A 113,565-nucleotide genomic window follows, 5' to 3' on the forward strand; every position below is an offset into this window, starting at 1 on the left:
GTTGTATTTACAGCTAAATATAAACCAGAGAATCCCCAAGAGAAGGCAAGCCACAGCTACAGATCAACTGGAATCTCCTTTACTGTCTTTGAGCTATCCTCCAATCAGATCACTGTATCATGTCCTGGCATGGCCCATCACTCTGTGCTGACAGCTCCGTGACTCTGGAAGACCCTGTGAAATTTATCAGTGCAGTCAGTCTCAGCCAGAGAGCAGGTCCTCCCCCTCCCAGTCCTTTCAGCAAGCCTGAGATGGTTTCTGTCCCTGATGGCCATGAGGGAAACAGAATTCTGTTCCTTTCTGCAGGTTTCTGATACCTCGGATAAATCTCTCAGCACATCCAACAACTCACTTCCAGGACCAAATCCCAAGATGTGGGTTTGCGATAATGATGTCTGCTTTGCTAGTCGTCTGCTGGGGAAAGTCAAACCAGTTTTATTCTGATTCTTGGTAAAACTGAAGAATTAAGCAGTGAATATTTAAACTCACTTTGAGCTGCTGAATGGCTCTGTAGCAGCAAAACCTTAGACAGGAACAGACACTAACGTCAAAAAGTTTTTCCTTGCAATTTCAGTTTTTTGATTAGTTTTAAAAAAAATTGAATAAGCCCCTACACTGAAGACGAAGACTGACAACCACAGAGAGCCAAAAAAATCTAATCAAAAACAGAATAGACATTCTTTACAATTATAAAATATAGCTTTCTATCCAACACATTTGTCTGCCAAATAGTTATGAAAAGTTATTTATGACATTGGAAACCCTTTTGAAGCACTTTTAGTTATAAAACAGAACATTGCAACACTGCTGGATTCTTTGTTCTATTCACAGAAACAGAACAAATTTTTTGACAGAAATCTGAGGTCAAGATCCATTCATTGTCCAGCCTTTTTCAGAGCTTTTTTTTGCTTGTGTAAACAAGCTCTGAATTCAAAATGTTGTTCTAATTTCTTAAGTAACCTTGAGCAAAATAATCACATTATTTTTCAATTCTGTTAATCTCTTCAATTATGGTCTAGGAAAACAAGACAAACTTCTATTCTGTAGTGTTGCCATTGGTTTTTATAATGAAAAGTGACACAGAGAGTAAAAGGTGCAACCATCCAACAAGCAGTTGAGCCAAAAAGAATGTCCATGCTAGCGTCTTCATGAAGCTGTACCTATAAAGTTTATTCTCATATTGTTGACCATTTTTTGGCTCTGTAATTTTGCAGGTATTTTTTTCTCTATAGAAATAAATGAAAGACTCATGGATCGACTATTTCAATAAATCTGGGGAAATAGTGATTGAGATATTTCACAAAAAAACAATTGTGGCAATCTCATGGCTGCACTGAAGAGTTAGTGACACAACGGATTCATCATCTGGGTACAAGGATTGTCTAATCATGACATCATGATGGACAGTAGTACATTGAGTTGTTTGGACCAATTTTTTGTACCAAACCATGTTTCATTCTTACATCCACACAGAGCTTGATTAAAAAAACGACGAAGTGAATGATTCAGTTGGACAGATCATTGCAATAACTAACACATGAAAAATCAAGATCGAGCTAGAGCTATAAAGTTTTATTTGTCATTTGTCAAATTTGAATGGCAAAGTATGAAAGCATTTGTGAGAATGTCAAATTCCCCAAATTAAAATAGTACAGAAATGAATGCAGTGTGATTCTGAATGTTGGTTTTACTGGTTATTTCAACAATCTGGAGAACAAATCCATAGGCACAGTGGGACTGTAGAGCATGTGTGCCTTTGTGCATGTTTGTTTTCATAATTACATATATGGCAATTCAAAGGGACTTCTCTTCTTGTTAAGGCTGTTTGTGCATTCAGTCTTTTCTGGACATTTCTGAAAGAGTTTAAAGTGTATCTACGGCAACTTCACAATTGTCTATTAGGGTACCTATACTTACAGCATGGAGGGTAATTGGAAAATAAAGACTTATACTTATGATCACTTTTGAACAACTCCATGCTCCTGTTCACGCTGACAGAAAATAATCTTTCTCCACAGAGATATCTTTGACCGCACAGTGAATCCTGCAGACCAATTAGAGTAATTTGAAGAGCGGATGATCCCTGAAAATGTAATGAAAAAACTGTCATGCAGCACAAAAATATTGCAAGCTAATGCCTTTTTATCAATTTAAACTCTCGGCTAAAGTAAAACTGACTTCTACTTGTTGCTCTGCTTCACCAGCCACAATTACAATGATATGTGTGGTCATTAACAGTGAATATAGGACAGGCAGTGAAGTGGACTCCCTGTGGGTCCTGGCATCTGTTGCAGAGGGTCCAGCACTGCCATGGAAAATTGAACATTTAGGAGCCAGCTGGAGGACCAGTCTGCCCTGCTGTGCCACCACTACTCAGGTGCTCACTGGCTCTACGCCACCACCAGCCAGAAGCCACTGGACCAAAGAAGGCCAGATGGTGCCCTTGCCAACCTACGAGAAGCCCACTGTCCACTGGCCATGTCCCCCCCACTGCCCTCGCATTCAACTCAGGGATGAGTTTTGGAGTCATGATAACCTGAGGTAAAAAGTTTTTCAGGGAATGGAGGGACAGAAAAAGCTCAAGTGAGCGAAGAGAGTGTGTTGGAATACAAAACGGGCCCCATTACATTGTGTGTTTGTTAATGTAAGCAGCTGCAAGATAGAGTCAGAGAATCAGAGACCGCTCCACAGGGAAATAAAGCCATCTCCAGGCTGAACTCATTTGTCCGTGCCTGTGAACTGATAGATAATTATATTAGGAGCTTTAAGTGCTCTTCTGCGATACAAGTATTACTAGCATCTCCAGAGGCACAGAACAAAGTAGGGAGGAGAGGAATCTGTGTGCTACAACCGGGGTAGTCATCGCTCTGCATCCAAATATGTGGATGTTCAAGTGTAGTCAACACAAGGGGCCTCATTTAAAACCCGAATCATCGCACAACGTTATTAGTATTGGATCTATGGAAGCCACAAATCTGATTTTATGTATTCAATTTACAGAATCAATCATGCCTGCTGTATCATATTACACAAGGCAGAGTCTGATAGTGGGAGGCCAGAAGTATGGTCTCAGAAGTTGGCAATACATATTGAAAAACACTTTAACCTTAAACCAATGTTGAATATAAAGCACTAGAAGAACTGTGACCTTCAAACGTGTTCTTCCATCCAATCTAGACTTTATCACCCACCATCAGGGGTGTGTCCAGAGCGGTGGCAAGGGCCCACCTAGTAATGTAATTGGCCACCCCATGTGCCACCCCAAAAATCCTAAACTGTGATTGGCTATTTGCCCTGTCAGAGGCAGGACTTATGTTTGAACTAACTTTTTTATCCAAAGGCTGCTAGTTTTCTTTACATATCAATGGATCATGTCTTCCTTCTTATGTACTTAAAATTTTAAATATGTAAAAGTGTGAACATCTACTTCACAAGACAGGTGCATAGAAAATGAATGCACATCGACTTACTTGCAATGACTCCAATGAACTGCAATGTGTCGGGAACAAAACATTACAAGTTACATTGTGCAGAAGATTGCACACACTTTTTTAAACATCGTTCTTCTATTTGCGTCTTTAAAAGGCAAGCTAATGTTGCTCTTATCTCGTGTTGTATATGATTGGTGAAGTTAGAAAGGGTAAATAATTGATATCTATTTGTGTGAGTTTATTCACGCATCACACTTCAGGCAAAAGTCTGTAAGCGCCCCTGCCCACCATGACTATTCTTTTGTTTTACATAAAGTAGGCCCACAAGGCATATACTCCTTACTTTATACTCAGCACTGTAGACAGTATGGTAATGATGCATCGACTGCTACGTTTTTTTCTCTACAAACTTTCAAACCTTTGTTTTTGTGTGAACTACATCTAAAGATTGTGTGTGATTGACTTAGAAGGAAACAAGTAAAGAAAATTGAATGCATATTGGCCTTGAAGAGCAAAATGAGTAAGATGCTGTTGACAAAGCATCATCAACTCTACAGCCACTTAAACATGAATAGTAACATAGCTACAGAGTGACAGATGAGTGACGATTTCAAGGTCAGAACTACTTTGGAAAACCTTCAGTTGGAAATTAATTGTTGTCTTTTAATTGAGACTTTGTTTTGAATCGGCAGGTTCAAGGATGAAGGTTGACTTTTTGTGTACATGTTTTATGTGCAAGTTTTGAAAATGACAGATGCAGGGAGAAGGACTGTTTTCTACTAGTACAGCTGTGCTAGTGCTTGTATGGGCACTGCATTTATTAAGTTACATTGTAGGTGTGACCCGTGAAAACTATGCATGCAGATTAATGACACCCAATGACAACACTTAAATGTAAATGGAAATACTTTATTTCACTATTACACAATAACAAGCTTGGAAAGGAAAATTACAAAAAAGAGAAATGGAACAAAATTCTACAAAGCACCACATAATATAGACGACTCATAAATGTGGCAACTGAACCTTATGCTAACTGCCTTTACTCTATCTAAAGAATCATCGTCATCATAACCGAGAATTTAGAAATCAGCAAAAATATTTGGACATCAAGCACAGTCATGCCAGTAATAGTAATATCTTACAGATTCATGTAGCGATGTTTCGGAGTGGGGGAGCTGTGATCCTTAAAGGGTCACTTTTAAGAGGTGAGACAGAACAAAGAGAGAGTGGGTTTGAGGGAACTGTAGTCCCGTCATCTGTTTGGTATGACATACGTTTGCATTTGGTATAAAGAGGAGTTGAGGAGGCAGACGCGGGTCACAGATTATTTGCAGAACCACTCGTAATGCTAAAAGAGGTATCAGATGGGTGGGGTTTACTTTTACAAGAGCTAAAAATCAGCAGAAAGTACCTGAAAGTGAAATTTATACAGTTTTCTGTATGCTATCATATATGAATTTTCCTGATTTGTAACCCCCATCCATCCGCATCAGCAGGCTAAAACCCAACAATGCAAACACTCTCTGACCAGCGCCTGTAAGGAGGAGAGTGAGAAGACATAGGGGTGTTGTTACTTTTTTTTACATGGAGAACACTGTACAGGTGCCTTCAGATCTGCCGGGACTAAAGGCACATGGGGTCCACTGAGCAACAGATGTGTCCATTCTGGAAAGGAGAAAAAAAAAAGAGAAAGCAAAGAATGGATTATCATCACATTAAGACCTCCCCGAAACTCTTTTTGAAGCTCAGCTGATAGTGTTTTCCAAATGGCGGCAACGCTTCAGCAGACAGACTCAGTTTGGCATTTGGAATTCCACTGGGTGTCATTTCGCCACAAACTGATCCAAGATGGTGACAGTCTTCTGAGAATACAAATGTAAATGCTCCCTGAGTCATTTCACTTTAAGCTTAGGGGACTGATAAACTTTAAAGGTTTGAAGGCCCAGCACTGTCGGAGCTAAATCACCTCTATCACACCAGAATGCCAGGAAACATACTGTTCTGCAGCACACTGGTTAAAAAAGTTGAATTCCAAAATGTGTTTGAATTCTTTTTGAAATCTTCGATAGAAAGCAAGGAGAATATTTATCAGTCCGTCCACCGAGTACAGCCGCTAACACTTCCTGTCAGACAGGCTGAAAGAAAATACCTCATTCTAAAAGACTGAGGCGAGGGAGTGAGTCTTGGTGGATTAGCGCTAAAGCTGAAGCAACAATTTATACGCACATTTGGTAATGAAGTGGATATTTGCCTGCATAGTTTAATTTCTCAGTTGTTGTTCTTTGGCATGAGTCTTAAAACAAAAAGTGTTGAGAGCAGCTTTTTTTCCCATCTGATTAACTTCAACCAATTACACAAGTCTTTGGGATAAACCAGTGGTTCTCAACTGGTGGGTTGGGACCCAAAAGTGGGTCGTGGAGCTGTTTTCAGTGGGTCTATAAAGCACTTTTTAAAACATGTTGGTTTTGTTCTGTCATAGGTTTTGTACTGTCTGATACCTAAACTGCACCATCGTTTATTAAACAAATCTCATTGGCTGAGAAATATCTTAAATGTGGGTTTGCGATTTCTTATGGAGGTGTTGGTGGTGGGTCCTGAGGTTCGACCAGTTGATAACCGCTGGGATAGACTATCTGAGGTAAGTATGTTGTTTGCACAGACATGGCCACAGACCAGGAGATCAGGGTCTGACTGATGTTTCATCACTGCAGCTCTCTTATTTCACATTTTGTTTTCAGAAAATGAATAGTTCTACAATGTTGGGAATGCACTTGCCAACAGTTTGATGAGAAGATTTATAAAACTCTCATACATGTAAATAAAACATGAAGCAACACCCATTAGCTATCTAGCTAGGCAACTTTATTTATCCCAAAGGGCAACTCGGTTTTACAGTCCCCCCAGTTGTTTGCTAAACATAACTACTGGAATCAGGGCTCTTTTCACTGTGAGGTAGTCAGCAGAGAAACAAGGAAGACAATGATTCCAATCGAGTAATTCAGTTAACATATAGTTGTCATGAAGGCAACGAGATAACGTGTTATTTAGTTGTTGGCATGCTAATGTACATTTGGACAGAGCCAGGCTAGCGGTTTCCCTGTGTTTGATGCTAATCTAACCAAACTAGCTGCTGGTTGTAGTTTCATATATTGCAGACAGATTTGTAAGAAATGTCAATCTTCTTACGCAACTCTCTGCAAGAAAGTGTTGTAGAGAATGTTAAACTTGAGAGAATTCAAAGCAATCTGCTGTACTGGTTAATATAAATGTAAAAAAAAACATCTACAGTATGACACCCTTTAATATTAAATACAGACATACGTAAATAAAGCTCTCAAATGTGACGTATTGTATTTGTAACACCATTCTCAACGTGTGTTATAACAAAAACTACTTCAAAGTATAAAAATCGATTTGTTTTTTTTCCTGGGAGGAGTACATATCATGTAGTGCTGTTTTCATTTTGGGTTACTTAAAGTGTTGGAATTAATTCCATATTAGTCAGCTTCTCTAATTTTGTCTCTTCAATTTCTGCTTTCAAACGAAGGGGAAACTCGTCTTTTTCCATGTGCTTACGGTTTGTTTACAGATGAACATCCTCATTCATAACGGCTTACATTAACACTTGCAGACATATATACCACCATATGTAACAAATACAACCATAAGGTGTTGAAGATGCACAAGTGTGTTCACAATACTAAGTCTGTACTGTACCACAGTGTGCAGCTTTTTTTTCCCTGACAAAGGGTTTGCAATTTCCAAACCATTTTTCTCTGGTGTCTCGTCGTCCTCTGAACCCTGCAAAAAGAGTAATTTACTATTTGGAGGCTGCTGGCGGGTTTTGGCACCTTACCTTGCACTGGCACAGGGTGCACTCGGTGCCATGTTTAATCCAGGATGACCCGCTGAAGCGTGAGATGTTGTGCTCGTCCGTGCACGTCTTGGTGATGTCGTTGCGGATAGTGTCAGCCTGGCAGGGATCGGTGACACAGCGGGGACAGCACTCGCCCTCGGGCACCACGGTAAACTCGCAGTCCACGGGTGGGCAAGGCAGAGGCCAGCAGTCAACCTGCCCCTGCTGAGGAGGAGGAGGAGAAATATGATTTTAGAGAAGATAGAAGAAATTCAGAATAATCCCTGCAAAGGCACTTTTATATTTTCCAGGCTCTAAACAAGTTATTCATGCAAATATTTCTCCTGACGCTGTGTATTTGCATGCTACAGGGAGTGTCTCCCCTTGATGACAAAAAAAGCTGTTAAGGTACTTAGAAAATACAGATGAGCAGAGCAATCTTCCAACACAGTCAGCAGTTTTTATTTAAGACTGTGGAGGTAAATGCTCCAGCTTTTTAATTGACTTGTTCTAGCCCCCCTTTTTTATTGTTGTTCTCCTATTAATCTCTAACTTTCAGGACACAAAGCCTTATTGGATTTGTCTTGCTTTCATTTTCTTTTGGCCTCAGCTAACAGCTGAAATATATATTTTCTACGCCCTCTACACATCAGTTTGCTGTATCAATCTGGCACTGACCCACTTATGTTTATGTGGTCCTCCTGTCTGCTTCACATCTACTTGGGAAATTAAATTTGAGCTCAGACTGCGTATGTTAAACCACGCCAAAGGTATACACACACATAAAGTTACCAGAGGCTTGAGGCAAGAGTCCCACCGGGGATATTTAATATCACTGAGAATCGTCTGGCTCAGCATTTCATGGGTATGTTGTAGTAAATTAGTCCGGCTATAAAGCACAGGCTCATGCCGGCTAATGCCCACCCCCATCCTCCGTGCAGAGTGTAAACATAGTGGGAATCTTTGCCTTCAGCGGTGTGGGAGGGATTGAACGTCACCTCAGGTATGCCATCCCAAGCTGCGATAAGGGACACTGTCATTTTTGTCTTTTTATGCAGATCTGGCCTATGATCACAAGGGAGGAAGAGACCTTGTATTTGCCTTTTTTCACATAGAGCAGTGTGGTGCGGAGACAAGATCAACCTTAAGCGGAAGCCGGCCTTTCATTTCTCTTAGTGATATTTCAGTGAGTTATTATTTTAATCTGGCTTTGCATTCAGATTTCATGCTATCTCACAGCAATTTAATCTTTCTGCTTTTTACACAGACAGATGTAAGGGTTCACCACGTACGAGACTGCATGTCACATAATGCCTCCAGGAGATTAAAACCAGTGACATTTATCTTTGCCCGGGAATTAGCCTGCAGCAATCATGCCTTTTCTTTTATGCATCTCGACCTGCAGCACAACCTATGGCTGAGGAAAATCCATGCCTTTTTTTTGATCTTCTGCAGTGCAAGAAGATAGCGAATCACAAGTGGCCGATGTGTGCACATTCAGCAAGGGACACACTCTTGATTTCAGATGATTGCACGGGTTACAGGGAGGAGAGGAGGAGGATTCACATCTCGGCCTTGGGAGAATGTTTCGCCCATCTGGCTGCTGTCACTGTGTATTTTAAGGCCCCTGCTGAGCCTGGACAGCCATGGCTCTGCTAAGTGTTGCAGCATTCAAGGTTCATTTCACGTCCCTGTCACGCTACTGGAGCCTCTGTACTGTGTCTCTCAGCAGCTGCACCCCCTCCTCACCCTTTCAAGTGCTGCTCTTTGTACTGTGAGGCTGGTGGTCCATTGCCTTTCTTGAATGTCTCTGCATCTCTGCATTGACATTGTTTTATGTCTGTCTTTGTATGTATGGACGTATGAGAGCACGAGGCTGTCTTGCTGTGGTGACTGGTCTGCCTTCATTCTCCAACATGAGTACACGTGTTTACATGTGTATCTATGTTCATACCAGTGTTTGTTTGCTGTATATATATGTGCTTGGTGTGCTCTGGGATCTCCAATGTGTTTGTGTCTGTTTGTGTCAACATCTATAAGTGCCGACAATCTGAAAGAGAGTGAAGCCAAGAAAACCCATTTTCAGCCGACTGTGCCTCCCTGCTGCCTCTCAGCTGAGCGCTGATTTTCAAGCTCTCCCATAATGGCTCACTGCAAGAAATCCAAAAAGCAGCCAGCCCTCTGGTCCGCGCATCAGGACGGCATTACAATGGAAGAAGGAGAGGAGGGGAGGGGGAAATGGCATTGCTGTTTCTACTTAGACCATAAATCTGACAAACTGGAACCAACTTATATTAGCTACAAGTAGGGCTGATCTTTAAAAGCAAAAAAAAAAACAAAAAAAAAAAAAAACGGGCAGCGAAGAAGAAAAATGAGTTGTAAAGTGCTCGTCTGGGACCCACATCGAGGATGATTTGTGAGTCACTGAACAGACGGAGTGACACTGGTGTGGGTGTGTAGCACAGCTGAGTGTGGGTGAGACGAGACGGTAGGGGAGAATGTAAAGCATGACATTTACATTTAATATGCACGGTGCTATGTGGGGAGAGGGGACCCACAAATAGGATTTATTGTTTTCGCACGTTTATAGAGAAAACACTCATGAGATGCCTGCCTGTTGTTTGAACAGCAGAAGAGTGTAAAGCTGGGGAAAAGGTCGACAACGCAGGAGATAAATAAAATGTGCCTCACTGTGAAAGATTTATGCAGGGGGCGCGATGTTATTTTGTTTTGTATGAGGAATAGGATTGCATGTAGAGGACACTCAACACACGTGCTACAAAAACTAATCAATCAACACAAGAACGCACTCTGCGCAAACTTTCCAAAGCACACAAAGACGATGCACAAGTATTAAACCCTCCCACGCACAGTTTCTCCTGATCCAACCTTGGAAGTATCCTTCAGTAAAAATGTATAATTCTATCACAGCAGACAACTGTGCTGAGGGTCCTTGAATCCTTTAAAATCTCACTAATCGCTCCCTCCCTTCTTTCTTTCAGGGCATGAAAAGCAATCTTCATTTGCTCCTCTCCTATTCACCTCTTAATCACTCCTCCTCTCCTGTCACAAAACTTGTCTCCTTGACTTTCTCTACAGAGCACATCTCATTCATGCGCATTTCCATGGAGACCGGAGTTTTTGTTACATGCCTTGTGTGGGCACAGCATTGAATGCACATGCTGTTTTAACTCTCACTGCGAGCAGCTCTGGGTAAAAAGAAGCATTTGCCGAATTGTACGCAATGTACTACGATGTTCTTGCGTCTATACTCACCAGGCACTGGCACTGCTGGCAGTTCTCCACCCACGTGTCCCCGCTGCCGTAGGTGAGCAGGCCGTTCTGGTGCAGGCACTGGCTGCTCAGACGGGGGTCGCACTCGGGGCAGCAGAAGAGGTCAGCGTTGGGGTTGTCGCAGTCGCAAACCATCCTGCGGCACATCACCTGGCCAGCCTGAGCCGGGAACACAGACACACACATCACGAGGACAATAAAAAAAAACATTAAACACAGGCATGAATACATAGAGAGGCATGCACAGACAAAGGCCATTAGTCTGACAGGATCATTAACCATTAAGATAATAAATAATGAAATAATGGCTGCATATAAAGGCCCTGGAAACTGTTTAGAAGCTGCAGTTTGTGGTTGTTCAGTCTCAGCTTCAAATGCAGATATATTTCATTCATTTTAATGCAAAAGTTCTTCTCTTCAGGAGTTTCTATTGATCTGTGTTCGAAGACATGCTAGTCGAGTGTCACATTGTCTTGTTGATTTAAGTTACAGGAAGAGCTGTAAACTCAACTCATTTTGTTTTGTTGTCACATCTCTTTGTCACAAACTTCTCTCCCCTCCAGCAAAGCCACTTTAATTTGAAACTGCCGAAGTCATGAAGGAAATGAATAAAGTATTTTTTTATTGGAGATACAATGTTTGCGTGTAAAATGAAATATAAAAAATACATTTATCAATGATCAACACAAGCTTGAACTATATTTTCACAAGTGATCGGTATATTTTATTTATTCTCTTTTGAGCGAAAGTAGAAGTTGTTTTTCCTCCATTTTCTGTTTTATGCCACTTTATATCTTTGAGTGAGACAAATCATTACTTTGGTATGAAACAGCATAGACCTTGATAAATACCCTTTTTTTTAACTTTCTTTTCTGACACCCAGAAAATTCAAGAAATGACCTGTGTTTGAGTGCATTTTATGCTTTCATGAGGTATTTTGAAGGAGAGAGATGACAATTAATCAGAGGAAAAGAGACAGAAATGAAATGTAATGGCTGGAATTCCTCTAAATCTTTTATGCATTTTTAATTACAATGATTATCTCTTCAATGTTAAATTCTGCGACAAACTTTTAATGATCTGGTTTTTATGCACCCCTGTCACTACTTTAGCCAAGACATTTAACCATCCATCCTCCTGGGAGCTCCTGAGCCCCCTCGTCTTGAAGGTTCCTCTGGATGGTTTGGGGGGACGGCCTGCTGCTATGGACCCCCCCTCTGAACCCAACTGTTAAAACTATTAATAACAGCCTTACATCTATTATCATTATTATAAATATTAAAGTGACTCTAAGAGCTGCTCAACTTCAACCTCTATTATTAACATAATCAGTCCTCCCTGTTTCATCATCATTACAGTAGCTAGTGTTAATATTAGACTGATTAGTCTTTTATTATATTTAGTTGTTACTGCTTATTCTACACTTACTTTTGCGGTTTCTACTGCATTCAAGCTATACATCTATCTACATTGTTGTTATTGTTGTAGCTCTATTAGTCTTTATCCATCTCCATCTTTCTGCATCTCCCTCTATCCGACTTTCCAAACCTAACACACTTTTGTCAGACGGCTGTTCAACATGAGTCTGGTTCTGCCTCTTAAAGGCAGTTAACTTTGCTAATTGTTGCTCATGATGGATTAATGTTGGGTCTAAATATATGTTATCCATGACCATATGTTTTATTAGATTTGAAGCTAGCTACTGGCGGCTCCCTTAATGTATTTACTATATGTATATATACAGTAGGGCAGCAGTAGTTCAGTCTGTAGGGACTTGAGTTGGGAACCGGAGGGTCACTGGTTCACGTCCCAGTGTGTGGTGTGAGGCTGGAGAGGTACCAGGAGTGATGCAGAGGTGCCCTTGAGCAAGGCACCAAACCCCTAACGGCTCAGGCGCGCTCCTTGTGTAGCAGCCCACTCTGACATCTCTCCATTAATGCATGTCCATGTGTGTGCATGTGTGCATTTCAGACCTATGTGTGTGAGAAGCATGTTTCTCAATAAACCTGAATTTCTCTCAGTGATTAATACATATGAACAAAAAAATATATAAAAAAAAATAAATTGAGTATTTTTAAAACTGAAAAATTACAACATGATTATAACAGATAATAAAATATTTTCTTTAAAGCGGCCTCATTTAGGATTCTGGACCACTCCTATTTCTAGAGAGTGCATCTATACTTAGAGTATCTGCAAATTGATTTATTCTTTTCTGCCAATCAAATCAAAGCACTTTAATTTCTTAAATGTTTCAGGAATTAGAGACCCCGCCAGCAGATGCACTGATGCAGTAAACCCCACCCATCTGCTGCTCCCAGCAGAGTGAAACAATGAACTATTTGCATATTGCATGACCTCAGTCTGGCCACATCCCAGTCAGTGTCTCTCCTGTGCTGTTTGACCTTGGTTCTCCTTCCATCAGTTAGCCTGCAGCTCTCCATCTAATATCCAGCTGTGTCCACCCACCTCCAAAACAATAACATGTTTACTCCTTCGCTCCCTCCGACGCTCGACGCGACTAATTTTGACAGGCAGCCCCTCAATCTCTCAAATCAATTAATACGAGTCATTTAATTAGGGAGCCATTTCTGCCCTGGTCCTTTGTAATCAAATGAATAATTTGCTGTTTGATCATTCACTACCGACACTAATCCACCATAATCACCTTCCACTACCGCCAGACACTTGGCATTAGGTTGAGTGAAACGCTGAATTGCTAAGTATGACTGGTCCGTGACCTCATAATCGTCAAGAAAAATGTGTTTGGGATGATGGACTGAGTTTTCTGGATCAAGTATTCCCAGATGCCTCGTCACTGTTGTCAAAAATCAATCAAAACAACGACATCAAAAGCTTGAGTCACTTGGGTAGACCTTTAAATATCACTGCATACAGCTCACACACTTTAATTAAATTGCTCATCACAAAGGCATCACTGTCATTTTCGTCCACACTGTCGCATCAGGTCCCCCCCCCCCCCCCCCCCCCCCACCAGTGTTTCCATCTTCTCTCACGTTTTCTCTCTTACTTAGTCCAGACATTTTCCTACACTGTTCACTTTTTTGGGTGCTGTAGGAGGAGGGTGACAGATCAGGGTGGTGTTTCAACTGGAGCTGAATTTGATTAGTCTTGTGGAAATGAAGCATACCACTGTGCTCTAATATTTCTGAAAATGACTTGGCCCTGAGGGGTCACTAAGGCCTGTCACATCAGAAAGCGGCAGAGTGAAATTCTCCATTGTTTCGCTGTAATTACAAACCCTACCAGAAGCCAGTTTAGAAGAAATCGTGCTTGCTCATTAACAAAAAGAACATTTCAAGATTTAAATGATGCATAAATGACACACAGCACCATTTTCAAATAGAATAGGTTTTGTTTTCCAGAATAAATGAATGCGTTTATGAGTAAATTAACAGCCAAAGGGGGATAGTTTTCAGTTTTCAAAGTGCAACAAGCCCCTTCTAATCCCTTCTTGATACCTTTTCTTAAAGCTCCTGTGAGATAATTTCAGTATGTGTCGACTCTGGCACCCCATGTTGGAAAATGCAGTATCTCTTGTCTCCCTTGTATCCATCTACCGCTCCTTTTTTCCTCTCTCTTTCCTGTATATTTCTCCTCTTTTTGTCTCTTTGCTCTCTGCGTCCATCTGCCTCAGTTTCTCACCTGACAGGAGCACACTGAGCACCGATCGCTGTCCAGCACCCAGATCTGCCCGCTGTGCTTGACCTTGTTGTCATGGATACAGTCTCCCGTGCAGTTGTGCCCGTGGGGGCATCGGCAGTCATAGCCTCCGTCCAAGTTGAAGCACACTGTGTCGTTGGCACAGGTGTTCCTCCCCGTCTTGCATTCATTAATATCTGCAGGGAGCACAGAAGAGATGGCATCATGCATATGCTCAGGGAAAGGTTACACAGTTTCTGCATGGCTTTTTCGAAATCTGATTTTTTTTCTCATTACAAGCCCAAAACCTTTACATATGTGACATAGTGACAAGGTAAAAGGAGCATGTCCTGTCACAGAACGGTTCAAAGATCAACAATGTAACAATAAGAAACCACATTGACCTGCTCTCTGCAGCCGCAAAAATGGAAACACAATCGTCTCAGAGCTTGCAACGAGGCTCTGAGATGCAGCGAGACAGATTGTGGGAAACATAAAGTACACAACCGTAATATATCCCAGAAACCTACTTCTGGTCAAATTATAACTTTTCTTTGTGAAACCCAGACAGGTTCGGCTTTCTGAAAGTGCCTTTAATGTGTTTTTTTTCCCAGCTCTAACTGACAGCTAAGATGGGGTCAACGAGTGGAGCAGCGCTGGCACTATTGTTACAGGCAATGCTTCCATGTTTCTGTAGATTGAGGGTTTCTATTTTGACAGCTGACACTTTACCTGGCAGGCTGTATCAGAGAGAATGTTCCAGAAGACGAACAAGCCGCAGATCAGCAAAGTGACATTTTGAAGAAGAAAACAGACTGATGATGACGCACCAAGCCAATCAAACTGTTACACACACAAGTGGAAACATCTTATAAAACTAAAATGTTCAGAGAGTTTCTGATTAGGGGTGACCGCTTGTTTAAAAGGCTGTACTCCTTGGCAGTCTTTGCTTATTTCTTTCCACATTGAACCTCTAAATCCTGAAGCTGGAGACCCAAGGGAAGGACCCTAACATGTGTGAAGGGACTGAGATTGAAAATAACAAATTAACAAATTGCTTATTTCACTAATGGGACACTACGGAGAAATAAGAGTCGAATAAAATAACACTATTTTTTCAATGCTGAATGGTATCAACCACAGTTGAGACTTCCTTTAAATCTCAAAGATCTTATAGGGAAAACTATACACTGTATAGGACATGCACGTAGTCTGTGTGATGTCGTCTGTTGATTTTTGAAGAAGTGTTATGAAGCCCAGCATTGGACGTCACTATTTTGGAAATGCTGACTCCAACTAACCACAAGCTAATCCAGAAGCAGGCAAAGAGGTCGAGTAAAAGTGGGCATGATGAATATCTTGGTCACTGAAACACGACCATGATTCTTATCGGCAGTAGCTCAGTCTGTAGGGATTTGGGCTGGGAACCAGAGAGTCGGCGGTATAAGTCCCGGAGTGGACCAAATCTGGAAGTTAGGTCTGGTAGCTGGAGAGGTGCCAGATCACATCCTGCAGAGCACTGCCGAGGTTCCCCTGAGCAAGGCACTGAAGCCCCCCTCCACCATCAGCTCAGGAGCACTCTGGCATCTCTCCATTAGTGCATCCTGTTTGTGCATGTGTATATTTCAGCCTATGGGTGTGTTGCATGACTTACACACTGTAAAAACAGAAATTTCCCCTTGCAGGGATCAATAAAGTAAATCTTAATCTTGAGGAACTGCAGTCTTTTTGCCCTTCGTTTTTAAACACTGTAGCGGCAGCTTGTGTTCAACACGTATTGAGAGTAATATATATTTCATACTTTAAAGACAAAATTTCCAATTTTTACAATCAAGTATTCTGTAGTTATCATGATTTAAGGTTTAAAATAATACCTCAGAATGTGAAACATTAACTGAAGTGTTGCATATGTCAAAAGCCTCCACATCGCCAAATGTGAATTCTGCACACACACGATGTTGTTTTATTAATGTGATCGCCACCAAAAACTCTGATGGGAAATTGCCTTTTTTATGCACTGTATGTCATTAGTGTGCTTTTAGTGAGAGAAAACAAAAGTGACCAACTTACCTATACACGATTCCCCGTTGGCAGAAAACAAGCCGTTGTCATGGTAGCCGTCGCGACACTCACAGTGGTACCAGCCGGGCAAGTTGACACAAGTGGATTTACTATCACACTCAACAAAGCCGTCCGCACACTCGTCAATATCTGCAGAGAAGACGAGGACGAGAAGAGAAGAGCAATTAGACATTAATCCACGGTCGCTATCATGTTGGTTTAAGATATTCTTTAATGTGAATGCTCTATTGAGCTCCATTCTTGCCCAGTAGGCATTTTCAGCATTGACTGATTCATAATTGATAGGACAATGTGTTGAGGATTTGAGTAAATCTCGTCTGTAGGCTTTATTGATCAGGAATAGTTGCATATCCAGAGAAGGACATTTGTATCAATAAAAGAAAGCAGGGGATGAATGGATGCAACATTACAAGCCTTTTCTTTAAAGCTAGAGGTTTAACAACTATTTCTTTTGAAATGTCAGTATCTATCTCGCAGTCTGATCTTCCCAACACATAATTAAATAGATAAATAATTGAACTTTGCCTGACACGTGAGTTTCTTTCCACAAGGTGACGTGAAAAGCTCTGAGACGGGCTTTGACGCACCTTCAATGGCAGCCTGTGGGCGGCTGTCAATAAATGGAGCTGAAGTTTGTTCTCACAGAGCTCCACTTAGAAATATCCTTGACTCTGCCCCCTCCTCCTGCTCTTGTCTTTAACAAAAGACTCCGATTACTCGCTGTGACTTTCTCCTCCCTGTATTATCTGTTTCTCTCCCTGTCACTCTCTATAAGGCTTATTTTTAATCAACGTTTCCCTGTTTCTCCAGCTTCTCTTTCTGTTTACAACGGGCAAACATTCGACCTTATTACTTTCAAACAACAAACTTTTCTACAAACATGAGCCTTGAACAAATCCAATATCATTTTCTATAACAATTCACACTCAAAGTGGCAGATTTTTCTGATATTTCAGCTAACATCTAATTAAACTAAGGGCCAGGAAATACAGACTGTTATTACACAGTAGGGCTTAATATGTTAGGCCCAGACACGCACCGTGATTAAAAGTGTCTGCATTGCCACTGATGGCTTTTTCACGATTGTGCATGATGCATGATGCTCCGTACTCATTATGAAAATGGCAGTGTGCTGTGTGTGACCTTCTCCGCCACTGCCTTGCAACAGTATCCCCCATAGAGCGACAGACAGCCGGGCTCATGGTCCCCCACCGCCCAGCCGGTAATGGGATTAAGATCTATTGGCTAATGAGCCCTCAGCTTTTAATAGAATTTCTGCAGCAGATTAACCGTTGATCAAATGTCCCGCAGATTAGGGCTTTATCTATTTAAAAATTCCCCACATCTGTCTAAGACGCGGGGTTGCTAAAAATAAAATCAAAATACAGCATATTCTCCCCCACCTTTTTTTTTGGTTCCCCATATTTGCTCTTTTCCAGCATGGCAGACTCAAAAGCACAAGCTCACATTTCACTAATTGCGCAAGTTTGCTGTGAGCAAAGCACCTCATTTTCACCTCTAAGGACAGCAATACTGGGTTAAAAGACGCTGCTTAAAAATCAGGAGTCTAATACAAAGAGCATAACTGGCCTATCTTTGAAAATTCATATGAATTCTCCCCACTCCTGAGAGAGAGAAATATCCAATGCTCTTTGTTGCCTGTGATTCTCAGCGTGATAAAAGAACAGGGAGCATTTAAAAGGGAAAAGCTGGATGAGGTGTTTCGCCAGGTTTTTTTTTTTTTTTTTTTAAATCAGATGAATTTGTTCCAATCCTCCTCCTCTCCTCAATAAGGCTGCATGAAATAGTTCAAAGTACAGCAGAGCAGTCAGACACTATTTATAACAGACACTGATGCTGAAGTATGTCTAAAAATATGCAAATGGGTTATTTTCATCCGGTTTCATTCAGGCGTTTAAAAAAATAAATAAAAAAATGACTGTCTGGCTATAACAACAGAGGGTTACACCTTCAACAAAAGATTTTCGCTTTCATGTGAGCCAAACCTGTCAGCTACAATTACAGCACGACGCTTCTCGGCTTGCTGTCAGATCAACTTTTTTTTTTTTTTTTTTTTTTTAGGACAATGAAGCTCACTGTTGTCTCACCTTGGGCTTGACAGAATTGAATGTGTTGAGGTGCGGTGAGGATACGACATGCTAACAACGAGTCTGGCCTTCTCTTTTATCATCTTGCGTTAATGATAATGGAGGATCATTGCAATTAAATCATCAACAGTGTCGCTCAGACATGGGCGCTGCCTGGAAGCCTCCGTCTCTACTGAATCACAGATTTGGATGGTGCAGTGCTTTCACTTGATACTCTCTGTTGATACTGTCTCTGTTCTAGAAAAAAAAGGAAACATATCAACAAAACATAGAACATAAAGAGGTGAAAGGCCCGGGGAAAGAGGGCTGTTTTGGAGGTAGACTGCTGACTAGAAAACTGACTGAGAAACACGGACACAAAGAGAGGAGGATAAGGAGGAGCTGGATGAGCAGGGAAACAGAAGAGGAAGACGGAGACAAAGAGGAGTAAGAGGGAGAAATGGAATAAATGAAGGAGGAGGAATAAGTGAAGGAGGCGATAAAGAGACTGCAGTTATCCTACTCGTTATCTTGAGTGGCAGCCTGGAAACAAGGGCTCTATTAAGGCGGCTCTCGCTGGGCAAAGTAGGGAAGGAGTGGACAGACTTTCCTCTGCACCCTCCTGGGCTTGTTATGCCACTCTGCCATTATACCTCCTCTTCTTTTTATTCATCCTCTCCCTTCACCTTTCCAAAAGCCTTTGTCACTTTTTGGGGGAACCTTTCCTCATCCCGGCTGTTTGCTTTTCTCTTAGAGCGGAAAAAAGTTTAGCCCGGCATGCCCTTGTCTCTTCATCCCTCTCTCTCTCCTGCCAACCTCTTCACATTTTCCTTGTATCCAGCTCTGATCCGAGACAGGTGCAGCTCTTTGCCTTCTCCTACTCCTGTCGCTCCCCTTCTAAAGTCTTTTCCCGTCGCCTGTGACTGACAGAAAGTCCCGGGGGTTGGGGATTCAGCTCTGCTCTGTTGCATCACTGCCACATGTACATCTCCCGCACAGTAACCTAATTCAAAACTGATTTCCATTCCCATAGAGGTCTACTTGATAATCCTGATAGGCTCCAGGAAGAATCATTCAGAAATATCTGTGGATTACGGCTGCACATTTCCTTCAGATGCCATTTGAAAGATAAGTGGATTTCACATTTGTCATGTCAGATCACGTTTACCATGACGGCTGGGAAAAGGCTGCACAACCTTTAAGTCATTAATAATGTGTACAGAGCTTTTATTGGCATGTGCGCGACACAGCGATAAGGTTTCCGTATCGCTGCTCTTTTATGTACAGTAAAGTGTAATGGAGTGGTTGTCACTAGTCTTCAGTCTTCATTAAGCCAAAGAGCCAACTCAAATAATCAATCAATCATCATAGAACCCGAGGCAAATTGAGTTACACGCTGGGTTCCTGAAGACGAAACAGACACTGTAACCCAAATCCATATCTGCAAGCACTTGAGAGAGAAAGTGGATGAGCAATCATGGTAAATTGGAAACAAGCCTTGTGAACAATCAGTAGCTGCGAGCGCAAACACAATGCAATCACTCTGTAGCAGTTACCTTTAGCAGCAACATTCCTGCGTCCTTTAAGTACAACTGAAATCACAATTTGTACACTGATAGTTTTCGTTTACCTTTTTTTGGAGGGTTGATGTCAAAGCAGGTTTTTAAAATATCTTTAAATGTACATTCTATTTCTGTTACATCTCTGTGACTGGAAAAAAAAAAAGCATTTTGTCTTTTTTATGAACGATCGCCTACATCGGGAAAATGACTAATGAACCAATCTTGAATCTATGTTTAGTCAGAAAACACGAGAAAGTTAATTACAGAACGATTGTTTTGTTTAGGTGATGTCAGAAACTCAGTCTGTTTTCCTCTGAGTGGGAGGACAGATGAATGTGTGTGAGGGACAGTTTAACAAAATATAACTGCTGCATGTCACTTAAAATAAAGCGGTATTTGCTTGTGTTAAAAATGGCATTAAGAGATGACCTCATCAGTGTATTTGCATAAAAAATAGTTTTGACGACCCTATGGACTGTTAGGTGGTCCCTTCTCTTCTCTTGTGTTGCAGGTATACGTTCTGCATGCTCCTTTGAATTTGAATTTATTTAATAGAGACAATTCAATTTAACATAGTTACAATACAGAGCATGAAACTGATGAGCTGCATAAAGAGTTCATTCAGCTGTTGTTCATTTCCAACTCTTGTCCCTAGTTGGGCCTTTGGGTAAACAAACAGCCTTGTTTTGTTACGTCAGCTTCCTTTTCCATCCAACACACGCACAACACTTTTCACACAAGCCACTCACTAACATCCAAACCTCATCCCTTTTGCAACTTAATTTATGTTTTTGTAAATAATCAGCTTAGTTTATTGTTATTTTGGTGTCTCTCCCTTTATTTGCCACGACCTGTCATCATGACATAGCAAAAGTAAATATGTATCATAAGGAGTGATAATGGCAGAGTAACTCACGATACAAAGTAATACGTGATACATGACCCATTATATCGATAACAAAACTATACAGTGATTCTGCAATAACTGAGCAAGACAATCATGTAACGATACATCGTGATATCTGATTAGCTGATAAATGCCTCTAAAGAGGTAAAGTTCAGGATGAATCTTTTATTCACTGCAATTTAGTTTTAGTTCTCCTCCTATCATGCTTCATCTTTTAATTTATTTGCAGCCCTGTCTGATATGATCATGCTGCCATTTTCTTCTTTGATCCAACTTTCAACTTCTTCTTTGCTCAATTAACTTCTGTCCCGTTAACCTCATTCATGTCATAAGAGTAGAGATGCGGAGTCAAATTGGCAGGGAACCCTGTTAGATTTAGAGCACCATTTTTTTAAAGTTAAAAAAATCGATATTTGGCTCCAGCATTTGAATAACTGCATCACATAAGTCAGGGTGACAACATTTTGCTGTGTCGATATGTTACCCCATACCCTAATTGTATTTGGTGTATTTTTGTTTTTTGAAAGTGTTGCAGACCCACTGTTACTCATCTGCATCTTTAACGTGTTGTGGCACATTTGAGCTCTTTGTGTTTTATTGCTGCAACTTTGTATTTTAGGTTGTGTCTGATAGTTCATCAGTGAAGTGTCGAGCTTCAGCAGCCAGAGAGAAGGATGGTCGTTCAAAAAAGCTCTTTGTCATTTATATCCAGGACAAAACAGCAGACAGTCGGAGCCCCAGTTTCGCTCCGTGGTTAAATTGCAGGTCAGATGGACATATGCTGAAGCCCACAATGCAGCAGCTGCCTCGGCTTGACTCTCACCCTCGACCAATTATCGCACGTCATCCCCCACTCTGTTATCCCTGTTTCTGTGGTCAATCCATGTCCTGTCCTCACAATAAAGTCATGCGAAAAATCTAGGAACATTTTTTACTGTAGACGGACGAAGATAGCAACTTGTGAAGCATTTCCTGGCGTACAGCTTGATATTCCTCGAGGAGGTGGTGGAGGCAAAAACAGAGCTAGTGGTGTAGGCTAAGGTTGAACTGAATCCTCTGATGAACAGCTGTGTCACAGTGTCACACCTTCAAAATTATAGTATTCCAGTGTTGTGTTAACCACTTATCGAGCTCTCTGAAAGAAGCCAAAAATAAGTTCATTGCAAGTATAAGGACTATAGCATTTAGCATGACAACTGAGTAAATGTGTTGCATGACTTTCTAATTATTCCTTCCTAATATTTAAGCAGATAGCTTTTTAATCTGCCTAGAGTTGTTTTGGGTCTTATTCAGCAAGTAAAGGTATAACATAAAATATTTGTCCATGAGTGTACGGAGACATTAGCTTGAAAGCTAGATTAGCTAGAAAGCTAATGAGGATTACAATTCAAAGTCTCTGTTGTCCTCTTAGTGCTACATGTCAGGTTGCTGAGTGGTTGTGTCACTGTCAGTCATTAACACGCTGGACATGTACTAGTTTATACAAATAGTGTTCTGTAGACTTTATGTCCAAAGTATTAACCCCAAAAACAGGGAAACAGTGGCTCTCTGACTGGTTCAAGCACAAACCTCTTGGAACCAAAAATAATATAAAACATGAATTTTCCACTTTTGATTATTCATTTTATTTCCTGAAAAGCAGCAGGGGAACAAAATATTGCCATTTCATTTCCATTGGCCTTTCTAGCATTGGAGCCCCAACAGTGGGCTATCCCTAGGAGATGTGTCATTTAGGTAGAAGCAGCAGGTTGTGCTTAGCTAAACGTCGACTCTGGCCATTAGCAGGGCCTAATTAAGACACACTAATTACGAGTGATGGAGTGAGTGCTTTGTAAGGCCGTCTCTAAATAAATAATGAATACATAATCACTGTGCTTAAACAAGCCGCTTGAGCTTAAACAGTCACAGGCCCCCGGGCCTTGTGGCTAGATTGTGCAGCAAAGGAGGGAAGGAAGAGAGAGAGGGAGAGAGAGAGAGAGAGAGAGAGAGAGCTGCAGCGATGCATCATGGGAGCTGTCAAAGGGGCTGGGAAAAAATTAATATGGTTTTAAATATTCACTACCTCTGCCTCAGTGTCGGGTGGGAGGCACCCTGGGGAGGCTTCAGCTGTGGTGGGGTTGAGATGTTTTCTTCTTGCTTCTAGCATTGTTATGGATGTAACGCACACTGCGGTCCTCGCTGTTTTTAAAATGACATGACAACACAGCAGCAACAACCACGAGCAACTGCACCTGCGGACAGTCCGGTTTTTCACTCACATTTACCACATCTTCTACTTGTCTATCTTTGCATGGCCATGTTTGCTGTGTGTTTTCCCCCCTGAATGTTATTTATCAGTCTCTTTAGTTTTTTTCTGCCTTAGTGTCTAAATCTCCAACAAGCCTCAAATCAATGTAAATTAGGTCTGAGGGAACAAATTGTTTGTCTGGCCCCGTTCGACTCTGTCCTAGTCAATAACACGGTGTGACCTCAGGGCTTCACACTCCTCAACTCACCCACTTTTAAGTTTCATCATGGACTCACTGACCATCCTCCCTATCCTCTTGCTCCTTTTCTTCCATTTTTTTACATCAATATAAATCACCTCCCTTTAGCTCGCTATCCTGAACCCCTTTTCCTCTCATCTTTTCTTACGCCTCATCTGCTTTAACGCAATAGTAAAATATCCTCCTCCTTTTTTTAAATACGCCTCGTTCAATTTTCATTTTCCTCTTCCTTCCCTTTCTGATCATCCTCCGTTTTTATAGGTTGTAAAAAAAAAAAAAGGGCGTTGAATATTTTATACGCAAAACACAGGATATGGAAACTCTGATGAAAAGGCGCCGTCTCACTCACATGAACACAACGCTCCTGTCTTAGCTCACTTCTTTTTACGAGAGTATCAATGTGGAAGAAGAAGTGCGCTGGTTAAATGATCCCGATTTGCGAAAATGAGTTTTTCCTTCTAATAAAACATCAATTTACAGCGTAGGTGTAATTCACCAGGGCTCCCTGATAGTGCTCTTGAACATAACCCTTCAGGAGTGTGTAGGAGTCACAAATCTAAATAGCATCATTAACACCTTACATAAAAATCTTTTATCTTCTTGTCCTCAAAGAACACTGAAGATGCTAAAATAGCCACAGTGTGATTTAGAGCCATTGATTAAAAAGTGCTTGGAAGGACACGGGACGGCAGATGAAATGAAAGATGAGAGTGAGAGGTGTCCATCCTCAGCATCTGATCAAACGCTCTTCCCCCCCTGGAGAAGCCCCCGGTGTCCTTTGAGGAGCTCGCAAGAGGACGGACAAGGACGGCAAAGACGGCCATTAGTTGCAGAAGTGTCAGCTTAGTGACAACAATTTTTAACTGGTGGGCTGGCAACCCTAACAAGCGTGAAGATGAGCTTGAAAGGGGGAGATAATGAGCTGCAAATAAAGGAAATACAAAGACTACCTCCCCATTCATCTCAGAGCAGCAGTTCAGCTATTCAGTCAATAAACATACGTCAGAGGCTAAACAGAAGGGAAGCTCACAGATGGTGGAACCAATTATATCATGCTAATAGCCTGCTAAAAGTCAGTACAGTCCCAGTTTCTTACAGCACTTTTAAGTTATGATAATCATAAAGTTATGAACATTCTTCTATTTCAGGATCTATTTTCCTAAAAGCATTTGAAGTAATGACACTCACTTACTGCATCATGACTTGGAGTCTTTTAAGCGTAGTGCATGAAATCTAATTTTTAACCCAGACATTTCCAAACGGTAAAATGCTAAAGCCCACTTAACTTTACTCTATCAAAATGTCTTGGTCTCATAAATGTGAGAAGGATCGACTCGTTACATGACAGGGCAAAGTGGCGTGTGCTTAACAGTAAACTAAAAGAAATACACTTCAATGAAAACTATATATTAAATACTCTTCTCTTAACAGTCTGTTTGTCATACTTCTACAGTATAAGGGTAGTTTCTGTTGTTAAACCTGTAAAAACAGTGCTTATTTATTACAAGGCGCAGAAACAACAGAGTGATGCAGAGAGCGAGAGGGAGATCGCACGAGAATTAATATCACCAGTAAACTGACATTTTTGAAATATTAGCATGGCGTACCCACAGATTACCTGATTTATGACTCACAAGCTCAAAGGAGAACTACAAGATCACATGGGAATAAAGGGAACAACGTGCAAAAACAACATGTTATGTTGTCCTTCCGTGGTCGATTTGCTATTCATTTGGTTCCCGTTTTGACATAATGTTGATAAAGTGATCGGATCTACAATTGGGAGTCTGTATATTTTATTTTGAAATCGACTGGATGAACTCGGCTTAAAGCTGTTTTACTTCCTGTCCGGGATTATCTGCTCTTTTCAGCTTGACTTGAAATGTTCCGTTTTATGTGAGATCAAATGTATTCAAATGAAGTAATTGTTTAGCTTAAGAAAAATATCATTTTTAAACCACGAAATGACTTCCAAGTCGATATTTTGGTCAAATTTCAATGTATTATGTAGTAATCATTGTTGAGTAGGGGTCCTGCCCACCCTGTCAGAGTTCCATTCCTCTATAATAACCCACTAACTTTATGTAATCCCTTACGTGAATAACCTCTCTAGTCCACCTGCTGTACTTTCACAGTCCAAGTCGGGGCCACAGCCCAAACTTTGGAAATCCTTGGTTTAGTGCAAACTTGAAGCCAGACTCTAGTGACACTGATAGTGAAGAAAGTGGTATTTCATGTAATATGAACAAAGATCTTTGAATGCAATCACTTCATTATTAAATAAACAGCCCTATAGGCTCTGAGAGCGGATATGGAAATGACCACGGACATGAAGATTTTCTCTGATCCTCCTTTCAGGGAAATGTTTTAAAATAGATGATTTGTGTCAAAAAGCCATGAATTGTGCATGATCTGTCGACGTTCAATGCCACTCTTATCATCATTGGCTTTGCAAAAACTCCCAGAGAAATGACATCCCGATCAACCTTCACAATGACAACCACACTTTGATGGACAGAGGTGCAGGCCTCAGGATTTTTTGTATTTTGTTCTGATTTTTCCGAAACGCCCTTGAAGTAATGGGGGATTTTGCTCACATGTGACTAAGCCTTCAAAAATTAAATTAATCTCATCTCGCCAGAGTTCCACTTTTCCTAATCTTCTGTTTTGTCTTTCAATATCTCCTCTCTTAGTATTCAAGTGCTTTTAGTCACCTCTGTGTGTTTTTATTCATAACCACAATTTGGAGCCCAATTCAGGCTTAAGTGCAACTTCCAGCAGCTAATTTGTTTGCACACCATGGTTTACTGTTTTATTCCTCCAAACAGCAATATTTATCATATGAAAGACTGCAGACTGAAAGCTCTGATCACTGACTTCAAGTAAGGCAACATTTTCAAAATGCACTCAATAAGTTCTCCATTGCTTTTATGTTTCATTTATGCGTTGCTTTCATAACAATAATGGTTTGTATAAAGTTATATTAAAATGACTAATACACGGTGGACAGCCAGAGTTTGTGCTTTTGTATCTGCTCTTAAGTGCTGCTCTCAGAAATGCACGTAAAATTTTAACAGATGCCCACTGAAATGCTCTTAGAAAACAGCCGCCAAAAAAAATCTATATTGGGAAACAAGGCCTGGAGCATTACAGCGGGGCAACCTTACTTCTCTGCCTGCAGCTCAAACAAAAAGCACTCAGGATCAAATTGGACAGCGGCTGCAATTTCAACAGGACACAATGTGTGTTGATTTTTCCACATCAGAGAAATTCAGAGATCAATCACACAAAGCAATGACCTCACTCTGTCTGTGAGGCATTCAGGCACTTGTTGGTAAAAAAAAAAAAAAAAAAAAAATAGACAAGACTTTAACAGCTTTATCAAGTGAACAACTTAATGGCTTTAGCAGCACATTTTATTATTCCACATTTTCCAAGCCAGAGAAGAAAATGGACCTCAAAATAAACCAAATATTCCAGCATTTTGCCATCGTTCACCGAACCCACACAAGGACTAGTGCTACCCTGGGGCTCCCATGTTGACTATGCGGCGTGTTCGGGGCACACATTACATGGCCGGCGCTGCGTACATTTATATCCATGACTGAAGAGAATGTGCCCTGGCGCGGCCGCATCCTGCATAATTCATGATGTGTCAGAGTTCTCCACTGGCTGGTGTCTGTCAGTGCTGTGCGGCCCGTGTCCCTCCCCATCCATTCCCCCTGAATAGTAATGACATGCCACCAAGCGCACACACACACACACGAACGCACACACTAACTTAGCCACATGAGCTCATAATAGAAGCAGAAAACACATGAACTCACATCCACATATGTGTGCAAATAGAAGTACACACAAAGAAACATAAAATGATGTCAATTATACGGTGCTGAAAACCGCCGTACAACAATCAAAATGCGGATGCAGGTTGACAAACTATTAGTGCTTTCTTATACATTAGTGTGTGTGTATGCTCATAGGTGTGCATTTGTGTATCCGTGCTGCCTTAAAGAGCTCCTGCTCTGTGTCTCATGACAGGCCGTCAGTCTGCCGCTGCAGCAGCAGAAGTGCTGGAGTCCCCAGGGAGGCCTCTAAAAGCTCACAGGGTTCTCTCTTTCTCTCTCTGTGTGTGTGTGTGTGTGTGTGTGTGTGTGTGTGTGTGTGTGTGTGTGTGTGTGTGAGGGGGGCTCCAGACTTAGTGAAAGCTTTTCCATGTTCATCCACCCAGCCCTGTCTCTCCTCCGCCACAAGCCTGATTCTGCATCCAAATGCAGAGAAAACTCACTAACCCCGACCCTCTATCCACCCATCCCTCTCCTCGCGTCTCCCAACCCGTCGCTGCATCTGTCATTTACTCCCAACATCTCTGTATCTTCCTTTCCACTTCACCTCCTCTCAGCCCCCCCAAGTCGTTACCTCTTTTTCCTCTCCCTCTGAGAGTTTGCATCTGTCACTCTCCCCCGTACATCTCCATCTCTTTTTCCCCAAACTATTGCTCCCACAATCCTCCTCCTCCTCCTCCTGCCCACCAGCAGAGGCTGCATATCCAACAGTACATTAACCTCCATACATCTCTGTGAGCTCCTCCTGTAGACACTTCCCTCACTGGGAGCTCCTGTCATGCTGTGAGGAGACAGAGAGAAGGACCCCCTCCTTTTCACACTGAATGACTGCTGAAGTCTCTAAACAGTGCCAGAGGCTTTAGCCTTGTAGCAGGGGGCCCTGACGGTGGTCTTTGGACTATAAAACCACAAGTACACGAGGACTGGAGCTGTCATGTTGCAGACTTTGACAAGATTGGGAAAGGATTCAGATTGTGGGAGGGAGGCGAGAGATCGACATGTACGCTCAAGCGGCAGCTGTGGTGACAAAGTCTTGTCGCCTGAAGCACAGATAAGGTGCGCGAAATTCCGCTTGCATGTGAGCACTTTGTTTGTTTTTGGGTTCCCTACCATTGAATTCTAATCAGTCTGAATGATGAGCAGAACAAATCTGAAACTCCCTGAGCCACCTCCAATCATTCATCCCCTGACTCCTGTCGGGGTTTGATTAAGATTTAGACAACTGTATTTATGGAGAAAAAATGGTTGCAAGGAGCTGTCTTACAGTCACAGTAAATGGATAAAATAACATCTTAAAGGGTGGTTTAATGATAGATTGTCTCACTTCTGATGGCATCAGCCAATGCATTAAGATATCTGCTCACAACACTACAAAGGAAAGTGAAGGGAATTTTGTCTTGTTGGTGATGCTTTAAGTAGGCCTATACCTTTTTTGATAATATTTAGCCAATACTTAGGCAATAATATTTCATAATAATAATTTAAAGGTCACATAGTATTCTCCTTTTCAACAAGTTTAAACAAGTCTCAGAGCTCCCCAAAACATATCTCTGAAGTTTATTGTTATAAACTAACACTGATCTTGTACATTAGCATGCTATTTCAGCCCTGCTGAGAACAGGCTGTTTCTGTATCTGTAGCTTTAAATTCAAGATAGCTGTGTCTGACCACGCCCCTCTCTTGAAGCGGACATGGTTTTGGGCTCTCTTGCACCATGCCCAATTTACAGTAAGGAGGCAGATTGAAGGGGCAGAACAAACACCTAGCTGTGGGAGTGTCCTCCACCTGGGGGAGGTGTTACTGCGCTTTGTGATGTCATGAAGGGAAAATCTCCAAACAGCCTGTTTAAGCACACATTTTCTGAAAAGTGGAGCAGGCAAAAGAGGGAGAGGATGGACTTTTCTTATAATTGGGGGGTTAGTCTACAGGCTAGGGGCACACATTAGTGTTCGAAAATCATGGTAAAGTGTATTTTACATAATATGTGACCTTTAAACAAGCTTGAGAGGTGCTGATTTTTACTTTTTTAAACAGCCACGCTGGCTGTTTCCCTCTGTTTTTAGTCTTTATTCTAGGATGAGCTAACTCCTGGCTGTAAAGTAGATCTGATGGACAGAAGTGGAAGTGGTATTGATGTTCTATGTTATAATATAACTTTTGACATTAATGTAAGTCATTGTATTTCCTAAAAGTCAAACTACTCAAATATTGCAGATATTCAAAAAACATTCTTGATCATTATTAGACACTTGAGCAGACAGATTGCTGTTGAATTTGTAACCCTTCATTTCCCTGTTTTGGGGCCAGCAAGAATCCAATCAAATTGACTTTATTTTCATCTTACTACTCAAAATCTTTGAATGATTTTGTTGTTTGTTTTTGTGTTTGTCACACTGCAATTGGATACACAATCACCATACTTTAAACACATTTATTGCATGATGTCATCATGTTTATTGTGACTGATCAAATAACAGACAGAAAGAGTTTGATGTTCGGATACAGATGGATGGTGAAAGGGTTAACTGGAGGTTTTTTCCAATGCAATTCCATTTTGATTTCATTCAATGTGCTTCATTGGGGTACCGGTAGAGATAATCAAAACACATTTGCATGCTTAGATACAACTACTCCTTTATGCTTTTAGAGGTTTGTGAACTTTTTAAAATGGATATCAAGCAGATGAAACGAAGCTGAAAGCACCTCTTACTCAGACAGGATGTGTCACACAAAGCAGGAGCTCCATGTGTCTGGGTCAATCAATGTTCAAAAAATCAGATCATAAAATCCCCCCTTTTACCATAAGGTCAACAAAAGCAAAGAAAATATCTACATATGCGTGTCTTAATTTCTATTATTGATCCATGAAGGTGTTTTTCATTCAGTATTGAGTACGGCTTTATGACAATTCCTGAATATTTTCTACAACAGAAGCCTGAGGACCGGTATGTGGTCAATACATGCAGGACTTGTATTAATCATGTTGCCATTATTATAAAGGACTTTTGGGTGCCTTGCTCAGGGGCACCTCTGCAGTGCTCAGGAGGTGGACTGGCGCCTCTCCAGCTACCAGACCAATTTCCGGACTTGGTCCGTGCCGGGACTTGAGCCGGCGACCCTCCGATTCCCAACCCAAGTCCCTACAGACTGAGCTACTGCCGCCCCCAGATATGTAGTGATGAATGGAATCACCTTGGTCTAGCAGCTGCACATTGTGGAAGATTTCTCCTTTGATCGACTACTCTGCAGATGTTTTTTTTTGAGGCGCAGGACACACAAAAGAGAGTAATGCCAGAGAGGGGGGGGGGGGGGGAGAGAGAAAGGCAGGATCTAAAACACTATAGAAGGTAATGAAATGTGTGATTGCCTGGACCGTGCCATTAGTGAAGGACGAGGTCCTCAGAACCTCCTCTGCTGCAAAATGGGAAGGAGGATAAGTCATTACGGGTTGGTGTGTTAACACATTCCCAGTAGCTCTCATGCACACACACACACACACACAGATACACACCCCTTTCTCAGCATCTTAGAGCCACACCATGGGGAAATTCATTTACCTTAAGACGGGCAGTAAAAAGGACACCTCATAAAAAAAAAGGCCCTTTATGTGCAATCAATACCTGAACCAATGAGCAAGCAGAGAGGCTCCGTTTGCTTCAGTCAAACACGAACGCTCACACCGAGAGAATGACTTGACTTTCTATCAGCTCGGCCTGCTCGTCTTGTGAAGGACACTCGAGGAAAAAGGTTGACGCGGGTTATGAGAGAGGTGTTGCTGCTATAGATTCAACATACAGTGAATCCCTGCACAACTGCAAGGATTACGGTCTTTCTTGGTTACCTTAAATCACCAGCACTGCAGGGGAAAACACACTGAATAGGATCCAAAGCCTGCCGTCTTATCTGCACAATGTGTCTGACATATTTCCAATGCAAGAGAGCAAGCAGCGATATGGTGTGTGCTGTAAACATAGGGCCGCCTTAATACTCGCTTAAGCTATCACGCCCTATCTGATACCGTGCACGGGGAGTTTTTTGCAGGTGTAATTTGGATGTGGCACAGAGCCGATGTGGGAGGAACGCCACGCTGATTAATATGGCCTGTGATATGAGGTAATTCCCATACTGCTGCAACTGCAGTTCAAATCCTCCGTCGGGCCATTGGAAGAGGTACAAGCTCATTATTCACCACGCAGCGCGGACCCACACAGTTAGACGCAGTGGTGGACACACACACAGAGCCATAAACACACATGCACGGATGATATGAGAGTATAAGCGCTGGATACATCTCTGTATTTACAGATTAGTGGTTCTGTTCTCTGTGGTCAGAGAGAAGGCAGCTCCACAAAGGGAGAATAATCAGTGTTTTTAAACAAGAGTTATGACAGGTTAACTAAAGCAAACAGCGTGACGTTTGGTACCTTTTCTACGCTCTCTATATCCTGTAATATCTACACAAAGCTAAACATCCCCTCACTTTACCTCTTCTTGCAGTCACAAGTCCTCCTTGAGCTATTTAGAGCACGAAAAACAAAAGCGTGGAATCTGAATGAACTCTTACCTGTCTCGCATCTCTTCCCGGTAAAGCCTTGCTGGCAAACACAGTTGTTAGGTGACACGCAGGTTCCTCCGTTCTGGCACAATCCATCACACATAGCTAGAGGTAGACGACAAGAGAAGAGCTATTATTCACTAAGATTAACGAGCATTAACTATGTAATTAGACCGGCAGCAGCATATGTATTTGCATACAGAATAAGAGCTAATTTGGTGGTGTGATTCATTACGTGCTCTCGTGATATTATTTCGAGTGATTAATGCATCTCACCAAGGTTAATTCAGAAATGTTCATTATCCAGGCGTAGGCTCTTAGTTAATGTGTCCCCAAAACCCAGACAACTCATTGAAGGTGACAGAACACAATGGAAATAAATGAAAATATTTACATAAAGCTGCCTCCCCTGAACAAAGAACAAGAAGTATTAACTAAAGAAACCAAACCCAGTAACAGGGGGAACATAGAGTGGAGTTTTTATTGGTGGGGCACTCCAACAATTTATTTTTGATCTTGAATCTGATGTCAAATCAAATAAGGAATTAAAGCACAAAAGGACGGACTTTCCCAGTTTGGGCCAAGCTTTAAATTATGTATTCATGGGAGCGCCAATAGCCTAGTGGTGAAGTCTCGCGCCCCATGTACGGAGGCTGTAGTCCTCTTCGCAGTGGCTGTGGGCTTTTCTGCATCACATCCCCGACTCTCTCCTCCCAACAATTTCTGTTCTCTTTCAGTTGCCCAATAGCAAAAAGGCCAAAAAAAACAAAAGCAAAAAAAAAATGTATTCCTCATTTGCTAAAATGCAAACCCATGTCAGATCCAACACAAAGACATCATTAGGGGCTTTTTGTTTCCAGAACACCAATGATAAGTTGGTATATTAGGCTGATCAGTTTGGATTTATAATAAACACATTTTAAAAATGTTATAAATGGACACATCTTTCACATTTAAAAGAATTACACCAATTCTAAGCTTCACATTGTTGACTATTTCCTTTTTGTCATGTCACACAGAACTGTTTCAGGTTTTGTCCAGATTACTGAGGTTAAGAAGCAGCTTGATGGAAATCGTTAGTATGAAATTGTGACAAGCAATTTTCACCATATTGTTAGGCTGGTTCGTTTAATTGAGCAGTACATTAGAATAATCCATGTGGTCATTAAAGAAATAATTAATTAGTTTCATTTGTTGTTTCAGCTATGGCAAAATTCTACAGAAATATAAAAGACTTCATTAAACTTTCTGAACAGCATGTGTGCTATTCTCTCACTAGTTTACCGACCTGGATGTGTGAAATCAGTGCATCTCTCCCTTCCCATAGATATTTCAATCAACAGATTGATGAACCAGCTTAGGTCAAGTCAATTTTCTAGAAGGAGCACGGACTAAACACAGAAGAGCAAACACAGCGAGGGGGGGCTTTTTAAACCTGTTTCTCAAAGGTCTGCTTATGAGGGTGTAAAATGAATAGAATTTACCTGGTGGTAACATGATTCTAAAAAGATGTGGAAATGGAAAACTTTGCATGAACATCTCCTGATTCGTGCGGCAAAGTCATTCATTTTACTAAGATTGATTAATCTGTTGCCTCAACCACAAAAACAGTTCCTGATTAAAAAAAAAAATCTGCAGTTTTCCACTTTCAGTGAAGGAATATTAAATCAAAGTGAAGGCATCTGTGCGTAAAGTAATGTTACATCAGTGTTAGATAAAGAAATGTGATTCAAGTGGAATTAAGGGTGAATTAAATTTCATATTTTGTTGCTAATGTTATGATAAAGAAAGGACTAGCAAAGTCTCCTTTATTTTTGTTTTTCCCCATTTTTGTTCATAAGAAGATAAAGAATGTCTTATAAATGTTTTTACCAGTTCAGTGGCAATGTTGCTAACTTGCAGGTCCACTTGGGTCGATCATTTGTTTGTGCAGGACACCATAAACAACACGAGGAGCTCACCTTTGCAGACAGTCCCGTTGCCGGTGTATCCAGGCTTACAGGAGCAGCTGTGGCCTCCGACCATGTTGAAGCACAGGGCGTTCTCATCGCAGTTGTGCAGCCCGCTGAGGCACTCGTCATGCTCTAAAGACAAGTAAACAGAAGAGAACAACTCTTTAGTCATTCATACATGTATATGATTTTAAACTAGCAGGAAAACAGCATCGACAACTCTAAAATCACCCTTATTTAAAGGAATGTGAATGTTCTTTTTCCTTGTAAATCGGAGGAATGATAGCATCCAGCTGGTGATTTGTTTCCCTTTCCATGATGAAAAAAAGATTTGACGCCCAAAGTTGGATTAAATGATTTGATAGTTAGACAGCTGTGAGTCTGGTAATAAGACATCAGTGACAAACTGCCGGCTGGAGGTTGACTCATTTCTCGATACCACATCATCATCTGTCAGGAGAAATTGTTTCAGATCCGTCTTTTTTTTTTGCTTTTATTGGATTTTTTTTTTTTCCACTCTCGAAGAAGTCTTGATAATGAAAGAGGCTTTCAGAACTGCTTAGAATACATTCATCCTGCACGTTGCATTTAAAAAAAAAATCTGGCCTTTAATTCAAGCGTTGTTAAACTGCACAATCGTCTGTTAAGCACCGAGAGAAATGTTTTCTTTAAGTTTGAAAAGAGTATTAACAAAATGTCCCCTCGGAGCCAGGACTCCCGAGCTGTAATCACTGCTGCTGCTGCTGCTGTTGAGTTTGTGATACGCTTTTGTTTCACAAGCTTGACGAATAGCTACAGCCCGTGACGACATGCAGGATCCAACTGGCAAACAAATCTCCTCGGCTCTATTTGGAGAGGAGACTGAGGTGGCAGAATCAAATGTAATGAAGGCGTGGATGATAATCAAGCAAGCACAATACAAACTAACCGAGTGGAAGCGCTGTAAAGATGCCATGAGAAAGAGGTGCAGCAGATCCAGTGTTTAGCAAAGCAGAAAGCAAGTTTAAAGAGTTGTATCAAGAGGGAAAGTAAAGGGGATTGTGATCACATATTAAGTAAAAACACCATTAAGTACCAGAGAATCATGGAAGAAATACAATTATCATTTGTGTGGCTTTTTGCTTGTTTAGAAATAATTAGAAATGTGTTAATGGAACCATCAAGTCAGATATGTTCTACTGTAGGATTTAAACACAGTGTGGAATATTAAAGTCTTTAAAAGTATTTTTAACCAGACAATAAATGATAATGATTCTGCACTGAGTCATTTGTGTCCTTAACACACAGACAGAAAAAAAAGGTGTTAATGTCTTTATGATGTTCCTATTATAAGCTCTATGTGGGCGGATAATGCTACACAAATAATGAAGAGTAGAGCATTAAGGCTTCAGGTTACTAATGATGGATGGATCATTTGTTAAGTGTTCTTATTGTCATAATTTCTTTGTAGAAAGGAGACGATTATCAAACTTAATAGTTCTCTCTTTACAACAGGGAAATTTAGTTATAGTCGTCAGGACAAAAAAAAAAGGCATAAAGGATCCAATTTGAATCTGGAGGGGAGGGAGATTTTTTTTTTTATTATTTGTTTTTTAATCAGATAATACCCATGACCATTACATTTGTTTTAGTTTGGTGATGATTCTTAAGAATTTATTCATTCTGATCACATTACAAACATGTAAACTGGGAGATCTACATCACCTCTGCTCTGTATCCTCAATAATAAGAACATTTTTTATTACACTATGCATGGTCACAAAAAGTAATTGGGAATAACTGGATTGAGTTCACCGACTCACAGAGAATGGATCACTGATGCAATAGTGTTAATCAGGTTAGGAAAGGCAGCTTTCAGGCTGTAAAATAATGAGGAGTAATCCACAGAAACACAGACTCTAGTGGAAAATTACTTGATATTACTTTTTTTTTTAAAGGAGGGAAAAGGCGAGAAGGAGTTAATGTTTAATGTTGTGTGATGTCTGTGTGCATCAATAATGATTATTTGTCTGACTGATAATGTTCATTGAGGACATCGGGGTTGGGATGATTTGGATTTGTGGATTGGTATGAGGGCAGAAGGGGGGTGGGGGGTGTGGGGGGGGGGGGGGGGGGGGGTGTGGAAGTGGTGGCATCACATCGTCGAACCTCCTACAAGAGGACCAAAATGCTGCCACTAAGCTGGTAACAAAATCTCCTAAAGGTTTCCCGTTACTCCAATCCTTGTGTCTTTGCACTGGCTTACCTATCAATTTCAGAATCCAATTCAAAATTCTTGTAACTGTGTACAGAGCAGTGCATGTTCAAGCACCTGCCGTACAACAGCAGCATGACTCTGAGGTCTTCTGATCAGGTCTGCTGGTTGTTCCCCGCGGCAGACTTAAAACTAAACATCCTCAAACGATTAATGTTTACCTCCTTTGACTGGAGTCACTCCCTCTTTGCTGACTTACTGAGCATTTCTGGCCTTTTTCTCTTGAGCCTCCATGTTTGTTTACACGGTGAGTAAACCAACGTTTTTTTGTTTTTTTTTATGCCTGCATGCTGCAACCTAGATTCTCCAACTGCAAAATCAAATCATGCAGGAATAAGACTTAAACAGTTAGAGGTGTACATCATTTAAGCGCTCTCCACTGCTACATGGACAAACGCTTTGATGCACGTCTTTCATCTGCCCCTGAACACAAAGGCAAATATTTTCCCCTCCGAGACGCACAAACGAATGCTCATGTTCTGCGCTGCGGAGATTCACATTAATATTGCGCTATGATAAGTACTCGCTTACCAAGTGCAACGTCAGCTGCAGGGCAGGAAACTTTCTTGACTTGTTTGTAACCTTTCGAAAAAAAACTCCATTCATGAGCGAAAAAAACACTGATAATGAAATGTTTGTCTACTGGAAAAAGAGCTCTCTCTTTCTCTCTTTTTCAAGTGTTTGCAACACTTTTCAAGCCAGATATAATTTTTTTCTATATAACTTTTAATGAACAACTCATAATTCTTAAACATCTACCTACATTTGTTAAAGCCTTTATAACAGCAGAACAAAACTTTCAAACTTATGAACCTTTTCCTTATATTGTGAGAAAACGTGATAGCACAAACAAGACTTCAGTGCTAATCTAGCAGCGATAAGTCTGGACTCTTTCACGTTATTCAAGTGAATTTCTGGGAAATATATCCGTCTCTTTGAGCATCTTTCTCTTTTTCAAACATTAAGCAGATCTCAGGATCCGTCCTCAACCGCAGAAATGCAACATTTTAGTGAAGCACCTCCTCTGAAGTATTTTGCCCCAAACTTGGAGCATATTAAATGCATGCAATCCTGGACTACAGTGGAGCTGGAGGCCTAAAAGGTGGTACCTGAAGAGTGAGAGTATCAGCAATGTGAATGCTTGTTGCAGGAGAACTGAGGCGCATCATCCATTCCTCTGCCATGATCCAATCCATTATATCTCCTGAACAGACCGTGGGCTCATCCAAATTGAAAGTGACATTGTGATGAGCTCCTCCATCGAAGGTTTGAAGTACGTGTGCAATGTGCATGTGTGCGTGTGTGTGTGTGTGTGTGTGTGTGTGTGTGATAGATTGAAGGGCACTTAGGAAGACCTGCTGCTCTGCCGCATCACACACAAGCAGGCATGCACACAAACCTGCTGTTGGGCGGAATAAAAGTTGGCTCATAGGCATATAGAAAGAGTAATAGGAGCACAGAGAGATTAAAGAGAATATGTTTTTTTTTCCCCAAGGTCACATCTGTCAGAGCAGCCAGCCGTCAGTCTGAACAGAGAGGACAGCAGAGCCATCAGGGGCTCTTTGTGTGTGTTTGTGCACCGTGTGCATAATCAAGTTTAGTGTTGGTTACTTTTAATTTGTGTTACTAAGGGATTTAGGTTTGTCGGACGTCTGCACTCAGAGCAAGAAACTCTAAATGTAATCACCAAATACATCCCTAAAATGTGTGTTTGTGTGTGTGTTTGTGTGTGTGTGTGTGTGTGTGTTAGCAGGAGAGTGGTATTTCCTCGCTGCCTGCTTCTGCTCAGACTGCAGACAGATAAACAATCAATTATGTAGAGCCTGTCATCGGGCATCTCTCTCCCTCTCAAGCTGCCCGTTTCTCTTCCTGCTCGAGTCGCTCCCACTTCTGCCAAAACAACACCGGCCTCGGCAAGGTCTGACCTCGGGCTGTTTCCTCTAAAACATTTTAGCTCTGGTAAGCAGTGGGAAAAGAATCCCCTTGCTTCCACCACTGACTAGACATTTGTCTGTGAGAGTGACAAAGTTGGTGCAAAACATAAACCAAAGAACCAAAAGTTACTGACGGCATAACCTGAAATTCAGATTATTTGGAGAATAGCTGTATTTCCTGCTCATTAAAAGCCAGTATAAAGAGATTAGATGGTTACCTTAATAAACTCAATGCTTAGTTTAAAGTTAAGACAAGAGATTTACTTTATTGGACATGCACTAATGGAGAGATGTCAGAGTGAGGGAGTGAGAGACTCCTGAGCTGGTGGTGGTGGTGGTGTGGGGGTGGTGGTGGTGTGGGGGGGGGGGGGGGGGGGGGGGGGGGGGTGCCTTGCTCAAGGGCACCTCAGCAGTGCTCAGGAAGTGATCTGGCACCTCTCCAGCTACCAGACCAACTTCCAGATTTGGTCCGCACCGGGACTTGAACCGGCGACCCTCCAGTTCCCAGCCCAAGTCCCTACAGACTGAGCTACTGCCGCGAGCTGAGATACAAATTCAGGTTCTAATTCTCAGAAGGTTTCTCACTACAAGGGACCCATTTGACATTTACGGCACACGTCGTGCTATAGCAATCTGTGATTTATGACAAGAGGAGAAGAACAGTGACAGAATACAACGTAGAATCAACTTAAAGAGCCCATATTATGCCATTTCGTATATATTTAATCTATGTACCTACTTTTGTACGTTCAAAATAGCTAAAGTTAAAAAAAAGTGTCTGTTTTCATGTACTGCTCCTCCTTGCTCCCTCTACGCTCTGAGTCTGTCAGCTACGCTCTGCTGAGCCCCCACTGTTAGACCCCACGTGGGCCAAGTCTGCTCTGATTGGTCTGCTGATCCGCTCTGTCGTTATTGGTCAGTTGCTCAGGACGCTTCTCGGAAATTTCACCACGAGCTGCAGGGCTTGCCACAACGAGCCAATGGGCTTAGATCAGTGATCTCACACTGACAATGACGTCGGACTGACACATTTTTATCGAGGGGGGCTAGAACCGAGCGTTACATGCGGCTAATGCTACAGCTAACAGGAGGAGGTAGGAGAAGCCGCGTTTCCGCAGACTTTGAATTTTTGCACATAGATGTGCCTAAACATGCACAGGACACTAAAGGGCATATAAAACCAGAAAAAGCATAATATGGGACTTTTAACAAATGTTTAATTGAAAATTATTGAGTTTGTTGGTCCACAAAATCAAGATACAACTTTTTATTTTGTGACCCAAAAAAAATCCACAGAGCATCAGATGACAAATGCATACTACTAAAGGCTTCCCAATTAACAGCAAATCAATGCTTGTAAGTCTAAAACTGGCCATGCAACTCAGTAATTCCAACAGAATACTTGGAAGTCACGGAAAAGATCCTGAAACTTTGTAATCCCCCTCCCCTCCCCAGCTGTCAGACCCTTTGAGCCTTCAGACTAAAAAGCATCTTTTCTGATCTCTGTTGTTGTCAAACCCCCTGCTCCACCTCTTGCCCCTGTCCATCCTTTTATACCCTTCTCTGCCCAGCCCTCCTTCCGTTCCCCTGCCTCAGGGGCCCGGGTCTGGTTATCTCAAGATTAGAACAAGGACACACACCCTGAATACACACACCTCTGGCACAAGCGCACAACTACACAGGCACACGCACACACGCGCACACACGCGCACACGCGCACACGCGCACACGCACACACGCACACACACACACACACACACGCACACCTCAGGACAGCCTTCTTTAATAACATTCAAAGGGAGAGCATAACCAATCCGCTACCTTTCATGGATTAGCTGTTAATCTCACAGAGCGAGGAGCACCTCGGGCACTGTGGGGAAAAGACGAAGAGCAGAGGGGAAGAAAGAGGGGGGATCTTGACCTTCAAGATCAAGGATAAAGTTCTAGTCAAATAAAGGGGGCTTAAAAAGTTGGGGATGTTTCTTTAGCTAAAGCCTCGACTGAATTCAGGGCCACGGACATTTGGTTGGACATATTTCACTTAAAGAAGTACACAAACGGCAGCATGTTTCAGCCGACCACCAGCTGGGATCTGGTCCTGCGACCTCCCTCACTGCAGATGGTCTTGATGTAAAATACCGACTTATGTCTGTACTCGCCGACCCCCTGACAAGCGGAGAAGAAACATAACCAGGGTTCCATGCTGCTTTCGTCAGGGCTTAAATCTGCGGATCATTCCTTTAATCCACTATTCTGCACATAAACACTGAGCCATGAAATGAACTACAGTCAACTTAATCCTCTTAACCAGGCGGACAGGTTCTCATACAACACTGTAAAGCATGTGGAATTATGGCTATCAATAGTGGGCCATTGTTTCTGCTGAGTTTGCAATTGGTTAATTGGTGAAAGCCATTGCGGATGATAAAGACGCTCGTATATCACATGAATGTACAATGTCAATAGGTAGTGAAGGGAGGGGAGGGGCTTAATGTTTCCTTCTACAGCTGTAATATTTCTTCTGTGGGCAACTTAGAGGGATCAGCGCTCCCTAAAGACTCTTCTCAAACAGAAGCAGATGCTCAATCACTATTAATAAGCTGTAGATTCCTGCAGCTACTAGCTTAGCATCCTGCTACTTTCAGTGCCAATTACTGCCACCGGGACGAGGGAGGTGACACTGAACTCAGCATATCAACACTTAGAAGTAAAAGTACCCTGGTGACTTTTCCTGCATGCTTTAGTTTTTCATATTTAAAGCCCTGAATGAAACTGTAGACACCTAATTTGGCTGCAAATCATATATCTCTCCAATAAAAAAAAGAGGGAGTTTTGCATAAAGAAGTGATTCTGTTTTGTATAATTGTGGTGGTGGATGTGTGGGAGCTGATAGTCCATAACTCATAGGGGAGATTACGATATTTGACGCAGGGAAAAAAAAGTCATTACATCAGGCCCCTGCAAAAGCCTTGGTTTAATCACACAAATTGACTTTTATAAGGCAATGCATTGCTGTGTATTCCACTCCTGTGACTTGAAGGCATTTTAATAGGAAACTACATAAATTATAGTGACACAGTTTAATCCACTGGGTTTGGGGGGTATTAATCTTCATTGTGAATCTGGGGAAGGAGTGCACAGTGGAGGAAAGACAAATGAGCAAAACAATAAAACTCGCCTGCAGCTCAGACGATCGCAGAAAAAGGGAGGAAACAGAGTGGAGTCACGTAAGGTACGCCGGCTGTCTAAGGATACTATGGAAACAGAGCGAGGGAGCACGCAGGTTTTCTTTCTTTAGATAAATCACAAGCGTAAAAACAACAAAGATGGATGCACAAACTCAATCTCACTTCTAACTTGTTTATGCTGAGGTGATGCTGTCTGTTCATAAAAAAAAAAGATAAAAAATGTGACAAATCCTTAACTGTGTTCTATTATTTGCTGATTTTTATTGACAGGGGAGGAGAGAGACTCGACAGGAGGCCCTAATGGAGCAGGAAATGGAAGTTTTTCACCGGGTCTTACAGATTTAATTCAAACTCCAATAGCACAGCAGGAAGGCTGCAGGGCTAAATCCTCTGTTGTGAAGCTCAGGCGGCAGTCAGACCCTTCACTCTACTGTCGCCAAATTCAGTCTGCATTGGCGCAAATTGCTTTTTTTCTTCTTCTTTTTTTAATCACAGACTCTGAGGAAATGCAGCATATTACCTCCTCTAAAGAGACGATGCACACAGGGAGCTACTTAGCATCGTGTTTAACAAGCTGCAACAACTGGTGAGGAATGAGGCGGATCTGCCACTCATCACTGAGGATGACATTGTGCTGTTCTAGAAGAAGGACCGAAACATTACATTATGGAAGGATTACCGACTCAGATTTACTCAGCGTGCAGTCCTACATTTGTCATTGTAACAAGACAATAACATTGGGAAGATGCTGTACTACAGATGACTTTACAGGACACTTTACAAAGCCTTCCTGTGTTTCTGAAGCATCCTTTATCTCTCACAATCTTTTTTACTCCTGTATCAAGATTAGATGGCTGACAGGGCAAAAACTTTTTTTTTTAATGACTGCATGACTATGAGTCTATCACATCCAAAGGTATCAACAAGTTTGGTTATAGACGAGAACTTTTGCTGCACGTCATACAGCTCTCTCTACCTGTCTCCTATTCTTCCACAATTTCAAAAAAAATATAAAACAGGTAAAGACGCCCACAATTATCTTAAGAGAAAAAGGTAATGGGCCTTAAAGTCTGATGTTCATAGCTAAAAAATGCTTAAGACATTCTGGTTGTCCTTTGTTTCATGGTTAAAGTGAGAACAAGTGACAGTGTGTCGGCGCGAGGGAGCAGGATTTCTTCTTTCTCTTGAACAGTCAGATTTAATTTAACACACCTGGCTTTAAGTCTGCACTATATGCAAGTATAATTTCATTCCGTTGTGCCTAAAACTTCTTATTATAACATGTGAACGTGAACAAGAATATATCAATTTTTGCTGAACAAGCAACAAAGGTTAAGCAATAATGTACTAAAGGCTTTTTGGGGTTTTAAGGATGAAGCAAGATATTCAGTATTTAGGACAAGGACGTTGCAGTTAATGTCTCTCTTTCTTATCATCTTACCATGAAAGAAAAGAAATGAAGTGCCCAGAAGAATGCTTCAGAGAACACTTACTTTATCATCCGTTTCTAATCATCGCTCCATCATTGAGGCAACCACAGACAATGTTTTCTCGTCTTTCACCACCATCTTTCTAACTGTTCATCTCCTTTTTCTATACTGAAACAATGATAAGTAGTGTTTTGCTAACTTAACCCAACATTTAGTGCCTTACACTTCAATGATTGTTGGGAAATATCTCTGATTCACCTTCCAAGATTCAAAATTCAATTCATTGTCACTTCCATAATATACTCTCTCAGCCTTTCATTCATTCATTCATTCAACATTTATCTATTCTCACCGCATTAACAATGATGTCGAGGGGGCAATTAAATCTAATACATGTCAAAATACATAAATTATAAGACCAAATAAGACAGCAGAGCAGGTAACTACAGTTAGCACAGAGATTTGTAATCATGTTCTTAAAATGACCCAGAGCAACCGTTTGAGTTTTAAAGTGTTTTGTAATGTGTTCCAGGTGTGAGCACGGCAGCACAAAAGGCAAAGGATGTTTTCCCAAAGTGAGTGGCAACTCGTGGAGTCCGCGGCATTACCCAGTCCTTTGATCGAGTCTGATAATGACTATCAGCCCAGCATGCATGAAGTGAAATTCTGTCCTCAAAGTGACTTATGTATCAACATATTCTGCAGATAAATGTTGCTTTTGCACCTCCATGTGTCCACGTAAAAATACATCCAGCCTTTAAAATGCATTAATAAACAATGTGTTTTTTTTTTTTTTTTTTTACATGGTTTGGATGCAACTTCAGTCCTCCCTCTTAAAAGCAATCCAACTGGTCTTATCAACTGTAACCTACAGTACAGGAACAAGCGAGGCCGCGACCACAATCCCCCACAACACAGACGGAGAACAGAGACCGAGAATCATCCTCACAATCTTTCACAGATTGATTTGGTTTGCTTTTGAAATTGACTCTGGTTTCAACTTTGATCAGGAACAAATGGGTCTGCCGCCTCCGCTTACAGTCTCACAGTCTCTCTGTTTCTCAGGTTCTCAGACACACACGCTCTCTCTCTCTCTCTCGCCCTATCACACATACACATACACTGAGTACATTCACACACCAGATGATGGCTTGAGACACGCACTCACAAAAAAAAACTAAAGACACATTTCTGAGCTTAGTTATCCAAAGTGAAGTTTACAACAGATAAAAGTCTTTCCACCAACTCCTGTAGGGTTATCACTTTTCAAAGTTGCATTTATTGGGAAAATAACAACAAGCTCAGCTTCCAGTACAAAAGAGTTCAAAGACTTTTGCAGAGATATAGATGCACTTTATAATCTTCCCAAAACAAAAATTGATTCAACATTTTCCCTGAGTCTTCAATCTTTTTTTTTTTCTACCGCTAGCTTTTGCTGAATCATAAAGTAGTAAAATGCTGGTATTGATTTCTGTGTGTGTGTTTTATTTTAATGTGGTGCTACCAATCACAGCAAACCCAATAGGAGCAAATCGAAGTGAGACATTAATCCCTATAAGCATATTAAATGAAAAGACCTTGCATAATTGCACCGTGATGGATTCTAACACAAATGTTTCTAGCCAGGCGCTGTCTGGCGTCAGACGATCAGACAAATGGAGAGGAGGTGTTGTATGTGGCTGAGGTTTGAAGTTTGTTTTACAGGCGTTGGATAATAACTTTGTCTTTAATACAGGTGGGAGTTTTTCTTTGTTCTGAACTCTGACACTGATAATTGTCTTTGGTGAAACTGCTGGCTACCTGGTTGACTTTTTTTCTGTTTCTGGAATTCTGAGCATCTTAAGCAGGAAGTGCTAAATCCTGCAGTTCGTCGCGGGTCTGCTTGAGGCTGGTTCCAAGAGCCGAAGTCACATACACACCACATTCAGAAATGCCTGTTTTTACAGTAAGTTTTACAGAAAGTTAAGCTGAGACAGGATTTCCAGCATGGCGGCTGCTGCCCACATCACTCAGGCTTTGTTTTTTTAATATTTACAGTCTATGGTGCATCTCTTCTTTGGGTTTCTTTGTGTTACCGAAACATACAAAGCATTTAATGAAAACTTTAAAGGTGCATTGAAGAACACCAGCTCTGTAGGCAGGTACATGGTACTAAAATAAGAAAAATCATCCTGATCATTTCAGTGCTCAAGAAAAACTCAGCAAATGCAACAGTGCATTATAGTAATAAAGTGTAGAAGGGACGGCACTGGGCTGCTGAATTCATCATAATAAAATGAAATGAGCATCCTGCCAGTGTATGACTAAAGATGTAAATTAATGCTTTCTAACCTGCAATAATGCACTAAGGGGAATATAAGGAGCGTCTCCTTTAAAAGCCTTCTTGTAGAAATCTGCTGCAAAGGTCCTCCAATGTAATCTCTCCATACGGATGTCTCTGCATCCATACAACCACAAGATATCATCCTCTCTTCTACTTCTTCATGAAGATGAGGACATCCAGGGGAGATTCAATGTTACACTCTGTTTCTGAGACATGCTACTCACACACACACATAGGGTCTGAAATGTACACACTTTCACAATCAGGATCATGCACTGACGGAGAGATGTCAAAGTAAGGGGCTGCACAGGAAGTGCTCAGGAAGTGAACGGGCACCTCTACAGCTATTCCAGATCAATTTCCAGACTTGGTCCGTACCAGGACTTGAATTGGCGACCCTTAGGTTCCCAACACAGGACCCTACAGACTGAGCTACTGGTGCCCTAATATATAGCAACCTCTACATCAAATGTTTTCCCTGGAAGCTGAAGCCTATTAAAGCCAGAATTTAAAAAAAAAAAAAAAAAATAAAGATTCCAGCCTGTCAAAAAGGCCAGCAGAGGAACTCACCTGTGCAGGAGTAGTCATCGATCCTGATGTAGCCCGTATGGCAGATGCACATGAAGGAGCCGGGGGTGTTTACGCACATGGTGTTCTCCCTGCAGTAGTGCTTCCCTTCAGCACACTCATCAATATCTGAAGAGAAAGGGGGGCAAGAAGGAGAATGAAGGTGAATACAAAGCTGGGTTAGATTTGGACGACTTTTAACATTTATATTAAGCCAACTGTAAATGCAAAATTCAGGTCATCATTTATTGATGATTCCTTTGCATGAAAAGGTCAGCATGAGGTGAAATGTCAGTGATGTTAATAGACCTTGACATAAAAATCTGTAATATATTTGTTAGTACATTAGAGACGCTCATGTGGTGCAGATCAGAGAATAGATTTAATTAGTATTCTACATTCATATCTCGAGCCTCAGACCTCCGGTTTGAGCTCCATGATCGTGCTCTTTATTTTCCTAACGTCTCCAGCTAAGGGATACTCAGCATGCTACATCAGCTTCATGAACAAATTATAAACCGATTTACAAACTTTGCAGGTTTTAAACTGTTTCTGAGTTGTTGTTTTTATTATTATTATTTTTTTATCCATTTATAGCCAAGGTGAAGGAATGTTCTATAAATGATCCAGCTAAATCTGCGAGAAGTTCTTCCCGTCACGATATATTGCGTAATTCTTCCTTTTCTGTGCAGAGAGAGGAGTGGGAGTCCAGAAGTGAAGTGGGAGAAAAGTTTGTGCTGACTTATTGTGTAGGCCTGAATGCATGTGGGAGAGACAACAACTGTTGGTGTTCAATGACTCGTCCTTCCGCTGACAGATCAGACATTTTGAAAAGGTTCTGCTGTAAGAGAGGATGAGAAGAAAAGCTGCCATTTCTTTAAAATATCAGGACCCTACATACTCTGAATCATTCATTAGCAGGCAGAGCTGTCTAGTTTTGACTCCTCTTGTTGTACAAAGTTAGAGTTGCTGTGTGGAAGCTTTTTATATTCATTAAAGATATCAGAGCCTTCATTGACTTTGCCTATAGTTCTTTTCGTATTCACATTCAGCAGCTGGTAAAAAGATTAGGATGCTACTTTAGAATCAAATCCTGACTCTCTTCTATCTAAGAAGAGGCTGGTTGCTGCCACTTTCATTTATGTGCTGGACTACAGTGATGTTTTATAAAAGCATGCCTCCTCACAAAGCTGTCACACTCTGGACTGTGTGTCCCTCAGAACTTTTAATCCCTCAGTCATCACTGCTTCTTGTATGCACGTGTTGGATGGACTTCATTGACCATACTGACTTAATCACTGGCGTATTCTTATCTACAAGTCCATCTTAGGTCTACTTCCTTCATACCTTCTGACCTGCATCAGTCAGAAGAGTACAGGGACTTACTATCATCGACTCCAGGACATTTTCAAAACCCTGAACTGTTTGCTGCTCCCCTAAATTGCAACGAGTTATAAAGCGAGCCGAAACTTAACGAGCTGGTCTCATTGGATGATTTTAAGATGACGTAAAATGACTTTGAGGCGAACACATCTGGCCGTAGATGTTCTCCCTGATGTTTTTCATGGATGAACATTTGCCGTTTTAGATTTGTTATTTGTGTCTTTAAATGTCTAATGGTGTATTTTTTTTGTATTTGTATGTCTGGCTACTCATTGTTTATGTTGAACTCTGTTAATTGTGTTAAATAAAGGTTAAATAAATCATTTAAAAAATAACGGGAAATAATGATGGCAGCATGTGGTTACTGTGGATTTCTTCCATTTTCGTTTTGTCTATTTCACAGCAAATCCTCCAAATTAAACAAAAAAATGACATTTTTCCAAACCCTTCAAAATGACATGGATTTTTTTTTTCTTGATTTGATACCTTTACTAATAAGACCATGTTGTTTCTCTTACAAAACTGTAACAAATGTCTCTTGATATGTACGTTTGTTTCATGATCAGACAACACTTTGGACGGGTGGGATATGGATTTAGTAAAAAAAAAAAGTAACATAGTCAGGTTAAAGAAAAGATGGTTTGTCCTCTTGGTTAAAGGTTAGGAAATGTTTGATGCTTTTATTCTTGGTGGGAGGATTGTGTTTATGTTTGAAGGAAGTATCTTTACAGCACTGCTGAGGTGACTACACCAATATTACACTTTGGCCTGTTTTGAGTGTCTACCCAATCCAAAGAACCACCTTGTGCTATTTGTCCTCGTTGGTTCACTCGACGGAAAGTTCCTAAAGGTTTCTCTGCAGCCAGAGGTAAAGGGCTATTTGTCTTCATCAGAGGGAGACAGAGGTCGAAATGCAGAGGGTCTTTAAGAGGTGAGCACTGAAGCACTTGCGGTTGCACCACTCGATTCCCAATCTATTCAAAGTAAAGCACTCCCAGGTAGTGGGTTGGCTGCTTCTCTCACGACAGGTCAGTGTGTTCAGCTGTGTGCTGCGGCATACTTAAGAAATAAATGCTATAAATAGATACTACGGACTAAGAATTAGGCTGCAAGAGAAGCTATTCCAACAGGCTTTGCCCAAAAAAACAAGTGTTTTCAATTAGTCTATTTGCTGAGACCTCCGCTTGGTGAATAAGTGAGGTCACCAAGAGTAATGTAGAAATAATACTGATATGGGTACTGCCTCAAATTAAGTGGTACAACAGGAAAATGAAGGTGTTTTGATATAATCGAAGTCGGTACATAGTCGTGAAAAAGACTTCTCACACGTTTGTTAAAACAAGTGTGTATACAATGGGTATAGTGTAAGCCCTTAAAGTGCACTTGTTAGTATTAACTAAAGTGTCAATATACAGAATGTTTCATATTAAATACCTTATACAACTTAGTTCCCCTTTTTTTGTCAGCTTAAGCTTTTCTCAGCTGTGTGAACAGTTTGACAATATGCAGCTTTATACAAGCGGTCAATAGGCAGCTCTGCATTCACTTAATAACTGGTACCATTCATGTTCTGACCAGTTCTCATTAATCAGAATGACTGAATAGGACCCTGATTTTTTTTTTTTTTTACATGAACGCATCATTACTAACGCGAGTAAGAATCCATATCCATATCATCCAACTCTGCAGCTACTTTAATCTTGACTTTTATCTTAGCTTTGTGGTTATTCAGCCAATGTTGTCCTTAGTTTACTGCTTAGTTATACTACATATTATAATACTTGTATTCAATTAATCAAACTTTATTTATATAGCACCTTCCAGACAAGTTCAATTGCAGTTAGAAGTGCTTAGTAGAAAGATTACACCACATGCTTAATCTTTCAGCTTCTATCTCTCTAGACTTTAAAAAACAACTGTTATATTATGTACGATTAGTGCAATGAATAAATCTGAGCTGAGGTATGTATTACAGTGGTCTACAGCTGGCTAAGGGTAATGATTCTTTTGCTTGCTAACATGCGAGCATTCAAACTTGATAAACTCATACTGTATGATGTCTGTGCTGATGTGGGATTGTTTGGAGGCTTTTTTGTAATGAAAACATAGTAAGTGTAGCCTTAAGACTCCGATCATTAGATTGTAGTTTGTATTTCATTCTCACTCTCATGATTCCATATTTAGATCCATATTAGCTGTTGCCCTAGCAACAGCTATTCCTGGGTTCCAAACTGCATGCCAAACCGTCAGACAGGAGATGCACAACACTGCCCGGGTAAACAAAATAATCTTGATAAGTTGATGCAACAGAGTGCAATTGGATGCAAATACATGCTGAACCGCACAAACTTTGTGATGTGCTGCGGGGCCTTGCTCCTGTTGATGGTATAGGCTCTTTTGGAGAGATGAGCTTTACAGTACTTGACATAACCAATTTATTATTATTCCATTGTATTCATTGTCTTAAAGAGAGCAGGAGGAGGTTCACCCTTGGATATGCTCTATGCCAGGTGCTTTTGCAAAGAGCACTTGAAATTGAATTTCAATAGACTTGCATTGGCATTCAATCTGCTTGCGTGTCCTTGGGTTGAGCAATGCCCACCAGCCCAGCAAACTTCGAGCTCAGCACCAGCCTACAACTGTGGCATTCACATTTCCTTGGTATTCTTTCGCTCACAGTTTCATCAATACTCGCTGCCTACAGCTATTCAAAAGCTTCACGGATAAATGAAGCAGACAGACAATTGCTGCTCAGCTCTAAAGGAACATGTGTCCTTCACTAAATGAATGGAGCATTATTAAACCCACTGGCTTTGAGAGAAATAGAGATGTAGAGAGTGTGGAGAGAAAATGGCTCGTAGAGGGAACAGTAGACAGGAGGGCAGGTAAGGAGAAGAACTGGATAATAGTCAAAGACAAAATTACGAGAAGCTGTAGAGGTAGAGAGAAAAGGGGGGATGAGACAGTCAGGGAGAGGGCAAATGAGATAGTGAATTGAGGGCGGACAGAAGAAGGTTGGAGAGAAGACGGGCAGGCAAAGCTGTGGATTAAACAGAGAAAGATGTGGCATAAGAAAGACCCAGTGTGGAGTAAAAGTGCTGAAAAGTGTCGGTGAACAATCGAGATAGGAGGCGAAAGAGATTAAGATGGCCGAGGAGCAGAAGTGGAGAGAAAGCAGCAGGTATTCACTGTCACTGAAGAGACAGAAAGTAAGAAAACACACTCAGTCCGTATACGTAATCACAATGGTAACCTTGAGAATAGGTCTTAGGTGACAGCTTTCCCGCTTTGTGATTGGCCGTCCGTGGAGCAGCTTTGATTCATAGACTATTAACTGGGAGACACCATCCATCTTGCCTTCTTGACAGCAGTTACGTTCGCTAAAACAATATGTTAGAAGGTGAGATGATGAGGGGCATCGCACCAATGCATGCTGGAGAGTGACCACCTCCATTAACACACTCCATTTTCTTGATTAGCCTGTCACACACACACACACACACACACACACACACACACACACACACACACACACACACACACACACACACACACACACACACACACACACACACACACACACACACACACACACACACACACACACACACACACACGTGATGCACCAAGAAATAAAGGCTGGCCAAGATTCACTAGCGGCTTTAATCGTTGAAAGGGGTGCTCGGGGTCAATCTTTTCCAAAATCGCTACGGCTGACTAGAAAAAGGCAGCTTTATTTCCTCCACCTTTGTGCATTCCAGCATTACTACTGAATCAATCATAGTCATAACTGAATAGGGAGGGTAACTCTGCATGATTAGGAAAAAAAAAATGTCCTTGATTTGCATAAAGAGGGACAGCTTTTATTTCTGGCTGTCAGACATAACATACAACAAGCTCCAGTAGCTATAATATTAAGAGCTGTATAAAATCAGAACTCTGCCGTTTGGAACCAGAAGCGATAAAACCCAAACTCAAAATTACAATATTTTAATTTGCATCAACTTAAATGCAGGGAAGCAATGTGTTATAGCAACACAACAATAGAAAAAAGTGAGGGGAAAAACACCAAAAGGTGACATTACAGAAGAATAAAATCTCTAAAATGAAATAGAAAGTGGCCTCACAATAACTGGTGGGACACTATAGGTACTTCAATAATATATGAAAGTGCTAGACCAAAAAATTGTAAACAAGCATAAGGCTTTAAAATCAATTGTAATACAATTAGTCGTAGTTGGTAGAAGAGGTCTGATGTTATCTTTCATTTCATTTATGCTTAAAATCTTGTTTGCATCCCATTGCATCCCCCAGCTCTATCTTGTACAATAACTTTAACACACACTCTGTTGTCTACCTTTCAATTTTTGACCTACAAGTCAAATTTCTGTTTGTGATTTAAATAGCACTCCTATTTTATTCGTTATTATAAATATTTAAATTATCAATTCATCAAAATTTAAATCACATATCTAATGGTTAATTGCAGTGAAAAGGGTATAGTATTTGAAAAGCTGGGGTTATTTGGCAATACAGAAACATGTAGTGTATTTTCAGCCTTTTTGTATTATACATTATGATGATGAAAAAAAGGTGGCCTAGAACGCTTCCTTGAGTAACACCTAATTTAATGACAAACATTTTTAAAAACAAAAGGTCGCCAAAAGTAACAAACAAATCTTTCCTTCACACATCAAATCAAAACAACAAAGCTCTGACCAGAGAGACCTGCCCTTTTTCACAAGTTCATGAATTTAGTGCTCAGGTTACACGAATTACTTTCCTGTGACCATGGCAACAACAGAAACCACAGAGAGGGAAATTTTGAAGGGATTTTTGTTTTAATTTTAGTCTCCTCACCAGAAAAACAGACGGATAATGTAATGAACTGGCATTAAAAGTGGGTTATAGCATATTCAATGTCTTATTTTACATTATGTGACAATAAATTACATCTATGACATTTTGATGAGCTTGCAATATCTTGTATATATTAGTCATGGCATACTGCAGTGGATTTTCTATAATTTAGGATACAATAAGGTCTGTAAAGGTGGCAGAAGTTAGGATAAGAGATAAGAAACTGTTATTGATCCCACAACAGAGACATTTTCAGTGTTGAAAGTAGCAAATAAAATACAAAAATAAATTAGTTATTGTTGTTGAAGATAGTTGTACTAATTCGAGGGAAAATTATATTTCCAGCAAAGAAGCATCTTATAACTGTTTTCAGGATTTGTCCTTAAAATCAATACAGTTGATTATAATGTACTCAACTATTATGTATTCAAATAAACAGCAATACAGTCAATCATTTGTGTCCACACTCTTCTGACATTTTAAATACTATACTCAAAAGAACAGGGAATAGGGAAGCTTATCCTTCTGTACTGGCATGGCATGTAGTTTCTAATAGAGAGCATCCTCGATATCTGCGTTTCATACTGCAGAACACCAAGGTCTGGGAGTATGAAGATAACACTTGCATTGCCTCTGGATGCACCACAAAGACATCTGAATCAGTGCCATTCCACCAGCGGCCTTTCTCTCGTATCTCGCTTCCTTTCTGTCTTTTCATCATCCATCCAGTCCCTGACCCTCCATTTACTCAGGCCGATGGTTTTCAATACATGGCAGAAGGACTAGGCCTGCCAAAACATTGTCTGATATTCTTCAGTAGCCAGTTCCCTAATGACCAGATATATAGCAGTAAGAGGAAAGAGCAGAGAGACAAAGAGCTGTCCCTGTGGCCAAACAATGTCCAACTCAGCGAATAATCTCCACTGCTGGCTATGGTTCCTCATTGGGGAGAATTGTGTCAGAGGATGCTTGTTTTGGTTTAATAAAGTGTTACTGGATCATATATTTAGATATATATGAGGTTGAGGGAATGTGTAGAAGTTAATGCTTTTGTTCTCAGCAATTTCTTTCTTTTTGAATGTTTATCCTGTTATTAAGACTTTAAATGAAAATTTGTTGTTTAAAATGAAATACTCTTGGTGGCAAATGGGGGTTGTTTAGCTTAGCTTAGCATGGAGACAGGAAGCATGGGGAAACAGCAAGCCCGATTAAGGAATTTTTTGGGCAGGGTGAGCAACCTACAAGGACACAGAAAGTGAGCTTCAAGAGGTGCTCTAGACAGGCTTGTCATTAATATTCACAATGCTTAGCTAACTGGCTGCTGGCAGCTGTTGTATATTGACAAGCCTGGTATCAGACTCTGACTAAGGCAGCACTCACACTAGGCCCAGGCCCCGTACCGTGCTTGAGCACGATTGCCCCCCCCTTCACATTCCCCCGCTGGCCTGCACTCACACTGCTCCAGGACTAACGGGGCATGAGCATGGTTACCTCTTGTACATAACGTCATATTACAATGCATGCATGGCTTTACGTAATCCTGAAGCGTGCTTAGTTTAAGAAACAGGCGGACTCAAAAAAAAAATAAAAATAAAAAGAAACAGGCGGACTCAAAAAAAAAAAAAAAATAAATAAAAAGAAACAGGCGGACTCAAAAAAAATAAAAAATAAAAAGAACCATGCGCCCTCACATCAGAGAAAACGAAGCGAACATGACAGCTAACTTTACTGATTCTGTGGCTGAGTTTGTTTTGAGTAATTTTTGTCAGATACAGTCACATCACTCTGGGATTTATCGATAATGAAGGCAGGAATCGCTTATACTTCATGTCCATGTTGCGCCCTAAGAAAGCAAATTAAAACATTAAAATATCGCTGTAAAAATCCACCGTGATGATCAAAAAAGCAATATTAATTACATTACTAATTATGTCTTTCAGATTTTGTCGAAATATCAAATATATTTCTAGATGGTATTGTTTTTATAAATAAATGCATTACATTGCTTATAATATTAAGGCGTAGACTTTCCAATCATTCATTTGCTGAGGACCTTTAGTGCTTCAGTACACTTGTCATGCCTCAACTCAAACTGCAGGCTGGGAAAAGATAGTTGTACAAGCGATTTTACCCTCAATCCTCTCCATTTCCTTTCATTCAGAACACATTACTGGCTGTAAATGACTAAAGAGTGGGTTGTTTCTTGTATCCTTAAGCTCTTTATTATTGAAGACAAAACAAATCTATTTGAAATGTAACAGAGCAGCTTATCATTTGTTTCCTGAGACATTACCTTAAACATTAAGATTTTTTGAGAAAATCTCAACTTACAAAATTGGACAATCACTCCCACATAAACTGGCACAAAAAGGCCTGAGACACAAAAAAACAGCCAGAACGTCATTGTCAATTTTGGCAGAAACAGGAGCCAATTAAGATGACTGAGTGGAAAGAGTCCCATTAGGAGTCAGCAAGAGTGAAAATCTGCACTGTGAGAGCGCAGGCATTGTCTAAATACCAGGCACTCACACTGTGATCAATCACTGTAAACACTTAGAAGTCTGCTGTCTGACGTAGAACAATGAGCATCAAATAAGAAAAAGGTGGAGGAGGAGTTTTCTTGTGTGAGTGTGTTTGTGTGTTCGCACGTCTGTTGCAGGAATTTCAAGTAGGTGATTTGTTTTTTTTTTGTCTTTTCAAAGTGTGTGTGTGTGTGTACTGACAGTTTTTGACATGACGTTCCATCGCAATTTAACACACACATGGATCCCTCTGAAAAAATCTACCAGGCTTTGAATGACTGCATCAAGTATACGTGGGTGTCTGTAAAGTCACATTGAACATGCACTTAACACACTTTGATTTGGCGCGACTTAAATGAAGCCCTCCACTTCTCATAGACAAAGCAGCCTTGTTTACATGCCGCAGCGTGAAAAGGGGTTTTGCTCTCCATCACGGCTCTCATTAATCTGGGAAAGATTTTTCCACCAGGCGTAAATCGATGGAGCATCATCATCAATCACTTGTCATGCTGTCACTGAGTGCAGCCCGCGGGCCAGAGGTCTAAACTATGAGTAACATGGAGAGTTACCGGCTATCAGAGCTCTTAGACAGGCAGATCATTATTTTTCACAGATATCTTTGATCATACTTGTACTAGAACTATCATTAAAAGAAAACTCAGATTTGGTTTTCGGTCATCTATTCATTGATCTCCCTGATCATTACTTGCTGGAGTGCAAGAAGATAGCAAAGGAGGGGGATTGTCCATGTGCTTCACTTGATAAAATGTAAATATAGAATTTAATTAGAGGGGTTTCTGAAATAAAAAAGTCAATGCAGATTGACCCCTCCTTAGGTAATACATACTATAAATAGTTTATCATACAACTGGATTATTACCTATAATGTGTAATCCAGTGAGAAGCATAATGTATAAAGGAACCACTGTTTTTTTTTTAAAGCAACTGGATACTAGAGGTTTTATTAGAAGCATATTAAAATACTAAAAGCAGCTATAACCATGAGTCTGATAACTAATGTTATCTTGAAGCTTTCCTTGAATTTACTGGGCTCAATAATACCGACATTCAGCTCATGGCTATTATCTCTCTCACCACAGCAGGCGCCTGTTTTTTTCAGCAAAGTTCTCAAAAAAAACAACTGCACACTAAGGTCTCAGCACCAAAACAACGGATAGACACAGTCAGAGACCAGCTAGCAGAGATAGTGGAGTATTTAGCAGTGGGAGGAATTGGTGGAGACAGAAAATGAAGCTAAAGGAGCTCGAATTTAGACTGATAATGTTCCACCCTAGAAGGATGTGTAAATAAGGGTTAGGTAATTGGTTGCTGACAAGTTAGTCATATCGACTAATCCCCGAGTGGTGATACATGTTTACTTTTAAAGCAGTCAATGAGTGTGATCCCATCTTGAAAAATGAAGAGTTCTCCCATGTGGCATTTGAAGGATATGGCTTCAGCAGAGCTCAGGTACTGTTATTTACACTGGAGGTGTCTGTCTGGTTGCTGCGGGGATTGTCTGTTTGCGGTGACATTTCAGCTGGGTCACAAAGGTGAGATGTGTATAAACACACAGACCCAGTCATACTGTGTATTTGTTTGCCTGAGTGTGTATGTGTGTGTGTGGCAGGTGAGGAGCCCAGAGGCTCGAGGCTCATCCAGGCAGTGATTGGGTTTTTTGGAGTGGGCCCTGCTCTTCAGTCAGTGCCAATTAGCCTGCTGCCACTTTGTGACATTCAAAAGACAGCAGTGGCAATCGGATCGGTCTGTGTTTACACGATATGCTTACACAAAAACACAAACACATACACACACACACACACTAACATTCAGTCTGGGCTTAAAAGTGATGAAGCCTTCGACTGTGTGAAGGCCGGCTAAACTTGTTTTCATAAGTAATTGATAAGACCATGTGATTTGAATAAAATTCTTATCCAGACATACCCCGAGGAAATAGAACATTGTTCTTGATCCCTTTGGACTAAAACCACAAATGGGGTCTCATTTAATAGCAGTTTCTTAATGTGTTGAAATTCTTCCAGAAATCATGCGTACTACTGTTGAAATAAGGCAGGGCGTCGTCACAGCCTGGCTTTAGAAAGCCCCTTACTGCTTTCGGGATGCATGTTAATGATTGAAGCAGCAAATCCACATGAAGAAACACAAGTCACGTCATGTTTACGGTTGGATTCAATTGGCTGGGTTTAGACACCTCCTTTCAACTCATACTCTCATTGACTATTCTATGCTGGGAACAATGAATGGAAGGCCGTAATTGGGCGAACGCGGTGTCTATTGAAAAGTGAAAGTGCGGCGGCCGTTTTGATGTAATTCAATCATGAAATATCATTCATAAACTTGAAATATTACAGAAATACAGTGGAAAATGAGGATAGCGATGGCAATCGCATTATCGCAATCTGCCTATCTTAGCTCAATTTCTGCTGCATTTTCAAAAGGTACACACAAATGGTATAGAAAGGCAACAAATATTACATTTAAAAAGCTGCACAGTCAATATTCCACATTTTATTTGCTTGAAAAGGACTGAACATTTTGTTTGATAATTAACCTAGGCTGTCAATTTCCTCTTGTATGTCTTCTCTGTTTTTTTTAAAGATTTATTTTTGGGCTTTTTGTGCCTTTAATTGAGAGATAGGACAGTGGATAGAGTCGGAAATCAGGGCGAGAGAGTGGGGAATGATATGTGGGAAAGGAGCCACAGGCTGGATTCGAACCTGGGCCACCCGCTTGGAAGACCACAGCCTCCGCACTAACCACGCGCCACCAGCGGCCCCTCTTGTATGTCTTCTTATCTATCATTGAACAATGAGTGCAGCCCTACTGTAGTTTGTATTAATCCCCCACACATTGTCCTGATGCTGTAAATGCTGACTAGAGAACAAAATGTGTATTAATCCACCGCTGGAAATAGTCCCCAAATAATGCATAACATTAGCTGAAAACTTATAAACCCATCTTTTCAGGACATTAGTGGCTGAACAAACTTTTTCCAAGTTCATGTCGTTTCCTAACTTCTGATAAAATTATTAAACACTTTGATTTTCTCTATATATGGTTCAAACAAATCATAATTCAAGTTCTGTCCAAGGTCCCTGATAAATCAAATGAGTCAGTAACATAAGACTTTCTAGGACACATCAAAATAAAACCCTGTCACACACTTAATCTCTCTTTTATTTCCTCTCCAGACCATCATTTTGTATTTCACATATTCACATGAAAAAACACCCGTGCTGCCCTTCGTTTTCAAGCTATTTTGACAGAGAATTTCTAAAGTAGGGCATTTCAAAAGCAGACAACAATGGGGGACATCTCTCTGCCTGAAGTCCACTAAAATGCTGGGACAAATAATGGTATTATCTCAACACGTTGAGCTTTCACTTATTGTTCAATTTAGAGACAATCACATAGTCTGTCACGTCTCCACTGCTCGCCCCTCTGTCTAATTCTGTCCTAAACACACGCACGCATGTCGCAAAACAGGACCTTCAGTCTGACTGCAGCACGGGGAGAAAATGGAGAGAAAAAACCGAGCTCTTCTTCTTGAGGGAACTCAAACACACACATGCATCCGCACACAAAAATACACACAGAATTACACAAAAGGCAGGGCTAGTATCCCCCTGAGTCTTCCCTACTGCTGCTTCTATGAAAAATTTACACAGAAGTGATCTCATCGGCTATTTTGAGCCCATCTCTGACCTAGGAGTGTTTTAAAGAGCTAGTATCTGTCTCTGCGTTTTGTGATGTTTGTCTTCACGTCTGAAGAGAACCCCCCCCCCCCCCAAAAAACAAAAAAAAAACGTTTTAGTGTGTGTAGGTGTGTGTGCAAAATAAATGTTTGTGTGGGTCTCTGTGTCTTTCTGTTTTGTGATCCCCCCTCCCCCCCTTGTGTGCAATACGCAAAATTGCCTCTAAGTTGGACTTCCCATCTCATCTCAAAGGCACCGCTGTATTGAAACTCATCTAGAATTGAAAGGAGGCAATTTCCCTCAACTAATGTATCGTCTTGCAGCGACCAAAATAGTGGAGCTATTTTATGAACACAAACATTCTCTCGTGCATCCTTGGGATCCTCAATGTTTTGGAAAGATAGTTCTTCTATTTTCTACACAGGATACACACACCCGCGCGCACACACACACACACACACACACAGTCCTATAGTAAGTGAGCTACACAGAGACACAAAAAATCAATTGTTTTTCAGAGAACTCCATCAGCAAATTGAGTCAATTTCATGTTTCTCTGTGCAGTCTCTGATGCAAACACACTCACTAAAAACACTGACATCCAATTTCTGTGCAAGAGTCTGGGCTTCTCTGAAGTGTTGATGCTGCAGACACAAGTCGGTCTACTACTAGTTTCAAACGGCTAATGGGATGGGTATTCCATCCTTAGCTCTGCAAGAGGGAAGTGCTGAAAATGTTTAGGGCTGCTGGGAGATATAAAGTATGTGGTAGAGATGATGATGCTGCAGTTACATGAAGAAAAAGCATCATTTATCAAATAATCAGAATGTAAAAACTTGTCCGTCTTCAACACTGTTTGAGAGTCATTCGTTTTCATCACGTTCTATCGTCTTCTTTAATACTTGAATGGAGGTTCAAAACCACTTTTTAGAGATTAATCAGTTTAAAACGTTTTACCATCCCGAAAGAAGGGTCAGTATACTTAAGTACAGTAGTGGAAAATATGATGAAAGATGCACTTGTTCATGTTTTGTTACTTGGGGGATAATGTAATAAAATGTACACACAACAGTGACACATGACTATATTACTGCTAAAAGTGGTTATGGAGCACAGATTAAACTGTTTCTTTACATATTTTTGATATCATTTATTTATCCCTGAGGGAAATTCGGAGAATGGGAAAAACATATCTAGCAGACATTAAGAAAAATAAGCATTCATTTGTTGTATTTCTCAAAACCCAATCATTTAAGGTTGAATCACAACTCTCCTTTGATATCATCTAACTTCAGAGAGAACTATAAGCCTCTTTAGACGCTGAATTCTAAGCATTACACCAGCTTGTTGCTTCTTTGTAAATCTGCTGTTTGATGCCAACACTTGGTCTATGTTTGGAAAAACAGTAATGTTGCAGGCCGTGAAACTTTAATATTGGGCTGAAAGAAGATTAAAATACTCTGTAGAGCTGAGAAGAACTGACAACTTTGAGTAATTTAACATTATAGATAATTTCATACAAATTGGTTTATAATCGCTTCATAAATAAATCAAATCTGAATTCATAGTTCTTAAAGTACTTCATCTTAAAAACAAACAAACGCCCATGCAGGATGGCCCCTAATGAAGCTTGAGATAATCTTCAGTACTTCTATACCATTGGGTAGTTTTATAAAGCATTACATAGTTTTTATTGTACAAACATATTGACTCAAGTTTTAGCACAGCTAACAAATACATGTATGTAAGCATACAGTATGTGGTATAGTGTGAAAGAACGATGATTAAGAAGTACAGTAGGAGTTCCCCCTGAGCTGCACTACAGCATTCACCTCAGCAGATGTTAATTAGTTTCCACCACTGACTGTATGTTTTTATAGAGACTGTGTTATTGTGAAAGAGGCCAGCCTCGGCCATATGATGAAAAACCTACACGGTAAGGCATCAGCAAGACATATAGCATCTTCAATTATTCAGATTCCCTTCGACTCTCTAATTACCTAAACAACCGCTCCTATCTGTAAATGAATGTGAGATCTGCAGGAGCTGTGAATTGCTGCTCTTTCATTTAGCACCCTGGTAACAATAAGAAAAAAAAGACTCTGCGGCTCCATTGACATCTTCAGCCTCATCTTGATGAATGTGACAGAAAATATAATGCAGGGAGTGTGTGGACTGTAGATAGAAAGAGAAAAAAATAATAGGCCAAGGCACATACTCACAAACAGATGCTCTAAAACCGTACACACACTAAAAGCAGGAAGATCAAGAAGGCTGTATATTAACAGGACAGCTGTCAAGGTCATAAACTGAAGAATCTGACTAACTTTGAAGCCATGTTTGCTCATTAATAGCAGAGAAGCACTGGCGCTAGCAGTTATGACATGATGTTTACTTCATATTTCACTTCAGGATAGCGTCGGAGATGATAAAGTCATCATTTTTTAACGATGCATCTGGTGAGATTCGGAATTCAGCTGAAGCGCCATCAATTTAGCGTGTGAACGTTTGAACTCCGAGCAGGTTCCCCCCCCCCCCACTCTCGACATCAAACGACCTGCTCAATGAGGTATAGAACATTTTTTTTCAATCATGTGATGCAGGGCATTCAGAAGGCAATCAAGAGAAACATTGTGTGTTTTTTAAAGGAGCAGTGCTGACATAATCAATGGCTTTGTGTTAAAAAGTCCAACATGGCTGCAGGACATCCGAGACAAAGTGTTGCAATCGGTAAAGAATGACCTTGGTGATGATTGATGGTGTGACGTTAATCGTTCCCAAACATAAGGCAAACATAAAGACAATCAGCATTTTTCTTATACCACAAACTAATTGACTGACTCAGAAGACAAACATTAGTCTCTCTAAATGCATTCTCTGAAGCAGTCATTGCGTGTTTCGGACACAAATAATGAGGGGATTACAGCGTCCTATCACAAAGGGATAATGCGATAAAAGCATGAATTCGACTAAGTGTTTTCATGGGTATTTAGCAACTGTCAACATTGCTTTGCAATTCACTGAATAAGCATTCCCCCCTCATTTGTGTCCTTGTTAAAAAAAGCCAAAATGTAGACGCATGGCACTAAAAGAGACGTGCTTTTATAAAGCACGGAGATGTTTCAGTTGTCGGGTCAACTAAGGCAATCAGTTTATTGAGGTTAAAGTCCAGGAACAAAAGAAATATAACTGAAACTGTGCAACACTGATCTAATGGCTTGTATTTAGTCTGCTGAATTATGTATCTTAGGCCTGAGGCAAGTCTGGAAGTTGCTTTTGTATTGTTCCAGGAGGAGAAGCAACTTCTGAAGGATGGAAAACAAGTCATGACGTCTGCTATGCTGTTTGTGAGACGGCCCATGTGGGACTGAAAGTAACAAAATAAGTGGCATATATGCAAGATGATGCTTTAGTTTTGCTTTTCGTGGTTACATAGGTGTTTCCAAAGGGGGGGGGGGACTCCTAATTAATACAAAGACATGGGGAAACAAATGAATCTGCTTATGCATGGAGTATATGGACTCCCAATGACCCCTTCAATCCACTTTGCACCTTGTTATTTCAATGTCAGACATGTTTTTCTAGTCATCAGTATCCTTTTATGACGCAGGCGTGTGTCTGCAGAAGATATGCGAGTTATCTTTAAGCTCCAAACTGAATCAGACAGGCTGAGATCAGGCAGTAAGAGCACTTTGACAACTGTAAATCTACAGCGCACAAATAACACTGACTTAAAAAAAACACCATGTCATCCCCGGATAGAAAATAGCTTCTTCCCCTTGCCACCCCCTTTGGATGCAACCCAGGCACATTCTCAAAAAAAAAAGAAAAAGAAAACACCACATAATCTCTCTTGGAGGTCAAATAAACTTTGGTTTAAAGTCAGAGTTTGTTATTCAGAGCCATGCTGTACCTTCACAGTAGGCATTATCGTCTCGCAGCGGGCGGAAGCCATCCTTACAAACACAGCAGTCTCCTGCCTCCAGGTTCACACAGTCGGAGTGCTCCACGCAGCTGTGGCCCTCTGAGCAGAAGTCATGACCTGCGGGAGGCAGAGAGAGGAAAAGGTTGAGACCCCGAGGAGAGAGGAGTGGAGTGATGGAGGCTTACAGGGCCAGTGGAAAGGTCATGTCACGGAATCACAACTTTGTCTCTGGGTGTCCATACTGTGGCTTCTCTTTGAGGCATATAAGGTCAGAACGGCATTAATAGGTGTAATTTCTCTCTGTGGGGTAAAGATGTTCTGATCCAATAGAACAAATCATGCTAATGCGTTTTAGCTTATTTTCTACAACTCTATGCTGTCTTTGGATTGCTTTGCTACTTTATGAGCAGCCATTGATTTCAGTTCTTACTAGCACATCAGAAATTCGTACAACATGAGAACAAAATAACTTATCTAACTAATCATAGCCCACCATAAAAAAAAGTGTGTTAAATAAAACAGCAGAAAATGAAGTGTTGGGATGATATTGTCTCCGTACCTCTGCAGACTTTGCAGCACCTGTCACTCAAGGTGATCTGCTCCGACTCAGCGCAGTTGAGCTCGGGACAAGGTTCACTGGGGACGACTCGATGCATGGTCCTGTCCTGTGATGGGCAGAGACACAATCACCAATCATGACCTTCTTCTAAAGTCCACTTTGCCCCCCCCACACACACACACACACACAACAACTCCCCGCCTCCCCCCTGCACTTGCAAAGAGCCTGCCTGTAATTATACAGGTAATTATTCATCTATTGTGTTTCCTCTTTCACTCTCTCTTCTTCCTCCCTGTGTGCTCATTATAAAGCAATTACTCATTGGTCAATAGAAGTTGTTTTTTTTAAGTGCTTCTGAAAGAGTAAGAAAAAAAAAACTCTGTCTTCTTCTTTCCCTCTGTGATTTACATCGTGATTCATGATGCATCTTTATTCAACAAACGGTGAATCAATCTTCGGAATTATCCCTGCATGTGTGTTTAGTCAGAGTGTAAAACCTGATTAGAGGATTCCCTTTTTTCCCAGCATGCCTTTGGCAGGTCTCTGTAATGATCTCATCTCTGTCCTTCTTACTGAGGGTAATTTACAATCATTTACACAAGACACATTTGGACAAAGACAACAGGCTTGAAAGACTCTGCTTGATTGTGCAAATAGTTATTTAAAGAGAACCTTTTTACCAGGAGAAGTGGGAAGAACAAATACTTGGTTTTCTGTACTGAAGCAGAGTTCTCATGTATCTGCACTATTAAGATATTTATTCACAACATATTTTGGATTTTGATTAATTGGGGCGGCAGTAGCTCAGTCTGAAGGGACTTGTGTTGGGAACTGGAGGGTTGCCGGTTCAAGTCCTGGTGCGGACCAAAATATGGAAGTTGCTCTTGTAGCCAGGGCACTTCTCGAATACTGCCGAGGTGCCCCCCAAATGAACCCCCAACAGCTCTGGTGCACTCCCTGTGGAGCAGTGTGTAGCAGCCCCACTCTGACATCTCTCCACTAGTGCATGTCCACAGTTCCTGTTTGTGCATGTGCATCTTTTTACGGCCTATGTGTGTGAGAAGCATGTCTCTCAATAAAAGAGTGTAAACCTGAATTTCCCTCAGGGATTAATAAAAATATTTAAAAATGTAAAAAATGTAAAATTCTACAGCCCAGATTTTAACACAAGTATCTATACTTCCTACTCATAACTTGATTAACCAGGAATATTCCCACTGAGATTTTTAAAAGCTCATAATTTAGCTTTGAATGAAGATGACAGAAAGAACATGAACGCAAGAGAAACATCCAACATTCCCGACAATGTCTGCAGATTAAGAGCAGTTACACATTCACCAACTCACTGATTTGCACATTGGAGCACAGTTACTAATCCTTATTTTCAGTAACATTTTCTGTGTGTGTGTGTGTGTGTGTGTGTGTGTGTGTGTGTGTGTGTGTGTGTGTGTGTGTGTGTGTGTGTGTGTGTGTGTGTGTGTGTGTGTGTGTGTGTGTTAGAATAACAGCCAGAGGAAAATGTCTGTCAAGGGGCCACTCTTTATTTTTATGCAGTGTGTTTATTTCAAATCTTGCACTTTTCAATTTTAAACTTTAGAGAAAACATTAAATCAGTATGTCTACTTTGACTGGAGGATGTATGATACTTGTTTACTTTTTATCACCACTCTAAACCAACAGTACAGGATATAGATAACATGACCTATGCTCGTACATGGGCTGAGTTTGCTCAGGGAAAATAAATAACTTCCCCTTCAAGTTTCTCCAAAACTTTCCAAACAAACTCCTCTGTCTTCTTGTTCTTCCACCCACCACCCAAAACTTGCACCGGCGCCCCTCCTACAGCCAGCAGGCAGACAGAAGATCAGAGGTGTGACAAGCAGCTGTCAGGGGAAGCCTGCAGGAGTCTGCAGCAGTGGGCTGACTGACAGCACTCCCCGTCCCCATTTCTTTGATCTGCCTGGGACTGCCAGTCAGTTCACTGGGACTACAGATGGGCCAGGTGTGGCCAGGCAAGCCAAGACAGCTGTCTGAAGCTGCACATTCTAATGGAGCTCTGCAGAATGCATGAAGGGGAGGCCTGATGCGATAGAGACAGGTGATTAAAAACTTCAAATCACTCTCCTGTGATTGATTGGGCCTGCCTTGTGTAATGTTATCAACAAAAATTAGTCCCGAAAGTGAGGAACCCACCCATCTGGTGCAGCAGGCAGACAAAAGCAAATCCTCGGAATAATTGGGAAATGAATCTGATTTGGGACCGGTGTGGTGTCTGATGGTTTGGACTGAACGATGGCTGCGGCGTCCTGTGATTGACAGGTGCAACGCTCTTGCTTCCAAATGTAAACTTAATTAGAACGATTTGCCAATTTCTCTCAATCACAAAGAAAACGATGACAAGCCAGATGAATGAAACTCAAACGGAGTGGACAGTCCTTCATGCTGGCTCACTGACGCCTGATTTATCCTCCGCTCTGAATGAGTATCTAGAGAGCTACAGCACACACACATATTTAGTTAAAATGTTTGTTTACATGAGATGTTTCGGTGCCTCTTCCAGCAGAGGAGTGAGGATGAAATAATTTAAGTATAAGTAAACATCCAAGTATGTGTAAGAGCTTTTTAGCTTTCTCTAGCAGAGGGGCGATGACTTACCTTGCATTCAAACAGCAGGCACCTGCTGGAGGAGTCGCGTACCGCCTTCTGATCTCCATCTACCAGCTCCCTTCCACCGAACATGCAGACAGCTGGCCGACGACATAAAAACAACATCAGCATACACACAAATAAACATAAAAAACCCACAGCACACGAGAAGCAAATATACACATGGGAAGCGTTGTTCCCATGAAAACAATTCATTTTGATATTCAATTTGAAACACCCCCCACTCTTCTGTCTGTTTTCAACTTGTTAGCGATCCCATGCAGACTGGATCTGTGTTGTTTCTTTGTTGATTATAGGAACAAAAAAATCTATATTACAGTATATAAAACATGTTCTTAATCCTTTAAAAAAAGTAGATCCTCTACATGTAAATACACACATTTAAACCCCATTGCCACGTGATATTAAAAATATGAATGCACTGGATTTGTGGCAGAACAACAGTGGTGTTATGTAACAAGTCTGTTTCACACGTGTGATTAAATCTGTCCTTGTTATTCAGAGCTTCACAAAGTCCTCAGGTAAATTAAGTCAAAACAAATCAAGCATATCGAACCCAGTTAAGCAGAGCCCCCAAAGAAGTGGTAGACTAATTACCATGTAGAGCGAGAAATTCACTCCTTAATACATCACTTCAGGGGAATCTCTTTAGTTTTAATAATGAGGCAAAAATAATCGCACGTCCAGAGAGGGTGTTTGTTTTTATGAGCGGTAGTCGTCACACAGTTTCAGACTGATACAGGGAGAAAGGGATGATTGACACTGCCGGTCACAGCAGGTGTTTCATGAAAGCGAAGAACTTCTTAAAACAGCCGTTTGACAATTTACTTGACAGACCATCATAAAAAAAAACAGACTCAGAACTCCTCCCTGCATGGCCCCTGTGCTGCCTGATAAGGCTTTAATTCGGAGAGTGAATCATGTCTTTGTAGCAGGGAAACGTGCCGCTCTCGTCTCTCCAAAGCCAGAGCATGCGTAATTAGCTGTGTGTTTGTCTACCACGTTGAGATAAGTTAGCACAGGGGTGTTTGAGTGGAAGGGGATTACCTGCTATGTGTTTATATTTGTGCATCGCAGCAACAGATTGGGAGTCATGCTTTAAGCCCTGTTGTTGCAGCCCCCCCCGGCCCCACAGGACCGAGGAAACGATGCAGGCAGATTAGAATCCGAGGCTAATGGTTTGTAGCTGATCAAGAGTTAACTCAGCAGTAGTGTGTGGGAGTGTGTGGTGAGAAAGTTCCCAAGTGAAGTCAGGTTGCACAAGAGCGCTACAAAGACACCCTCCACAGTACATGCCTCGAGTCGTTCTCTATCTTTTATGTGGTCAACTTTTCATAAATCACAGGTGAGAACAAAAGCAGTCTCCGCTAATTAATTCCTCTGCTTCATGCTAGCTTTTGCTCCATTCCACTGACTGGCAGCTCTGTCTGTAATTTGAAAGCAAACACACCACATCTCCTTAAGTTTCATTTTTGTTAATATCAGAAGAATGCCAGGGTGGGGGAAAAAAAGAGCTAATATCCTCTGAAATCCGTTTTTATTGAGAGGGGAATTGAAAGAATATGAGATGCAGAGTGTGGCGGTGAGGAGGCTAATAAGAGTTCATTTCTGAACTGAGAGACACGTGGGGAAGAAAAAAAACCCCAGACCCTCTATGTAGATACGGGATGAAACAGAATTATTTATCCAACGAGAACATATCAGCGCTCAGAAGTTGAAAAATGGACATTTAAGAAGACAATTTTGTCCGTAAGAGTGTACATCATTTCAGGCATTTAACATTTCTTTCTTTTCCACTTTTATCACAGCCCCAAACCTGTCAGCCATAAATAGAAACTACTTTTTATCACCCCCAGAGCTCCCACATTTACTGGCTCATGTCAGTGTGACTGGTGGCCATCTGTGTTTTGAAGCCAGCTAGTGAATAATTGATCGTCCCATGTATATGCAAAAGGTTGGACGCATCTCAAGAGGCATGTTAGGAGGTAGCTTAGCAACACAGCGGAGCCCTGGTCAATTGTCAAGCAGCCCTTGTGGAGGCGTGATGTGCGCTCTAAATTTGGTTGTGGTGGTGTTGTTTCTGTTGTGCATGCGATTGTGTCCATGTTTGGATGAGTGTGGGTGGGTGACAGGGTTAAGGGTGTTCCACTCACGCTGGCACTCCTTGCAGCAGGCCCCCTTTACGTAGGCAGGCACCGTGCCCGCGGGGCACTGAGGAGGAGGGCAGGAGACGGCCTCACACTGCACCGTGCCGTTCTGGGGAAGAAACAGAAACAGTACACTGTGTTTATAGAGTGACTATTACAGGCCAGATGATAATGAATACCTCAGGCAGATAGATACAACATCAACATTTAAGAAAAAAACAAGTTAAGAAATCTGATCATGTAAATGCTTTTTTTTTTTTTTTTTTTATACAGACATCAATATTCATGATAAATAAGAATCCCTGGACCCTGAAATGATCTGACAGGAGTATCATTACGATCCGATACACCTACAACTCATCTTTAGGTGTAACAATAACAACATCCCTTGTAATAATAAATAAACAATACTAGTAAAGCTGATGAGGGTGTTGATGACGATGATTATTTTATTTTATTTTGAAAAGCACTTTTCACAACACTAATAGCTTCAAGGACACAGTTACTATAAATATAAGAGAAACAGGAAAGGCTTGCTGTCTGACAGAAGGGTGAGGCGATGAAGATGATACAAATGTAGCATAGACTTCAACTGATGGCGCTTTTTTTTCAGCAGCTACACCACATTTAGCTACAGACCCCGTTCACAGCTGCTCACAGTTTGGTTTCTTCAAACAGGGCTGTGCTGACATCCCTCTACTGCAGGTATTAAACCCAACATCGATAGTTCATGATACAGCTCCACTTCAAAAAAAATCCAGGGAATCCCTTTCATAATTGTGTCTATGCTGTCATGCCTCAAACCTATACACCTCAATCTCCACCACAAATCCTTGACTTGTTCCACAGGAAAAAAGCAAAAAAGGCCAATCCACCCTGAGTCTCCATGAAACAGCTGGTGAAATAGAAAATGGTGACATCATGTTTTGGTTCAACAACTTCTCTTCTCTGACTGAAAATTAAGTTTAAACCAATTTAATCAAGACATATAATGGTGCCATTATCAACATCTGTCTCAAAACGGACTGGAAATATTCCACATCTGTTTGGCGCAGCAGTTTCTTTTTAACATAATAAGATGTGATTAATTAATCCTGAAGAAAATTCTTGTTTGTCTTTTTTATTTAAGATAAGATATATGCTAGCCTACACTAGATTTCGGTAATAAATGGATATTATATTCAAAATGCTATCTCTTTTTCTGCAGCTTTTCTGTGTGTTTGTAATTAACATTGCTTCCATGGATGAAAGCTCTACGACAGCAACATCCATGAACCTGATCCACATAATTGATAACAACTTAATGCATGACCTTTGAATTTGAAAAGGTCCCGGGTAATTGCCACACATAAGGTAAAGAACATATCCCATCTAATTCCTTAATTGCAGCGCGAGAATGGCAACACGCAGTTCCTGGTGTATGGAGCAATTTCATTGGCTGAGTGGGCAGAACAAATCCCTGATGATAATTATCATCTGTCAAGAGCAATTAGGTTCAGTGCACTGAGATATGTGATTTCCTTTTTCTTTTTTTCTTCTGTTGGGGTAGTGGTGCGCGAAGGCTTCTTATTGGCTGGTTGCCGGGGTTCAGTAGCAGTGAATGAGTTTTATGTTCCAAAGTTGAGTAGAGTGACAAGGGGTGAAATCTGTTTGCTGATGTGCTACAAGCACCAGATCCTCAATCGCTTTTAATTTTCTTTTTTGGCAATTATTCACACTTCATGCAGCAGCAAATTAGACTCTGGAGAGAGTAGAGCATTACTAAGCACTGTTGTTCATGAGATCCGGACTTCTGTTCAGGTTTTTTTTCCAATACAGTAGCTTTTTTTTCTTCTGGTAACTGGGGCAACCCTCTTCTAATGCAGGGAAATAATGAGACGCTATTGACAACGGGGCCCCTGCACCGCACCCAAACACACAAGCAACCCCCACCTTCACACACTTGATGAACAGGGTAGCAAAAAAAGCTGAGACCTACAATGGCAGAGATGAATGTAGACACGTACACACACACACACACACACACACACACACACACACACACACACACACACACACACACACACAGCCTGAAATACAAAACAACACACTGTGTTATAGCGTGATGAAAAATGCATGTTCTCCCTTTCTTTACTAGACACACACACACACACACACACACATTCAGTAACACACATTAACACAGTGAAGTCTAGCCTCACATTCACACACATAAAAACAAACATATCCATTTGTTTCATGACAGACTAACATGTCTGTATGCATGAAACAATCACATACAGGATCACATATTCCATAGATTCAGTGTGCTAAAAACACACAAAATACTACACATTTAATTAAAACGAATGCCCGTCCTTGCTCTTTATTACTCTGGCATGCACAGCCATGTCTACACACACAAATTGTCGAGCACCCGTGTATGCAGCCCCACCGAGCATGTGCAGTTCTTGCAGCCATCTGTCCAGCCCTCGTCCTCTCTGTAGACGACCCCCTTGACGCTGCAGGTTCTCTCACAATAGCAGCCATCCAGCCCATTCATCTTCTCCTCGGCCCTGGACAGCTGTTCGCGCAGCCCCCCCCCCCCCAAAAAAAAAAAAAAAAGAGAGAGAGAAGATGAGAGTCAGCCTGGTTCTATGTCTATATCCACATGTAGAAATGAGAACGCAAAAGCAGATCAACAAAAACAACACAATGGTTAGACAATAGACACCAATTAGACACCCAGTTTCTGCATCTTCACAGAAGATACTACAACAAAGGCCATTGTCCGATGTTTATATGTCACTGACTGCCTGTTGCAAGGAGTACTAATAGCAGCCTCACATTACATATTTAGGGTTTTTAGTCATTTACTATGTACAGAAATGAATGACTGTTTAACTGACATGTTTTACTGATGAATGAATGTACTTTGATATTTTGTTACTGCATCAGAGCACCAGGAAGTCCAAGGCAAATTTCTCACTGGGACAGTTAATCTTCTCTTTTATTATTACTGACATGTGGACTCGTTATGCCAGTTCTCTAAAAACATGTATGACTGATCTTTTTTTTTAATTCAAAATGTAATAAATGAATTATATGTTGGATTAAGAATATTGAATTCACACTACTTTACCTTGCTGGATGTTTTAGCGAGGATGTCCTGCAGTTCCATGATTTTCTGCACAAGTCCATGGAAATCATTGCAGGTAGGGCATGCTGGGACATAAGCGATAATACAGAGTAGGTTAGTACATGTAAATCAGTCACCTGCATTTACGATTATATATGATCATTAAAAATGAAGACAGAATTCTAAAAGAAAAGAAGCACAAAAGAAATTGTAACGGAACCAATATTTATATTTTGTTTTTCGATTCACCAAGACAAATAAAGGAATTCTACCAAAATTGGTTTATAAAATCATCATACAACATTGCATCATTTAACCATTGCAGGTAAATGTTATTGTCTCACTTCCCTCTCTTATACTGGATGCATTTCTGATTTGTGAACTTCTCCTCAGCAAAGAGTAGGGCTATAACTGTATCGTCAATTTCCTGATATCAAGAGGAACAAAAGTGTCTCCACACCATCGTGGACCTGTGACATTATGACTACTTTGGGAAAAAAAGTGTAGTTTTGTTTCAGCCTCAGTGGAGCAGAGCGGAGGCAGGTAGGAACTACAGAGACCATCATCCTTTGCCGTCCGCTCGCTTCCTTAGCTAAGCGAAAAATGGCGGACACCCATGTAGGTAAGAAGGGAGAACAGGGAGACAATTTTGAAATTGTGGATGCTCCAGCGGCTGAGAGGTTGACGCTGTCGTATATGACATAAATTGTAATGGTGATAAACTCTGTGCGTGTTTCTGCGACAGCCAGTAGCTTTGAGAAGATCGGTGTTTTTCAGAGACTGTCTATCCCCTCCTAAAACAGAGGTCATCTGTCATGATGTATTTATACATTTCAGTGAAATAGTGTCATTTCTGTTGCTGCTATACAGATCTTGTTCTGGTCTGTTTACCAATCAGAGGCTGTATCTGCGATCAGCTGATTTGATCCATACCATGGACTTATTTTATTGTGATATTATTGTATCGTGAGATTTTGATGTTATTACAGCCCTAGCAATGAGACATCATGAACTTTAAACAGCAGTGAGCGGTGTCCTCTGGGCACTTTGAGATGCGTGGGGACTTTAAATCCCTGTGAAAATCATTTATAAACTGTGAGATGTTTGTGTTTTTTCCCGGATAGCATGAAAAACTGTTTGTCTGAAACAAACTGCACAACAGGATAGTTTGTGGTTGAGCATGATGAGCTGCAACAGACACCATGGTGGAACTGGCCATGAAAGAAAAGCCATCTTTAAAAGGAATACTCCTGACATCCAAGGAGAGGTGTATCAGTACTTGGAAGGTAGGTTATTGCAGTGCAAATGTTTCCAACATCCAGTTTTTGTTTTGCCCCTAAACGTTTGCTACATGACTGTCAAAGCAGCTGCATCAAGCTGCAGTTTGTCTGAGCTATGACAGGAGATACTGTGGGAATTTTCCCTCTTACTGATGAACCCAAAACATTTTAGCATCCAAAGTTTCATAGAGAGAAAGATTGTGTCTCATCTGCTAAGCTGTTTTAAGGCTCGTTTACTCCAGTGAGTTCAGACACTTTCTAGAATTTAAATTTTAAAAAAAAAAGCAAAACCAGTGAAATCAAGTGCTTTGCCAAATAAGCACCAGAGGTGATTTTCAATTAAACACTCAGTGATATGCTTCTTAAATGAATGAAGTAAGAGGCTGCACTCACTTCTGTTGAGATCGGGACACTGCGAGATGTAACCCTGTGGCATCACCAGGATCTCCACGTCCTGCATCACTCCCTGCACAAAAACATCCGCACACACCAAACTTTAAGATGAAGAAGAAAAACAGCTCACACACGGCAGACATGCAATGAAAAGGAGATGAAGCATGTTAATGTGTAGTAAGCGGCTTCACACCCACAGGGACGGTGTTGTCTAAGTGTGCTTATTGTCACATTTTCCACATGATCTAACAAAGAATCAGACATAAGCAGGACATGCACACACAAAAAAACCGACAACCCTGTTCATGAGCGGTGCGGCAACTGCTGCAATCATCAAACTGAACAAAGAGAAACAGCAGTGAGTCTGAGCGAGGGCTAATTGATTTTAAAATGTAGCTAGTGAGATATAGAGAAGGTGAATTAGGGATTGCATGTCTCGTGCGTTGTTGCTGGATCAAATTAATATCTTAACTGTGCACCAGCTGGTCCTTTACTGAACCAATGATGTTTACGTTTTAGTAAAGATGGATTTCTTTCCTTCTGATGAGCACAAACAGATTCAATATAATTCATAAAAATGACCAATTGATTGTTTCTTTAGTCCTGCAGCCAAGCCCCAAACACATATTGTACACACACAAACTTATACACATATATCCACACACTGATACTTGGTTGCCATGGTAACCTGGCCCTATCTTATTCCTTCAGTGCATTTATTTCCTTTACAGGAGTAGGAGGGGTGCAACTTAAAAGAAATTGCATTTCAAATTGTCTTTCCCGTCCAATTTGTTTTCACAGCAACGAGCTGAAATAAACGCAGACTGTGTGGAACAAATCTTTTGTAAGAAATCCTTAGAGCCAAGAATGGATGCACTAACAGTCACGGTACACATTTTCGATCATATTTCTGCAGTAAGCATCGAGTTTAAGTCATAGTGACCTGACAGTAAGAGGGCCATTATCTTTAGTTATTTGGCTTATTTGAAACAACAATGTCAGATTTGGTAGAATTTCAGTAACAAGCAGATTTTAAGACTTGTTAAAAAAAAATGCTTGATCACTTCATCATCATTATGACATAATACTGAGCTAAAGAGAGATCTAGATCAGCCAATTATCTAACTATATTAAAAAAAATACATTGAATTAAATATATGAAACAAAGTGTGGACCAACTTAAATTAAAAAACACAACACACCTCGATGATCTCATATGATCCGACAGATAACGGTCAAATGCTAATTGTAATAATGGGTGAAGTCACCTTGTTGCCAAACATCACAAATAAGTGTATAAAGAGGTTTAAAGTAGTGTTGATGATGACTTCTGAACTGACAGGGTGGTACAACAATGAATATTATATCAATCTATGTTTAAAGGGGCTATATGTAACTTTCAAAAATACTGCGTTTGTAGCGATACCGCATGGCCATTAGGCGAACTGCACCAGTAACCTGTTGCTCGCTCTCCCTCGCGTGCTCGTCATACGTGCTCGTACGTACACAAACGAGCATCATCATCGGCCGTGAAACACTGGATATTTACCGGCATAATGTTTACAGAGGAGGTAAGTGGTCATACACATGTGAAAGTCTGTGAAGGAGTCTGTGTGTCTGTATTCATTCTCCATCCTACAAACGACAGTCTCGGCAGGCACTGGCTGAGAGCAGGAGTGTGTGATGAGTTTGTCCACCTTTGAGAGCTCTTAAGACGGGTAGAAGTGTGTGGAAGACGGCCTCTGGCTGTGGAGGTGAAGACCGGGAGTGTGTGATGAGTTTGTACTGTTGATCTCTGTAAGCGGAGTGGAGTGAGGAGGACGCTGAGAAAGTGCATAAAATGTCACTTCCTGGAGCTTTCGCGGAAAATACGACCCGGGGAAACTTTTTATACAGGCAACACAGATAGACAGTGAACATCTACTTTTTCACATCAGTTAACCGTTCGCTTATTAATGGGAAATAAAAAACGATTTATACATGTAAAAAGTTACATATAGCCCCTTTAACTATTATTACTTTTAAATAGAAGAAAAGATAAAATAGTCCACAAAGAAAAGGTTGAAATCTTTTCCACAGAACAGGACTGTTTACACGTGTTTCATTTAGCTGTCTTTCTTTAAGACAGCCCTCTGTTGTAACGCATCAACACGACCAGAAGCTTGACTTTTCTTTGCAGCTTTCTGGTGACTTAAAAAAAAAAACTTTTTGAAACTAGATTCCTCTGTGTCAGTGACTCTCCACTTGCTGCAGTACGCCCGCAGTTACACGTGGGATGCCTTCGACGCCCGGCTCCATCTGTACCGGAAATGTGAATTTGTGAAAAACAACAAATGGCAAAGCGAGAGGGCTGAATCACTTCTGATGCAGTGAAATTACCAAAAGTAATTTTCTCCAAAACACAAACAATCACGAAAAGATTTACCCTGCCAGATTAAAAAATAACTTCAAAATGAAATCTGACATGAGAAATAAAAGGTTGTTTGCTGTTTCTTTTCTTTTTTTTTGCATTTGGGACTGCCTGAATTAAAAGTAAATTGTTTTCAATCTTTTAGATAAGGATGTAGAACAAATTTACCCCATCAGCATACAAATCGAGGACAAATTTGGACAGTGGTTAAGTAAGATGAAATGGATTTATCTACCGTAAGATGTGTGTGGACTGCAAATACGATATCCTTTGTGTTGTGAAGCATAGGTGCAGAAACACTCATTCTGATTCAAGTCTTCACTGTGAGTGCTGTTAGAGCTATGATTTCCTCATCTTCAGCTGACACCCACATACACACATTGACTTTTGGTCCGTGTGTGTGTGTGTTTGCATGTGCACTAATGAAGCAGGGCGTTTTAAGAGGAGACAAGCCTTCCTAGCAACTAATCAGGGCTTCAGAGAGAGGGCGAGGAGACATGCAGCTATGTGACGAGATTAGTGTGTGACCTCCAAGACTTCTTTTATCTACCAATTAACATGGAGGAAATCTAACAGCCTGGTCACAATGTGTAAAGCATTGAAACACACCAAGATATACACACACACACACACACACACACACACACACACACACACACACACACACACACACACACACACACACACACACACACACACACACACACACACACTCACACAAACATCCAGCACACAGCAGTCACTGCAGACTGATTAAAATAGTTTGAGTTGCTGGTGAGCTGACATTTAGCCCAAACATGGCTCCCCAGGTGGGACATTTTCGGTGCGGACCAGTCCAGGAGAGAAAATATATGACTCCCTGCCTTATAAACAATACTATAGACTAAGCTTAATGAGCACAGTCCAGAGGCTATTTAATGATTTCTCCCAAATCAGCGCTGTGGGGGTTGCAGAGATAATTGCACTGGGCTTAGCTGCAGACTAAGGGAAAAGGGAACAAACAATGACAACAAAGACGGAAAAAATGTAGTCTATTCCTTGGGTAGCCAGTGCAACCCTCAAATTAAAATGGTAAGCCTTGAGAAATGCACACAATTAAATCCAACAGCTGTAATAAATAAAAGCAAACAAGCCACACAAAGAGGGGGGGGGGGGGGAGAGATACAGTATAAATCAAGATCGAGTACGGGGGATAAAAAGCTGCTAAGACGCATTACTCGCTCTAGCCATTCTGAATCATTTATCACACATCAGGCCAAGCATCCATGTTCATGCACTGAGAGGGGGACATTTGTGCAGCAGCAGAGCTCACCTTGAAGAAGCCGTGAGCAGCGTTTCTCTGTCCGAGCCAGAAGGCAGCCTCCTCAGGTATGTCCATGTAGGGGGCCTCCACCACCCGCTCATAGATCCTGCAGAATAAATACAGAATGCTTTAAAGAATCACGGCACATTATAGGCCCCGTTACTGAACTTCTTGTATTCTTTAACCCTCTATTCACATTAAGAATATTTTTCACTCTGAACTAAGCCTTATTGGTATGATACATTTCTCCGGTGTGGGACAGCATTGTTTGACACTGCGATGACCAAATGATATTATTTGTAGATCCTGTGAGGAGCTTTCAGTTTGTGTTGATTTTGGCGCCCCCTGTGGATGAAGTTTCTTGCTGATTTTGTCCTGTAGTGATTTTGTCCTGTAGTGATTTTGTCCTGTAGTGATTTTTTTTTAAACCCCCCCAAAAAATCTCATCCAGCTTCCTTTAAAAAGTGAAATGTCTTGGGAAATGTAAACAAAAGGCTGTTTTGGCGAGGTGCTCTGTCTGACATCTACCCCACCTCAGCTGTCTCAGAAATAACAAAACACTATGAAGAAAGGTTCAATCTTTATTCTGTTGGTCTTTTTTTTCTCTTTTAGGACATATAGAGACATCAGTTTAATTCTCAGTCTGGTTCATAACTGTTAAAAACTCCTCGCAGGAGCTGTTTATGAAATCCTCTCTCTGCCTTGAATCCAAAATAGTTCAGCACATGGTCTTCATTGACAGCATTTTACCGTTCTTCTCTACTCATCCACCGCTAACCTCCGAGCCGTCACCAAATTGACATTAAATTATCTGACAGTTAGCCAACAGCTAGCTGGTGCTTTGTCTAATTGGCCAAATATTGTTAACACATGGCTGATGTATTCAAGATTTGATGATGGACTAAATGCTCACATGCTGAGTGCATGTGAGCATCTTATATATCAGAATTTAAGTTTGATCTTCTATGCTATTTCTTTGTTTTGTTTTTATGTACAAACCAGTTACAGGCTGCTGCACACCCATTTCCCTCCAGTAAGATTTATACAGATGTATAATCATTGCAATTGAATTCAGTGTCTCTTTTGGTTGGTATGTATTGTCTGTGTTCGTATCACCATGCTGAAAATACATTAGATTTTGCAGCCCTTCTCTGCTCTGCGGGTCTTGGCCTGTTAAATCCTCCTGTTAACCCTTCTCCTGGGCACGCTTCAGATGGTCACATGCGGTCTGCGATACACATGGCATCACCGTCTGCTTCATTTTTTTTTTTTTCTGTGCCAGGGAGGATCTTCACACTCGCACAGTAACACCCCTTTCACACCACAGATGCACACATGATGTGGGTCAACGCATGGTGTGATCCATCAACCTGCATTAGAGTCATTTCAAATCAGACAGCTGACAGAGGTTACCTGCTCTGGATGTCACTGTTTGCAAAGCCTCAAGTCTGTGATGTTGTTCCATTTAATGTACTCACCCGACTACACAATTACACCTAATTACACCAAGTATCTGACTGCCCGTTATTACGCTTTGTTTTCCTTTTAGTCCAGATGTTCGATGTCTTCGCTCTCATTGGATCCTTTTTGGGACTTGGTGGTTATAGCTGATGTTTAAACACAAAATTATTTTCCCAACCTTGCTATAAAGACCAGTTAACGAAAGCTGGGCAGCCTCCAGCCCACATTAAACCCTAATGAGGAGGAGGAGGAGGATAGTTATGAAGGCTAGCCTTATTTAAGTTCATCCTTTAGGGGAGGTCACAGATTATATTTTGATAGACATCACTGTGTCTGCCCAAATGGGCTGTAGGATGCACAAGTATGTCCCCCCCCCCCCCCCCCAGTTAAAAACTGACAACTGTGTTCAGTGATGCCAATGCTCTGCTGTAGCCTCTATTCATATGAAGCAGTTTTTATGGATACAGGAACACCTTCTGAAAAGCCCATGAAAGAAAAAGGACGGCAAAACAAAACGTGTTTAGCTCCTAGTCTTCCAGATCACGTGTTTTCTCTTTGAGAGAGCTTCATAACTTCTTGTTGTAGATTCTGTTTCTGAGGACATCAAAACATGTTAACATAATATTCCTTTTGGACAGGCATTCTCTTCAGGCCTCTTCTACACAGGCCTCTCTCAGTCACATCCACTGAAGTGATATTCACTCTCCCATTTTCCATCTGCTTGAATCCATGCAAACTCTGCATTATGCTTGATGGTCGTGTTAAGTACAACAATTACGTTTGCTAACATAATTTCACATTTGAATTCTTGACCTCTTACCTTTCTGTATAAATGTGATTAAAAAAATGTCAGCAAACTCTTACAATCCAACTTTTGAAGACAGCTTTGTCACACTACAATGTCAGAACTAAACATTTATATTTAAGTATCATCTATACAGCAGGGCTATGTTTCCTACTGAAGCCATTTCATCCACTACTTTGTAGATTTGTTTCAAAATTTTAAATTAAAAATAGTTAAGCAAAAGATAAATGCTTTGTGACAGCAAAAGATAATGTAAAGCAGGGATGCACTGATTAACATTTTGTCAGCTGTTAAACAACACCCCAGATTCAATAATATATCATTGGTTTGTTTCTCTGTGATTTAAAATGTTCAATCAGAGAGAAAGAGAGCAAGTATATCACACTGGGAGCTTGCAAATTTATGTAATGAAACAGTATTGCTCTGCCACAAAAACTGAATTAATCGAGTCTATTCATGTTACTCATACTCAATGTTGTAATGATACATAAAGAGGTTCACAGGACTGAGTTGAACATAAGGTGTTTTCAGACCAAACCGTTCTGGGGACTTTTTGAAGTTGAACTATCCACTAAGTTCTCTGGGAACTACACACCATGGGGACTTATTTTCTGTCTGCATTCGCACTGCCATGGTACCTACTCTGAAGCAGGCGCTACAAAGGTTCCTCTTAACGGGGTTAGAATAGTTCATAGTTCCTGCGCTGCGGAATCAATAAAAATGGTGGAGGGTTCCAACGGTTCCTAGAACTATGACAAAGTTCCTGCAGTCCGAAAACACCTATGGATCATTGCATCATAGGAGGGTACTCTGTGTTCTGCAACACAGCAATTCATTTTCTTATTCTCCCAAATCACAACAAATATACTCTTAAAATCTTTAAACTGAATGAAAATTCATCAGCGGTCGCTTACCTGTTGCAGTCGATGTGTAGTATGACATGAGTGGCACTGACAGCCACAGAGACTTTGTGCCACTGGTCATCAGCCAGGCTGTAAGGGAACACCTCCGTGTGGGCCTGTTGGCCTTTGGTACGATAGTGGAGGCGCAACTCACTGCGCTGGCCGCTGCTCTCCAGCTCCAGGAACCTGCAGGATAAAATCACCAGAAGCCTGCGTCTAGTAACAGCCACAAAAAGGAGAGTCTCTCTCCATCATTTGCATTCCCTGCAATGTACTGCATGTCCTCTTTGCATCAGAGTCTCATTACTGGGACTCAGCCCTTATTTCTGTAGGCATAAAAATCTGAATGCATCACTTAAAATGACTTTACTCAGGGTTACTTTAGCACAGTGCAAAGAGATAATAAGTCCCTCATTTTATAAGCAGAGCACCCACATCTGGCCAGATTTGCAACACCATTTAGAGTTTATTCACATCACTAGTCCGGCATAATGGCACTATATGGTTAAGTGCAACATCAGCAACACTTAAATGTGGAGGTTCAAGCCTTTACATCGGCAGATTAGTATTCTAACAGGACCCTCGTCTCCACACCACTGAGATCCACGCAGCATAGTGACACTAATGGAAAGAGCTGCCGAAACACACTCAACACCACCTCCTTTAAAGACAGACTGATTGAAACTTGGTTTATTTATTGGAAACGTTATTCTGAAGAAAAATAGACACTCAAGCAAAGTGTAGCCATGGAAGTGTTTATCTGCAAACCAGATCTGATAGATGTACTTCCCCCTCCTGTCGCACATGTACATTCATTCTGGCACCATAAACACACCCAGCCACCACTTCTGACGCCGAATTAGTCCTTGCCACGTCTCCAAATGAAACCATGCAGCGCTGCTTTGTCGCATATGAATTGCTGGGAAAGCTAATCAGCGGCAGGGAAAGTCATTAACATCCCCGCGAGCTCTCGTCTCAGGACTGACTTTAATGTACAAACTGTTCAATCAACGCATTATGCAGGATTCAGATTGCTGTTCTGATCATCCAACGGCTCAGCTCCCACCAAGTAATGGAAGACATTAGCATGCTAACTGCAGATAGCGTCTCATCAGTTTTCAATCCACGGCTGCAGACTCAATGTTTGGATCGTTGATGGACTGTGAAGAATAATACCCTGGCATACAGGGTGGTTTGCTTTTGTTTACTGGACTGGCGTGTAAAACATCTAAATACTCATCAGATTCTTTTTCTGTTCCGTCTCGGACTTTTTTCTTTTTATAATTTAATTTGTGTGGATTTTAAATTCATGTTTGGATGAGTGGACCCCAGGAAGAGTAGTCGCTACTTAGGTAGTGGCTAATAGGGATCCAAATAAACAATAAATAATAAGATACAAACATTCAGGTTTCAATCGACACGGTGCGGACAGCTGGTAAGACAAAACAAAGAGTGGGACTAGAATTTAGAAAACAGCTAACTATGCTTAATCAGTGAGGACAGTTTTACTGTAATCTATTTGACATTACAGCTCTGCCTCAGCCTCACACTGCTAGAAAATGCATGTCAAATTAACTTCACCATATATACTGCATTTTTTTTAACTTAGGGGTGTTTGCATGGTAAGTCACGATACGATATAATATACGGCCAACAATAACAAAAATATCACAATACATTAATGAACGATATATTGCAATTATATAATAATATAGCGCAATATCTGTTTAATTGAAGACTTCTTAACTGAAGACGATAAATTGCCTAAAAGAAGGCTAATTGCAGAATTTTAGGTATTTATTCACTGGAATTTGGTGTCAGTTTAACTTCTTATCACGCTTCATTCTTCAATTTATTTTCAGCGCTGTCCGACATTATCCTGTTGTCGTCTTCTTTGGCTATAAAAAAGTCTGTTCACGTTACCCTCATTCATGTCATAAGCATAACCGTGAGGAGTCATGAAGTGATGGCGTCGTGAGTCAAAGCAGGAAAATCTGTTTAGAATGCCTTGTGTCTTCAAATTAAAATATATTGATATTTGGCACCAGTGATTCCATAATTGTATCACACAAGGCAGGAGGCAATTGGGGGCTTTTAAGTCTTTATTTGATGTGACATTGGATAAAGTAGAAAACCAGAGACATGCGAGAAAAGGAGCTGCAGGTCGGATTTGAATCCGGGCCACATGCTTAGAGGGCGATAGCCTACATACTTAACGCCTAGGTAGGTACAGAGGCCATTGGCGCCCCATCCCACCCCTACTTAAAATAAATATTCAACCAGGATATCCCAATAGCAAAGGTTCAACCTTAAACGGTTTGCCAAACCTGGGCTACCCGTTTAATATGTATTAGAGATTTAAAATAATGTGAAACATGAAGTGCTCTTACCTGTGCTCAGAGTGATGAATAGACAGGATAACCCCTGAGTTGAGGTGATCTTGTTTCAGTGTCACCAGCACAGTAAACTCATTCTTGCCTCTTAGCTTCTGGACCATCTGCTCTGAGACCTCGACCGGAGCCACCACTTCCCTGGAGGAGCCTGCAGGAGAATTCAAACAGAAAAAAAAAAGATATTATTCAAATGTCTGAATGGTTCGCATTTATAAAGCACATTTATCCAAAGCACTTTAATATGTCTCTCATTAACACATGCAAACACAAACGGCTAGCTGCTGCCTGAACGTTCAGCAGCAACTGATAGTCCAAATGAACATCAACGTTATGAGTATAAAATCCTGAACTAATTATGTTTTTTTAAACGCATGATTTCTTATATCATACAATGGATGTTGTGTAACATATAGAGAAAAAATTAATAAGGAATCTTTTCACAATTTAGCTTTGAATTGCTGCTGAAGAATATGAAAAATATAAACACAAATTAAAAACATAAAAGCTTATCACAGGTAAGTATTTTGCATGTATTCAATAATCAGACAACATGTTACAGATTTTATGTGCATATAAATCAAATCCCAATTCATAAATCTAAACATTATTTCTGTTCTTGGTAAAGTGAAAGTCAACAGTCTTTCTTAATTCTACCCTGGGGTTTAGTGGAAAAATACAGTAACGAAATGCAGCTGTAATATTCTTCAGGAATAATAAGCGATGTTTAAATACTCTGTAGAGGATGAAATATGTCAAAACATGTTGTAGTGAAGTGAAACAAGGTCGTCGACATTTTAAGAAGACAAAATATTAAACAGAGAAACTTGCAGTACAAAACCGGAGAACATTGGGTTGGGATTTCTCCAGCCATACGCTGTAAATATTTGATGCATCCACATAAACTCTTGATGAATATGAAGTTAGGAAGGATAAACCAACATGAACAACATTTGGAGATAGAAAAATGTGTAAATAATACAACTAAATCACATATTATGTTAGATTTTACATTTTAAAATATGTATAGCTCTAGTTAAAATTTGAGTAAGTATTAATATTAAAGGATTCAAATTTGAAGCTTTAGCCATCGCTTGATAATAGGGCAACTAAAATGATTCTTTCATTTGCAAGTTTGTTGAGTGTTTTAATCTAATAAAAACTGTTCTTAAAAAGGTTGAACTAAGTATAATGATGACAAGAATGTGTAAAAAATTGGAAACTAGCCAGCCACCACTCAGGAGTTGAAGTGGTCTCAGGAAGTCGAGTCATTCACTCGCTGTATACAGGAGATAACAAGTTCATGCTACCAAATATTGACCCAAACATGCTAGCTGCTTTCAGCTGCCCAGAAAATTGGACCAGTGGATCAAACATTTTCTCCTCGGCTTGTTGTAGGAGGAGAGATATACGAAAGCCGAGGGTTTGTGGAGAGTAAGTGAAAGGCTAACGATGCCGGTGTGGATAGGAGGGCATTTTTTTTTTTTTGTGTTGTTAGCTCGTAAGCTCCTGGTCCCACCAGAGCTCAGCCTCCTTCCTCTCCGACTCTACACAGACGTCTATGCTACTTTAATGGAAGCATCAATAAATGATGACGTTTCTCAGAAGCAATCACATCAAAGAGTTCACTTCCAGCTATGGGATGCATGCAAGATGCCCTGGCACACTTAAGCGCTCCAGGAAGCTAGCGTGGCGGCTTCTCCTTAGTGTATTAACATTACTTCCAGCTGGTGGGAGGCGCCAATTAACACAATGCAATGTGAAACAGGAAGCAATGCCATGATGCAGACTGGCATAGTGTACTCATCGGCTCTATGGGATACAATGAGAGGGTGCTGCAGAGAGGAGCATGTTTTTTTGTTTTTTTTAATACTTTCCTCCGTATGCTTTCAGTGTAGACAAACAATGTTAGCATTAGCTTTTCAGGCTTTTAAACCCATCGGGGAGATATTTCAAGTTATTTCCGTGTAAACAAAAAAAAGCTCCCTAGATTTGTTGCTCACCAGAGGAAATACACAGGGCACAGTCTCATGCATTTTGCATTTGCCAGGGGAGTATCATTCCAGTGTCATTAGCTGAGGTGGGACAGATGGTCCATGACTGCAACAGGAGTTCTGCCTAGCAATAATCTGCCACCATCAACAGATCGCTAATAAAGCAAATGAACACGGTTGAAGATAATCTCAAAAAGGAGTGGAAATGATTTTGTTTTGCTTTGTGCTTGGACCCGAAATATTTTCTAATTATTCAAAGCGGCATTTGTGAGTCCTTTATCAGAGTGTTTTTGCTCTTTGCTGTTCATCAATTATAGATAAAGTCCAATCCATAGCAGCATAAAAATGTCTCCATACACCCACACACTGCACTGTATGAAACTATCTATTTTTTCATCTTAGCTAATTGAATATCAAATTAACTTCCAGTATATTATGGTATTATTAAGTAATAAAACAGAAGCATATATAAGAAGAGACAACGGTAAAAACACTTTTGCTATGCCATGTGTTGAACAGAGAGAACGCTGACATCTCAATCATGAGCAGAATGTGTGCAGTGGGAGCAGGTGCCAGGGCGGGGTCCGCACTGAGAGAAGGCTGATGAGTTTGGGGGGGGGGGGGGGGATGGTGAGGACGGAGGAACCTCTAACACTGGGCCGCTCTTCAGCCATGCGCCCCTTTGATCTATGAGTGGATGACTCTCATCACTGGTCTATATACTTTGAGGGGAATGGAGCTTCTTCAAATGGGACTCCTGGGGATTGGAGGGGTGGAGGCAACTTCTCATTCAGACGGAGGGATGAGATTGGTCTGCGTGGCGTAATATGAAAAAGCGTGATGATCTGAAAACCCCTTTACTCACACTAAAACGAATATTAAGACAGCTGAGGCGGGAATACCTCTGCATTCCTAAAAACACACACATGAAAGAGCAGCAGATGAGTGCTGTGAGGAGAGGGCCAGCTTCTCCTCTTCTGCCAGATCAATGTGGCCCTGCTGAGGGGGGGCCCTTCGGTCGATTATCTATTGGCAGGCGCCTGGATGGGGCAGCCACCTGCTACCTAACGACCACTCAGATGTGAAATTCTGACTCAAAAGAGCCGGAAAATGATGATGTAGCGCATGAAATTCAAATCAGCACATTTATCAGCACAATACCACAGCTCTTGTCACGAATCCTGCATGTTTACTGGATCCGAGGACCGGTTGATTGTGAGAAAACTGTATTTTTTTTTTAAGGCTGTTCTATCAGCTGACTAGAGATCTTCAAAAGCCTCGGGCTCAATAGCATCTCTAGGAAGTGCAGCTTTTGGCTACGAGCTAATCTTATCTCCTGGGTACATTGTGCTTTAATGGTCACACTCAGGATACCGTTTCCATCCCTCAGCTTCACTTCTAATCTTAAACTGTCTAATGTGGTTTTATTTTGTCTGACCACCAGTACCCACGCAGCTGTAATCCCCCCCCCCACACACACACACACACACACACACATTTAGCATTTAGTACAGGTGCTCTATAGCACAGCTTGAGTCAGGATACACCCAGCTTTGCTACAATCCTTTTCTCACACATTGTTTTCACTTCTGCCTGTATTTACACAATGGACTCGTTCACATAAGAAAGAGAACACCCCCCCCCCTCCCTCCCCTCCCCTTTTTCTCTTATTCAGTCCTTCCCAAGAAAACTGTCTTAAAGGAGCGTTTACTGCAAAAATCAGCAAAATATTTCAAGGAAAGAAGAATTATCTTGTATTTCACAAGAAATCTGTGTGAGCTGGATTATGTTAACAAAGCAGGACTTCATCTTTGTAAATCACCTGCGTTGTCTTGGCTCCTTTGACACCAGATAAGAATGTGATGACGGTTATAGATCAAAGACAAATTCGGAGTCATTTTGTCCCTCATTGAGTATTAAAGTTTTATTCTATGTCAATAATTCATTAGAACAGCATAGCTTTGATGTAATTTGAACATGCTATTCCAAAACAAATCCAAAATAACTTCATGAAATAGAGCCCTTTAATAATATAAAATGCTGGAAAACAATGAGCCTCTTCACTTGTGATAGCCCCGTGGTTATGTTAACATATTTTCAAGTCTGTTTTTGGTGCAGTACTCTTGCTTAAATTCATAAAAAAATGTTATACACAAAGTACAAATCTTATCTGTACTGGCTGCAAATAAGTGAAGTGATATTTGATGAGAAGATCTTAAGCACTTTGTACGTGAATTAAGAGTCATTTCACTTTAGTTTTATGGTGGATTGACAGAAAGAGATGACACCTCCCACGTCTTTGCAACAACTCTTCAACTATTTTTTTTTTTTTTAATTGGCCGTCTTTCGACCAGTTAGGAGTGAGCGAGCCACGATGAGCTGCACTCAACAACACAGAGCCAGGAGGGGGCCGGAATCAACACAGTGATCCAGTCAGCCGAGGAAGGGGGGACACAATGCTGCAGTAAAACAAGTGAAAATGTGTTATTTTCTCATTGCGTAACATTTTTTTTTCTGTTTGGAAAATGACAGAGCATGTTGCAAACAACACATTTTTATCTGTCGGCCTGAGCGCACAGAAGGATACGTGTGGGAGGGTTCGGCGAGAGAATATCTCTCCAGAGGGATTAGAGTAATGATAAACTCTCCACCGGCAGCAAACTCCAAACCTTTCATTACTGTCAACACACACACACACACACACACACACATCTGAGTCTGTGAACACATGCACTAACAGGTGCAGAAGAGGGAGCAACACGGACGGGCACATGCAGACATCTTGGCTGGTGTACAGCTCCAAACGTTGAGTAGATACAAAGAGAGGCGGCTAAAAAGTTGAGATATGCAGAATCATGAATGATGAATGCACACACACATAAATACTTATACCAGCCCCCCAAAAAGCAGCTTGTTTCAGCTCCTGGATATTCCCCCACGCTCAGTCAATCTGCATTCGGCAGACTGCCCCCCACTGTGTCTCTCCACTCTTCTGGAACAAATACTAAACCGAGCGAAGGGCACCTCCAGGACTGCTTTGGCCAGCAATTTCTCCCCAATTCTTAGATCACCTCTCCAGTGACCGCCTGTCTGACATTCACACATACACAGGGCTAATGACAGCTTTCCAGCAGACCTAACTGTATATCTGCCCTGAGGGTTGGGGGGGGGGGTGGGGCGCGCCCCAGAAAACAGCAAGTAAAAGACATTCAGACCACGGGGAGTTTGGGATGATGTCAGTTAACAGTTTGGAAAAGGTTGGCTAACTCTTTGGAAAACACACAACAAAACGAACCGCAAAATCAGCAGCACAGAACAGTTATGCTGACTAACATAATAACATTATCTTGACCGGTCTTTTTTTTTTGCCTTGATAGAAATGTGCAACTTGTCAAAGATGACACAAAACATGTCGTGCCATTTTGTCTCTTACTGAGCAAATAAAGTTGTATTCTCCTCTAAAAAATGTAAAAGATTTTAGCACTTAAAAAAAAAGAAAAACATCTTTCCAAGACAAATCAAAATGAACTTCATGACAAAGGAGCTACTTTCTTGCAACAACAAAGAATATGACAGATTGCTACTCTAAAATTGACACACACAAAAACAACAACTCACTGTTGCTTTGTTTGAATCGTTTCCTCACACTTTGTTCTTTACCCTTCTTGAATTTACACAATGGATTTTTTTTTTTTTGGAGAAATGGAAGAGTTTCCCCCTTAACGATGATGGTTAAAGATGAAACAGAAAAAAAAATCAAGCATCTCTTTCAGTACTCAAATTTTTACTCCCAGAAAAACATATTTCATGTCTTTGATGTTACACGTTCCCAGTAAAAATCACAGATAAGTTGAATACGCTTTTAAAAAAAGAGGTGTCATATTCTGACAGAAAGACAGAATAAAAAGTATTTCTACACTAGTTGCCAAGAAAAAGGGTATTCTTCCTCTGCAGGTTCAGCTATGAGACTACTCTAGTCTGAGTTACACAAATCAGTTGAGCAGTTTCCACTTTACAATCCCCCACTTTGTGTCACTATCCCTCTGCAGCAGCTCACCAAGGAAACACTGTCTGAGCAGCACAAAGAGCAAATTTCATCCTGTCTCTTTCTAGAAAATAAACCCTCAACTGATTTGTCTGACTCAGACTTCAGGAGCATCATATTAGCTAAGTATGCTAAGTTTCAATCTATTACTGTTACTAAGATCACTATGGGAAGAGATCTCCTAGCAGCTGGTACGCACATTCAGAGCAACCATCATCCCTGTTAACGCACTGACTATGTAGACATCTCAGTACTGGGCATCTGTTTTTTTAATCTCCTCACCATCATCGGGGGTTAAAGATATTTCATGACTCCTGTTTAAAATATTTACTGATCAACGCAGATGAATAGAAGAAGCAAAAATGTTAAGAAAACCACTGTTTATAACGGTCTAAAAACAGCTTACACTATATTCTACAAGTCAAACTCCATTTATGAAAAATAACAGAAGCAGCTGGCAGGCATAATGCTTAATTACTCTGTTTTGATCATAGACTGTGGATATTAATGGACGAAGCCTGAGTGACGTCATCCATCTGTTACTGCAGGGGGCTCCGGAGGCTCATCGGCAGCGGCCGCCATGCTGGAAATCCTGTCTCAGCCTAACTTTCAGTCAACCTAACGACAGGCCGAGAGCTGGAGCTGAGGTGGATTTTAAGCCTCCTGACAAACAGCTACATCGTGTCAATCAGGTCAGCTACGCAGAGGGAAATACCTAATCAGACCAATATCGCTTTTTGTACCAGGCTGTAAACATGCTGATTTCTACTGTAAAACTGGCATTTTTGGCTGTGGTGTGTATGTGACGTCCCGGGGCTCCTGGAGCCAGCCTCAAGCGGACCCTCGATAAACTGCAGGATTTTGCACTTCCACACTGGCTTCATTTTTCAACACCTGAGGTTGCAGCTCGGTTTTAATGCATGAACGTAATCATTTGCATGACACTACCAAATTTCTATACATAAGGTTTATCTTGATTTGGCGTTAGACTAGCATTGTGACAATACCAGAATTGTTTAACTTATGATATGAGTCAAAATAAAACGGAACAAATATCTGTTTTGATACCACGGCAACAAAAATCAAAGTCCTCGACACCCAATATTGGATAATTACTTGTTTTTCAATGATCCAAAAATTGCAAGCAGACTCCTGTGCACTGTATAAACTGCATTAAGTCAACACAAGCCAAGGTATCGGAAGGTATTTCATCATCGAGAGTTTTGCAGTGCATTGTGCAGCAGGAAGAGTAATGAGACAAAGTTATCACTAACTTGGGAAACATTGCTGCACTGTGTGTGCTCCATTTGATAGTGCTCTTATCCAACGCACCTTGCAGCATAAATAGACCACAAAGATTTAGCATGAGTGTAACACTAACCTCATTTAAATGAACCTTATTGATTCTAGTAGCTTCATTCTCAAGTTGCTCTCTTGTCTTTCCTTTAAGTGTGGAGTTTAGACACGAGCCAGCAGCTTCTGAACCAGCTCAGTACAACTCATCAAACAGTGCAGAGGCTATCCTCCTATAGATGCTTCAGTCTGCAGTGCATGTATACTTGCTGCACCAGTGTAATAGCAGCTGTCAAGTGTAACCCCTGCTGCGGAAACACAACATTTTCATTCTGATTCAAACACTTATATGTCTGCTCTACACACACACACACACACAGATAAATGCAGGAGAAACAACCTCACAATCACATGCGCTCCCTCTGTCTTCACGAGCAAAAACACACACTCAATAGTGTTGCTGTATCACAAATGAGCATCTTCCATCCTGTTACACTTGAGTGTCGCTGCAGTCGGGGATATAATCACAACATACACAGAATCACCTCACCGGCAGTGTTCAAACAATCCGAGCAAGAACATGCTTTCGAGACAGACAGGATTCACACACACAGAGATACAATGACAGGGGAGTTGTGCTCTGCAGCTGAAAGGATGCTTCGAGCAATTGTGTTGTTTGCACTTGGAATGAGTTTTGTAGCTAGAGAAGGCAGAGAGAGTGGGTGTATGTGTGTTGGGGGAAGGGGGGGGGGGGGGGGGGGGTTGCTCCTGGGTGTGGCCCCCTGTGCTTGTTTATACAGAGACAGATAGATATCTGGATGTGGAGATATTAAAAAAAGCATGGACGAGGGAGGAGGGGGTGGGTGGGTGCTAACGATGTGCTTATTTGTCGGCTTGGGATGAGCATCACCTGGCATCAGGACGCGAGAGGAGCGTAGCCCGGGGGCGTTTCTCCCTCCCTCCCTTAGGTCCACCTCTCCTAATGCCATGCAGTGTAGCGCTGACAGCTACCTTCAAAAGCATCAGCAGGGGTGCGCTAAACAGAAAATCCCCCCGCTGCTCACCGCTCTTCTATTATCTCAGACACAAAAAGACATACTTTGGCAGACAGATATAAAGATACAGCAGGCAGCAAGTGAATTGCTTATGCGTGCACATGCTCACATACACATGTGAATTGCCCTGCTTCGTCTCTTGCAGCTCTCAGCAGCCATGCCTCCTCCTGCCTCCACCCTCTGCGTCCAGAGATAACAGCCTTCCCTTTGGGCAGGCAGGCGGTGGCGAGGACGGCCGTGGATGTGTTCCGCCTGCCATCTAATGAGCGTCGGAATGTCACCGTGGGCCTGTCTGCCGGTCCCAGCCAGCCGAGCCGAGCATCCATACATATGGAATCAGCAGAGTCTATCAAACAGCTGGCAGACAGCTCTGCTCCCTCCCTCTTTCTCTCTGCTCTCCTTTCCCGGTTTATGTGCCTCTCCTTGTCTATTTTCTGATCACAAACATGCAGAGGCCCAGGTTTGCTTTGCCAGTAAGCCTCTCTAGCCCTGCCTCCTCCCCCCCCCCTCCCTCTTCGCCCAGCATCATTGACTTAACATAGACATCCCAAATGAAGAATGGAGGCAAGCTCTGCCATAAATAAAACCTCTGCCTTCACTTTCCGCCAGGGTATCTGAATGTGCAAAGCAAAGGTGAGGCAGAGAAATAAGCGAGGGTAATGAAGAGGTGCCAAAAGCAGTGGGAGCTTCTTCCTATTACTGTCTTTGTTTCTGTCATTCTCTACCTTATAACTCTTTCTTGTATTCCTCTTCCCCCCCCCCTCCCTCACTCTCTACCTCTTCCCGCGTGGAGCACTTCTGAGTGTTGTCTACACAGAGGACATCAAATGGCCTGCCTTCACAGAGCTGCTGGAGTTGCTGCTCCATGCAGAAGTGCTGCTGTCTCAGCGGCTGTGCAGCGAGATTAGAAGATACCAGCCAGTGAGGAGGTGCGAAGACGGAAAACTGTCGACAAATGATTGTGGTGTCTCTCCGTCCCAACACAACACTGTCACTTTGGTACATTTTGTGATCCATGGCGAGATGATCCCCTTGCAAAGATGTGTCTCTGGTTTTACAGCTGATCTTGGAGCCTAAAGTTATTTCCTGCGTTGCTACTTTTGGCTGAATGATGGACGTCTCCATCGCTGACTTTGTTGGGGCTGTCAATGGTCTGATTTGAATTGTAATGAGGGCCTGACATCCGAGGCGTAACACAGGCCAAACAGTACAGTGAATAAAAATATCAAGCTTGGCCCTGCATTTTTTGAAAACTTTTTTTTGTACAGTGCCATTTACCAAATGCCATAGATTAAGTCTCCAACTAGAAACACAGACACCTAACTCCCTTCTCTTCCTATTCACACTGAGTTCATAGAAGGGGTCCACACTGCTTTAACACTCAAAGAAGCGGGTAAACACTTGCAAGGGGCCCGATCACCCTCATTATATCTCTGAGGGTTTGTCCTGGACTAATCTGATTATACTCAGTCTTTCTATGATTCCTTTGCATGATTCACCCATTTCTCCCCCCTCTGCTCACCCCATTTTTTCCCCCAGACCCAACATTCCCTATTGTTCAGGCAGGTGGCAGTCTGAGGGGCCCCAAACTATGTCTGCAAACAGAGCTGGAATCCACTGTATGCCAGTGCTTACAGTCTCTTAGACTAGTGAATCTTGAAGAGACCCTGGAACTAGGTGTGTCACAATACCAGTTTTTTTTTTTTACTTTGATACACTTCTAGTAAAACTCAAATGACATTGATACCATGACAAAATAAATACAAGCCCTAGGTACCCAATCATTTCTTGTTTTGAATTTCAACGCTTTCGATACCAAAATGTTGCCAACTTATTGTGCAATTTAGATGGTTCTGTCTCTCTTTTGCTCCCAGCTGCTTTCAGTTAAAACGATGACTTAGAGGATCTGAAGTTTTTGTAAAAGTTCGGTACTTTGCAATAGTAGGCTATGTCTATCATTAAAACAGCAGGGATTGTGTCATTATGAAACGCGTAGTATTCAAGAGTGTTGAAGTATGGAAACATCTGACAACCTTACGAGCAACAGTGTCATCAAATAATCTGACATTTTAGCAAAAATGTCTCAGTAGAGGAAGATTATCTGTGGATCACTGTTAGATTTACAAGCTTTTAAGACACAATGAAAGAAAGGCACTTCATTTAAAAAGCAGTCTAGCCCTGCATATTACCATGCTGATCACCTCATCTAGACAATTTTATATCTCCTATCTATGAAGGAAAATACAAGGAAAGTGTGTGTGTGTGTGTGTGTGTGTGTGTGTGTGTGTGTGTGTGTGTGTGTGTGTGTGTGTGTGTGTGTGTGTGTTACTGTACCTTGGAAGTGGAAAGCTCTAGACTCGCTGTGGAAGCCCTGGACCTGAGTAACTCCATCAAAGCCTTCTTCAAGAGATAGTTCATCAAACACGCTGATTCGCAGGGCAGGGTCAACCCCAAAACCTACAACTAATGTGCAAACAAACAAACAAACAAAAAAAAGACCGTCATTGTTATTAGGAGGCAAGGACACCTGTGATGCTATAATAAAAGCCCTGCCGGTGCCAGTGGAAGAGATGGGAGGTAACTGGACTGTTAAATGACGGCGACTGGATGGAAAATGATCCAACACGAAACATATTTGATTGATGTTTATCTTTTCATACATGCTACATGTTGTAAGATATATTACAGTGCAGTCAGGGACTGCCCTGTGTCCTACCTGAGGAGATGCAAAATACGCCGAGAACCAGAAATAGCTGTAATAATCCCATGGTGAATGTGTAAAAAAATAAATTAGTCCATGTTTTATGTCCACTTCGGAGAGACAGTGTTGTTCAATCACATGCGAACGATGTTTTCTCCTCTCGCGCAGAAGGCTGTATAGATCACCAATCCCAAATGCGGAGCGGTCCGGGCATCATCACCACAACTTTAGATGCCCAGTGATGCAAAAAATGATGCAAATTCCTGACAGAAGAAGAAAAAGATGTCACAATGAGGAAATTATTCCATGTAACGCAGGGTGTGCTCCATCAGCACCATCCGCGGCACAGGTGGCTGAGAGAGGACGCACAAAGCAAACTGCCTGCTGCCGCTGCTGCTCCACCAGCTGAACAGACGCTCCGACAGCAGCGGGAGAGAGAGAGAGAGAGAGAGAGAGAGAGAGAGAGAGAGAGAGAGAGAGAGAGGAGGGAGGGAGAGAGAGAGAGAGAGAGAGAGAGAGAGCTGAAGGAGCAGGGCAGGGAGGGGAGGAGGGGGAGGCATGTCGAGGAGTGAGGGAGCGAGAGAGAGAGAGAGAGAGAGAGAAAGAGGGACGACGAAGCCCCCTTGTGGCCAGAGAGGGAAAAACTTCATATCCAGGCTGCTCATGTTCATTGCAGCCACGCCTTTTGACAAGAGCAGAAAAATGAAGTGCAGATCTAAATCCCTGTTTGGAAACAATGATTTACAGAACGTTACTTGCATAATTCCTTGAATGCATGCCTTGAAACCTTTATTTATCCATCTATGTCCGTACATCTGGCAAAGTAATAAGTCAAAAAGAGCCATTGTTACATGTATTTACAGTCAAATGATACATTAGCTAATGGTTAGCAGTTCAATGGAGCAGACAAGAAGTTTGTTTACAAGTATTCCAGATGAAGAATGAAGCTTATATATAATCTTATAATAATAATTAATCAATACCTTACCTCTGTATATCTTTGTATCTCGCTTTCCATGTTGAACTATAAAGTCAATTTATGACAGAAGATCTGGTGTGTCGGGCGTGCCAAAGCTATCTAAAAGATTTTCCATTACCTTGAAGATGTTCCAACCCTCATCTAAGAGGTATTTTCTGTTCTACTGAGTCCCCAAACATTTAAACCTTTTTGGTGTGTCCATACTGCTGTTATATGAGGTCACATTGTGATGTTTTGAAGTGTAAATTTGTATATTCACGCAAAGAAATGGGTGCTCTTTTCTCCTTTTTTATATCACCCGTCTTGTCCATCCTAAAAATCCAATCCAACTTTATCTATAAAGCGCTTTTAAAACCAGTAAATAAATCAATTTAAAAGCCAAAGTAGACGTAATTGCTGTACAATCAAACATAAAAAAAAACATTAAAAAACACATTAAACACTGAGACCAATATAAAAACAACAATAAAGTGTTCAGACTGACAGGAAATAAAAATATAAAAGCCAACTCTCATGCGAGGCAAAAGCTCAGGGATAAGAAAGGTGTTTGATTTAAAGACAGGCAGTGGGGGGGACAGCCGGATATGTGAAGCCTTTCAAAGATTTAAAACTGCTACTGAAAAGGCTCAAAAGACGAAAAGAGGTCGAACAAAAAATGTCTGACATAACACAACGCCCAACCATTAGAACAATGAGCTCTTGTATGCATTAAGTTCATTTCTATGAATTAGTGAAGTCATCCAGTAAAGTTATAGTTATAAGTTATAGTGTGCATCTCTCCGGCAGGTGGTGCGCACACAAATTAAAATGTAGTGCTTGGCTTTCTGTGTGACTCAGCCTTGTTAATGGCTTCTTATAGAGCACAGATGCTATGTGCTTAGAATATTTCTTTATTCCTCTTGCATCGTCTTCATCCAGGGGACCAATTAGCATGTCCAAACACAACCCTTTTATCAGCAGCCATACCATGGTGGTGCTTTTTTTAAATTTTCTTTTTTAAAAGAGGCAGATAAACAGTTGCATTTCCCCAGAATCTCAATAAATATCCTGCCAGATAGACATGAATCGAAAGCCTTTTTATAAACAGTCTGCTCAGAGGCCATCCCAAGTATTTCATGAGGTCCAGAAAAAAACTCCCCGGACTGCTGGGATTGTGTTTTGTTTGGCAGTTCATGTCTATGAAGGTAGATTTACAAGTGAAGGCCAACAGATACGTGCATAATAAAAACTGCTCCATTTTCATGAGTTGACCCTGGATTTACACCACTGCATTTATAGTTTTAACTATGCCAACTACAAGGTTGATTCAAATAAGTCTGAATTGACTAATCCCACTCCTAGTCAGGGGCTTGTCAATAGGTCCAAAGAATAAAACAAAGGCATGGCCATGGTCCTTCATGCAGTGGCAGAGTGTCACATCTGCTGTGTTAGAGGGCCTCCAACCCCTCCATTCATTATTTATATTACTAGAAGTCTTCTGGGTGCAGACACAGGAAATGTAATTACTTTGTATTACCCACAAGTTGTCATTTCCTAAAGTGCCATCAGGAAAATAAGAGTCATTAAAGCGTGTGCCCAGCCAAGAATGAAAAGTAATAACCTCACACGGTCCTGCTGCGCTCACACCCACATGCACACACACACAATGAATCTCTCAAGGCAAGGGCAGTGGGAACAGTGGATGTCATCTCGTTCATATCTAAAAGATCCAGATGGATGATGTATTATAGGACCTACAAGGGCTTAATCGCTTTTCACTCTTATCATGTGAAAAATAATACTAATGCCATGGACCAAAAAAAAGGGATCGTTTGCAGTAGCAGTGCCAGGATTCTAATCAATGTGCAATAAATATCCCTATTGTTCCCACAGGTCTCTCCAGGGATTCATCTGTTGCATAATTCCATGACATATTGACCTGGCCTGTCTCTCAAATCAGGTATTCATTAATCATATCAAAACTGCACACTCTACACATCCTTCATTACATCTGTCTGTCTCTGCTGGGTTCAAAATTCAACCACAGCTGACTTCTTGATCAATTCAAACAAGGAGAGAATGAGGAAGTAGGACTCCATACCACAACTGTGTTCAATGTAGAGCATGGGTGGTGTAATTTCAAAACCACATTTATACATTCAAGCTCCAAATCTGCATAAGAGGTTGCAATGACTGCAAAAAGCCTTGTAAGTTGAAGTCAGGTCCTAAAATGCCAAATTGGTAAGTCATGCAACACTTGTAGTATGAAGATCAACTTTATTAACAAATTAGACCGAAGCAATTTCGGTTTGTGGCCTTCATCAGGGTCATCCAAAAATGGTTACATGAAATGTTAAATGGTTGGTGGGTAAAAACGGGAAAAAACATTTTTTGAAAAAGAAGGATTTCCAAAGACAATTTGAAAACACACTAAAATGAACACACTCTGCTTCTGTCCTCTCAGTCACAACACTGACGCACAGAGGGTTCTCATTCTGCCAGTGCCATCTTGTGTGCACAGCAGAGGACTGCAGTGACGGTATCACAGAGAAGCAGTACTGAGAAACAACAGACAGTGTCACTCTAGCACCATCCCAGGGCTACATGCTCGATGGCCCCAGATTCGGCCGACATAACGTTGCTGCAGGGACACAGCAGAGAGGGAGTGAATCAAACAAAACCGGCTTTGAACTCCCTTAAAAGGTTCAATGATTGTTGTGGCAAAGAAAGGTTTATTGTTATACTCAGTGTAATGATATCTCTTTGACTTATGAGCCGTTACATCCATTCCCTTGAATATCAACAGTATGAATACCTTATTATGAAGTGCTTCTGAAAGAATCTTTGGATATGATATTTGGATATAAGAGATGGTGTGACTCAAGTAGGCCCACTACCATGTCTGAGATGTGACAACAGAGAGTAAGGGAAGACCATAAACAAGGTTTATTTTGTGGCTTTGGTGTTTGTTTGTCTTTCAAATGTGTGATTGTATACAGACAAAAAGAGAAACATGCTTCTCCTAATACTACAGAGTTATGTCCTCATGTTGAATATCTATGTGGGTGGGTTTTTTTTTTGCTTGTAAGAGGTCTCCAAATGACAGTGGAGCAATAAAGAAGCTTTGTGAGGATAACATTTGCAGTGAATATTGAAATTGTTTTTAAAAAGAGAAGAAAAATTCCAAATGTTTACAATTCTACAATTCACTTCGCAGACACTTTTATCCAAACACAGAGTTTTGAGTAGTGTTTAAAAACTTTTTTTTTTTTTGTTAATTTTCCTCAAAATAATACATTTTATATAGCATCCTTAAAATAAATTGTGCAAAAGTCGTATTAGAAACATTATAAGGAGTGTTTATTCTTTTGAGACAACTTTTTTTTGGGGGGGCTCAAAGAGTAGCAGCAAGTCTCTAAAAATTGAGACTTTTTGAACCCTGTTAATTAGCTCTGTATCCCTCTGAAACTGCTCAGCTCTAATGAGTATAACATGCTCCAAAGGCCATATGCTGACATACTTCTTAATGTTTTCTCTTAACTTGGCTACTGCACGACCCCCAGGGTACGAGTAAGCATGCAGGCTTACATCATTATAAAAAATAGCTCTCTTTTTTCACCCTACCCACACGAAAAGAACAAGGTGCATTTAACCAAAAATCACTTCATAGAAAAATTCCTTTTGTAGGTGGGAAAAATTACAGCTAAGTATGAACGAAAGCCTGTAATAGGTTTTTTTTAAAAATGTTACCAGCTAAATACGGTCGTACTCTTCATCGAATCAATGGTACACCATTGCTGAAGTTTTATAGACTGCCCAGGCAGCACTGTTGCTCCGCACAGACACTCCCTCTCCTCCTGGATCCCATTGTGAATGTGTGCAGTGAGCTGGCTCATTGGGTCCTCATGGTGAAAGGCCCACAGCCATTCACTCAGCGCACAGAAGCTCATTAGAACTCTATAGACACACAATTGTGGGGCTCACATTAGAAACTTCCTCCTCTGGGGCACAGACACCGCACACAAAGTGCCAGTTTGCTGCTAAGCTAAGCGCATTGTCTTCCTGATTCATAGAGCCTGGCCCTCCATTCACGATATTAAGTTCGAGTGGTGGAATATCAATTGCGTGTGCAATGGGCCGGTATCTTTTTAAGAGCTTTAGTGGGGTTAAAAAAAAGGAGAGAAAAGGGATCTCAGCCGGTCTGCAGAGTACTGGCTTTCAACAGGGCCATTGTGAGGATTCTGAAAGAAGGGACCCCCGTTTTTTTCCCTCCATTTCCAAAAAAGAGATGGACATCAAATAAATTCACATGAACTTGCTTCAGGGTGTTTCCAAGACCTACTGTTTAAGAATAGCCTAATTATACCTCCCTCTCCTGGAGAGCTCTTTTGGAATTCTGGCTAATTACTAAGTGGTGAATCTTAATGATGATACGCTCTTTGCTATGCCTTTTAAGATTTGCACAAATTCATGTGAGACCGCTTCTTCTATCTGAAATATCAATGAGCAGAGAAATATATGGTTTTAACAAGAGTGGACGATTTGCAAGCATGATGTAATTTTCAGGGGGTTGTTACAACTTTTACATTTACCTCACATTCTCAACTGTCCCTGAAAGACTCATTCGAGTGTGAAGAAAGCAAGAGTGTATGAATAAACTAGGACTAGCACTAAATGTTATCGCATAAAACACCTTGACAACAATCAGGGTCATGTTTAAAGAACTGTAAGAGTTTATAAGAGCACTAAAGAGCAGCAAACAAATGGCTCTGCACATAACAAAAAGCGGCGGGGGACTTTCATAGCCACTGGTCTATGTGCACCATGTTAAACACACTCACTATACACAAAAGTAGAAAGTGCACACAGACAGACTCGCTAACACTCATCATGTGACAGAGCGCTATGGCCTTCTCCACCAGTCTGAGGAATAAAACCTCAAATTTGATTACAAGCAACCTTTGGCTCCCTGGCCACCACACAATAGGCTGAGCTGTCTGGGCCAATTTCCATGCTCAGCATGAGGTAACTACACGCGCAGAGCGGCGCTCACAGCCACCCTCCTGCACAGCCCAGCAGACTGGATATGCCTGTTTACTGTGCCTAAACTCTACGTCCGTCGCCCCTCTTGTTGGACTTTCTATTATGATGTTGAGGATCATTAGTTGCAGTGTGAAAGGTTACACAAGCCTCTCGTTGGACGTGTTTGTACCGAAACATCTTGACATGTGTGTGTGTATGTGTGTGTCTCTGTGTTTCCTTTTTTTTTTAACTTACAGTTGCAACTTTCTAATGCATCATGAGAAACTACAATCAAGCCTTGCACTGGCGGACTGTCTAAGTGGTTAAGTGTGCTGCATGAGGAGCTTCATAGATCTCTCAGATCTAAATCCTACTTAAACGGTGCTGTTCATGTAAAAAAATTTTACAAGTTTTTTTTAAAAGTTTGAAACCTGTCAAACTAATGCCACCAAATGTTAGCAAAATGAACAAATGAGAAAAGAATGGTTGAACTCCGAAAACAATTTTGCCAATGACGTATTTTCAACAAATTAATTAATTTGTGCTGTTATGCTGTATATTGATAGTTTTCTAAGGGCACAGTGTCAGAACTGTCAACCTGCAAGTATCATGTATGTTACTTCATCAGCGTAAGACTTGATGTAGAAAATTTTAAAGCATATAATCTATAAAAGGAAGCTTAGTATGAATTACTTATACAAACCATTACAAAAAAAACACCCTTTGAAAATCAAGGAAAATGCATTCTTTTAGTTGAGAACTATAATCAATTAGATAAGTCAAATAACCTAATCCTTCAAGGCAATGTAAGCGGATGTTAATTTTTAGAAAAAAATAGTTTCCATCAGCACTTTTCCTGAGAATTTTGAGGAGAACGTTTGTAAGTTTGTTTTAAAATGTGATTACAATACATTTTTAGCGTATCTTTATTTAAAATGTCATTTACGTTTTTTAAGAATCTGCCATTAAAAGAAAGCCTGTTGAGCAATGTTTCTAAAATGAAATGGAGGGAAACGCCACACTGCAAATGCGCTGCTCACGGGTTTGTATGAGGCACAATGGGAGGCTGGAGAAAGGAGAAAACTATTTACTACTGCAGAGGACTGTTTGGTGCATGTTAAACTTTGGCCAGCAGTCCATTGTCTCTCATGTCTATCATTTAATAGGCTAGTTGACATAATGAATGAGCCAGACCCACCTTCTGCCACACCAGAAAGGACCCCAGCCTTATCTGAATTGAGAAGCACATTAGAGCCACTCAGCCAATCAGGACACAGCACAGTGGCAAAGTGCAGGCCCAAAAGAGGAAGAGTAGAGAACTTTTGTTTTCCTCAGTGTTTAATGAAGTTGGCCTGGTCACTCGAGAAGGGATTAAAGGAGAATTTAGTGTCACTGAGCTGTGACTGTTGAAGAGGGCACTCAAGTGTTCGGGTCACTGTGTGAACAGCATGGTCTCAGTCCAGAGCTGCACCAGGAGGAATATGGCTGGCTCTCCTCCGGCGCTGCCAGGCTTCGGAAACTCAGGAAAGAGTTTTCTTATTGACAATCTGCTGCAGTCTCAGACTCCTTCTGCTCGTCAGGAAGGGACGGCAGGTGGATACCTGAGACTAGCAGCCTGTGAACATCTGAGGAGGACCTGGGGTTGTGAGCACGGAGCCTACAAAAGCCAGGCCCAGAGTCCTCAGCAGGTGAAAGATTTAGGACGACCGCTTCTACAACACTCAGGTAAACAATTTTTTTTTTTTTAATTAAAACATGTTTTTAAAACAAAATGTGACACATCTAGACTTTTGATTGACATATTTGTTTGGGTTTTATCAAGAATTTCCTCAAATATATGTATTTATTTATTTTCTAAGTTATTGGGTCACCTTAAGTTGGCTGTAAATGCTGTTTAAGTTTTAAAATGTTTCCATTTAAAGACAAGCAATTTGTTGAATATTTGTGTATCTAGAATTTTACTTTTGTTGATTATATGCTTTATAAGATATTTCAAATCTTCAGGATGTAATTTCAAACATATCTAATTTATCTTAATCAAGTAGAGTTGTAGGCCATTGAATGTCCTCCATTTCTTTCACATACTTTTTAACCACGCATTTATGTTCACTACCTATGCAAAGAAAAACTCACAGGCCTCTTCTTATAAATGAAAACTTTAAGAACTAATTTAAATTTCACTTCTGTGTGGAAATTAAATTATGCTCATCAAGGCAGACTCATTTAAGTTACAATTCACAGCATTTTTCTTTTTATATCATCCATGGATTAATGGTATTTTGTTTACTATAAAATCAAATTTTCAAAACAAAATAATAAAAAAAAATACCTCAGAATTGTTTAAAATTTTATCACAAGTCAATTGTTTACTGTCTTGACAAAGAATAAAATAACAGCAAAGGGGGGCATGGGTAAACAAACCATAAAAGTTGAATTATAAACTGTGAGCTAAAGAATTTATGAAGTTTCTAAATGTAGCATTCGTTAATTAAAGCTACTTTATTTTTCAGTTAATTCGTTTGAAACCAAATATAGTTTGCCTCTTAGATGGGTAGTCTTAAAATCAAATTAAGCAGGTATAACTTCCAAAATGTAAATGATATTCATGCATTACCTTAAGCTTAACACCATTGTAAAGAAAAACACTGAGATCGAAGGGAAACAACTGTAAAACTAAGAAAGTAGAACTACAAACAGGCAGTGGTCCAGGTACAGTGCCTTGTGTGTTATATCTTTCTCACCTGGTTACTATCCACCCATATCTGACTGTTACTATCTATCACTGCAGGTGTACTGAGCAGTGTTTTCCTGCAAAGCCCGCAGTATCTGCTGGCATGCTGCGGTGGGTCCAGCCCCCCTCCTGTCTTCTCCAGTGAGTGTTTTATGCCTCATCAGCAATGCCTCAGCTCCTCTCTAAGCATTAGCAGCAGGGTCTCCCATGCTCTCCACAGCTAATTACTGATGCAATGCCAAAGAGCTAATTCTCTGCTCAACTCTGCACAGCTCTATTCATAACCATTCACGGCTGTTTAGGATGGGGAAGAGGGGTGGGTTGCAAGGCTTTTAAGATTCCCTGGGGCCCCCTATTTTGTACTTGCAAATGCACACTTTTACTAGTGCAAATATGCAAAGCCAATAAACATCTTGTCTTCTGTCATATTAAGACTAGAATAAGCAGATGTGGATTCTTACTGCTGAGCAAGGCAGAGTTTTCAAAGCTTGATCATTTTATTTAATCGTGAATCACAAAAACTTTTAATACATTTCCATCTTGAGTAGTATTTGAAAAAATCCAGAAAACCCAAAATTGCAGCACATTTAAAAAAACATGTATTCGGAACTATACTTGGAATTTTGTATTTCATATAATGTAAAACTTTCTTGATACCATGAGTACAACATCATACCCTATTAGTATTGATAAGACTAGCAGCTGTCATACAATGGCATTGTCCAACAGCAATTGGAAGTTATTAGTTGCAGCAACCTAAGATGCCTGTCAAATGTTGTTGAAAATAGCACAAATCAAAAAGCCCTCATCCCACAGGTCCCAGGAGTCCTCTTATTGGGTTGACACTTTCCCACAGTGCCCAGCAACATAACAATGCCAAGTCTGGCCGTGACCAATTGGCACTTTCACTCCACCATCCACACGCGACCTTACTGCAATTTTTCACTGCAGCAATGAACTCCGTTTAGCACAAAAAACTTGCCCATTTCTCTACAGAAGAGGGTTGGACCAGGAACATCCCCCAGCCATTGTATGGCTAAAGAGCTTGGTTCACTGACCCCCCTCCTTTCTCCTGTCCTTCAACTCTCATTCCTGCCCATTGGAGAGTTCTTGACTAGGACATAAAGCCTTCAATGAAAGTGACTTTTATAGACTTATTCGAGCTCATCTTCACATACAAACTGGCTTCATACCTGCAAGTGAAAAGATTTAGTGTTGGGCCACTGAGCGATCGAGTAATGGCATTTCCATTGAACTGCTCCATTGTTGGTATCCCACAGGGCTCTATAGTTGTCCCACTAGGGTAGACACACACGATGCCCAGGAATGACCTGGTAATCAGCTATTTAAGTCAAAGCCATTGAGTCCCAATAGAGAATTGAGAAGCATGTCCAAACCGGTTATGTGCTCCCTAGAGGTGGTCTATGTGGAGATTTGTCGTACAGCTTAAAAAGGCAACATTGAATGGATTGGATAAATAGTTCCACTTGACTTTTGTTGTGAGTGCACCTGTGAGTGAAGTAGCGTGGGATTGCTCCTCACAGTTCATCAAATCCCTTTTTCTCAGCTGAGGTGGCTTTCTATTCTCTTTAGTCACCCCCAGTTGGTTAAATTGGACAAATAGAGAAAAAAAGAAATCAAAAGTGAGTGATAGAGTGAATGTGACAACAACAGGCATGATCTTTGGTTGTAAAGGACAGGAAATGTGATGTGGTTGGTAAAGTGTAACTATTGTGTGTATAGTAGGGATTGTCTCTTTAAATAACAATTGTCTAAATCATGAAACAATTGGGGAAATGATACAGAGCCAGATTAACCAATAGTGTGCTTTTGTGTCTCAAGTCACCACACAAAATATCTAATTTTCCTGAATACTTATTGAACTACCACTTTCATGTCATGCTTTATATTGTCAATGGGTATAACTACTCAATGACACATACTCAACTGATTTGACATTGACAATTTGGGAAAACAAACTAAAATTGTATTTTCTCTTTGATTTATGTTGCAGAGGGGGCAAATATTCGAATGTGGTCTACTGATATAAGTCATAAATCGCGCAGGGGAATCCTTAGGAGGGCTGTGTTCTCTGAAGAACAACGGAAGGAACTGGAGAGGACTTTTCGGAGACAAAAATACATCAGCAAGACAGACCGGAACAAACTGGCAGCTGATCTCAGTCTTAAGGAGTCACAGGTAATTTGAGCAAGAGTTACCACTTTTCTTTAACCAAATTATCTATGTATATCCTGTGTGTTTATGAGGCCAATGGCTGTTAGCCATTTTTTATTTTAGGGATACGATGTCAAAGGGGGAGAGTGGTAATGGTAATAAAACAAACAATTCCCCATTATTCATTATCCAGAACTGTTCATGAACAAATATTAATCCCACAATGTGACCATCAAAGAAACAGCAGGGCTATGAAGGTCAGAGAAACCTGCATTAGCTAAGTGTATACAATGTTAACAACGATCCCCATATTAGTGCGGAGTGTCTTCATTCTAGACTAAGATGACACACAAAGGCTAAAATAAATAAAACTATTAATCCATTTAGCATTTGTAGGACTGAAGTGGTGCATATAGATAGACAGAATCTGCCACAACTAGATGTATGCCACTAACAAGGGTTAAAATGGATGGACTTAAGAAATTGAAGTAAAATGCCTCTCTATGCTTCCATCTTTTAAAGGTCAAGATTTGGTTCCAGAACCGTCGAATGAAGTGGAGGAACTGTAAGGAGAAGGAGGTTCATAACACCCGCTCCCCAATGGATGAGCTCATGGCTCAAGGTCTTGCTCAAGAAGAGGATGAGCCATCACAGAATCACACGGATGGAAAAACAGAGAGATCAAAGCAACAGAAGAGTGACAGGGACACATGAGAAATATGAAGGACTATCAAATTGACAAAAATCTGTAAAGAGGCTACATGGTGATAATTTTAAAATATGAGGATGTAATACACTGTGTGTGAAACTAACGATGATATTATTAACTTTTCAAAGAATCTAATCATTTTGCTGCATCATAAATGTAATGAGGTGGAACTGCTGCATTATCCTCGTCATAGTGTGTTCCACTGGTTCAGTAGGCAATTTATTGGTTCATATGCTGACAATTTCAAGGAAAAAATCCCATTGTAAAAAATGTGATTCCAAGCAGTTAAAAATACAAATGAGTCACCTAATCTAATGTGTTTACATATAAGCAATTTTTTATGTTTTGTGAAGCTTTACACTAATGCTCATTATAAAAAGATTTGAGTCAAAATTTTGCCTGATATACTGTATTTTGTAAATATTTTTCCATGATCTTGAATGCCTGAATTAACTGTAAATAAAATGTTTTTAATTCCTGATTCCCATATTGCTTATTTTTACAATGTTGGTCAAAACTATTTACATGTTGATGAGCACTAAACTAAAACTACCATTCAGAAAATGTGCAGAGCGTGTGCTCCCCATTAACAAAAACAGGACCAGAACAATGTTAGGGTTCAAGATACGTATTTATTTTTTTAACCTTTCATGCTCAATGTACAAAATGGAGAAAAAAATAACTAAAACAATAACTTTAAAAAAAAATCATAATGCCTTGCTTTAAATGCATTACATGGATGTCAGAACCTACAATTAGAACATGATGTGAAAAACAAACATGATGACTGAAACAATATCACTGCTAAATAACCAAGAAATTAAAGATTCCAAACAAGACTGCTTTGCTACCAGTATTATTATGTTTTTGAAAAGTGCACTTAACAGTCCAGTGCAGGGAGGGTAGTGCACTTCAGTATTCTGAGATAATTTTTGACTTTGTTAGAGTCTCTGCGAAAGCAATAGAGGAGGACATGATGGTCCATCGAGGTGACTTCTCCTTTTTCGTAGAAGTAAAAGGCAGAAGAGGGGGGCAGAGTCTCAGGAATGGTGTAACCTACATAGTTACCAAGTACTCCCAATAACTTCATCTGTGGTGGATAGAAAAAAAAAAAATCTTTCAAAAAAACAGTAAGTCACATATCTAAAGTATAATAACAATACCCAGTCAAAATATAATATGGTGTTATTCAAATAATAATATATTTACTGTACGATTAAACCACACAACACATCATACTCAGCAACCATTAGTGGATCCTTACTTTCTCCGCCATTTTGGCCACTCCATCCCTCAGCTCATGCACCATATCACTTATCTCCAGTGCCTTATTGGAGCTGTAGTGGTTGAAGTCTTGATTCTGATCCTGAGACATGCTGCGGTAGAGTTGTGAGAGGGGGTCTTCCCAGGCCCCCAGTAGCCTCAGAATCACCTCTGTCAGCTGGTCCCTCTGTACATTAAAACAAAGAGTTGACTAACTCCACCGTTCTTTATTGTGGAAGATTTAAGACACTGATCACAAACTAGTTCACCTCAGTGTGCAATGTTTGAATTGTGTATTGATAAATTATGTTTGACATTATACATTTTCTGTAACTCTACATCATTGCACATGAGGGAAACCAATGGTTTGCTTGAAATATGTTAAATTGCATGACGTGAATTAGTTAAGTTAAAAGCTCAACTAGGGACAAGAGTTGGAAATTAGCAATAGCTATATACTCTTTATGCAGGACATCAGTTTCATGCTCTGTATAAAATTCAAACCTTATTCAGAGCACAATGCATAAATTGTGAAAAGTGAAACTGAATACAGGAATGCTCACCCCTAGCCTTTGTGCATTTTCTTTATCTGCTGGAGTCATTATGCCATATGTGTGGCACTTTCGTTTTCCTAAGAAATTCTTGCTTGGAAAGAAATATTGCTCCTATGAAGACAAACAAATATCAAACGGATTAAAATTAGAAATGGCTCACTCAAAAATGTGTAACTGATGTTAAATAAACTGAGGTACAAGTGTGATGAATGAGCGTAATGAGAAACAAAGCTACTCACGAACTCAGAGTGCAGATCACTGGAGATGCCGTGCACTCTTGAAGACTGTTGTATGACCCTATTAAAGAGATCCGCCAAGGAAGGAACATGGCATCCAGCCTGTCCAGAGGGACAGACTGGGGAAGTCCCAGCCCTCATGGAAAGCTCCAGGTAAACCAGTATAAGAACAGCAAAAAGATCTAAAGGAAGAAATGTGTTGCCATTGATATATTATGAACAAAAGCTCTAAAATTAGTTTTTTTATCTTGCCATCTTACCCTTTTTCATGGTTCCTTTCTTGCAGCTGAGCACCAGATGATGAGTAGAAGGCTTTTTTCTTTCCAGAGCAAAAGTTGCAGAAGCTCGCTCATACAATGATGATGTTTCCAATTAAACAAATTGGTTTATAAAGGAAAATGATACTGGTTATTCTCTGTGTACGTCATACAATATGCTTGGTTTAGTTCTCTATTCAGCCGAGAGAAGACCGATTTAACCCAGGCAGAAAAGAGTCTATACAATTAGTATAGTAAGCTGGACCAGACTCTGTCTCTCCCTCCACCCTGAAGCACTGTGCTGATCAGCTGTCTCCAGTCTTTACAGACATTTTTAACAGCTCATTGGAGACATGCCATGTGCCAGCCTGCCCTCCTCCACCATCATCCCTGTCCCCAAAAAGCCAAGGACCACAGGACTTAATGACTTCAGACCCGTCGCCCTGACCTGTGGTGATGAAGTCTTTTGAGCGCCTTGTGCTCTCCCACCTCAAAGACATCACAGACCCTCTCCTGGACCGCCTGCAGTTCGCCTACAGAGCCAACAGGTCTGTGGATGATGCTGTCAACCAGGCCCTCCACCTCATCCTCAAGCATCTGGACTCAGCGGGAACCTACGGCAGGATCCTGTTTGTGGATTTCAGCTCTGCTTTCAATACAATAATCACGGCTCTGCTCCAGGACAAGCTCTCCCAGCTGAACGTGCCCGAGTCCACCTGCAGGTGGATCACAGACTTCCTGTCTGACAGGAGACAGCAGGTGAAGCTGGTGAAGAATGTCTCGGACAGCAGGACTATCAGCACTGGCTCCCCTCAGGGTTGCCTTCTTTGTCCTCTGCTACTACTACTACTTCAGGAAAAATGCAGCCGCCCCCAGCCCCATCACCATCGATGAAACCACGGTGTCTACTGTGGAGACTTTCTGCTTCCTGGGGACCATCGTCACCCAGGACCTCAAGTGGGAGCTGAACATCACCTCCCTCATCAAGCAAGGACAGCAGAGGATGTACTTCCTGCGGCAGCTGAAGAAGTTCAACCTGCCAAAGACCATAATGGTTCACTTCTACACTGCCATCATTGAGTCCATCCTCTCCTCCTCCATCACAGTCTGGTACGCTGCAGCCACAGCAATGGACAAGTGCAGGCTGCAGCGCATCATCCGCTCTGCTGAGAAGGTGATTGGCTGCAACCTGCCATCTCTCCGCGACCTGTACACCTCCAGGACCTTGAGGCGTGCAGGTAAGATTGTGGCCGACCCCTCTCACCCCGCACATGGACTGTTTGGGACTCTGGCAAGAGGCTGCGGTCCATCAAGACCAAAACCTCTCGCCACAAGAGCAGTTTCTTCCCCTCTGCTGTCAGCCTGATGAACAATGTGCCTGCCCTCCACCCTCCTTCCACATAACCCAGACTCTCATCAGCCCCACAGTCAGTAAAACATCAAAGTAATGTGAATGCTGAACTGTTCTTTATGCGTTACATTAACGCCCACTGGACTTTAAAAATGTATCTTCCTTACATACACCATTCTCATAGTCCACTGCACAGCTCCAACATTGCACCTGTTGTGCATTTTGTGCTTTTTATTTTTTATATTTTACATTTTTAAATTCTCTTTTATATATTGTAATAGCTTCTTATACTGTATTATTTAAGTTGTTGCTAGTTCTGCTTAATTCCCTTGTTAATTGTTTAGCACCAATACACCAAGTGCAATTCCTTGTATGTGTAAATGTACTTAATGGCAATAAAACCAGATTCTGATTCTGATTAAGACCAGAAATCTCTCTTTAAAGTCATCAAAATAGTTTCTTAGATATATAAAAACAATGTTTTCGTTGCGCTCAGCTCTTTATTATAGCTCTCTGTTGTTCTAACTGTTCCCAAAAATGTGTCAAGATGTTTCTCGTGCTTTAGCAGTGGATTTTTTAATTTTTTTATATGTATAAAGATTATAAATACTGAAGGGCATTTTGAATTTTTGTATATTTTTCATACCACAAGACAGCTAAATACATGTCTGGAGCACAAGATAATAAAAACAGAGTAGTAGAGTAAAAGCTCATCGTTTAGCTTTTTTGCTCAGTAGTGAAAACAAGGCTGTTCAGATGCAAAGTGAGTGATTCATCTGCTCGTTAACGCTACATAAGGTCAGTAACACGGTTCGTCTACTGTGAGTACAGTCATGAGTCATTGAATAAACTACACTTAATCAGAGCAATGTTTAAGATAATGGCATAGCTAATTCAACTATAATTCATTTTTAAGACAAAATGTGGTTCACTTCATGAGTGAAAGTGAATGCATGAATCGTTGGAAGCATTTAGTTTTTCATGGTCTCTAAAAACTTTCAGTACTTGTGATGACAAGGTCTACTCTACAACAGTGAAGCAGTTCTCTGCATCTCTGTTGGAGTGCCACCTTGTGGTGAAATGAGTAAAGAGAGCAGCAGATTTTAGAGAAGTCACTCACGATCCTCCTCCCATGATGTTATGATGAAATTAATTGTTGACTCCATGTCCACATAGACGTTAGAGAAGCAGTAGAGTTAGAATAATTCTTAGTAAATAAATACAAATTGACAAGGTATGATTCCACATAACAAATAGTTTATTGTCATCTTTTCCATGCATATAAAAAAAGATGTCATAAATACATCAATATCCTTATAGAAAATAGAATTTACAATCAATTTACATTACTTAATATTATTTACAGGTTTGAGTGCATTCTATTACTGTGTGCTGTCAGAGCAGGGATGAGGTAGTGAGTGTCTGAGGGATGCAAAGGGTTTCTATGTGTGAGTCCAGCTCTGTTCTTCCATTGATTTACATTAGGCCTACTTTATAACTTCTCACACCCAATGCCAAGAATCTCTCCATCTCAAACTCCATCCAAGGTTTTTTTCTTAAATCAAGCATGTGTTAGGTGTGGAATCAAATAGGCTTTTTTCCCCATTTGCGATTCTACACTTCAAACACAGATCCGGATCTTTAGATTGTTTAAATTCAACATCTGTGGTGCTTCCACTTACGAGTGGCCACTGCAATGTTGGCATCCTTTTTGTGCCAAGGGAAGAGGTTGGTGAGAGCGAGGGTGCCGTCAGGCTGCACAGAACCAGTCAACACGTAAAGCTGTGATCGTCCCGGGCGCACAAGAACACCTGCACATCGGAGGTTGATAAGGAGCCACTGCTGGAGAAGATGCCGAGTGTCATAAGGCAGCAGAGGGCCCTGCCGGATAAACTCCACGAGGCCATCAATCTCAAACTCTGGCTCTCCTGTGGGGAGGCGATGGCGATGAATTTTGGCAGTCACAGCTGCGGAAAAGAGAAGGAAAATTAATTAATAATCTGGTTTGAAACACACTAACAACAAAACATGGACAATCAAGATAAACTGTACAGTAACAAAACAGAGCTTACTGAAAGAATTCAAAGACCTACCAAAGTCATGCAGGCAGAAAGCATCCAGGACTGTCTTCATTGTTGGGCCTTCTTCCACAGCAGGGCAGTTCTGGCAGGCAGGTTTTGGCAAGTCTGTAATAATAAATAAAACATAGTTTAATAAAACAGTCAGGCCTATAAAGCAACTGTATGTAATTGGCAAGAACAATATTTTTCCTCAAATGGGTTTACAAGGCACCAGAGTAAAAGAGAGCTTGTATAACTGGTTTGTAGTCCATGCTTACCTTTGGCAAAGTGACTAAATTTAGCATGGGGAACTAGGCACATGTCTTCCTCGGCAGGAAAGCGGTCACAATCTAGTGCCTCAGGCCAAGGGTGACCCTGGCAGGCGAGCACCGGGGCACAGCTGTCTCTGACTGCCACACACAGACTTCGGCAAGGCTGGATAAAACTGGAGAGAAATAAAGCGGAAATGTTATACAGTGATATGTGCAGAGGATTTCACAGGAGAAAAAAAGGGGGAAAAAAAGAATAAAAAGAAATGTAAAATGTCCTTACGTGTCAAGACAGACAGGGGCAATGAGGGAGCAGAGGAAGGCCTGAGCTTGAGGATGGCAGCCTGTCTGCAACAGGGGCCTCCAGTCCTCTGAACGAGGCACCACTTCAGCTTCCAGGTTACTGTGACCTAAAAAGTTGGGCAGCCGCATCTCAGTGTATCCAACATCTTTGCAGACTTTCATCTGGTTGGGGATAGTGACACAGCGAGTGGACTGGCCCATGTCGAATGCCATTAAAGGACACGCCATAGCCAGGAGAACCAGAGTGAAGAATACAGCCATATTGCAGGGTTTCCAAATCCAGAGAGTCGACGAGGAAGATAATTAGCTTTTTCTGAAGTTACTTGTTGTCTGAGTCTCTCCTCTCTTCGAATGGCTTTGTAGGCACTGCTGCAAGCTTTATATACAGCAAGGTCAGCCAGCCCCATCAGTCTGCAAGTCTGTTATCAACTACCTATCAAAGACGCAGAGACGATGCATTTGGAGACAACGGCTTGTTTTGTGATGGCTGCAGACGGGGGGGGGGGGGGGGGGGGGCAGTGAGCAGATGAAGGCTCTTTGTAAGGGGGAATAAGGGAGGGGGGACAATCACAGCCAAGCTTTCACTGAATGGAGCCTAGTTACATAAGGCTGAATGGACTTCATTCCCCCAACCATAAACCTCTGGGATCCAAAATTAATAAAGAGGGCACCTCATGGAAAAAATGTGTTCTTGTTTTTCTAAATCAATTACTGCTACTACTTTGCACAGTGATTGTTATATTTGCCTCAGTTGCTGAATCTGTTTATTTAGTTTGCTCAATTCATACACAGTAAGTGAAAGATTAAGTGAGACCCTTTTTGAACCTACATACATTTAAAGAAATAACTTAAAAAGACACTTGGCAAAGGTTCAGACAGTCTCTCAGATATGTCTCATGAAAAGAAAACTCAGGTTTTCTGCAGACAGACAGGCAGTCTCCTTCACATTGTTGGTCTCTTTCATGTGTCCTAGCTTTCTAATTGGAGGGTTTCATCTGCACAGCCTCCGGTTCTAATTAACTAAGCTTCGTTTCTTCTGGCTCACCTGGCTTTGATCTGCCAATAACTATCTCAGATCCACATGCAAAATACTGTTAGCCAACCAATTCTGCCGTTTGATACAGCAGCAGCTACACTATTTTAGATGAGATCATCCTCTGCAGAACAAAGCACTAAGATAAACACTATTATCTGCTATACAGGCTTTAACAAAATGCAGTCAGTTTCAGTGTAATGCTGCATGTTTTACCTTTCCTACAAACATACCCATACATTTCAAAGCTTGAAGATCTGTCTTTGACATACAGACCATATGTTTTAAAAAAAATCTGTATTATTTGAGTTGTAATGATTTTAAAAAAGTTCTGTTCAGAACTTTAGGTTTGTGCTGAATTTGGCGCCCCCTGGAGACAAAGCGGAGATCTTAGCTCTTTGGTGATCTTTCCCTGTACATGCATTGGTGGTCTTTTCTTAAATAAGGAATCCCATCACACCTCCTTGAACAGTCAAATGTCTCTCTTCTTGTAAACATTTGCTGTGGAAAATGGAAACAAATAATGTTTCCTTTTGTGTTTCTAATTGTGTTGTCCGACACATACCCCGTAGCAGCAGTTACAGGCTTTAAAAAGAAACAATATAGAAATGATCAATCTTCTTCCAGTTGGTTTGGTTTTGTATGTTATAAAGAGGCATCAGAATTTGTTTCAGTCTGTTTCATAACCAACAGAAAAACTCCTCAAAGTGGCTTTAAATAAACCATCAAGAACCTAAGAAGTCTGGAACATCTGCTGTCGGGCAGACACATCAACACTCAGTCATAAAATGCCAACATACCAATCAAGACACCAGAGATCTTGTCATGAGATGCAGACACAAGTGTTAATTTGTCTCGTTCTCTCTGTCTTTTTTATTTAAACCTCTTAATTCATCAATGGAACTACAAACCAGCATCATCGAATTTGCTTTGATGTCGTCTGTCTGCAGATTTAGATGTATATCTCAGGCTGATGCCTGCAGGCCTTTGGAGGACTTTCCCTCATGAATCAGAGGTCTCTATCCAAGCAGCCTGCCATGGTCATTGAGGCCTCGGACATACCGAAGTCCATTCTGATTGGCCTGTCAGCAGAAGGGGCCATCCTCTCACAGCCAGCCCGAGTATTTCATCGGCCCCAGTTCAACCAACTTTTACAGCCTGATCTGATGAGTGGAGGCTGGTTCCAGGTCGGGTAGACGAGTACAGCCCATAAGAGGGGACTAACTGGGCAATTAGAGTCACAGACCAATTTGGGAGAACAATAGGGCAACACATTTAACAAGCTCCCCCTGCCAAGAGCCCAGCAGGGATCTGTTGTTGAGCCTAATGGCTGCCCTGTAGACACTGTGTCTGTGTTGGTAATGTGTTGCCTGCCCCTGCCTCAGTTAATGAGAAGGTGGTAAGCGTATGAGCTGAATAGTATGGCACCTGTCTGTCCAACATTGATCCAGTCAAAACCCCAGCTAAGATAGACACATGGCTTTAAAAACCACAATGAAAATATTACAGACAAAAAAATAGAACCAACTTCCACATTATTCTTTAAGGAAGACCGCATAACTACTGTATCATGCAGTATTTTAACCAAAACACAATATTACAGTCATTCTAAGGGTGAACATATTTAGTGCATTCTTGCATAAGCCTTTCTGCTTGTCCAGGCCATCATGTTCAAGAGCACTTGGTGACATCGTACATGTTTGTACATTGAAACACTGTTTTACCAGGATGTATACTTCAAAAGAAAATCCACCCTAGAATCATCTCTGCATTCAAATTCAGAGCTTTTTTTAATAAAAGCTATAAAATATATAACTTCTTTATGCTTCTCTTTACAGGTTTATGTAATGTCAATATTTTCAGTGGTTAAAGGATTCTTCAGCATTACAAGTATTTCATCTTCAATGCAATGATCATAGATGCCATGTGGGTATACGTTTCTTCAGAACATATCCAACTGTTTATAAACCATGCACAAACATTACACTTTTGTACTTTGCAGCTCATTTCTTTGGCCAATTGGTTTCTAAATCCCACTTATGCTGAAAGCATAGAGGCAAGAATCTGAGGCACACTGATTTTAAGACAAATCACAGTCCTGCTCACTAGATGATTAAGAACAAAAAAAGTATTGTTGCTATAACTGAAACCTTAGTGGGGTTTTAGGGTAAAGTCTGTATCAAAGGTTTCATTCTAGTTTTAAAACATTTATTTGAAATGTCACTTTAATAACTTCAGAAACATCACCTAAAGACTTAGTCAGCTCAAGTCATCCAACATAGAGTAAGTAGTGATA

General features: G+C 41.0%; 4 protein-coding genes across 4 annotated transcripts; 1 reads left to right on the forward strand and 3 right to left on the reverse strand.

The window, feature by feature from the left end:
• Positions 1 to 4,319: 4,319 nt before the first annotated feature.
• On the reverse strand, positions 4,320 to 92,779 carry nell2a (neural EGFL like 2a). Its single transcript, XM_061035816.1, has 20 exons — positions 92,364 to 92,779; positions 91,982 to 92,110; positions 81,261 to 81,411; positions 78,883 to 79,056; positions 75,712 to 75,808; positions 71,990 to 72,062; positions 70,320 to 70,402; positions 69,633 to 69,761; positions 67,205 to 67,307; positions 65,040 to 65,131; positions 62,385 to 62,490; positions 61,814 to 61,942; positions 45,423 to 45,548; positions 33,733 to 33,855; positions 31,781 to 31,876; positions 16,318 to 16,458; positions 14,251 to 14,444; positions 10,567 to 10,743; positions 7,291 to 7,515; positions 4,320 to 5,099 (listed from the first exon to the last, which is right to left on the reverse strand). The coding sequence occupies exons 1-20, from the start codon at positions 92,413 to 92,415 to the stop codon at positions 5,058 to 5,060; spliced, it is 2,442 nt and encodes an 813-aa protein (XP_060891799.1). The 5' UTR covers positions 92,416 to 92,779; the 3' UTR covers positions 4,320 to 5,057.
• A 6,864-nt stretch (positions 92,780 to 99,643) lies between these two features.
• Positions 99,644 to 104,424, forward strand: dbx2 (developing brain homeobox 2). The gene is made up of 4 exons (XM_061037137.1): positions 99,644 to 100,053; positions 101,117 to 101,200; positions 103,074 to 103,258; positions 103,757 to 104,424. Exons 1-4 carry the CDS (start codon positions 99,777 to 99,779, stop codon positions 103,946 to 103,948), a joined length of 738 nt encoding a protein of 245 aa, XP_060893120.1. The 5' UTR covers positions 99,644 to 99,776; the 3' UTR covers positions 103,949 to 104,424.
• Positions 104,425 to 104,714: 290 nt separating this feature from the next.
• Positions 104,715 to 106,266, reverse strand: LOC132973484 (prolactin-like). The gene is made up of 5 exons (XM_061036975.1): positions 106,257 to 106,266; positions 106,000 to 106,178; positions 105,770 to 105,871; positions 105,208 to 105,393; positions 104,715 to 105,033 (listed from the first exon to the last, which is right to left on the reverse strand). Exons 1-5 carry the CDS (start codon positions 106,264 to 106,266, stop codon positions 104,824 to 104,826), a joined length of 687 nt encoding a protein of 228 aa, XP_060892958.1. The 3' UTR covers positions 104,715 to 104,823.
• A 2,584-nt stretch (positions 106,267 to 108,850) lies between these two features.
• szl (sizzled) lies at positions 108,851 to 110,565 on the reverse strand. The gene is made up of 4 exons (XM_061037138.1): positions 110,217 to 110,565; positions 109,943 to 110,109; positions 109,698 to 109,790; positions 108,851 to 109,571 (listed from the first exon to the last, which is right to left on the reverse strand). The coding sequence occupies exons 1-4, from the start codon at positions 110,495 to 110,497 to the stop codon at positions 109,261 to 109,263; spliced, it is 852 nt and encodes a 283-aa protein (XP_060893121.1). The 5' UTR covers positions 110,498 to 110,565; the 3' UTR covers positions 108,851 to 109,260.
• Positions 110,566 to 113,565: the final 3,000 nt, after the last annotated feature.

This window comes from Labrus mixtus, chromosome 4 (assembly GCF_963584025.1).
Source record: "Labrus mixtus chromosome 4, fLabMix1.1, whole genome shotgun sequence".
NCBI lineage: Eukaryota > Metazoa > Chordata > Actinopteri > Labriformes > Labridae > Labrus > Labrus mixtus.

Bases quoted from the DNA above. Each gene is read 5' to 3' on its own strand.
- nell2a (XM_061035816.1), bottom strand. From the start codon at position 92,415: ATGGGATTATTACAGCTATTTCTGGTTCTCGGCGTATTTTGCATCTCC. The intron at 65,132-67,204 runs GTGAGTGGAACA...GTCGTCGGCCAG, and splicing joins CTGCTGCAAGGAGTGCCAGC to CTGTCTGCATGTTCGGTGGA. The intron at 5,100-7,290 runs GTAAGGTGCCAA...TCTCCTTTCCAG, and splicing joins GCACCCTGTGCCAGTGCAAG to AATGGACACATCTGTTGCTC.
- dbx2 (XM_061037137.1), top strand. From the start codon at position 99,777: ATGGTCTCAGTCCAGAGCTGCACCAGGAGGAATATGGCTGGCTCTCCT. The intron at 100,054-101,116 runs GTAAACAATTTT...CTATCACTGCAG, and splicing joins ACCGCTTCTACAACACTCAG to GTGTACTGAGCAGTGTTTTC. The intron at 101,201-103,073 runs GTGAGTGTTTTA...TTTATGTTGCAG, and splicing joins CCCCCCTCCTGTCTTCTCCA to AGGGGGCAAATATTCGAATG.
- LOC132973484 (XM_061036975.1), bottom strand. The intron at 105,872-105,999 runs GTGAGTAGCTTT...TTGTCTTCATAG, and splicing joins GTGATCTGCACTCTGAGTTC to GAGCAATATTTCTTTCCAAG. The intron at 105,394-105,769 runs GTGAGCATTCCT...TTTAATGTACAG, and splicing joins AAAATGCACAAAGGCTAGGG to AGGGACCAGCTGACAGAGGT.
- szl (XM_061037138.1), bottom strand. From the start codon at position 110,497: ATGGCTGTATTCTTCACTCTGGTTCTCCTGGCTATGGCGTGTCCTTTA. The intron at 110,110-110,216 runs GTAAGGACATTT...ATTTCTCTCCAG, and splicing joins GCCCCTGTCTGTCTTGACAC to TTTTATCCAGCCTTGCCGAA. The intron at 109,572-109,697 runs GTAGGTCTTTGA...TCTTTTCCGCAG, and splicing joins TTTCTGCCTGCATGACTTTG to CTGTGACTGCCAAAATTCAT.